Here is a 118,155-nt window from a genome sequence, read left to right on the forward strand (position 1 = left end):
GAGCCTTTCTTCTCTTCTCCTATCCATCACCTAACAAGCTATTCCCCTTCACCCATTTAACTTATTATAGATTTATTAAAATATTCGTTACTTTTCCCAACAAGTAGGTTCTCCTGTTTTCCCATCAAGGTTTTGTTTGACCTCCTTGACTTTCCTTTGTTATTGCATTCTGGGTAACCAGGGAAATGCCTGGCAAAACACAGACATTTAATATGGAATATATGCCATTCTTTTCCTCCAATAACTTATATGCATAGTATTTCTAGGATCTAACTAAACATTGTCCAGAAATTCTCATATCTAATGTTGAAATTCCTATATGATAAATAGCTTCTTGAGATTATTCACTCTCAATAGGCCTATTCTTTGCTTTAAATTTTTTTTAACCATCTCTAGTCATTCAATACTTTTTTTAGTATTTGATATGTTATTATTAAATCATCTTGCCATACATGTACTTGGGTAAAAACAAAACTGGTATCTAGTTTCATATAGGTCATAACTGGTGCTTGTGAATCTTTCAGTTTATTTTATTTTCACATTCATCATGAATATCCACTATCATATTACATATATTTAAGGCATCCAACACACACATACATAGTGAAATACATCTTGATACCCACAGACACACACAGAGAAATGATAGCTATAGTCAAACCAATTAACATGAAAAGTATCTCACATAGTCATCATTTTTTCTCTTGAGATAAGGGCAACTAAAGTCTACTCTCAGAAAGCTTCCATGATATAATAATATATTATTGAACAGAGCCCTCATGTTGTACATTAGATCTCTAGACTAATTCATACAATTGCAACTTTGCATTTCCATTCCCTTTTATCCCCCCACAAACCTTGATAAACATCATTCTACTCCATTTTTATATATGCAACCTTTTCTAGGTTTGCACAGATAAGTGAAATCATGCAGTGTTTTTTGTTTTTGTGCCTGGCTTATTTCACTGAGAAATCACAAAGCAAATAACTACTTCCCCACATTTCATTTGAGAAGCCCATGTTCCATAGAACCAGAAAATTAAGACCCATTTAACTTCAATTTCTCTACCTTATATCTTAAAATATGCAGTATAGTTACTCATCTCTTTCTCATTTTCTCTTGTCTTAGGAAAACTGGTACATGTTGTATAGGTCTTATTTTTTACTATGACTCTGGTATTACTGGAGAAACTCATGCCATAGATTTATTCCCACTTCTTTATTGTGTTTCAACTATTTCCCCATTGGCCTCTTTAAGTTACAAACCTTCCCTATCTTAAAGTCACCTTTCTATGATTCCAATTGTCCCTATGCAAATGACCTCATGGTCTATAATTTTCCTTACTTCTTCCTCTAAATTTTTCAGAAAAGCAGGATACATGTGTTACTTTTAATTATTCACAGATTACTTCTTAATCATTTAGAGTACATTTCAATACTTAAATTGACAATGTCACCCATGTCCAAAATCTCTGAATTATTTCCATCCCACTGTACATCCACTGTTATTGTACTCTTGACCCCACTTGATTCTTCTAGCAATGCAAAGTATCAAGGAGAAGAGAATGAGAAATTGACTCTGTTCTCTCTTTTGGATACTCTGTTTTTTCCTGGGGATATTTGAATTTTATTCTTGGTGATTTATATTCTTATTTGTGTCTTTCCCTAGTGGATTTTATTTACTCTTTTGAGGTAAAGTAATTTCTTCAGTTGTACTTTTTATTTCTCCCTTGAATATAAAATTTAATTTATAACACCTTCTGGATACTTCAAACATCATATACAAGATTAATTTAATATTCCCTTTCCAATTTCAGCTTCTTTTCATATCTTGGTTTATGACATGGTTAACTTTTTAATCATCCTGGCATAGTTAATTCATTAAGATTCCTAAGTTTTCACATTTCTCATATTTTAGTGTTTACCTTTCTGTTGTGTAAGAGGTCCAATACCATTCCTACTTGAGGTCATCCAAATATCTGTACTCAACTACTATAATAACATCATACAATTCCCATCTTTGGTTATTGACACAAAGTCATAAAATACAAACCATTACATAATTCTTTTTTATTTCAAATATCTAATAGGTTTTTCTGTTTCTGGTGAATTGTGTCACACTACACCTGGAATTCATAAGCATCCATGCTATGACTGCATCAATTATCTGCAATAGCAACTTGTACTCTACATCTTCTATGTATCCTTTAAGGTTGGTATATTGCTCTTCAAGTTTATATCCTTCAATCAAAATATTGAATTGCCATTCAATCACATCTCAAAATGTTACTCATATTTTAAGGTATAACTAAAGTAGTGGCTCTTTAATGACAAACTTCCCTGCCTACATTCAGCACAGATGTCCTACTTTTCTACTAGCCATAATTAAATTCTGCATATTGAAGCCAAAATGCTTTATTGATAGTTAACTTTAAAACAAAATTTCAGAAAGGTTAAAACATCTGGGACTTACATGTGACCATGTAGAATCACACGTAGTCAGACACATCTAAATGTAAATGGCATCTTTTTTATTAATAAAGAATATGATTTTGAGGACATTACTTAACCTTTTGCAGTTAAGGAAAGAATTGCTAATTTGTGATGTTTTGGGGATGATTTTACAAGTAAGATCTACAAAGTACTTAACCCTAGGGCCTAGAATAGGGTTAATACTAAAGAAAAGGTAGCTATGGTTATTATTTTAATGATTAAATCAGAAATAGAAAAATAAAATCTCCCTGAGATTTTTCAAAAATTTCATGGCAGTTGTACTGAGGACTTTGCCTATACCAGCCATCCACATTCCTTCTCTGATTTGTTTCACTACAGAGGAAGGTTTATTTCTCTTGTTCAAAAATATTGGCTTGAATTGAATTATATTTTCCTAAATCAGGTGCCCCTGGGTGATAAACAGTTTGCCCCACAAAATTGACAATGTCACCATAGATTTGTTACCTTGTTGGTTTCTCCACTGCAGTAGAGCACTAACTGCTCAAGATACCATGAAATTGTGAAGCCCTGTGTATCTCTGGTGTTCACGTAAAATTGCCCCATGACTGAGATCTTAAGGCCCCACTATACCAAAAGATATATAATGGGTCCACAATAACTTGGGGACTATAGAAGAGTATCACTGTGCTCCAGTCATTGTTAATGAGCAACTGCATTTCCTGGAGAAGTTTCCTTTATCAGCTTGTGAATTACTCCTTTGTTACAATGCTCCCCAGAATTTCTGGGGACAGATAATGGACTGAAATCATTTTCGAATCATGTGGACTTCTTGGAATTGAAGTTCACTGTTGAATTTATTTCAAACCACAAAATTTGCATGTCATTAAACATAGTATATATACAGCCACAAAAGCAGCCAGACCATCATCTACCCAGATCCACCTTCACTTCCTGTCCTCCACTTTGGAAAAAAGGTAAGAACTTCAGGTGTAAATTTTGAGTATCCCCTCCTTATTTTTATTGCACACTAGGTTGTACTTTGGAAAGAATGTAATTGATTAAAATACAGTTTGGGAAATAAAGGTATTTAAGGTAGTGCTGAACCTATTTTCAAAACTTTTTAGAAGTGATGGAATACCTAGAAAGACTATAATGGCTCTATAGGCTACATGAGTCCAAAGAAAATGTAATACACACCACACGAATATATGTTATATATATGTATATCATATATGCATATATTACATATATCTGTATTTGTGTCTTAAAGATAGCATATATCTTTATAAGTATAAGGATAGTTAATAGTATTAAGAGACAGTTGATGATTGATTTCCTAATTAGTTCTTCTAATTTGATTCAACATATCATAGCCATAAAACAAATGTATTTAAATTATAATATAAGGCAATGCATATTTTTGGGAAAGTTTTGTCTAATAGTTTATAGAGTTAGCATATTGAGTCAAGAAATAAAGGTGGTGGTTGGAAATATGCATTACTTTAAATATTTATAAACATTGCTATAGAAGAAGAGTTTACTCATCAAACTTGTCCAGTACCTTCAACTTCCCAGTTTATCATCTAGCCTATAATATTTCAAAATAATATTAAAATAGAGACATTAAAATAAAGAATTAAGCTAAAAAGAAAGTGTCTCACTTTGTAAGAAAATTCTAGATTGGAGAGAAATTACTTTGGAACAACGTCAAAAACAAAACAAACAAACAAAGAAAATAATGGAAGAAGAGTAGCTTATATAATTTCAGACAATCATAAAATTCTGACTTAAAAAGCTGGTATACAAAATGTTGAGTATAAAACATATAAAGTGCAATGTGATACACTTTACATGTCATATTCTATAATAGAATATTAACATTCTTTTTTGAACTCTGACAATTATAATTATTTGGAAATTTTGGGAGGCCTTAGGCAAAGTAAAATTAGTTCAAATCACATACAATCCATCAGAAAAATCTAAAAATATATTTTTCACTGAAAAAATTATTTTCAGCCTTCAAATTTTGGAAAGGATGTTTTGCAGAAAATTAGAAACATTTTTTAAAAGCTGTTTTTAGTTAAGAAATTTAGTTTAAAAATCTGAAAATGAAAACTATCAAGTGTATTATGGCATAAACATTACTTTTTGAAATAAGTTATGTGAAATGCAAGAAAATCAAGCACAAAGGTTATTTAGTACATTTGATAAGTAGTGTTAACATTTATTTCATAAGAGGAGGCAGCTCAGGGATTGGGAGTGGGCAAGAGAATTCAATCTTTGACTTAATCATCAATATATCAATGAGCACATTTATACAGAAAAGAAGTAAAATAATGTCTGATCTCCAAAGTCCTGGAACACACAGGAGAAGAGACATTAGATATGTAAGGATCAAGACTTCATAGTGGGTATGAATAAAGAAAAAAGAAACCTATTTGTCCAAGAAAACTTCTATCTGGAGAATGTAACAAATACAGGAAATGCTAAAATGAAAATCTCAGTCTTATTGGAACTGAGAAGGTTTGATTAAACTAAATGTTAATGGCATCTTCTCATGAAAAGAAAGATTAAAAATAAAGATTGGTCAGCAGTAAAACTGAATACCCTGCAGTAGAATTGAGATTCCATCAGGCCTGAGACCTGCTCTGTCCCCAGTATAAGTGTCTGGAAATTAAGGTGCTTAGTAAATATTTTATAGCAAAAAAAAAAAAAAAATGTACAAATAAATTTTTCTGTAAATTTTTATAATTTATTTTTACCTTTAAGAAATAAAAATATAATACTCTGAGTGAACTTTAAGTATAAAAAGATGGGACATTTGTGAGCTAAAAACATCTAAATGACTGATAATGAAGTTTGAATTTGATATTTAGGAATAGGGAGCCAAAGTAGATTTTTGACTAGTTACATGATAGAACTTCTAATAGTATTTTTCCTTAAAATAAAGGCATACTATTACATTATTTTTTTAAATTTCTTTTAAAGGAAAATTAACTCTACCTAAATAACAAAATATATCTCTATTTCTATTCCTCATTTCCCCATTCACAGGACGAGGTAGCCATGAAGGTCTTTATCCTCACCTGCCTTGTGGCTCTTGCTCTTGCAAGGGAGGTAGGTACAGAAGAAAATTCCTAAAAACATAATATATAGAGGTTGAGCTTCCTAATGTATAAAATAATATCATCAATATTGTTAGCACACAAATAATGGAAATTTTCAGATTTTTTTTTTTTTTTTTTTGGTGTCTATGAAAATCATTTACATTCACCTACATTTTCAAGTTTCCTGTGGGGTCTCAAAGCTGGGACAAATGCTTTCTATTCCAATGTCCCCCCTATTGCTAAAAGAAAAGCACACAAATGCTTAGTAACAAAAGGAAACAAAGAAAGACAAACAGCAAATAACTAGAGTGTTACACAATTTTATGCATGCATAAATTATATTTTATTAAACTGATCAAGCATATGTGTCTCTTACCTTACAGAACTGGGCCAAATCCTACTTGTATTTATCCAAAGACATCCAGAGGACAAGATATAGGCAATAATCTTAATCATAGTCATGAATCTACTCATAATCATAACAAAAATGTTTAACAGAAATTAAAATAACTACATTTCTGTTATCTATCCAAAATCTGCTCTTAATTCAGGCAATAGAGAAATATATCAATTAAAATTTACAGTATATGAAAGATAATAAAATTTCACTTTTAATGTCTCTATAAAGGCATGCACTTTTTTTTTTTTTTTAACAAAAAGAGCACTGTATTCAGGGCATAAAATTAGGAATCATGTTTAACAATGAATTCACTACAGACACTAAAATGAACTTTTAAATTTTCTTTATAGAAGGAAGAACTCAGTGTATCCTCTGAGGTAAGTTTTTTGGAAAAAAAAATTTCCATCTATGAAATAATAACATTCTCCAGTGATCTAGAAGACTTAACTGGTTGCTGATTTTTTTTTTTTTCCTTCTATTTCTTGATAGACTTCAGAGAGCCTTTCAAGCAGTGAGGTAAGAATGATTTTTAGAGGCAATTTCCCAATTATAGAACTGTAAAATGCTGTGCCTTGTATTACATCACAGTAGTTATGCTAGTGTAGCCATGTATGACATGTAAGTTCGATGTAAATTTCCTATATATATGTTAAAAGAATAAGTGTTTGGAGAATTTAGTACTCTAGAACTATGGGCTTCCTCCTTGAAACTGTCACTGCTTCTCCCTCCCATCTTCTCTCAATTGTATAGCTCTGTTTTCTGTCCTGAGCTCTCGGTACTCTGACCTCATTCACTTTTAATATTTACTGAGTATCTTCTGTGGATCAGATACTGGTTATGACCTATGATAGGAACTAAAGATTAGGATGTCAATGAAACCAAAGAGCTTGCAGTATAGTGGGTAAGGAAATGTGCTAAAGGACACATTTTTTTTCTTGGAGTTGTCACTTTAGTAAACAAGAGCCAGTGGGATTTGGTGAGTGCTTAATCTACTTGAGAGAGTCAGGTGGACATTTGTCCTTGCACCACTCTTGAAATTGTCATCTATTTAGTCAGCAGTGTGACAGTATACATTGTTTCTTCACAAAGGCTCTGAAAATTTTAGGGGGAGTACTGATTTCTTAGAGTTTATTTGAAATTGAACACATTAACAAGGAAAATTAATAATGATTAGTAATAATGTACTGTGTTATTATGCTGTGTTTTCAATTAGATTTTTTTTCCCTTAGAATCAGATGAGGTTTTAGACATCATTTGTTATTAGTAAAAGGACCATGATTGTAAAGAGAAATTAGCATCCATTAGATGCCTATTTTTGAACTATGTTCACTAATTTTCTATTCTCTCCTGACTACATTCATCCGACTTTTTTTTTATATGACCGGCTTATACAGAATAGTCTAAATATAATTTCTGTAATCATCCTAACTTATTAAGGACATTAGCAAGTGGAAGTGTCTACATTAATCTATCAAAGCCTTTACTTTCTGATATATATTGAAAATTAATAATTATTAATTGAAACTAAATCTGATTTTGCTTTATTTTTTATTTTTCTAAAGGAATCTATTACACATATCAAGGTAAAATCCTCATCTTTAATTGTAATTATTTTCAAAATTTCCTGTTTGATTTTCATAGATAATAGCATTTTAAATGCATGATTTGTTTTTAGCAGAAGCTTGAGAAGGTTAAGCATGAGGAACAACAACAAAGAGAGGTAATTTCTTCATAATGACTGTTTCTAAAATTATTGTGAAATATAATACATAAAATATTCATAAGGTATATGTTCAGTTTAAAGACTGAAATTTTCCTCTTCTTCTTTTCAGGATGAATGCCAAAATAAAATCCACCCCATTGCCCAGCCACAGCTTCCTTATGCTCAGCCCATGCCTTCCACTCTCCTTCCACAAAACGCCCTGTCTCTTTCTCAGCTAGCTATGGTGCTGTCTCTCCTTCAGCCTGAGATAGCAGAAGTCCCCAAAGCTAAAGAGACCATTCTTTCTAAGCCCAAACTGATGCCCTTCCTTAAATCACCAACAGCACTCCCCTCTTTTGTCCCTCAAATCCCAAATCTCACTAACCTCGGAAATCAGCACCTCCCTCTGCCTCAGCTCCAGCCTGTGGTGCATCAGGTCCCCCAGGCTTTTCCTCAGACTCCCGTGCTTCTTCCTCAGCCCCAGGGGCCTATCCCTCAGTCCAAAATTCTGCCCTTGTCCCAGCAAGCAGTGCCCCAGAGAGAGATGCCCATCCAAGCCTTTCTGGAGTACCAAGATCTTCTGTTCGATCCTACTCGCCCATTCTACCCTGTGACTGACCCACTTGTCCCAGTTTACAACCCCGTTGTTGTAAGTCCAATCTTACTTTGCAGTTTCACTCATGATGTATATATGATGGTAGAATAAGTTAGGGAAAGTTCTAGAATATGCATTCCTAGAGAATGAAAGATAAAAGATATAAGGATATAATTTAGATCAGTGATGCTCAATGCTAGCTATACGATAGACTCACCTAGAGCCATCCTCCCTCAATTCCAATGGCTAGGCCTACTCACATAGATTCTGATTAAGTTGTTCTGATCATCTAAGTAGAAGAAACTGTGTTGGAAAGAAATGACTGCAGGGATTCTGATTAAATTGTTCTGTTCAAAATTTCAATTTTTTTTTCTTCTTGGTATTTCTAGGGACTGAACCTCAGGGGCAGTCTACCACTGAGGCATCTACAGATTTTTTATTTATCTATTTTTTTCTTTTGAGACAAGTTCTTGATAAGTTACTGAGGCAGATCTTGGATTTGCTATCCTCCTGCTTCAGCCTTCCAAGATTGCCAGAAGTACAGGCATGTTCTACCATGCACAACTAAGAATTCTGATTTAAAGATTATTAAGACTTACTAAAACCAAAATTAAAATTGATAATTTGATTGAGTTTGGTTAAAAAAAAAAGGCTAATTCTTTTTGAGAGTTTCAATGTTTTCCTCGTGGATGGACATGTATTCCTCACATACCATAGATCATGTCTAGTTTTTGCCACATATACATGAGGGAGAAAGATAGAAATGCTTATTTCATTGTTTAGAACATTCTTAAGGTAACTATTCTTGCCAAAAGGTAAATGATATATTTATTTATTTTGTATTTGTTTACTTTCAAGGTCTAAGATTTCAAAGTAGTGCCTTCTCCTCATTTTTGGTAAGTTTGGGAAGTTTGGAGATTAGACCAATCAGTATTTGGTTAATTATTTTTTCTATTTCATTCTCCTACAGATAGTGAAAAATTCCATCAACATGTTAACTTACTTCTATTATCTAATTATCTATTTGTTGCCAATTGCTGACTGTTACTTACCTGAAACTTGAAAAGTTTCAAGAAGTTTTTAATTTCACTTATGTTCTATTGATAGATTTGACTGATTTGTTTTCAAGGGTCTATATCCTTATATTTGACTACCACCATTTTTAAGAAAAACATGAAATAGATTTTCTTTCACTTCTATGTAAATGCATTTGAGCTTTTATTAAAGATCAACTTCCACTGTTATTCCAGCTTACATTTCATAAACTTTGCATTTAATTTACTTAAAATTGTCTTTTAATTCACAAATCAAAATTATTGGTCCAGATATGGGTGTTCAAAAGGGGAGAGAAAATTGCATTGAGATTCTAAGATACAAAGCATTTTGTGATTAGGATAGATTAGAGATCTCATTAAAACCTTCCTAATGAGTTGATATTTGATCTTATTAGAACTTTGCATGCATCCAGAGAAAGGCAGAATGAAATGCACAATTTATTTTTTTAATTAGTCACACCAATACAAATGGGGAGAAGTGAACATTTTTATCATGTAACATAATTAATTCTATATTCGTTCTCTATTCCACAGAATTGACTGAGTCTGGAAACAAGGCATCTTTTCTTTGTATCATGCTACCAAACATTACATATTTTTGAATGAAACTACATGGAAAAAAATGAAACTTTATTTATTTTATGCATTTTATGTCATTGGTTTAGTTTGAATTAAACTCATGAACTCTTTGCAATTTCCAAATTGTAAGTTCAGTATTGAGTTGGAAATACTCTAAACATGTCAAAAATGTATATAAAAATAGTTTCTGGGATTGAATTTACCAATATTTCTTCAAAAACTTATTTCCTTTCCAGTCATTTCAATAAATTGATCCTTTAGGCATATTTAAGTTGTCTTGTTTTTTATTATAATTTTTCATAGTGTATTAGCCTCTTTAACGTTAACTTTAGGCTATTATTGGTGTTAAAATAACATGGAAGAATGCTTTGAAATTGAAAAGAATGTTTGAATTGATGACTAAAGGATCTCAAAAAGTAGAGGAAAAGTAGGTTGATGCATGACCCACTTGTTCTCAAAAAGTCTTGATTTACACCTATTTTCCATGTGTAGTTTTTATATCTGTACCTTTCACTCTCAAAAGCATCCAGCATTAGATAATAAATTTTGTGATCTAAAGTGTTTTAAATGTAAAATCGGTTTCCTAACTCCATCACATGGTACCTGGTGATGCTGTGGGGAAGTCCTCAACCTTTCAGAACTTCAAAATAGTCAGTACAAAGGGCTTAAAGTTTTCATATGTACTAGTAACAAGATCACACTGCATAGTGGGTTATGGGTACTCTGTGGTTCCGCATTGCTGACACCATGAGCACTAGGTGCTTCTACCATAAGCAGATGAACTGGTTCCCGTGGTGTGAGTCAGAAGTTCACAGAGAAGATTGATGTGAAACTGATAACCATTTTCTCTAACTGTGGAGAATTCATTTTAATGTGATGAACTGTATCTCTTTCTATACCAACTCCTTCACTTTTACATTTGATTCCATTCTCCTGAATTTGTGCTTTGACTCACCCCTTCATATTTCCCCAATGTTTTTCTTTCCTTATTACAGCATAAACATAGTGCAAATGCTATTTACACTGTAATACCTCACATCTTCAAAGAAAATAATTCGTCCTTAACACTGTGCATCCAAACCCTTTCAGATTCTTTAGGTTCCATTTACATAATCTCATGTTATTCCCTTAAATTACATCCCCCATCGAAACAACTGTGTTTCAAAGTTACCAACAATTTTCATCTTTAACATTTGTGTTCATTTTATTCAACCCATTAATAGGATTTTGTAGAGCTTATCATTTTCTCTTCCCTGAAATATTATACTACTCTTCACTTGAAGTCTTTAATAATACAAACCCTTGCTTTCTTTCTAAACTCACTAACCACTTCTCAATCTTCCTCTTTCATTTCTTCTTTTCCAAAGCTTCAAGGCATGGGGTAACCCAGATATTAGCCTTACCCTGGCTGATCTTGTCCAGTTTCTCAATTTAAAGTGCATCTTTAGACTGAGGACTTTCAAGTACACATCTCCAACTTACTTCTTTTGTAAGCTCCAAACTTATGCACATGCATGGCTTCTTTATCTCCATACCTAAATATCTAATTAATATCTCATATCTGTCATAGCAAATCATAGCTCTTCATTCGTGTCCAGTTCCCACTTGCTCTTCCCTCAATCTTTTCTATCAAAAACTGGCCTTATGATCTACTCTGACATACAAACTGAAAACTTAGAAGTCACTGTGCTGTCCTCTCTTTTCTTCACACCTTGTACTGGGTTATATCCCTTGTGTCCCTAAATTCAGATTATCTGGAACCTCAGAATATGAACTTCTTTGGAAAGAGGGTCATTACAGATATAATTAGCTAAAATGAGGTCATATTGAAGTAGAGGGGACCCTCAATTCTGTATGACTGTTACTCTTATGAAAAGAGGAGAAGAGACAGAGACAGAATCACAAGGAGGAGCATTATGTAGCAACAGAAGCAGAGATTGGAATGATGCACCTATGGCCAAGGAATGCAGATGTTGCTGGCAACACCAGAGGTTAATGGAAAGTCATAGGATAGATTTTCTTTTTCTTTTTTTCGTTTTATATTTACCATTTAAATATATTAGTTTTTAAGAATTATTTACTTATTTTTTATTTTTTACAGACTGTATTTTGATTCATTGTTCACAAATGGGGTACATCATTTCGTTTCTGTGTTTGTACATGATGTAGATTCATACCATTTGTGTAAACATACATGTTCATAGGGTAACGATGTCTGTCTCATTCTGCCATTTTTCATAACCCCCTCCTAGACCGTTTAGAGTGAACGTGAACTTCCAACCTCCAGAACAGTGAAAAACTAAATTTCTGTTGTTCGAAGCCACTCTGTGATACTTTGTTACTGTCTTCACAGTTACCACCTTCCTATTCAGTTTATCACTATGTCTCACTAGGAAATGTGCACTGGACCTTTCCAATGCTTCATATCTCCACAATTAATATTTATACTGATTCATCATTATCTTCTATGTCTATACTGCTAAATGGCTTCCTAAATGAATTCCAATTGTCCCTTCTAGCTCTTTCTCACCCAGCAATCAGAATAAACTTCATAGATTCTCTCAAAGCAGTTGTCTGTAAGATCCTATATTATCCAACTCTGACCTGTATCATCATTCTTATATTCACTCAGCACATACTCACTATGCTCTATTATATGAGTGAGCATTCTTGATATTTCTCTGTTACATTAAATTTATTTTTTCTCAAATGATAAACCTATGAAAGAGTAGAGAGCCTGAGATAATGGGACTTGGTAGCCATTCACAGTAGGTTTAAACATGAGCTCCAATGTTTACTGAGATATGTCATTGTCTAAATTATTTCCTCTTCCAGTACCTCAGTTTCCTCACCTTTAAAATGGAATAATAAAGCCAGGTGTGGTGACATATGCCTGTACTCCCAGCAGCTTGGGAGGCTGAGGCAGAAGGATCATAAGATCAATATTACCTTAAGCAACCTAGACAGACCCCTGTCTCAAAATATAAAATATGGGAGGAATCACTCTTTCAAATATGAAGTCTTATTATGTAGCTACAACAATGAAGACAACATAGCACTAGTGGAGGAATAGTCACAAAGATCAATGGAAATGAATGAAGAACCTAGATATGGATTCATATAAATGTAACCAATATAATTTTGAAAAGATGAAAAGGAAAATCAACACTATGGGGACAGACTTATCAACTAATAGTGCTGGAGCAACTGGACTCCTACAGTCAAAAATCATAAACCTCAATCTGAATCTTACAACTTATACAAAGATTAACTTAAAATATATTGACATAAAACTATGCAACTTGAAGACAAACAGGAGAAAGTCTTTGTGAGGGAATAGTAGGCAAATTCTTTGAACCAAAACTCATGATCCATAAGAAGAAATTGATACATTAACTTCTCAAAATCCAAAATGCTATAAGAGAATGAAGAGACAAATTATAGACTTTGAAAACACATCTATAAACCACACATCTGAAAAAGACAGCTAGGATATGTTAAAAGAACTAAAAATTCAACATTAAATAAATCTATTAAAGTGATCTCCAGCACTGGCCCCAGGCCCGCGTGGACGCTGTCCCAGGCTTGCATGAATGCTGTGGCTCCCCATCTTCCAACATGTTGAGACACCTCTGCCACCATCTTGGATTATTCCTGATGATGCTGCCACCATCTTCAGTTGGGGCAACTTCCATCATGGGACACCTGCCAGAGACTAGAAGCTCATTATTAAGGTATCTACAGATTAACTGTTGCTGCTGCCACCAACTTGGGATGTGACTGCTTATATCCATGGATGCCAACCAAGAATCTTATATCCAGCAAAACTAACCTTCAGATTTGATGATGAAATAAAATCCTTCCATGATAAATAAAAGTTAAGAGAATTTACAAATAGAAAGTCTTCACTACAGAACATTCTCAGCAAATTATTCCATGAGGAGGAAATGAAAAATAACAATGAAAGTCAGCAAAGGGAAGAACTACCTTAAAGGAAAAGTCACTCAAAGGAGAAACCAAGTCAAGTTAAAAGCCAAAAATAAACCAAAATGACTAGGACTACGAATCATATCTTAATAATAACCCTGAATGTTAATGGCTTAAACTCATTAATCAAAAGACACAGAATGGCAGATTGGCTTTAAAAACAAACAAACAAAAAAGACCCAACAATATGCTGCCTTCAAGAGACTCATCTCATAGGAAAAGACATCCATAGACTGAAGGTGAAAGGATGGGAAAAAAGTTGTCATGCACATAGACTTAGTAAAAAAGCAGGGATTTTTTACTCCATTCTCATAAAAGATAAAGTGGACTTCAAGTCAAAATTAGTCAGAATGAATAAGGAAGGACATTTCATACTGCTTGAGGGAATCATAAATCACAAGATGTACAACCGTAAATATTTATACCCCAAACAATGGAGCATCTATGTACATCAAACAAACTCTTCTGAATTTCAGAAATCAAATAGACCATAACACAATAATACTGGATGACTTTAATATTTCTGGATAGATCTTTCAAACAATAACTGAACAAAGAAGCCATAGAACTCAATAATACAATCAATAACTTAGACTTAACAGACACATATAGATTATTCCATCCATGAACAAGTGAATACACTTTTTTCTTAGCTGCATGTGGATCCTTCTCTAAAATAGACCATATGTTATGACACAAAGCTACTCTTAGAAAATACAGAAAAATAGAGATACTATATTGCATTCTATTAGATCATAATGGAATAAAATTAGAAATCAATGATACAATAAAAGAGAAACTACTCTAACACCTGGAGACTAAATAATACACTACTGAACGATGCATGGATAGTAGAAGACATCAGAAAGCAAATAAAAAATTCTTAGAAGTAAAGGAGAACATTGACATAACATATTAAAAACTCTGTGACACTATTAAAGCAGTACTAAGAGGAAAATTCATTGCATTGAGCTCACTCAATAAAAAAATAAAAAGTCAAGAAAAAAATGACCTCATATTACATCTCAAAGCCCTAGAAAAAGAACAGGTAAACACCAAATGTAGTAGAAGACAGGAAATAATTAAAATCACAGCTGAAATCAACAAAATTGAAACAAAAGAAACAATTGAAAAATTGACAAAATGAAATGATGGTTCTGTGAAAAAGTAAACAAAACTGATAAGCCTTTAACCACACTAACAAAAAGAAGGAGAGTGAAAACTCAAAATTACTAAAACTTGTGATGAAAAAGGAAATATGACACTGTTGAAATACAAAACATAATTTGAAGCTATTTTGAAACTCTATACCTGAACAAAATAGAAAATCTTGAAGACATTGACAGGTTTCTAGAGACATATGACCACCCAAACTGAATCAGGAGGACATACATAATTTAAACAGATCAATTTTCAACCTATGAAATAGAAGAAGTCATCAAAACCCTACCAACCAAGAAAAGTCCAGGACCAGGCAGATTCTCAGCCAAGTTCTACAAGACCTTCAAAGAAGAAGTAATACCAATATTCTGCAAAGTACTCCATGAAATAGAAAAGGAGAGAACCCTTCCAAACTCATTCTATGAAGCTAGTATCACGCCAATACCAAAAGCAGACAAAGACACATCAAGGAAAGAAAACATCAAACCAGTATCCCTGATGAACATAGATGCAAAAATTATTTTAAAAATTCTGGCAAATTGTGTACAAAAACATATTAAAAAAATAGTGCACCACAAACAAGTGGGATTCATCTCAAGGATGCAAGGTTGGTTCAACATCCAGAAATCAATAAATGTAATTCACCACATCAACAGACTTAAAGTTAAGAATAATATTTTAAATGTGGTAATTTTCAGGAAACTTCTTGGTACTTGCTTCACCAATAGTAACCTAGTAAATTCATTTTGTCCATTATTATTTAAAAACTAAAGTAAAAGGATAGAATAATACCATAAAATAAATTGATTTTGTGTTACAAACATAAGCCTCCCTTTCATTGAACAGTTCCAAAGGAAAGTCTACTCTAGTCTTGCACTATAAAATTAGTTTGCAGAAAGCATGACTTAGCATCCTATGGCTAATCATACATCTATGAAATTGATGACTTTATTGCTATAGGATTCATGAAATGAAATATATCAAATAGCCTAGAAACCTTGGGAAATAACAAGATGACAGAAGCTTGGGGACACATTATATAAAGACACAAGGGAATACCTTCTCCATAAATTTTCTGCAGGTCCAATATTCTTGTTGTGGGGCTCAACTTAAGAACAGACTGATCACCACGGAGAAGTCCAAATTTGAATCTTTATTAAGCTGGTTGGCTGACTATCTCACACAATACCCAAAAAATGGCTATTGGGAGATCAGCTCTGACCATAGGCTTGCATGGGTTCTTATACCAAAAATCACATCAATCATAACTGTCTGTTGCTATGATTCAAAATTACAAACTAACATCATGAGATCATCAACAGAGAGGGAAGTGAGTCAAAATAACCCTTACCTAGGTACAAACTAAAGAAGAGTTACTAACATCCACACAATCACTGTTCACATGGTACATTGTTTAGGAGCAATAGGAATCAAAAAAGAGCAATTTTTCATTACATAAGAATTGTCATTTTGTATTGCTAAACATGTCACACTCCGTCACTGATGATGAGTACAGAGGTGGGGTGATCCCATGGGAGAAACTTATTTCCTACATAACATGGAGTCTCAGAGCAAAATGGAGTCTGTTTAGTCATTTCCCTTATAGTCTGGCCTATAACATTCTCATGGAGCCAGATCTGTCAGCCCATCACATTCTGAGTAAAAAATCTTCTCTAGATTGAAAAGCAAATTGTTTCTCTTTGTACTTTGTAACTCTAAGCAAAAGTAGGAGACCCAGTACTAAAGGATTTTCTTTTGAATTTTAAGGCAAAAAGCATATATTTAGGGCTGGGGATATAGCTCAGTTGGTAAAGTGCTTGCCTCACAGGCACAAGGCCCTGGGTTCAATCCCAGCACCAAAAAACCAAACCAAACCAAAACAAAAACATATGTTTAGGTATTTGATATCTGTTTGGTGGGATGCTGTTGAATATGAGTTGTCCCCTGAAAAGCTCATGTGTAGGTAATGCAGGAATGTTCAGAGGTGAAATGATTAGATTCTGAGACATGTGACCTAAGAAGTGGATTAATCCATTCAATGGATTAATAAATTGAATGGATTTCTGGGTGGTGACTGTAGGCAAGTAGAGTATGGTTGGAGGCAGTAGGCCACTGGGGACATATCTTTGAGGATTATATTTTGTCCCTGGTTCCACGCTTTCTGACTTTGCATCCTGGCTGCCATGATCTCAACAGATTTCCTATACAATGCTGTTCTACAATGGTGTCCTGCCTCAATTCAGGCCCAAAGCAACCAAGTCAGTCCACCATGGACTGAGCTTCTGAAACCATGAGCCCAAGTAAACTTTTTCTCCTCTAAGTTGTTCTTATCAGGTATTTTCATCACAGTGACAAAAATCTGACTAACACAGATACTGAACAGCAGAAAACTATAGAGATCATCTCACTTATAGTGAAAGAGTCTTTGTCACATGTATACTTTGATCTTGCAGATAGAGTAGCTTACTAAAGTTTCATAAAGGTTGGTTGATGTGGGGAACTTAGTATAAGGTAAATATTACCCGGGGTTTTGATGGTATCAGAGCAACTAAATTGTCATTTTGAGAAATAGCTCCTCATTGGGCTCTTGGTGGCACTGAACAGCTTATCATGGATACCGGGTTATTGTGTCTCCCAAGTTGCCCTTTTTTAAAGTATCTATCTCTCTAGCTATACACTTAAGTTTAATCAAGTAGATTTGACTCAAACAGACTCAGATGGCATAAGTGAATTTCATAACCAGGTTATTGAAATGCCCAGTGTGCCCATAAATGCCACATTGCTATTCCTCTCTGCAACTGTAACTATACCCATATGGGATATTTTCTATAGAAACTGACTTTAAATGAAAGATCTTGGACTAGTTTATAAATGCCTTTCATGATCTTCTAGCGTCAGTCAGAGGTGAATATTTTTAAAAATCTTTATTAAGATATGATTGAAAGTGTCATAAAAATTAGCTCAAACTAAATGTCACATTGATGAAGATTCTTGACAGGATTATGTAAATACAGCCAAAAAGGAATAATGACAGAAAACGTGCCTTAATATGTAATTTATTAAGAAAGAAGAAAGAAGAAAATGTAAATCTCAGGCTCTACACACAATTATTTGAAATAATGGCACTTGCAGAAGAAGCAATTCATAGACGTTTTAAATAAAATTTCCATTATAGAAATGTAGTAAAGACTGTAATACCCTCTGATTAGTTACCTTCCATATTGTCATGACTCAACTGGAGTTTGGACAATAAACTGTCTAGAAAAATTTAACTTAAAGAAAGGATGATATGCTATCTAAAATACAGTAGATGACTTAAGAAAGATTGCCCTCAAAACAGCATTTTTCTATTCTAATACAGCAGTCAAAGCTTTTGGATCAGTTGGTTTCACATGATAGACAGTGAGGAGAAATTCAGAGAATGGAAATTTCAGTCACATCTGTAAATAGAAATAGAATTATGAGGTTAGTTATATTAAATAATGTGGGTAAGAAAAATTCTTATGATATCATACATTTTACTAGTCATTTTCTCTTCATATTACATCAATTCACAGTGTTATTTTTATTTTCCTGTTACCTACATAAACATTGCTCTTGAAAGTAAGAATTGAAGAAAATTTATTACAAAGTAGTAATATCTTTTGTAGTATCATAGAAGGTATGATGAGGTGATTAGAAGATAATGTTTTTAAATAGTTCAGAATTTTTATCATTTTCCTTCGTGTGACCCATTAGGAGGGAAGATTTTACCTTTGGAAAGGGAACACACTCATGCATGTGCACACATGCACACATACATTAGAGTCTCTGGTATAGTATATAAAGGCTACTAAAACATATCTGTAGAACTTTTCAACTGTGGTTGAAAGGAAAACACTTAATTTCACTATATGATTTGCTATAGATTTCTATCACAGTGATCATAAAGAATACGATCCCACTATCGGGTTTACCAGTTTAAAAGATACAAATGTCCACATTCATGGAAAATTTGTAGCATTCACACCAAATGCATAGAAATTTCAAACAGCATGGGTTATATTTGTTAAAATTAGGTGTCTTTAGGTTTCTATTTAAATACATTATCACTATGAAAAAAAAAAAAAAAACTTTCAAATGGAAGTAGGATCAATGGGTATACATGTAATTTCCAAACTTACCAAGTGCCGTAATTGTGGAGTCCTGAGACTTAATTCTTCTGAGGGGAAAAAAAAGATTGTTAAAATCATGTAATGAAGGCAATCAGCAATAAAATTCTACTAAAGAAAAAAGTGACTACTACCTATCCGCTTATTTTCCCATCACTAAACTAAGAATACTACATTTGATCACCTTTAAGATTATAAAAAATAAGCACTGCCAAATAAGTTCAAATAAGCCAAAATGGTTGTCTTAAATTTAGAACAACTGAATGCCCCAATCTGTGCTCTTTCTCATACATAGCATTTTTATATTTAGGGTATGTATAACTAAAAGAAAAGTATTCAGAATTAGTCAAAAATGAAAGGAGGATAATGTTGATTTGCATGTCAGAAGTCTTTATATTTTTAATTTGGGGAGTTTTTTCATACCCTCATTAGAACAAACTTTTCTCATAGAATGGATTCAACACTGCCTTCACATATAACTTAGAAATGAATATGAGCCTCAGATGCCAGAAAGTATTCCAAATATTCTATTTAAGGTAATGCTAGTACTATGCAGTGAGTATTTATTTGCAGCGTTCATTCTGTATTTTTCCCCATGGAATGTTCTCTAAGCTATTTTCTTTTATTTCTTGGAGTGGAACATCAAAATTGATAATTTTACTGGACTTACCACCACACTGGCATAACAGTTTTTTCAGCATTCTCAGAGGCAGTGGGTCTGAAGATGTGGAAGAAGGGTAGGAGAGGAACATACTGCATTTGTGGAGGATAGTACCAAGCAGCAGAGGGATAGGCACTAAGCTGGTAGAACTGTTGGAAAGGCTAGAGAGAAAGATGATTGAAAAGCAACTGTGTATTAGCAGTGGTTGCTCTGAATCTCTGAAAAATTGAATCATTTCATCACTTCTTAAAGGTCTCTATTCAATATTGAACTCTAAAGATCTGCAATACTCACATAGGTACAATTACCAGAAGAAAGTAGTAGCATGAATTTACTTGTTACTTAGTTTATAAACTCAGGACATTTGGATTTTTTTTTTTTTTTTTTTTTTTTTTTTTTTTGTCATTTAGATCTTAATCATTAATTTTCCTTGAAGAAGCTGAGGTAAAAGTAAGGGTTTTGCACCTAGGGTCAACACAGCAGACTTTCAGGAATGCCAGAAACAGAAAAAAAAAACATATTTCAGCAATTGTTAGTACAGTGTTGTCCCAAAAACTAGAGTACAGGGATCAAAACATCATTTTCCTTTCTGAAATTTCAGAATAGCTGCCTCTGTTGATTCATTATGGCATTTCATTTAATTGTTTCTGTTAATACACATAATCATCTATACATTAGATGAAAGATATGTTTACTTTGATAGAATTAGAAAAAAAACAGAAAGCATTTCAAATTTTGCCGGGGACACCTATACAAAGATTAAAACAAATATGACATCTGAATTTCATGCTTATAATCCCAGTGGCTCAGGAACATGAGGCAGGATGATTGTGCGTTCAAAGCCAGTCTCCACAATTTACCAAGGCCCTAAGTAACTCAGTGAGACCCTGTCTCAAAATTAAAATATAAAAAAGGTCTGGGGATGTGGTTTAGTAATTAAGTGCCCCTGGGTTCAATCTTCAGTACAAAAGAAATATATTTAGATAAAATACAATTAAATATAATAAAATCAACTCACCTCAACATAGAACTGGGCCAGTTCCTTAACAGAGAGAGAAAAAGTGAGTTTTTTTGATTTGTATCCAATTAAACACCATGAGAGACAAAATTATTGCTACCAAAACCCCTCATTAAGAAGCAAAAAACACATATATAGTTAGCATACTCTTGTTTTAAAGAGTCACATGGAAAGTTGAAACCAAGTACACTCTTTGGCACCCAAACAAAGTGAATAATTGCTTTTATTTTGTTTTTACTTTGGTTAATGAATGAGACTGGGGAATTTCAGAAGGAATTGTGAGTAAAATTTGATACACATTGAGGAATCATTATCATAAAACTGGTTGACAACTTCAAAATTTGGAATCTTAGGGAACAGTTATCCCCTAATCATATTCAAAGAGAGAAAACTCCATGGCTTTCTTACATGCTTTTTATAAAATTAACATGTCACGAGATATATAAATTAAATCTTTGATGTCCCAGAGTCACTAAGTTGAATGCAGAGTTTCTACCATTAAAAGAAAACATACAAAAACATCAAGATCTGGGAGTTTGGGGAATGGGATGGAGTAGATAGACATACATTGATTTCCCACAGGTGAAAAACAAGGGATCAGAGAGGATACACAACATGTTCAATGTCATATGATTAGAAGATATCAGAACTGAGAATTAAAACCCAAGTTGTTTCCACTACACAATGCTATAATAAAAGTTCAAATCTTGACAAAGGAAACATCAAATTGAGAACTTTCTGACTTAAAGAATGGCCTGAAGATATCTTCACTTAGGGATGGACAAAGAATTATCCTTTTGTTGTTCTTTGTCAACTTAAAGTTGATCTTGCATAGCAATGTTAGAACTAGCACTGGAGAGATCAACAATGGTCTGTAGGCAAGAAGCGTTAGTAAAGCACTAGTTAATGGTGCAGTTGGTATAGTAGTTTCATTAATTTTTTTTTTTTCCTTAGTAGTGGTTCTGGGTTTGAACTCAGGGTTTTGTACATACTAGGCAAGTACTCAACCACTGAGCTATAAGTCCAGACACAATTAGGTTTTTTTGTTTGTTTTGTTCTGTTTTTGTTTTTAACTTGACTGCTCATAATATTTGGAGCAGTATTCACTCACACACACACACACACACACACACACACACACATGCAGGCATAAAACCATTGATTTACCTCATTGGCAACTCTCATGGGCTGTCTCTGGAAAGAAAAAGAATTAGAGTTTCCCTTTAAGACTGAATAAATCTTCAAAGACTAAAGAAACAACCTAACTGAAACATATTTTATGTTAGAGATTTGGAAACCAGCACTAATTTTGCCAATTGCATTTTGATTACATAGAGCAAATTTTTCTTCCAAGACACATGAAAAATCTTCAGTGGTTTTTCAAGATTTACTAAATGATGAGTACTGGTTAGAAGGCATCCTGAATGCTATGAAATTGGTCTATTTATTCACTGACTTCTGAACTGTATGGCAACCCATGTTTCAGAGTAACTGGCTATTACCCTGATGAAATCAGAAGCCACAGGAACACTGTGGAATCAATGGTAAGTAGGGGAGGGGAAGAAACATTATCTATTCTCTGTTGGTGACAAACTCACTTCACAAATGAGAAAATAGAGGATCAGAGTATTTGTACAGAGATAATCTCTTCAGATAAATTCAAGCAAACCTGGTAAATCTCCATTATGCTCTGCTTACAGGAGAAAAATTATAACTGAAAATGAGATTTCTAAATATAAGTCAAATTTTAGAATCAGACAAATTTGTGAATATAAGACTAAAACTAAGGAACATGTTTAAGAACAAATTAATGTAACCTTGGAGATGAATACTTTACATTGCTCATGGTTACAAATGTGAGACTCATATCAGCTGAGGGACCGCTGAGAGCAGTTCCTATTCTAAAGAATAGTGACTAGTAATTCTTGTCACTCGGATTAATTAATGTAATATGACTTGTTTTTTTGTCCAGGGGATTGAATTTAGGGGCATTCAACCACTGAGCCATATCCCCAGCCCTATTTTGTATTTTATTTAGAGACAAGGTCTCATTGAGTTGCTTAGCACCTCACTTTTGCTCAGGATGTCTTTGAATTTGGGATTCTCCTGCCTCAGCTCAGCCTCTGGAGCCACTGGGATTATCAGGTGCACCACTGCACCTGACTGTAATATGATTTTGAATAGTGGGAAATGAGAAATTGCTTGAGAAGAAAGAATGTCTTCAAAAGTGGGAGGCTATTTAAAAGCAAACGTATTTAAACTTATCAGTATATAATTATTTCATATTAAGAGAAACATTACCTCTGGGATCTGGTTGTGCACATTCATTCTGCGAATTTGCTCCTGTAGAAAATAGAATACATTTACTTAAACATCTTCTGATAGGACGCATTCATTTTACAATGCACCAGGATTATATCATCAACCGTGATATTTAGAATAAAATACGGTCTATGGCAGAATTATCAAAAACCATCAAAATATATTTTTTTAATTTTTTAACTGTACAAATAGCTAAAAGTCAAACTCATTATAGTTTGGAAAAATAAAGAAATTATAAGGTTTATTCTTTAGGGGAAAATCACCTGAGAACTAAGACCATTTATTTTCTGAATGGTCATTTTTTATCATTATTTAAGTTTTATCTTTGGTTATTTAAATTTTAAATAAAATATTACCAGATTTGGGTGGTAGACCACTCTCTCTCCTGGAATATATTTCTGTTTATTAAAAAAGGGTATGTTATAAAAAATAACATGTGAAAGAAAATTAATATATTTTAGATATTATAAGTCATCTTACCTGGGTCTGGGCCATATCCTGAGGAAGAAAAGCAAATTGGTCCTTTTAGAATAGTTATTCTGTTTAATTAGGAATAACCAACCTTACTAAGTCACCTGCATTCATTCAAAGACTATGTCAGGTACTGGGTTATAATTATGAAATACTGTAAAACTGTGAACAAGACCAGTGTAGTTCTAACAACTTGTGGATGGTATAGCCTAAGACTGGTACAGTTAAGGTACTAAAATACATTATTCAGTTAATTTCTGAGAGCAGTAATGATGAATCTAGTACTATACTAATACGTTTACGTTTATTTGGATTTTATTTGAAACATGAGCAACTTGAAAACCGAAACCGGAGTAACAATTTAGATCCAAATTGAATCCGTTATTGACTTTTGTCTTTCTCCATTGATAATAGAAGTAAATGTTTTTCACAATTTTGCTAAGCTGAGACACACCCAGTCTTTTCCCTAAAGACTTAATTAAATATAAACATTTTGTAGTAGCCGAAAGAAAAAAAAAATAGTCCTCCCAAGTGAAAAATTTACGATAGTGATGAGAGGTTTGTGACAATTTTGATAAAAGCAATTCTAGCATTTTGCATTCTCGATTCCTTCCCAAGAATCTACACTGTTTCTTCAACTGGAAAGTTTATTTGATGTGTCTGTGCTTTCACAAGTATGCATATTTCATAGTTAAGTGCATTTATGTAACATTCAACAAACACTGAGTTTAGGGAAACAAACACCATGATAAGTTCATGATTATAATTATCACCACAAAGGGTCTATAAGAATTTGACACAGAATGAAATCAAAATAAATTTCTCCCTAGTTGGTAATTAAGGCTATGATATATAACTTTAGTTCAGGCATAAATAGAAAGAACAAGCTCTGCCAGTCAATATGTGTACATTAGATAAATATTAATTATTAAAAGTCAAGATCAGAGTAAATAATTTCTTAGGAAAAATGAAAACATATTAAGAAGTGTATCCAATTAAAAAAAGGTTTTATTAAGTAGGATATGATTTTGTATTATAACAAATAAAATATTACCAGCTGAGGTTGGCTGTGTTTGATCAGTCTGAGAAGCTGTTCCTGTTTTAAAAGGAATTTTTTTTTCAATTTCTTGGATATCACGCAATTCAGACCCATTATTTTTATGCAAGAATCCCACAATGCCCTTTCCCAGGGATAAAGAACAAGGAACTATCAATTCTACTGAAAGGCTATATCTATCACAAATAAATTGAGCTAATTTTTTGTTCTTTTTTTAAAGCATTAGCAAAACTACTTTCAAAAAACTGTAAAAATTAATTACAATGAAGTTAAATATAAATCTGAGTATCCACAATTGTACATAGAGTACGTCTTATGCAATAATTACAAATAAAATGGAAAATATTTTTTTCTGACTGAAATTTTTGTCCAAATCAAATCAGATACTAGGTGAACCAAGTTAATGGCATTTCTAACACTAGCTAATGTTTATTGAGAGTTTACTATTTGACATGAATTATAATACTTGCTTTATATCATTTAATAGTTCTTATTATCTCTACCTTTTTAGAATTTAAGTCATAGACTTATAGTGAATAAGAAAACCATATTTCACATAGATCTTCAAGTCAAACTCAAGTCTGACCAAACTGATAGGCTCCTACTTATATGTTTCATTATTCAGATTCAAAAGTTGATTATAAAATAAAAAAAAACTCTAGCAAATATTAAAGAGAAATAATTTATCAATACAACATTCTCATTTATTCCTTGGCATCTGTGTTTTCCAGAAAAATTGAATGAAGTATTACCACATTGTATTGGTTAAGCATGGCTTCCCTTGGAATGTGCTTCTGCTAAAAAGAAAAAAAAAAAAAAAAAAAAAATATATATATATATATGTAAAGGTTAAGTAAGTTTTTGACTTATCTTGGACAATGGTTAAGATATTTCAAATTTAACAAACAAATCTCACCTCGGTGATATTAGGAACACCCTCCTGTAGAAAAATAAACAAAATGCATTTTTAATACTATAATTTATTAATTCACATTTTTGGGAAGAATTCTTAAGTGATTTTAGCCCTGTATTCCTGAAGGATTGATATAAGATCAATAACTTGTGCCATACACTATATTCAAGCTGTCTTTCCCCTTCTCACTGCTTCCACTAGGATGTTATACAGAATGTTGGAAACAGATGGGAAATAAACATCTTTACTGAGTAAAGAGAACCTGCCCCCGCCCCCCCCCCCCCCCCCCGGTTGGGCTGGTTTTATTTTTGTTTGATTTTATTTTGGGGGGATAAAGTTCTTGTTCCAAAGTCAAAGTAGGGTCCTCATCATCAGTTATGTGCTCCATCTTTGCTCTCTAAAAAGGGGCAAAGAGAGAACAGTTGCTGGAGGATTGCAGTATTGTATTAATCTAGAATCAGATATTTCTATACAGAATATAAAATGAAATATATCATTGGTTTAGGAGGACAGACATTGATGGAATTTTAAATGATGAAACTGAGGTCTAACTAAATCTGGGAAAGAGAAGACACAGAGGGCAAACAAGCACACAACAAAAAACCGGACACCACACCTGACCAGATGGTTGTTTGCCTAGAAATAAATCTGTAAATTTGTCTTTGACAATCAGTTGCTTTCTTACTTTTTAAAATTTTTGCATTGATAATCAAATATGAAAAGGTAATACCACATACGTAGTGCTGATATGATGAGACATTATAGTATATGTAAGTTCATACTAACTGCTTTTCATAAATGTCTTCTAATTTATTGGGACTCTGAATTAACATCAACATCATTTACCTCATTTGATGAACTGCTGCTGCACTCTCTCTGCTAAAAAAAAAAAAAAAAAAAAAAAAAAAGCAATGTTATGACCCTCTTGGATTTATAAAATTGGAAGAAAACTTAGCTCTATACTAGGGATTTCTTATCCCTGAGAACATCAGAATTGAAATGAGATGTGTGAAAAGATTCAGGACATCTGTAATGTTTTTTTGTTGTTGTTTGTTTTTTTTTTTTGAAAAATGTTGTAGGGTGAGAGGAATTTAATAAGTTTCCCAGGAACTAAGAATCTTAAAAAATGCTATTTTTTACTTGTTAAAACAAACACATATATCATTGCACAGAATACAAAATTTACCCAGATTTTATGATAAAAAAAAGAAACCCGAAGAAAAAGCCATAATAAGCTGGTTACTGGGTTGTGCTTATTCTCATCTCATCTTGGAGCTGCTTTGATATGAATGAATCAGAATCACTAAATACAACAAACAATTAAAATTATATTGTTTTGGAAACATCCGTTGACATAGTTCGTCTTCCTTCTAAATTAAGTACATTCATATATATGTATAGGTATAATTTTATTCCTAAAAATGTACTTTAAGGGATTGAGTTTATTATTCAAGTAAACTGTTTATCTCCAAGGAAATTTAATTAGCTATAGATAATAAACCAACAGATTTTTTTCTCCCATGTTTTAGAGCATTGATCCTAGGGATAACCCCTTGATAATAGATAACTGCTGCAATAGAGTCTTTCTGCCCAAGAAATAATCTCAACAGTAGGAAGAGTGACCTTTTAACCTGGTATAAGAGAAGGGCTCTGTTGGAGTCTTATTTTTAAACTTCTGTACATGCTTTGCTTTTTACTATTCATTTTAGAAGTAATGTTTTCACTGACTATCACTTAAATGGCTTAAAATTCTTCTGACATGACATAGTGTGTTCTTGGGCACAACACCTGAGTTAGAGAAGTTCAATAAGTCAAACAGTGCGAAATTCAATTTCTTATATTGTTTGAGAAGATAACTTTCTAAAATGATGCATATCTCACATGCTATATATGATATATTAGTGCAGAGTTCATTAGAATGAAGGTGTCCTACCTCAGCGTCTGCCATAACTTGATCCTGATGGGGAGAAAAAAGAGAATTGATTTAATTTTTCTTGACAAATAGTCAAATGCAAAATTACCAAATAAAATCTAGGACAAACAGAATAGAAATTTGATAAAATATCTAAGAGATATTTACTTATCTAAGAGATAAGTAAAAAAAAAAAAAAAACTGAGCTAACTGAAGGATATACTTCTCTATTGTGCATTTCAGAGTTTAAGAATAACCAAGTTGAATTTCTCCACACTGTGGTAGTTCAATACAAGATCAATACAAACAAGTTAACATTTTTTCTTCAACCAGCATAATTTTTTTTAACTTAGATACTGGACATTAAGCAAAAGCATTGGATTAAAGATGGTGTCATAAATAATAGTGCCCCAGAGAAAAGGACAGCATTGTTCCAATGGTGTAGAAATACTTGAGCAAGATGGATTTTCTCCCCCTAGTATGTTGTCCTCAGTTGTCATGACCACAATAGTACAAGTGAGGCCATATCAGAACTTAGGTTCAAAATATTACTGTTGAGTTAGTTTTCTAGGTTATTCTAGCCAACATATGATATCTTTTCTTTCTTTGAATTAGAGATATTTGCCACTGTTTTAAGAGTATTATTTTATTGGGGGTAGGGTATTTAAAGAAAACACATGTTATGTGTTTCTTTTCCTCATACTGGATTCCATGTTTTTTAAACAAAAGCCCTTACCTGAGTAAACTCATCTCTAGTTACCTGCAAGGAAAAAAATAGTCAGTTACGAAGATACGCTTTCAATTTCATAAATTTTAAGCACTGTATGCTCTCTCACTACTAAATTTTATTTTAAAAAACTAGTACACAATTCAGATGTAAGAAAATCAATTTAAGGGAAGAAAATCAGCTGTGACTATGTGAAACATTCTCGAGTTATAAATTGCTCTACAGAACACCCTTGATTCATTAAGCATTTCTTCAACCTTGAGGATAATTGCAAACAATTGACTGGACCATGATTGCTTTATTTGTTTATTACTCATTCTTATTAATGCCTTGCCTCATCACAGTGACATAGTTATGCCAATAAAACCAGTAGTCTTTAGAATTTTCAACTGAATTCATTAGTCATTTTGAATGAGTGACTAAGTTGTTCAAAGGAAGGATAAGTAGCAGAAAGGGAAAATTTTCCAAATAAATATTTTTCCTAATTCAAGATTATATAATGTTGCCACATGATTTTAAGAAAAACTGGTACCTTGATTTCATCACTCTGTTTTTCTCTTAGAAGTTCTCTCTGCTAAAATCAATAAAATGGAGCTTGTAAAACATATTTGCAAGAGCAAATTTTAAATTAGCTTAAGTTTGATTAACATGTCTTACCCTGTTCAGTTCATTGACATATTCCTTGTGGATATATGAACAGAAAAGAAGAGAGAAATAATACTAGTGTAAAAGGACATCAAGTAATGAGGACCTATAAGAAAGTGCATCTCACACTATGATACTGCAAATGAAAAAGTAAATCTATTTTACACGAATCCTCTAATATTTCTCATTATATTATTTTCACCATGTTTCTTTGCTATGTTTTCTTTGCATAGACTGTCAGTATATAACTGTACAATTAAAAATTAAATTTTTTTCACTCAGTTTTATTATTTTTGCATTTCATTTTTCTTCAAGCACGGTTCTGAGGTCTCTTGATGTTAACACTTGATTCCCTATTTTAACTCTGCAGTATTTCCTGGGGAGTCCTTCTTACCTCTCTTAATTCTGGTGTAGGCTATTTAAAAAAAAAAAAAAGAGAATGATTATATTAAAATTCATTCAGACAAAGTTGGGTTATACCTCAAATTTTTAAAATAAGCTCCTTATACTAAAATTTGATATTCTTTTATTTGACAAATAAGTTATAAAATTATAGAAAAATGCAACACATGTGGAGTATTCCTGACAGTAAAGAAATATCCCATAGTAATGACTATAGAAATCACAAAGTTTCATGTATGTCATGCAAAGGAAATTTCAAGTGTTTTAGAAAGAAGCACACATTTAGGTATAAATTAAAGTTTGTGGCAGCTCTTTAATGAAGGCAATAATTGGTCAATTCAAGTAAAAAATAGTTTTATAAATGGTAGTAATTTTCTTAGCAAAGTGTGTTTGTATTTTAACATAATACTTACCTCAACAAGTCTGTGAAGTTTTCTGTCTTTAAGAATTTCCTGTAGAAATTAAATTGTGAATTATAAAAGTGATAAACATACCACACAATTTCATGCATTGAAACATTGTATGGTATGTCACTAATATGTGAAAAAAGATAAGCATACCAAAAAATGAAAAATTTTTTTCCATTTGAACACAAGTGCTCCATTTAATTTGATAAACCAGTAGATTTCTTAAAGGAGAATTGTCAGTAGTTTTATTTTTTGTTTGTTTGTTTGTGTTTTGTTCAGTGAAGGAGATTGAACCCAGGGCCTTACACATGCTAGGCAAGTGTTCTACCTACTAAACCACAACCTGAGCCCCAGTACTTTTAGTTTTATGATGCAATTTTTAAATCTAAAGTAGACATCTTAAGTGGCATCTACTAGATTTAATAATTCCATGTTTACCAAAATATCTAAAAAAGACATTGAATAGTGATTTCATCAGAAGAGAATTGAGAGGGAGCATTCTAGGTACCTGAGTATTTGAAGGTAAAAGTAAAATGAAAATGAAGAAAACATCCAATGCTTATGATGGCTAACTGAAAGAGGTAGGGGAAGAGGTATCCTTGAACACACAGATGTCTTACCTCACTGCTATCTACTTGATTCTGCAAAAAACAGTGAAAATAATAAATGATATTAGTTCAGTTACCAGACGGAATGGATGCCTCCTGCAGTAGGGCATGGTAAAGGCATTTACTTCAAGATTCTGTGTTAAATGAGACTAAATTGTAAATTAGATGTTTGAATGCATGTAAAAGAGATATAAACAAGAATACATTAAAATAAATCATGTAGCATTCTGTTTAATTAACTTTCTTTAATAATTTACAAGATTTTTATTAATATAAAAGTTTATATACATGCATGTCCTCTCAACTCTTGAAGAAGTTTTATGAGAATAAATATTTTATCTGTCAGTAAACTGAAGTAATGATACCTCAGCAAAATCAAAGTGTCATGATCAGAGTGAATTCTTGGACTACTTACTTGGAAGAGTTCCAGTTGTCTAAGAGGAAATTTCTGTGAAAAACAATGCAAGAATTGTAATGCACAAACAAAAGATAATGAAAATGACAATAATGATATAACAAAACACATAATGTTATGAATTCTAACATTGCTGTTTAAGAAAATTGTTTAATTAATAGAAAAAAGACTTGTCAGAGAGATCAAGTTTTGCTGGGAGCAAGGAGAAAAAAATCACAATTATTTTACGGACAAATAGCAAAACAAATTAGTTATTTCCTTTTTTTCAGAATATGGCAAATAATTGAGAAAAACAATGTAAAAATGCCTTCAAAAAGAAAAAAAAATTGAGTTACTTTTAATTTATCCAGAATGGTAAAGAATTTGAGTTTTCTGAACTACTTATATTGCATGATAGTTCTAAACATGATTTTAAAACATTGCAAAAATTGGGGGACAAAATTTTTAAATTTTATTTGTATCCTTGGTTAAATGATATGACACTTTATCTCAATCTGCATTTTGACTGTGGGAATCAAAACTCAAGGTTAAATCAAGTTAAATGGTGGCATAAACAAATATCTTTCTTTGGAATAAGTGTACTTATCTCTTGAGGAGAAATATGACAGGAACTATATCAAATGAGGGTATGTCTGAATCCAAAAATGTAGGATAAAATGGAACCTGTGATTTTATGTTATATTTGGTAAAGAAATATTGAATCCTATTACATGCTTAGAAATATCTTCCTTTTAATGCTGTGTATTATGTCATGTGATACCTTATTTTTTCCTTTCCTTACTTTCTAATTTTAATTTTTTATTGTGTGATGCTTATATTTAAACTCAGACATTTAATTTGGAGTAAGACTTTGGATGGGCTACAGAATGAAGATCAACAGGTGAAGCCCGATAATATTTCTAATGTCAGTACTTTAATATCTAATCAAAGTTTATCCCATGCTTTAAGATAATCATTCTAAGTGTCTCATGTTTGATGAGGTATCACTTCAATCCCTAGAAAGAATGTAGAATCTTAATTCTCCATCACACTTACAGGCCTGGCAAGAGCGACAGCCACAAGGCAGGTGAGGATGAGAAGCTTCATGGTTGTCAAGGCCTCTGTAAGAGGAAGAGAGAAAAGAAAGAAAAGTTAGGTCTTATATAATGAATTTTGTTCTATGAAAAAAAAGAAAAAGAAAAAACTTGCTTTTCTCAACACAACAGCAAATTATGATTAAATAAGTATAATTGAAAAGTGCTAGTTTTATAAACTTAAGATTTAAAATGTTTGTACTCCAAGTAAAAATGTATCAGTTTTGTTATATTCATCCTTACATATTATTTAGATATAGAGTTTCTTACCAACATTTTATTTACTAATGATCTAAAATACTTCTTAATGCAGTGATATGGTTCCTTTAGAGGAATAGGGAAGCATCAAGATTTAAAAACAAGCTTTTCTCTTAGGATTTTCAGAGTTCCTGAAGTGGGAAATCAATTAAAACTATTGAGAATTTGCATTTGTTTTTATCTGAAAAAATTTTGAAAATGTGTTTCTCTTTTAAATCAAATTATTTGAGAACATCTTGTTCCTTGAGTCGTGGTGAAAAAATGCTGTCAGGTCATTATGTGGGAGGCATTAACTTCTGTCAATTAAAGTTTAAAATGAACTAGTCATTGCTTCATATTTTACTACATTGTATATCTAACACATGAATATATGAAGATGATTGAATTGGATAGAATAGATAATCCAGATGTCTTATCATGTTTGAGTTCTTGAATTCTATCAGATTGCAAGAACCCAGAAATACTGACATTTACACATCCTGAAAAAATAGATTCCACAAAAATTAGAGGGAAAAATCAAATTACACATGCAATTTGTTCATACCTTAGTAAAAAGCTACAGCTAGCATATCTTACATATACCAACTATAGAATCCAAATGCTTCAAGAAAGAAGTCCTATTTTAAACTCCAATTTATTTACTGTGTGTCCATTTGTATCCTAAATATGCAATTTTTATCACCTATATAAAAGTCATCATCAGGGGTTGGGGTTGTGGCTCAGAGGTAGAGCACTTGCCTAGCATGTGTGAGGCACTGATTTTGATTCTCAGCACCACATACAAATAAATGAATAAAATAAAGGTCCATTGACATCTAAAATTCTTTTTTTTTTTTTTTTTAAATCATCAATATCTATCACTTTACTGATACACATTATGGAATTAATTTTATTAGTCAAATCATATGGAACAAAAATGACCTTGCAATATTCATTTCAAATAGTCTTTCTAGTTATGAAGGTCAGAAAATATTTTGAAAACAGCTTTCCATAGAATTGGAAAAAATAATTCATATTTCCTCAAGATTCTATTGACATTATTTATCTATTTTTCTAGGTACATAGTGCATTACAAAATTATCAGAAAATGATTTTTATAAAACTATATTGATTTGTCACCTAAAGCTCTGAGATGGTAACATTTGCAAGTACATTTTTAAACTACCAGCATGTTATAAGAAGGTATTAATACTTTTGCAAAAACATAGAAGAGTCACAAATATGCCTTAAAAGAGTGGAAGAGAGATTAGATAGTGTGGAATCAACAATTTTACCACATGTAGACACAATACCTTGAACCCAAGACTGGAAAGAAGCAAGCAGGCTTGATGGAGATGATGGCAGATGTGTTTGCTTCATAGCTATTTAAACCCAGGCATTACTAAAATGCTAATTTTGTGGTTTTGATTCAACCAATAAGCTTATTGAAATTCTAAAAATTTTCTCAAATAGGAAAGTAACTTTCTGCCCAATTCCTCTCCCAGGAAATTCTGAGGGAAGTTTTCAACAAGGGAATGATTCATGTGCTGATAACAGATTATACAGGAAATGTAATGGCACTACTAAAAATTAAATTCAAAAATTTGAAGATTTGTGGTTATTATATAGGAACATGATTTTATGTTGAATGGACAATTGAAAAGACTAATATGTCAATATAACTTCTTTTATATCTTCTGAAAAAAGTAATTCCTATAAAAGGAATTTCTTGGGACAAAATAGATCTTCATAAGTTTTCAAATGTATTTATTTATTTGGTGGTGCTTGGGATTGAACCCAGTAGTGTTCTGCCTCTGACCTACATCTTCATCCCTTTTCAGTTCTGTTTTGAGACATGGTCTCACTAATTTAGCCAGGCTGACCTGAAACTTGCAATCCTCCCTCCTCAACCTGTCAAGTAGCTAAGACTACAGGCTTGTACCAGATTATAAATTTTTGAAATTTAACAGTGTACTGGGCAATTAAATGCATTATAATTTATTTCACCTTTTAAAAATGCAATTTTCCTCAATTATTTGTTTTGATTACTTACTTTGTAGAGTAACTTACATTGTATATTCTCTGATCTTTTTCTCTAGGAAGTAAGTATAACTTTTCTATAAATTTTGGTGGTATTTTACTTCATTATATGACTTCCTGTTTATTTTATGCATACTGGTTGTGATAGTATTCACTCATTTAGCTTTTCCATTGTTCAATTAAAATGAATCATCCTTTGAAATTTCACCCATACTTCTGATTTTCCATCAGTTAAAAAAAATAAATAAGTGGTAAAATATGAAGCTCCCTCTCTTTAATCCCCAATTCTATTTCCAGAACTAAAAAGGTACATTTTAGAAAAAAAAAAAAAAAATTCTATGTTGAAGAAACTAGCCATGCATAGAAAGGATTTAAAATAATTATTATCATTGATTGTTACTTTGCTAGCACTCATACTAAACATTTTAAATAATAAAAAATCGTAATATCTCTTATAACCTATTCACAGACATGTCAGGAGCATTATTCTGTGTTAAATGAAACTAGAGTGATTCAGGGTCTTCACAATGAGGATCAGAAGAGATTGTGCATTTTCATAATGACCTTCTCTTTAGATAGTTTCTCTTTTTCACTGATTCACATCAATTTCAACAACTTACTAGTGTTTTCTATTTGATTCATTCAAGGGACTGACGAGCATCATCTGCTGCCTTAATGCCTTGCTTTTATCTTGTCTTAGGTGTGTACCTGGGTTGGTTGGTTTATTTTACTCCCAGCTCAGAAACATGGTATTTGAAAATCTACTGTATCCACATTTGTTTATTCATTTTTTATTATACATTCATTTATTCAGAGAGGTGGAAAACCCGAACAAGATACTGGGGTTATAAAAGCTGAGTAAGAGAAAATACCCGGTCTCATGCTAGTTGGGTAATTAACATGAAAAAAGCAAGTAATTTTCTTCAATCACAGAGAGTCCAAAAAGAGAGATTTAAACAGGGTCTCTAGAGTATCCATGAACTGCGGAGACTAGAGAAGGCCCATTAGATGGATCTGATAATGAAAAGTCACATATCAAAGAAGAACAGTTAGATGTTTAAAAGTGTCTAATCTACACTTTTAACAGATGTTTAAAAGTGTCTAATCTACTACATCATAAGACAAACCACCTCTTAAAGAATTTATATCTGTTTTTGGGATTCTCATGTATTCGATATCCAGGTTTCTCTATCCTTTATCCCCTAGGGATAGGATTATTGTCTACTTTATCTGAATTGAGTGTTGAACAAGCCTACTTAAATTTGTCTGCTTTTTCTTTCTTTTTTCTTTAAAAGCTCTCGTCATTGTATAATATAACTGCTAGTTATAATTTGTAAAAACATAGTTTTGTACATTCAGGGTTGATTTGTGCAAGCCTGCAACATTTTCACTAAGGTGTAGTTGCCTTATCTTAATAATTCTCTTATTTGTTTTTATCATTCAAAGTTGACCAGTTCCAACCATGAACAAAGCTCAAATTTGAAGCACAGATTTAAGCCATTTGTGATCAGATGAACCTTTTTCCTACAAGTAAAGAAAAAACTGAAATTATTACTGTCATGTCCATGTCAATTTCTTGGTGAAATAGGGTCATGTATAGGCTGAACATGTGATTGATCAACAATGAACACTTTTGGAAATGAAAGGATCAACTTTTACTAATTGTAAAGGAGCAATGGACATAAATCAGGACAAATACATAAAAACCAGGGCATGGTCACGTTTAGTCTTATCACAAAACTGCTTTTGAAAATACAACAGATTCTCTAAACAAAACTAAAAATAGACTGATAAGGGACAACTTAAGTGTAAAACACTGTTTTCCAGCTTTTAGATATTGAAAAGTTATAGGTTTCATTTTATACTCATTAGAAAATCCATTAGTACAAAAATGAAAGGAAACATTATTTAGCAGTAGACTTAGATTTTGGAGAAAACCAGTATGTGAAGAGGCAGATTTTAGTATGCAATGTAACGTATTAAGCCCATTTTGGGGAACTCATTTTTTATGAAGCAGTCAATAATTTAGAGCCAGAAGTTTCAAAGGTAGTTTATTATAGACCTCTTAGGTCATTTGGCTAAAGATTTATGAGTCTTCTAGGAAAATGTTCTCTTATGCAACTAACAGCTCCTGAAACCCTGAGAAATGTGAAAGATATTTTTGTTTTCTCTATAAATCTACATATTACTTGGAACCTAAGAGAGGGTTAACAATGGATACTTAGTAACTTCTTTGTGGTATTGTACAAATTATTATACAAATAGAACTTTGGCACTCAATAACTGATAGACTGAAAAATAGAACTGTTTCCAGGAAGTTGTCTAGGAAAAAAGTACGATAACACCAATATACAGGAAATATGCTTAATTTCATCTTTGAACTTAGATAGACTTTAAAAAAATCTGTGATGCTTTGTTAATAGGGTTGTGGAGATCTACAATAAAGCACACAGTCTAAGATGGTATAAGGTAGTGATTACAATTCAAGGTTCTTCTGAGTCAAACTGTTAAGTTTAACTCCTTGGTATCACTGAACAGCTGTGTAATCTTGGGTAAACTGTTTTGACTCATTGTTTCCTTGTGTTCGGTAACATCCACTTCCTATGTGATCATACATTTAGAAGAGTAGCTGAAATAAAGTAAGTGGAAATTTAAGATTTTCGATTATTAGTATATTATTTCAATAACTATGTAGTTCCTAGATTATTTTGCCACTTCATGGATTTAAAAACTTTGATAATTTATGAGTTAAACATTTATGTCCCTACACAAGTGGAAGGATAAAGACAAATTTAAAAGAGACCACCAATCAAGGTTTGGTATTGAATATAAAAGGGGAGTAGAAAGATCAACTCTGAACTTTTATTTGATGAAATCTGTAGTCTCTAAAATTTTCAAAGAATAGTGATTAAAACATTCCTCCTTAATCTTTAGTGCACTAATGAATCATCAGACTCCTTTTAATTCTCAGATACAGATTTAGATAGGGTGCATCCTGAGATTCTGAATAAGTTGTCTTAGAATGAGATTTCTTGGTGGTCTTTGGTACACAACTTTAGTAGTAAAGAACTAGGAGACATGAAGATTGTAAAGTCTTCTCTTTTACTTCTTTTAATTTGCTGCCTTTCTTTAATTTTTGTATTAGTGCACTAAAATTATACATAATAGTAGGATTTATTGTAACATATTTGTAGATGAATATTACATAATTTAATCCCCCAGTACCTCCCACTTTTCTTCCCTTCTCCCTCCCCCACTTATCTCTTCTATTTTCATGACGTTTCCCCTCATTTTCTCTTTTTTCTCTTTAGCTTCCACATATGAGAGAAAACATACAATCCTTGACTTTCTGAATCTGACTCATTTCCTTTAATGGACTTTCAAGTTCTATCCATTTTCCTAAAAATGATAGTTTTCTTTTTTAAGCTTACCCAATGACAAGAGTTTCATAAATGTAAAACACCATTATAAAATACTTAAAAGAAAGTGAAAATTGTAGAAATATAGCAAAAATAGAGATGTTAAAAATGTTGAGTCATATTTCCATAGAATTATTTGCCTTCATAAAAATGGCAAAATAAAACATTTATTTGCCCAATCCTAGACGGTATTTGTAGGGAGGATATTCCCCAAATTATTTGCCTACATAATACACCACCACTCTTCTGTTTCTATCAATATTACCACTACCCAAAGCATCCCTAAAAATTTGACAAAAATTTGAGTCTGATGACTAAATCCTATTCATTTTATCTTAATGAGTTATTTCTGAAATATGTTGTAATTTAAATATAAAGAGATTTTTATCAATCATCTCTCTTCTGGTTTATAAGAATATAGTTTTTACAATTGATATACATTTCTGATTCTAATCATTGTGTATTCTTATTTAAGAGCAAAATTATAGGGATATTAGCCATATAGTAGATATTGATAATCAAAACACAATGTGCCAGAATGATTAATATGCCAAGTGGTTTATTAATTAGCAGGATGGGATATATTTATTTGCTGATTAATCAATATGGTCCTTCACAATAGTTATAGTTATTCCCTTTGTAGTATAGGGAAAGAGAAAGAGTTAATTCCCCTTTTATACATAGGTTAACAAAACTTTTCATAACTTAAGTAAATTAATTTCCATAAGACACCATGCATAAACTAACAAATAATGACTTGGCTCTTGCAACATTAGAGCTTATGTATGTTCTTCCACAATTTCAATTGAGAGTACTTGCCTATGCAAAGTAACATACTTTAAGATAGTTGTTAGAGAAAGCACATCTTAGAGAGTGGGGAATGCTTGTCATGCATATAAGTTGAACATATTTATGCCATCAAGGGAAGGTATGAATGTAAGAAGAACTAGCAGAATAAAAACCATTACTGGATTGATAAAGACAATCTTCACAGTATTTCTGCAGAAGTCCACAGATGTTTAGATATGTAATTTCCTAAATCCAATGTTATACAAATACGATCTTCTAATTCACTTTTTCTTTAAGTTACTTTAACAATATCATAATAAGAATTTTTTTTTTTTTCTGAAACTGTTCCATGCTTCAAGATGGCAGAATAGAGGAGGTCACTTTCCTGACTGCTCTGTGTCATGAAACCAACAAAGCAGATAGGCAGTTGCTCAGCAAGGTGGGTTAAAAAAAAGTGGGGACTCTACTGGGAATTATTACTGGATATTCAAAGCAGATTGGGAACTCAGGAGATTGGACATAATAAGGAAGAAATAAATACTCCATGTCACTTGCCAGCTGGAGCACACCACCCCAAAAATAAAGTGAAGAGATAAGGAAATTAAAGGAACCCATATTTCTAGGAAGCCTATGGAATGTCTGGGCACTGAAAGACCAGAGATCAAAGACACTGTCAGATTAACCTGAAACGCATGCTGCACAATATTATGTGGGAAAGAAGCTGCATCTCTCATGGCTTCATGCAGAAGACAGAGAAAGGAGCCATTAATAGCCATGTCCCAGGGACTGGCAGCTGTGGGAGCTGATTCATGGTATACCCCAGCTGGTCCCAAAGTAAAGACCTGGCAAACCCATGCTGCATGACATAGAGTGTACCTTACTGACCAGGAGAAAATCAAATGCAAGAGAGGTTTACATAGGGGAATATAGGTCAGCTCCCCCAACATCCTTGAATCTGGCCACTTGAAGCACAAGCAGGGAGAGAAGCACCCTGCAGGAAATTTGAGAGGGCTAGGTCAGGAGTGACTAAGTTTGGAGACTGAACCAGACAGACAAGAAAATGTGGGATCCTGGGGAGATGGAGGGAACAAAGGACTGACTCCTCTACCTCATGACTGGAACACAGGGGAAATTTCTGGAGTACAGTTTCCCAGCATGGACTGGCAACTTCTAGGCCCTGGAGACGAACTGATTTAAAATCTTCAGATCAATTGCCATTCTATGCATAACTTGGAGCCTACCTAGGCCTAAATCTTGCCTTCAGGAGCTCTGCCTATGGGATTTTGTCTCATAGAACATTCCAGCGACTCCAGCGACCCCATCCAGAGGGCAGGGTCAGACATCACACTCCAGCCCATCCCACCTAAAGCTGCTAAAAAAGGAAGTTTAACTCCTATGGAAAAAATTCTTTAACTTTACATCAAGGGCTTGAACTTTTTTTCCCCTTTTCTTTGTTTGTGAGCTAGTTATGCACACATACACACACACACACACACACACACACACACACACACATATGTATGTATCTTTTTTTTTCTCATTTCTAGCATTTTTTTTAAGGCATGTATTTTGCATGGCTCAGTCTTTTGAGGGCTAGAATACTTGAATAGTATATTTCAGGATTTTTTTTGCATTGTTATTTTATTGTATTGTATTTCTAAATTTATAATATAAATTCTCTTTTTTTGTTTCCCTTGATACCTTTTCTCTATTTCATTCTACTAATAGTCACACTGTATTGTTGTCTCATTCACTTTTCTTTAATTATTTACTTCTTTTTCTCTCCCCCACCTTCATAATCATCCCATCCTACATCTCTTCTGTTCTCTCCCTGTTCAAGATTTCAAATTGTAAATCCTTCTGCAAACTTATTGTTTTTATGGTGGGCAATAACTAATGATATCATTTCTGTTTATTGTGACAATGAACACTGTAAAGTTTGTAGCAGGAACTATTTGGCTTAATGCTGTATATTGTTTGATTTGTTGATTGTTACTCTCTGTTTTCCTCCAAACTGTGGGTACTAGAAACATTTGGGACATTATAAGTCCACAGGGTAGAAACTCTACTACCTCAGATCCACACTTTTAGAGGATAAACACACAAACGATGAAAAAATATGAGAATAAACTGCCTAAAACAAACTAAAATAATTCAATAACAGAATCCATTGACACTACAGTGGAAGAAATGTCAGAGATTAGAAAGTTCATAGTCAAACTGATCTGTGTGGTAAAGGACAATATAAGGAGAGAAATCAGAGAAAATACAGAAAGTGAAAAATAACTTTAATAAAGAGATAGAGGTCCTGAAAATAAATCAAACAGAAATACTCAAAATGAAGGAATCAATGAACCAAATTAAAAATTCAATGAAAAGCATCAACAGCAGACTAGATCACTTGGAAAACAGAATATCAGGCAATTGAAACAAAATATCTACTCTTGAAAATTATGTTGACCTTGGAGAAAAGAAGTTAAGAGACCATGATCAGAACATCCAATAAATATGGGATAGCCTGAAAAAAGCAAATTAAAGATTTATCAGGATAGATGAATGCTCAGAGATAAAAACCAAATAAATGTGCACACTTTTCAATGAAATATAATATCTGAAAACGTCCCAAACTTTAAAAATGAAATGGAAAATAAAATAGTGGAGACTTACAGGACCCCAAATACACAAAATTACAACAGATTCTCACCAAGCTACATTATTATGAAAATGCCTAACATACAGAATAAGGAAAGAACTTTAAAGGTTGCTAGAGGAAAATGACAGATAACATTTAGAAGGAAACTAATCTGGATTTCAGCTGATTTCTCAACACAGACCCTGAAAGATAAGAGGTCTTGAAATAATAGATACCAAGATCTGAAAAAAAAAGGAAAGCCAATCAATAACACTATACCCAGCAAAATTAAGCTTTGAAATTGATGATTAAATAAAAACTTTCCATAATAAACAATAGTTAAAAGAAAGCCTGCATTACTAAACATAGTCAAAAAAATATTTCATGAAGAAGAAATGAATAAAATTGAAAACCAGCAAAGGGAAGAACTACACTATGAAGGTGGTATGTGATTCTATGAGAAAATTTCATTACATTGAGTGCATTCATTAAAAGAAGAGAAAGTCACAAAATAAATAACCTAACAATATATCTCAAAACCCTAGATAAAAAACAAATCAACACCAAAAGAAGTGGAAGACAGAAAATAATTAAAATAAGAGTCAAAATCAATGAAACAGAAATAAAATATTTTAAGAAATCAACAAAACAGAAAGTTGGTTCTTTGAAAAAATAAATAAAATTGATAAAGCCTCAGTCAAGCCAACCAAGAAAAACAGGGAAAATACTCAAATTATCAAAACCCATACTGAAAAAGGAAGTATCACCATGGACAACACTGAATGCAGATGACAATCAGGAACTATTTTGAAAATTTATACTCAATAAAATAGAAAATCTTGAAGACAGCAACAAACATCTAGAAGCATATGACCTACCAAAATTGAATCAGGAAGACACAGAAAATTTAAACAGATCAATTTCAAACAATGAAATTGAAGAAGCCATCAAAAGTCTACCAACAAATCATTCAGGGCCAGATGGATTCTCAGTCAAGTTCTATCAGACCCTCAAAGAAGAACTAACACCAATACTCCTCAAATTATTCAATGTAATAGAAATGGAGGACCCTTCTAAACTCATTCTATGAAGCTAATATCACCCTGATAACAAAATCAAAGACATATCAAGGAAAGAAAACTTCAGATCAATATCCCTGATGAAAATAGATGCAAATATTCTTAATGAAATACTGGCAAATCACATACAAAAACATATTAAAAAGTTAGTGCACCATAATCAAGTGGGTTTCAATTCATAGACGCAAGGTTTGTTCAACCTAAGGAAATCAATAAATGTAATTCACCACATCAATAGACTTAATAACAGGAATCACATGATTATCTTAAAACATGCAGAAAAAGTATTTGACATCCATTCCCATTCAGACCACTAGAAAAACTAGGGATAGTAGGAACATACCTCAACATCATAAAAGTTATATACTTTAAACACATGTCCAACATCATTCTAAATGGAGAAAAATTGAAAGTATTACCTCTAAAAACTGTAGCAAGACAGTGATGACCTCTTTCACCATTTCTATTCAACAAAGTCCTTGAAACTCTAGCCAGAGCAATTAAGAAAAAGAAAGAAATTAAAGGAATATAAATAGAAAAAGAAGAGCTCAAACTATCCTTATTTGCTGATGACATGATTCTATATTTAGAAGACCCAAACAATTCCACCAGAAAACTTTTAGAACTCATAAACACATTCAGCAAAGTATCAGAATATGAAATAAACAATCATAAATCAACTGAGTTCATATACTCAAATCATAAACTGCAGAAAGAGAAATTAGGAAAACTATCCCATTTACAATAATGTAAACAAACAAACAAGCAAACTTGAGAATCAATTTAGCAAAAGAGGTGAAAGATATCTACAATGAAAACCACAGAATGCTAAAGAATGAAATTGAAGAATATTTTAGAAGATGGAAATATCTCCCTTATTCTTCGATAGGCAGAATTAATGTTGTCAAAATGAGCATACTATGAAAAGTGCTATATATATTTAATGCAATTCCTATTAAAATTCCAATGACCTCATAGAAATAAAAAAAGCAGTCATGAGTCAAATGAGAAAAAAATAACAGGCCCAGAAAAGAGAAAGGAATCCTTAGCAAGAAAAGTGAAGCAGAACGCACCACAATACCAGAACTTAAATTATGCTACAAAGCTATAGTAACAACAAGAGCACGGTATTGGCAACAAAAAAGACATGGAGATGAATGCAATAGAATAGAAACCAAAGAGACAGATCCATGTAAATACAGTTATCTCATATTAGACAGAAGCACCATAGACGTACATTGGAGAAAAGATAATTTCTCTAACAAATGTTGGTGGGAAAACTGGAAATCCACCTATAGCATAATGAAATTTAACCCCTATCTCTTACCCTGCTCAAAAATCAATTCAAAGTATAAGGACCAAGGCATTAGACAGACCACAGACACTGCTCTTACTAAAAATGTAGGACCACCTCTCCATCCAGTCAACTTAGGCAATAATTTCCTCAACAAGACTCCTAAAGTGCAATAAGTAAAATCAAGAATCAATAAATGGAATGGTATCAAACTAAAAAACTTCTTCAGAGCAAAGGAAATAATTAAGAACATGAGAAGAACCTTAAGAACGGGAGAAAATCTTTTCCATCTGCACTTCAGATACAGCATTAGTTTCTAGGATACATAAAGAAATCTAGAAAATTAACACCATGCCCCCAAATAACTCAATCAATAAATGGGCAAAGAAACTAAACAGGCACTTCACAAAAGAAGAAATATGATTGGTCAACAAATTTATGAAAAAATGTTCAACATCTCTAGCAATTACAGAAATGAAAATTAAAACTAGATTGAGATTTCACCACACTACAGTCATAATGGTAATTATCAAGAATACAAATAAAAATAAATGTTGGGGAGGTTGTGGAGAAAAGGGTACACTCATACATTGCCAGTGGAACTATATACTGGTATAACTTGGAAAGCAGTATGGAGGGAGTTTCCTCAAAAAACTAGGGATGGAACCACCATTTGATCCAGTTATACCACTCCGAGGTATATATTCAAAGGAGTTAAAAATTATCATATTACAGTGATGCAGTCGCATTATGTTTTTTGCAGCTCAACTCCAAATAGCTATATTCTGGAACCAATCTAGATGACCTTCGACATATGAATGGATAAAGAAAATGTGGAATATATAGATAATGGAATATTACTCAGCCGTAAAAACAAATGACTTTATGAATTTCGCTGGTAAATGAATGGATCTGGATACTATCATGCTAAGTGAAATAAGCCAATCCCAACAAAACAAAGATTGATGTCCTTTCTGATATGTGCATGCTAACACACAAAAAGGGGAGGGTAATATAAGTTCAGTAGATTAGATAAAAGGGAATGAAGGGAAGGGAGAGGAATAGAAAGAATGGAATGAATCGGATATAAATTTCCTTTCATTTATGAATACACCACAGTGAAACTTCACATGCTATATAACCACAAGAATGGATCTTATTTAGAATAAGTTATACTCCTTATATGTATAACATATCCAAATATACTCTCCTGTCATGTACATTTAAAAATAGCAAATTAAAAAAAAGAATTTTTATGTAAGTGAACTTTAACAGAGAGTGTCTAGAAATCATATGAAAGTACTAAAATATCTGAAAGTAAATATTTGAGCAGAAAGGGAACTTTAGGTTCACACTGTTTAAAGATTTAGTGTTCTCAATAATGACAATAAGAAGCTAACAAGTATGTATAGGTTACGTTCATAAAAGCAATCAGGAATTTGATGGGACACTTTATGTGGGCATTGAGATAGCCTAGGTCCTTGACAATTTTGAAAATGGAGAAAAAAACCTCTAATTAGGATTCCAGTAAAGATCCTGAAGGGCTCTATATAGCAGCACTGAGCCTGGGAAGAAGGCCAAATCATAGAATGACGAGAGTCTTCGAGGCTAGAAGGCCACTTGAATAAAGTTGGTGCAAAATGATAATCAGGAAGTCAAAGTGAAAGTATAATGAAAATTCCTTCCCCTTCTCTGGCCTCTATCTAGAAGTGGAAACAGGTAAGGGACATGTTCCCCCACTAGAGATGGCAATAATATGGAATGGTTTTGTCAGGCATATTAAGTTTCAAACTTTGAAGTTAAAGAGATGAAAGGGGTTATAGCAATTAATTGAATTTTATGGACACAGTGAAAGGTACTATAAAGAGATTGTGAACCTAGAAATTTTCAGAAGTGGAATAGCATGGAGGTAAATTTGAAAGAGGCAATAGCAGGCTTGTATTCTTTTGCACAGGGCTGGGGATTAAGAGTTATAGAAAAGAAGGATGTAGTATAGTAGAAAAGATTTCACAGAGGCATATGGGAATTCACATAAAAAATCGAACAACTAGAAGTTGCTTCAGAATTTAAGTTCTATGTGGCCAATATAAGAAGTAATGTATAGAAGTTCAGAATGCAGATAGTATATGATGGGATGAGGAGACCAGGAATTTGAACAGACTTGGTGTGTGGGTAAAATTTGTAAATACTGAGAATTAAGAGGAAGCACTTACAGATGAGGAAAATGTTAATGGCAGGTGCTTGGAAACATAATTAAAACTCTAATTTTGGGAAACAAACCAGCAAATTAATAAATTTAATGTTTTGGAATGTGGTATGGTTATTGGGGTATATTAAAACTCAGGGCTTACAAAAGAGGAAGTGTTATTCTCAACATGAAAAGACACAAAAAGAGTCTTAAAAGATGAATAGATGTGTGTGAGCTGAAGGGAGGAAAGTGGGAGACCATTATACATAGAGGCAGGAAGTATGCTAATGGCAGTGATTTGAGGTAACCATAGTGTTAGTAGGGGAAGTGGTGAGTAACATGGAAAGGAAGACAAAAAAGCAGAACATGGAAGATCATACAGTACAAAAAGGATTTGAACTTGACCTTAAGAACTGGAAATTTGCCTTCCTCAAAAGGAATCTGAAAAGTTGGCACTCTCTCCATGGGCCTTGAGCTGAATCTCTGCAGTGTTCTTTACCCTACCCCACCCCTCCTGACCCCAGTTCTTTCCAGGATATCATAACTTCCTCTTGTTGTTTCAAATAATTTTGATGGTAGGTTATTGCAGCCTAGGTACCTTCAGGGCCTTCCTCTTCCTTTGCTTAGAAGATCTCTGAAAGAGAATATTGGGGTTAGGTCTTTCCTTGATTCAGCAATTCACTTGTCATAATTCTGGCCTCATTTCCCCTGTTTCCAAGCACTCAGCTGAGACAAGGAAGGGCACTCACAACAAAGTACTGTTTATCATACTGCCAACTCTTTAATGCAATTAGATTTTCCAACAACAGAAAGCACTGGCATTTATCAAGCACTTAAAATGATCCAGGTGCTCAGACATTTTGTTAGCATTTTAATGTCTTTCTCATTATAAGGATTTTCTCATGACAACCCACAGAAGTAAATATTGTTATTACAGACATTGATATGACAAAAGTAAAGTTTAAAGATTTTTCCTAGGTACATGCAAAAAATAGTTAAGCCAGAATTTGTACCAGGCTCCTTAATACCAGAGCCCCTCTCTTAAGCACAGTGCTTTATATTTTAAATTATATTCCAAAAGATTTGCTGTACTCTAGATAAAGAGTTGGGCAGGGAGTCTGCCAAAATATTTTATAATGTTTCTGTGTTTTATTATTTAAATTTTAATAACCAAATGGATAAAATGCTAAAGTCACTTTTTATAAGTGTCTTATCTTATATGTAATGTATAAAGTAAGGAATAAGGTTTGAGTTATATGCTTTTACTTATGGTGGAACAGTTATAGACTTGAGTTTCATTATTATTAAAATATGTATAACATTTAGAAAAATAAATAAGACTATGTAATGGTAAAAATTATGTATTAATTCATCACTCAAGGAAAAATGATCATTAATGAAAATATGAAATATGTCTTTTAGTATTTTGGCTTATGTATATGAGAGTGTGTGTACAGTATATTACATGATTCAGTAAACTGCCTTGTTTCACTTTTTGTTATATCAGTTTCTCACAGTTATTTTTATAAACTAAATACTTTCAATAAATCATAAACAATTTATCTTGTTCTTCAAATTTCAAAACATAAAAAAAGGTAATTGTGAACTTTTTGAGTTGAACTACTCTACCTCCTGATGACATGTTGCCTCTTTCTTTCCTGGTAATAGGAAGAAAGTCTTATGAAGGACAAATGATAAATCATGGTTTAGAAAATCTTATTGAATGATTCCGTAACATTTCATCTTACTGTTATACCAGTAGTTAGCCACCATTCAAATGACTTTTATATTATATTTGGAGTTTGGTTTTGATTGCTTGTTTTCTGCTGCAACATGCACATATCTACATGATTTTTACTTTACCTTATATTATTATCATTTTTACACACTTTTGGAAAAGGAAAGGGAAATCCCTGAATTAAAGAACTCAACATTTCTGATATTTAGATGATATTTCAAAATACCCTTAAGAATATTTTTCCCATTTATAAAAGCAGAAATAATGTTTGAAAGTACAAATTTGGCCAATAGTTTTATATTAATTATTTTGATCTGACTTTATATTTTACTTATTTGCTGGCTTCATATTTTATAACTTATAGACTTAAAATTATGTCATATTAATAGTGTATTATATTTCTTTTATTATTGGACACAGATTGAATATTTTCTAAATGTGTATTGTCAATGAATACTCTTAAGTTATTTTCTATCTTGTCTTTCAATTTTTTCCATATTTTAATTGTTGCATTTAATTTCATATAATGGTGGGTTGTTACATATTCATACATGAATACAATATAATCTTGTCAAAACCATTCCCCAGTATTTCCCCTTCCCCTTCTCTCCTTGCTTCCACTGGTCTCTTTTCTTTACTCTACTGATCTCCCTTCCATTTTCTTGAGACACTGCTCACATCTTTATCTTTTCTCTTTTTGATTGGGAAATGCTTTCACATTTTTTGTAGATTTTATGTAATAGTGAATATATTTATCTTTTTTCAGTCATTAATTTGTAGCAAGTTTTCAGAAATGACATTTGTCTTTCGATGTTATGGTAGATTTGATATTGAGATTTAATGTTTACATACAAATTTTCATTGCATAGTTTTTTATTGGTTCTGTGTGTATTTTCTTGGAATCAAGCATACTATTTAATTATCATAACTTTATATCATTTTATTTACTGAGTTGACACAATAAATGGAGAATACTGTTAGGAGGTAAAAAAAACTGATATTTCTTCAATAAAATTATGTTTTCCAAATCCATGGAATTTAAGTATAAGAGATCCAAACCATCAGAAAGAATGTCTTTTGGCTCAGAGAATAAATGTCAAGGCTATTACTCTGTCTACAGCTATTTCTGTGAATAGTGCAGTCCTTTGTCTTGTGTCTTAGAGTCTCGTGTCTCTGCCACTGTCCCTTGTAATTGTGACAGGCTATCTTGTTAGCTTAAAATCACAGACCCTTCAAAGTTTCTGATACTGAGGACCAGAGATGTTGGAGAATACTTCAGCATCCATTCATTGGGAATTGTTTTAGGCTATCCAAGTGTGCTGATCTAGGTTTGACCTCTTGATTTTGGGGAAAAAGAAATATGGAAAGAGATGATTGTCAAAGAAATTCTGATAGTTTGACCATCAGAAGTGAGGTCAACTTTTGTCTGATGACTGATTCTGGAGAAAAAATTAAAAAATATAATATATAAAGAACTCAAAAAACTCTACACCAAGAATACAAATAACCCAATCAACAAATGGGCTAAGGATATGAACAGATGCTTCACAGAAGATCTACAAGCAATCAACAAACATATGAAAAAATGTTCACCATCTTTAGTAATAAGAGAAATGCAAATCAAAACTACACCATGATTCCATCTCACTCCAATTAGAATGGCGATTATCAAGAATACAAGCAACAATAGGTGTTGGAGAGGATGTGGGGAAAAAGTACACTCATACGTTGCTGGTGGGGATGCAAATTAGTGCGGCCACTCTGGAAAGCAGTGTGGAGATTCCTTAGAAAACTTGGAATGGACCCACCATTTGACCCAGCTATCCCACTCCTTGGCCTATACCCAAAGGACTTAAGCATACTACAGAGATACAGCCACATCAATGTTCATAGCTGCTCAATTCACAATAGCCAAATTTTGGAACCAACCTAGGTGTTCTTCAACTGATGAATGGATAAAGAATATTACTCAGCTATAAAGAATAATAAAATTATGGCATTTGCAGGCAAATGGATGAAATTGGAGAATATCATGCTAAGTGAGATAAGCCAATCTCAAAAAATCAAAGGATGAATGGTCTTGCTGATAAGCGGATGATGACACATAATGGGGAGTGGAAGGGGGGCAAGAATGGAGGAAGGAAGGACTGTACAGAGGGAAAAGAGGGGTGGGAGGGGTGGGGTGAAAGAAAAAATAACAGAATGAATCAAGCATCATTACCCTATGTAAATGTATGATTATGCAAATGGTATGCTGTTACTCAATGTACAGAAACAACATGTATCCCACTTGTTTATAATAAAGATAAATTAAAAAAAATATATATATATATTGATAAGAGGAAACTAAGGAGAGAGAATGTGAAAACCAAGTCTGAAGGTATCACCTGAATAGAATACTAAGGATCTTTTTTGTTAGATAAAGTCAATTTACATTGAAAAATGATAATTGCCATAGATTTTCTACAAGTATTTATGGGATATTATTGGCATTACAGTTCTAAATTAATGACTTGGAAAAAGATATTTCAAAATAAGAATGGTTTAAGAAAATATCAATATAGGCATCTACAAACCAGAATGTATCAACAATTTATAAGATTTTTAAATGTAAAGCACTTTAACTCACTAAAGAAATAGTCTTAGTGATCAAGACTTCCAGTTTTATTTATAATGATGCTATATTCTAGTCAGAAAGTTTTGGGAACCATATGGTCTTTGGATTTTATCATTTTATATATCTATTAACAACAGTAGGAAAGAAAACTTTCTAAAATGTAGAATACAAAGAAGCAATGAAAGAAAAGGAGATATAATGTACAAAGGAGAATAAAAAAAAAAAAAGAATGAAATTGCCTATGGACTTACTGTCTTGAAAAGGCTTTCCTTTATTTTTCCTTTATTTTTAAATCTTCTTTTGTTCTGATTTTTCCCCTCTTACTCCATCATACAGTTGGTTGATTTATAGTTTTTAATTTTCCAGTCACTCTCTTAGCTCAGATTCATAACTTTATTTTTCCTAAATTCTGAATAAGGAGCCTATGGATATAAAATGTTTGGATCATTATAGAATCCTGAAAGGCTCTGACATTTGTGTTAAGGTTAAAGGTCCAGCTGTAAATGTTAAGGGGAGAGCAAATTAAGAGGAGAATACACAAGGTGGTATACAGCAAGAAGTGGCCCCTGTGGAAAAGCCAGTTCAGTTTTATTATCTACTCCATGGTTGTATCAGATTGCATTAGTGCAGTTAACTTGCACAAGTGCAAATCATATAACTTGCTTGCTTCTCAGAATCCACTAGTACCAAATGTTTTTATAATGAGATAATGTCTCCATGTCTCAAGGACAGAGGAGTTGCCCAATGTTTCAAGCCATTCAAAGAGAAGGCCTAATTATCCTGACGAGTGTGCTCACTCAAGGACTTAGGCTTCTCTGTACTTTGTCATGGCCTGAACCTCTACACATTTGCTTTTCAAAAAAAAAAAAACCTAGTCAATCCTGGATAGTTATGCTTATGTGATACAACAATGGGCTACCCTGACAATCACAACTACGTCTGTTTTAAATCCTGAGTTTTAGTCAAGATATTGTATCTCCATCCATATCAAAACATAAATTAATTAATTTTCTGTACCAATAATCTTAAAAACATTGCTTTGTTTTTCAGAATAGATAACTTACAAGAGATTAAGACTATGCTGGTGAGAGATGAAGGATACATAGAATTTGGTGGGCAGGAGGAAATTTTGAAATATTGGTAAGCAGAAAATAGCACCCAGATAGGGTGACTTGGGGGAGGAAGTCCTGAGTAACCTGAAGTCTTTCATGTTGGGCAATTTTCTCAGCACCTTCAGACTGCTATAACAAAACACTGTAGGCTGTGCAAATTATAATCAAAATGGGTTTATTCTCCTGGTTCTGATGACTGGAAAGTCGATGATCAAGGCATCAATAAGTGTGATATCTGCTATGGTCCCATTTCACAAAGACAGTACATTCTTACTGCATTCTCACATGGTGAAAGGGGCTGGCTGGGTCTTTTTTATCGCTCCTCAGCAGTGGCGGTGTGTTGAGATGATATCTCCTTGGTGGTCAGAGAAAGAGTAGATGCATACCTAACTTGAGACATTAGCATTTTACCTAGACTCAGGTTCATAGTCATCATTTTCCTCTCAGTATCTAAATTTCCCCAAAATATTTATTAGATAACAAGGGATCCAGGGACATTTCTAGCATTACAAGTTTTGTGTTCTTGGTTGTGAGCTACTAAAGCCAGTCAGATTATCTTGAACAAAATGTTATTGGAAAGAAGTGCCAGGGTCCAGCCCTAGCAGCGGTCGGGGGTTGTAGGTGGATGGGAGGTGTCGGCGCGGTGGAGAAACAGCAGACAGAGACAACTGTTCTGAGGCTGAATCTGTCTCTTTATTTTTCTGCCAGCCTTCCTATAGATATTTTTCTTTAGTAATGATTATATCATTTTATGATTAGTTTAAAATAAGAAAAACCTTCAAAAGTACAATCTATGTTTCTTCCCAAAGTACACATTTCCTCTAAATGATAGCCCAGACCAAAACAACCTTATTTCCCAGCTAGATTAAAACAACCTTGTCTCCAAGCTAGATTAAAACAATCTTGTCTCCCAGCTAAACTGAGGACACCATGATCTGTCAACCTTCAACCTTCAGAACAAACACGTCACTAGATTTTTTGAAAAACCACTCCCACCATGAAATCCAGTGTTTAACAGTGAAAAGTATTTACTATTATTAACCAAGGGCAAAGAAATCAACTTATAGTTAATATTTAGTCTATTCTATTTCATTTAATGGCAGACTACAATCTTATTTTGATTCTCAAAGAATTAGACTAAACATAGGAAAAACACAAATTATATTTATGACTAACCTAAATATTTTTATTATGTAAAGTATCTCGAGAATCAACTATTAAAACTTGGAAAGCAACAAAGGCTAAACACTGCATTGAAGCTCAGAGGAATGACGCTTTATCCATCTATATTTAGAAATTATTATACTAAAGCAATCACAGTCTCCTTTTAACTCGAGCATAGCTACAATTGTTTATTTTGATATATTTTATCTATGTATTACTACCAAATTTATATTGTGTACTATTTTATGTCTCAATACTGTAAAACCTTCCCAATAAATTTCTAATGATATATTGATTATTAATATTAAAAAGCAACTACACATGGAGACATGCCACACCTATGGCCCCCAAGAAGGAGGATGATCAACAGAACCATGCCAAGTGTTGAGTCCTCCACTCCAACAGAACTGTGTCAAGTGTCAGAGTGGCAGGAAATCAATGCGGCAAAGAAGGATTCAGAATTAATAAATATTTTAACATTCAATGATCAATGTAGTTCTGAGAAGTATAAGGTAGCACAGCAAAGACATCTAGCTGGAATGATTTGAGCAATGTACACAGCTGAGGTAATCTACTGAAACTTGATACTTTGGGGTTGTTCTGTCAAGATTCACACTACTAGGAGAGGGAGTTAGGTTGTCTATGATTGGGTTATGCTGGCTATATCAAAGCATGGGAATTAGAATCTGGATCTTCCATCTGGATTTGCAGGAAATCAGATATGTGTGGCATGCCATTTCCTTAAAAGTCATTAGGGGACCCATGTAAAAAGTAGAAGCTTGGGAATTTATGCAATATAAATCCTACCCAAAGAGAAATACCTCAATTACCTGTGCTAGTAAGTGAAATAATCAGTAACCTGAATAATCAATGTCATACATATATTTGATTCATTATGGCAAATATTAATGACATATAATTAAAGTCACTCAGGTTTAGCATTATCAGTATACATAGGCTTTTTCCCAATGGAAAAAAAAATAGTTATAAGTCAAGAGATAAGACAGGGGTTGTTCTTAGGCCTTATAAAACAGATGTGAGATGGAAAACAGAGCAAGAGTTATGAGTAATACAGATCTTTACATTTTTAGTATCTGGATGGACTACAGGCTATATTATTTCATGACTGTGAGAAATTGCAATTTTATGATATTCAAGACAAATCAGGAACAATAGTTCAAACTGATTGAAAAAGTCTAGAAATCCTCAGTAGTAGTCTGCAGAGGTATCAATTTCCTGTGCTATATAAAGATCATGGTATAGAGGCAGGAATAGCTCTTTGGTGCCCATCTAAAAATAGCCAAAACTTATTTCAAATGCATGTAATTCATTCATAATTTGGAAAAAGAAAGTAAAAGGGCTATCCTTTGAAGTAAGAATCCATGTGATTAAATCTAAGAAAATATTTATACTGATTTAAGAAAAAAATTATTTTCTTAAGTGAAAGTATAAATTATAAATTTATATTTAAGTATAAATAATTATTGGAAAGAGAACTAATTGTATTTGCCATTTAACAAACACAAGTGATAAGTAACTTACTTCTCTGTATATTACAATGAGTTTTCAAAGCTCTGTAATAGCTCATCATATTAGATCTAGCCTAGGTATCTCACTATATCAATTTGCTTTAGCTGCCTTCTCTCTCTTTTTTTTTTTTTCTGTTTTCCTTTCTCTCTTTCCTCACCCCCTCTTATCTCCTCCCTCTTTCCCTTCCCTTCCTTTCCCTTCCCTTTTCCCTCTCCCTCCCTCCCTCCCTTCCTTCCTTCCTTCCTTCCTTCCTTCCTTTCTTTCTTTCCTTCTTTCTTCCTTTCTTTCTTTCTTCCTGATATCTGGATGATAATATTTTGTAATGCATAATTTTTCTTATCTTTTTTTTTCTGGTACTGGGGATTGAATCCAGGGGCACTTTACCACTGAGCTCTATCTCCAGCCCTAATTATGTATTTATTCATTAATTAATTTATTTATTTTGAGACAGGGTCTCTCTACATTGCCCAGACTGGCCTCAAACTCATCATTCTCCTGCCTCAGCCTCCCAAGTCACTGGGATTACAGGTGTGCATCACCACATTTGGCCATAATGCACAATTTTAATATATTGATTAATAATTCAGATTCTGTCAATCGTTCTCTACAATATTATTACCTCAAGATCTTTACTAATGGTGTCCATTAATGTACCATAAATAACTAAAAACAAGTGCCTGACAGTACATGCCAGTAAACAGATTTTCAACAGTGCAAAGAAAGAAGCATGGTTATCAAGTAACACTTTAGACTTAATTAAATAACATGAAGATTATTACAAATTGCATTGATGCACTAGACTTTCTAGAGCTATTATTATTTTTAAGAAAGCAAACTTGTTTTTATTTCTGATTTCAGCTATCCCCACTACTTCTAGTATTCAAATGTGGTAGTTGCTCCAAAGTGCAAGACTGAATTAATTTCTTTATAATCTCTGAGCATATTAAATTTATGGCTATTTCCTTTTATAATTGTGTAAATTCTATTAAAAACTATTAATTCTAAATAAGGAAAAGGTGATTACAATAATTTAAGTCTTTCACATGTAGTCATTCTTGGACTTGAAATAATAAAAAGTGATAAAATGGCACATTAGGAAAGTGAGATATTGCAGATAAAAGTGTTCAGAAAACAAAGAAAATGTTCTTCCTAGAATGGTTCTGAATTCATTATCAATTACTTTAAAGTAAACTTAGACCCAGGAAATTCATTACTAGGAAGATTTCCGTGACATTATTTTCCAGTGTATCTCCCTTCAGTCACAATCAACCAACCGGATATGAAAAAAAAAAAAAAACAAAAAAAAAACAAAACAAAACAAAACAAAAAAACACTCTTTTAATCCGTAGGTTATCAGCATTTTCACCTATAAGTCATCTGTAATTATTTTAACTGTGCTATTTACATTTGAAATTTCAAATCATTGGAGGATTTGGAAAAAAAAAAAAACTAGAAAATGATCTAACCAAATTATAGTCTATTCAAATTCTATAGTAATTTGCTAATATCAGTAATATATCAGACTCTTGTAGTTAAAAATATAAATTTGGAAAGTTTATACTTATCCCTTAGTATATGAGGCTGAAATAAGTTCACAAATATTTTCTATTTGGTTCTAAACATTCCTTGATGACTGTGGTTGAACAGGTGTCTCTTCTATATACTTTTAAACTTCCATGCCTGTCCTTGTCATGTTTGCTCACTTATGTTGGTAATTTATCTATTTTTTTATCCAGGACTAAGTTATAAATTCCTGAAAGGGAGAAATTGCACATTGCCTGACATAGTGGGCAGTAAATAATGGTTACTGCCATAATGGAACACATGAATAAGAGATAAAGAGTTAATGACATAGCATTTAAAACATTACATTAAATCTTTAAGCAGAGACAAGGAGGTACATCAATGTGACAACAGATCAATGTTTCAAACTCCACTTATCACCTTCTCTAAAAATTGCTCCAAACAGCTGAAGTGTTTTCCAATGAAATCATCATTTTATCATGTTTGGAAAGGGCAACTAAGGGCACCTCTGAAATGTACAAAATAATGCATAATAAAGAATAATGTCTTTAACATATAAATAGAATCTGATCCTAATTTGATATATATTTTTATTTGAATTTTACTCCAAAGGCTTGAAGCCACCTTTTTTTTTTAGTAAAAAAATGACTGCTGTTTTATTTAAATTTTGACAAATCATCCATAAAACCTCACCCCACCACATGCTTACCCAATCTACTTTCATACTTCCATTGTTGTTTTCTTTATTTTTTTTTATTGTAAACAAATGGGATACATATTGTTTCTCTGTTTGTACATGGAGTCAAGGCATACCATTTGTGGTAAATTTACATAGGGTAATGTTGTTTGAATCATTGTTATTTTTCCCTTCCCCCCGACCACTCCCACCCCTCTTTTCCCTCTATACAGTCCCTCCTTCCTCCATTCTTGTCACCCTCCTTAACCCTAACCCTAAACCTAACCGTAACCCTAACACTAACTCCTGCCACCACCCATTATGTGTCATCATCCGCTTATCAGCAAGATCATTTGTCCTTTGGTTTTTTGAGATTGGCTTATCTCACTTAGCATGATATTCTCCAATTTCATCCATTTGCATGCAAATGCCATAATTTTATCATTCTTTATGGCTGAGTAATATTCCATTATATATATATACCACAGTTTCTGTATCCATTCATCAATTGAAGGACATCTAGGTTGGTTCCACAATCTGGCTATTGTGAATTGAGCAGCTCTGAACATTGATGTGGCTGTATCTCTGTAGTATGCTGATTTTAAGTCCTTTGGGTATAGGCCGAGGAGTGGGATAACTCGGTCAAATTGTGGTTCCATTCCAAGCTTTTTGAGGAATCCCCATACTGCTTTCCAGAGTGGCTGCACTAATTTACATCCCCACCAGCAATATATGAGTGTACCTTTTTCCCCACATCCTTGTCAACACCTATTGTTGCTTGTGTTCTTGATAATCACCATTCTAACTGGGGTGAGATGGAATCTTAGTGTAGTTTTGATTTGCATTTCTCTTATTACTAGAGATGTTGAACATTTTTTCATATATCTGTTGATTGCTTGTGCATCTTCTGTGAAGTGTCTGTTCATTTCCTTAGCCCATTTGTTCATTGGATTATTTGTATTCTTTGTGTAGAGTTTTTTGAGTTCTTTATAGATTCTGGAAATTAGCGCTCTATCTGAAGTATGAGTGGCAAAGATTTTCTCCCACTCTGTAGGCTCTCTCTTCACATTACTGATAGTTTCCTTTGCAGAGAGAAAGCTTTTTAGTTTGAATCTATCCCAGTTGTTGATTCTTGCTCTTATTTCTTGTGCTATGGGAGTCCTGTTAAGGAAGTCTGGTCCTAAGCTGACATGTTGAAGATTTGGACCTACTTTTTCTTCTATATGATGCAGGGTCTCTGGTCTGATTCTGAGGTCCTTAATACATTTTGAGTTGAGTTTTGTGCAGGGTGAGAGATAGGAGTTTAATTTCATTTTGTTGCATATGGTTTTCCAGTTTTCCAAGCACCATTTGTTGAAGAGGCTATCTTTTCTCCAATGCATATTTTTGGCACCTTTGTCTAATATGAGAAAATTGTATTTATTTGGGTTTGTGTCCACGTCCTCTATTCTGTACTATTGATTTACCTGTCTATTTCAGTGCCAATACCATGCCATTTTTGTTACTACTGCTTTGTAGGAGAGTTCATGGTCTGGTATTGCGATACCCCCTGCTTTGCTCTTTCTGCTAAGGATTGCTTTAGCTATTCTGGGTTTCTTATTCTTCCAGATGAATTTCATAATTGCTTGCTCTATTTCTGTAAGGTATGTCATTGGGATTTTAATTGTAATTGCATTGAATCTGCATAGCACTTTTGGTAGTATGGCCATTTTGACAATATTAATTCTGCCTATCCAAGAACATGGGAGATCTTTCCATCTTCTAAGGTTTTCTTTAATTTCTTCCTTTAGTGTCCTGTAGTTCTCATTGTAAAGGTCTTTCACCTCTTTTGTGGGATTGATTCACAAGTATTTTATTTTTTTTCAAAGCTATTGTGAATGGGGTAGTTTTCCTAACTTTTTTTTCTGAAGATTCATCACTTATGTATAAAAATGCATTGGAGCATTGATTCTGTAACCTGCTACTTTATTGAATTCACTTATGAGTTCTAAAAGTTTTCTGGTGGAATTTCTAGGTTCTCTAAATATATAATCATGTCATCAGCAAATAGGGATAGTTTGAGTTCTTCTTTTCCAATTCGTATCCCTTTAATTTCTTTGGTTTGTCTAATTGCTCTGGCTAGAGTCTCAAGGAAGATGTTGAATAGAAGTGGTAAAAGAGGGCATCCCTGTCTTGTTCCAGGTTTTAGGGGGAATGCTTTCAGGTTTTCACCTATTGGAATGATATTGGTCATGGGCTTAGTGTAGATGGCCTTTACAATGTTAAGGAATGTTCCCACTATCCCCATTTTTTCTAGTGTTTTGAGCATGAAGGGATGCTGTATTTTATCGAATGCTTTTTCTGCATCTATTAAAATAATCATGTGATTCTTGACTATAAGTCTGATGATATGGTGAATGACATTTATCGATTTCCGGATGTTGAACCAACCTTGATCCCTGGTATAAAACCCACATGATCGTGGTGCACTATCTTTTTAATATATTTTCGTATGCGATTTACTAAAATTTTGTTGAGAATTTTTGCGTTGATGTTCATTAAGGATATTGGTCTGAAATTTTCTTTCCTCCATTTCTCTGTCTGGTTTAGGTAACAGGGTGATATTGGCTTCATAGAATGAGTTTGGGAGGGTTCCCTCTTCTTCTATTTCATGGAATACTTTGAGGAGTACTGGAATGAGCTCTTCTTTAAAGGTTTTGTAGAACTTGGCTGAGAAGCCATCTGGTCCTGGACTTTTCTTTGTTGGTAGGCTTTTGATGACCTCTTCTATTTCATTGCTTGAAATTGATTTATTTAAGTTGTGTATGTCCTCCTCGTTCAGTTTACGTAATTCATATGTCTCTAGAAACTTGTTGATGTCTTCGAGGTTTTCTGTTTTGTTGGAATACAGATTTTCAATATAGCCTCTAATTATGTTTTGTATTTCACTGGTGTCTGTTGTGATATTTCCTTGTTCATTCCGAATTTTAGTAATTTGAGTTTTCTCCCACTTTCTCTTTGTTAGTGTGGCTATGGGTTTATCAATTTTGTTTATTTTTTCAAAGAACCAACTCTTTATTTTGTTAATTTTTCCGATTGTTTCTTTTGTTTCAATTTCATTGATTTGGCCTCTGATTTTAACTATTTCGTGTCTTCTACTACTTTTGGTGTTGGTCTGCTCTTCTTTTTCTAGGGATTTGAGCTGTAGTGTTAAGTCATTTATTTGTTGATTTTTACTTCTTCTGTTGAATGTGCCACATGAAATAAATCTTCCTCTAGGTACTGCTTTCATGGTGTCCCAGAGATTTTGATATGATGTGTCTTTGTTCTCTTTTACTTCTAAGAATTCTTTTATTTCCCTCCTGATATCTTTTGTTATCCATTCATCATATCATACTGTATTATTTAATCTCCAGGTATTGGAGAAGTTTTTGTTTTTTATTCTGTCATTTATTTCTAATTTCAATCCTTTATGATCTGATAGAATACAAGGTAGTATCTCTATCTTCTTGTATTTGCTAACAGTAGCTTTGTGGCATAAAAGATGGTCTATTTTAGAGAAGAATCCATGTGCTGCTGAGAAGAAAATGTATTCCTTCTTTGTTGGATGGTATATTCTATATATGTCGGTTAAGTCTAAATTGTTGATTGTGTTATTGAGATCTATGGTTTCTTTATTCAATTTTTGTTTGGAAGATCTATCCAGTGGTGAGAGAGGTGTGTTAAAATTGCCTAGTATTATTGTGTTGTGGTTTCTTTGATTTCTGGAATTAAGAAGGATTTGTTTGACATACATGATGAGCCAATGTTCAGGGCATAGATATTTATGATTGTTATGTCTTGCTGATTTATGCTTCCCTTAAGCAGTATGTAATGTCCTTCTTTATCCCTCTGACTAGTTTTGGCTTGAAGTCCACATTCTCTAAAATGAGGATGGATCCAGCTTTTTTGCTGTGTCCATGTGCATGGTATGTTTTTTCCCATCCTTTCACCTTTAGTCTATGGGTATCTCTTTCTATGAGATGAGTCTCTTGCAGGCAGCATATTGTTGGATTTTTCTTTTTAATCTAATCTGCCAGTCTATGTCTTTTGCCTGATGAGTTAAGGCATTAACATTCAGGGTTATTATTGAGATATGATTTGTATTTCCAGTCATTTGACTCATTTTTGTTTTTTGACATGATTTGGTTTCTCCTTTATTTGGCTATTCCTTTAGGCTACTTCCTCCTGTTGCTGATTTGCATCATTGTTTTTTCATCTCTTCCTCAAGGAATATTTTGCTGAGAATGTTCTGTAATGCCAGTTTTCTTTTTGTAAATTCTTTAGCTTTTGTTTATCATGGAAGCATTTTATTTCATCATCAAATCTGAAAGTAAGTTTTGCTGGGTATAAGATTTTTGGTTGGCCTCCATTTTCTTTCAGGGCTTGATAAATGTTGTTCCAGGCCCTTCTAGCTTTTAGGGTCTGGATTGAAAAATCTGCTGATATTCTTATTGGTTTCCCCTGAATGTTATTTGATTCTTTTTTCTTGCAGCCTTTAAAATTCTGTCTTTATTTTGTATTTTAGGTATTTTCATCATAATATGCCATGGTGTTCGTCTGTTGTAATTTTGTATATTTGGAGTCCTATAAGCCTCTTGTACTTGGTTTTCCATTTCATTCTTCAAATTTGGGAAATTTTCTGATATTATTTCATTGAATAGGTTGTTCATTCCTTTGGTTTGTTTCTCTAAGCCTTCCTCAATCCCAATAATTCTTAAATTTGGCCTTTTCATGATATCCCGTAATTCTTGTAGATTCTGTTCATGATTTCTTACCATTTTCTCTTTTTGGTCAACTTTGTTTTCAAGATTAAATATTTTGTCTTCAGTGTCTGAGGGTCTGTCTTCTGGATGTTCTATCCTATTGGTTATGCTTTCTATGGAGTTTTTAACTTGGTTTACTGTTTCCTTCATTTCAGGATTTCTGGTTTTTTTTTTTTTTTTTTTTTTTTTTTTTTTTTTTTTTTAGTATATCTCTTTATTGAAGTGATCTTTTGCTTCCCGTATTTGCTCTTTTAACTGTTGATTGTTGTGATCATTTAAGGCCTGCATTTGCTCTTTCATCTCTTCCTTCAATGCCTACATTTGCTGTTTAATGTCCTCGTTTGCTTCCCTGATTGTTTTAATTATATACATTCTGAACTCCCTTTCTGACATTTCTTCTGCTGTGCTGTCATTTGGATTTTATTGATATAGTATCTAGGTTTGTTTGGGGGACATTTTTTTCCCTTTTTTTCTCATATTGTTCAGCTACCAGTGGGACTCTGATACAATGCAGATTTCCTCTTTGGCTTATTGTGTCCCTGTAGATTTCCAGTATATCACCTCCCAGCCTTCAGTAGCCTGAAGTCTTGGGGGAACTTGATAATGCAGTGCTTCCGAAGAAAGCTGCCCCTAGCCTGCTACTGGGTCCAGCTGGGGGCTGGTTCTTCGTGGAAATCCTCTCACTTGGCGGCCTACTCCTAGAAGCTGGCTATAGACAGGGCCTGCCTCCACCTCAGGGAGCCAGGCTGCTAGGGAAAAGCCTCTCCCTATCCTGCCTTGTTTCCAGAAGCTGCCTGCAGGCTGGGGCCTGCTGCTGGGTTCAGGGCTTGGGGTTGGTTCTGTGCAGAAAAGCTCTCATGGGCAGGCCTGCTCCAAGAAGCTGGCTGTGGACCCTGCATGCCTCCAGAGGGAGCAGGGCTGCTTGGGGAAGTCTCTGGCTTCCCTGCCCTGGTCCTAGAAGCTACCTGCAGGTCAGAGCCCGCCACTGGGTCTGGGGCTTGGGGTTGGCTCTGTATGGAAAGCTCTTACTGGATGGGTCTGCTCCGAGGAGCTCGCTGTAGATTGCACCTGCCGCCGGAGGGAGCAGGGCTGCTTGGGGAAGTATCTGGATGCCCTGCCCTGCTCCGAGAAGCCACCTACGGGCTGAGGCCCGCTGCTGGGTTCAGGACTTTGGGTTGGTTCTGTATGGAAAAGCTCTCACTGGGCGGGCCTCCTTCTAGTAGCTGGCTGTGGATCAAGCCTGTCACCAGAGAAAGCAGGGCTGCTTGGGGAAGACTCTGGCTGCCCTGCCCTGCTCTGAGAAGCTGCCCCTGTCCGGGCCTGTCACCCGGGCCGAGCTTCACCCGGTGGGAGATACTCACTCCGTGGCTCTATGTTGGTCTGAGTCTCTCAGTGCTTCCCCTTCTTGAATCCTGGGTTCTGGAGCAATGGGAGGTGCAGTCACCCTCTAGTCAGCCATCTTGGATCAGCCTTGAAGCCACTTTTTATCTTTGATTTTCTTACTCCCAGTAGGTGTTCAATTTTTTAAAATTAAATGTACTCTTATGATGTGACATATTTTAAACATAAATGTACAGGTACTTTATTTTCATTAAATTAAATAAATTTTAAAATTTTTACAAATTAATTTTTTGCACCAGTGTTTTGAAATATTTTATATTGAGTTAAGATTCTTTCAATAATTAGTTTCAAATTCAGACTGGTTATTTCCTGGATGAAATGTTGAAGGATTCAAGGCATACAGGTGATTGGTCTACAAGACCTTTGTGTTGCTTCTGATACTTATACTTATGATGCATCATGTATAGAATAATCTTTCAAAAAGGTTGCATGCAGTTTCTATTTGAAACATCTGCATTGGGCAGCTTATTACATATACTAAAATAGATCAAAGCAATTCTCTTTAAAATGAGCACTTCATGAACAATTCAGATGAGATTTTATGCATCAATTGTAAATATGCAACATTTTCTCGTTACACAATTTCATTCTGCCTGGTTTTCTTTTAATTAGACATACAAAGAGGATTTTAGTTTAGAGATATTATATTTCAACAGTACTATCCTAATTTATAATTAATAATCACAATTAAGATTACTAACTTTAGAGTTGGATATGGCATATGGTCTTGTGGTTTCTGGTCTCTGTTTTGCTTATATCAGAATATTGTGAAATGAAATCAAATAAAATATATGATTTAAATGATTTTTGGAATGCCATAATCAAATAATTTGCTACTTTGTATATTTTGATTGGAATAAAGAAGATCCACTTATTCAACCAACAGTGTTTAATGTTATTCTTTAAATGAACAAACATTTGATCAAAGAAAATTTTGTGTTGATCAGGACATCTACAGATAGAAGAAAAGTAGAAAATAGAGAAATTGCAGATCTGATCCTAAAGTTCAGAGTAGGATTCAATCCTGTCATAATCTCAAATTCTACATTGACTGAAAATAAGTAATTTATTGACCTATAATATATATTTGAGATAGATTAATTTAAATTGAAGACCAGATTTTTTATACAGGAGAGTGGCCAAGAGAGGAAAAAAAATAACATATTTAAGCATCAACAAGGAAGGAGTGAATTTTCTGAAAGAAAAAAATTATTCCAAGAAAAAAGAGAGTAACATTCAAATTTCTAAATACTAAAAATCTAAAATCAGATTTTAATTAGTATACAGTCTTATTTCAAGAAGTTCCCTAAAGTATGTGATTCACCTCATATGAATAAATATTAAAATTTATTCAAAGGATGGATTTATCTTTTGTAAAATTTAAACTTCCTTTTCTCTCTTTAGTTTCTATGGAATTTTCAAAGGTAAAGTTTCATACATTCTGAAAAACTCTCTTGTTTGTTTTTTCAATTTCTTTTTTTTAAGTTGATGAACACTTATTGTACAGGAAAGTAACTATTTTTAAGACCTTTTCTAGAGTTGTTGACCAAAGTGTTTTAGTTAAAAAATTCTTGGAAGTGTTTCCTGTATGTGTTCTTATTGAGGTTGGTGCTATTGTTTTGATAGAAACTTTCACTAGTGCCTTAATTCAGTACATACCATTGGAAAACTAGTCAGTCAACAAATATCCACTGAGGGCTATTGAACACCAATCACTCATCTTTTCCAGTCCTTCCCTTTTCTCACATAATCAGGCCCATATAGCCCTGTTTTCACATGTACCCATCTTCTCTCTACACTTCTTTAAAAACTGATAATTCTACTTCGTTTTCTCTAACTGTGGTCTACAAATATTGTCCACATTTTTAATCTTTCTCACTACGTATCTGATGATTTTTAAAAAGATAATGTAAATGATGTAATACTTTATAGACTATTTTAAATCAATATAAAATATTTTATGATAAATTCAATTACTTGCATTGGTTCTTCTTTCAGCATATTATAGATAATGATTTTTTAAAAGGGTGACCTTGACCTTTTAAAAGCCCCCAAGCTGGACATGATGGCACACACCTGTAATCCCAGCAACTTGAAGGGCTGAGGCAGGAAGATCACAAGTTTAGAGCCAGCTTTAGTAACTTGGGGAAGCCCTAAGCCAGGTAATGGGAACCTGTCTCAAAATAAAAAATAAAAGGGCTGGGGACGTGGTTCAGTGGTTAAGCATCCCTGGATTCAATCACTTTTACCAAAAACAAATGAACAAAGAAATAAATAAACTGAAATACTGTTGTGATTTGATAACACTCATACTTTTATAGAAAGTCATGAGCAAGCTCTTCCTTAGTTTTCTGAAAATTCACATCACATTTTCTCATCGACAGTACATAATCTAATTTCAATGTTCCATGTTTGTATTCTGGAAAGTTTTCTATTAATCACACTGTCATACGCCTTAATCATAAGAATATATTAATACATTTAAAGCTAGTGGGTTTTAAAACTTTTCAAGGATCATAAATACTTCTCTAATTATTGAAATATATTTAGAGATTAAGTTATTTTCACACATGTGATCAAAATAACATGCATTCACTTACACTAATTAATTTTTAAATATATGGAATTATTGTGGAAATTCTTTTAATGATAAGGATGTTAGATTTTATCATGCTTTGGTTAAAGGAGGCTTTGCTGACACCTATAGCCTTAATCAACTCTTGAGTTTACATTCTGAAAATTGTTTTCCTCTATTTTGGAGCAATACTTTGTGATTAAGTTTAGATCGAGTACAAAGTTTATCTTGATTTCCTTTAAATGTAGGGAATATGGTTATGAAAGTGTGGTGAGAAAGGTAGGTCAGTGTGGTAACCTCTGTCATGTTTGTTTTGAGTAGAACAGTTTAGGGAAGAATACAGTTGGAAGCTGAGTATGAAGTGATTCTTTAAAGATACCCATGTCTGATAACTTTTAGAACACATCCACAAAACCCTATGAACACACCTATCAGTTTAAAAGATGGCTTCATGCAATTATAATGTCATGTTAAATAAAATTTCCTGTTAACTTCTTCCATAAAAGAAATCCATTTTTACCAGGAGAATAAGATTTTCCCTAAAACACATCTAAAGGATTATGATTAATTCTTTAGTGTATGGTTCAGAAGAAGGCTGATATTTTCCTCACTTCCCAGTGATGTTCACAAACTTCTAATTTTCCATTCAGTAAAATGTCTGATCCTTTGAAACTTATGCCCTTTAATATAGGACCATATTCCATCTCATTATTGTTATCTACAAAACTGCTAGTATTTAAAACAACAACAAGTAAAAACACAGTTAGTATCTCAAACTTGTTTACCGAGGACTATGACCTCTTCCTCATAATCTGCTTCACTGTTCTGTCATCACCAAGAAGTGCACCAAAGCTGAGATTTAGCTCAGTGGTAAAACACTTGCCTGGCATGTACAAGGCCTAGGTTTAATCTCCAGAACCACTGCCTCCCTCCACACCCACAAAGTTATTTCAAACTCTTGCATAAATTATCCAAATTCCCATGCATTGCTTCTCTATGGAGGATTACTGGACTTCTGTAAGGGATGTTCTTTGTTTCCTGGGTCTACTTCCTTTATTTCAGAATGTGGAAACTTCTTAATTTGCCTTTAAATGCCAGTAGCAGACTTTTCTCAGTGTTTTTACTAATTGAAACTGACTCTAGCAGTTTTTAAGTGTTCTCTAACATTATGGAGACTGAGGTGCTCCACCAACCCAGTCAAGGACCACTACTTCAGTTCCTTTCCTCTCTGCATTTCCAGTGAATTTCATTTCCACTTCAATGCAAAATACTCATGAGGTTTCTCTTCATGTTAATTCAACAAATACTGACTACTTAGAATTTAGAATTTGTCCATTTCTAAAAGGCCATTTTTGAATATGTTAGTTTTAAAATCTTAACCTCCTGGTCTTCTAGCTTTTATTTAGCCATCTCTGCAACAGATGTGCTTTAAGGTATATCTATTTCTGCAGCACCAATATTTCTCCTTTCTATTAAGTGCTTTTAAAATCCAAGTTATAATCCATGATCCATTACTTCAGCCATTCAATTGCCAATATCTTCCACTGCCTAACTCCACTGCCATTTCAAATTGAATGACAAAATTCCAACTCTGGGTCTGTGCTGTCTAATGAAGTAGCCACTGGCCATATATGACCACTTAAAACCATTTAAAATTAAACTTTAAGTAATTAAAATAAATTTATATTGAAAGTTTAACCCCTCTGTCAAAGCAGTCACATTTCAAGTGCTTAATAGCCATATGTATATCTATTAGCTAGATCTCTGAATTATCTGTCCCAACAATTGGACTACTGAATCTCATCAAGGAAAATCACAAAATCATGCACATTGTTGTCTCTATATATTTGTGAGTTCTAAACTTATCTGAACCATACATGTTATTCACAAAAAGAAATCTATTTCCTATTTTCCATTCTGCTATTCTAAATGCTCTCTACTCCTCAAAAATCTCACTGCATGGAATCTGCCTTCATTGTTACTGCCATCAAACCTGCAAGTTTGTCTTCCCTTTCCTTTGCTCTTTCCCTCCCTTTTCAAAATAATGAGCACCCCACCGCCACCTCTCTAAGTCGGGTCTTCCAGTGTAGTGGATACCACAAAACAGAATTTGCTCTATTCAGGTTCTCCTCTCCACCCAGTATTTCCAATCTTTCTGTCTCTAATGGGTCCATTCAACATGTTGAAGTTACGACCTATGGGAAAAAGAAAAAAAAAAAAAAAATCCCTAACTGTTAGGGTAGCTGCCATAAATAACAATGAGAGACATAGCTCTGAGTTCCAGAAAAGGTTTATTGACAGAGAGAGAGTCTGCCAGGCTGCCCCTCTGCAAGGCTCGGCAGCCTGTAGGAAAAACTTAACTATGTAGTTGTGTACAATGGAGTAATTAAAAAATAACCTGCTTGGCCCTGTGATTGTTACTTGACATCTTTGCTGTGGTTTAGGTAGTTGGGGACTCTTTTGGGGTGGGCCTACTGGGAAGGTCATGTCTGGGTGGACAGGTGCTGATTTTCAAAATGGAGTTACTTTGGCCTAAGGACCTAACACTAACCCCATATGCTATGGCTACATCTTCTTATCAGTTTCTTTCTTGAAATAACTTTCAACAATTATTTTTACATTCTTACCTCCCACTCATTCACTAATATACTAAAATATGCTTTCTTCCTCAGCAAAACTTCCTACTCTAGGGTCACTAATGAGTTGTTTCTGCTGACTCCCAATGGATACTCCCCAAACTGTTTTTTATTAAATTTATATGCAGCATTTGAATTATTGACACCACTATTTTCAATGAGTACTCACTTCTTATGTCATTCCCAATAAGGCATCTTTGCTGGTTTTCCTCCTGTATCTTTGGTCTCCTTAGATAGCTCTCTTTCCCTAACCATTCCTCCTATGTTGAATTGTCAGAGGTTTTTTCTGAACCATTTTAGCAAATGTTTGCTGTGCATCTGTGTATGTGATGTGGGGGAAGTTCAACATCTTTGAAACAACATTCCTATATTTTGTGTATTTTCCATAGTATAATTCCTCATCTTCTCAAGGTTGCAGCCTAAAAATGTACCTTCTGAGTCTCCCTTGCTACTTTAGTGAGGCATGTGACCAAGGTTCTGCCAATCAGACTCCGTTTCAAAATATTGCAATGGAAACTGAGTAAACATGAAGAATCAAGTGTATAATATGTTAATATTGTTGAATGTGATCACTGAGGGCTCTAGCTCTTTGCTGACTGGAGTGGTAAGGCTTTGGTATCTATTCTCTAGTACCATTGGTATGAATTGAAAGTAGTCAAGGCAGTGGCAGTATGAGATTCAGTATGTCTCTAGCTATATCCCATGGTAGGTTTTAACATTGCTCTTGTCTGCTTCCAGGCCTCAGTATCTGAATTCAATTCTGTAAACTACTGAAAAACCCCTCAATAAATTAATTCCTTGCCTAAACCCGGAATGATTTTTTTTTTTTTTTTTTTTTTTTTTTAATGTCAGCAACTAAAACAATGTTCAGTACTGCCTTTCTCTTTTTTTCTCTCTTTGCTTCCTCCTTGTAAAGGAAGATCAAGAGGTGGGGCAGGACTGAAAGAACCCAATGTTGGAGGAGAGCACGGAACAGGGAGTGGGAGGTGGTCTACAATACTGAAAAGTAGGAGGGCATGTCATTTTAGGATTTGGAGAGCAATATAAGGATTTGAACTTAACCCTGAGACAGGGGAAGATACTGATAAGTGTTAAGTAGTCAGGTGCCATGGTGTACACTTTTAATCCCAGTAACTCAGAAGGCTGAGGCAGAAGGGTGGAAAATTCAAGATTAGCCTCAGCAATTTAGTGAGAGCCTGAGTTAAAAATATAAAAAAGGCCTGGAGAGGTAGCTCAGTAGTAAATGCCCCTGAGTTCAAATCCTAGTACCACAAAAAATAAAATAAATAAAACAAAACCTAGTTTTTTTTTTTTTTTCTTGTTGCTTGTGGGATAAGTCAATCATTCTAAACTCACCTATAGATATATGCATAATATGGGACTCGTCCAATTCTTTAGCTTCATTTCCTACTACCCCATAGCATTCATCCTTTGTCAGGGATGAAACCACGACAAATTTCTTTCAGTTCCAAGAATGCTGAATCTCTCTCCTTCAGCTCTAGACATGCTCTTCCTCTCTCCTGGAATGTTCCCAGGTTGTATTACTCCATTCCTGACCTACACCTGCTTTGTTACTACTTCCCTTCCAGTGTTTGTTAAGTGACCTTTTTCTGAGTTCTTTTGACCATGTTTAATTTTCATGTGTATCAGCATTATATTTTTACCAGCACTGTATTTTAATTACCTGTTTACTTTTTTTGTTTGTTTTTGTCTGTTTTAAATTATCTGAAGGTAAGGAGAGACATCACTATCTGTATCATCAATAACTTGTAGTTTTTGAGTCCTTCCTGCTCCAAAATTAATAGTTCTAAATTGAACTGAAACAGAATTAGATATTTATCCTAACCCCTTAGACTTGACATAAATTTAAAGTGATAAATAAGAGTTTATGCATGTAGGTAACAAATATCTTTGTGCATTTTGCTAACCAGTACCTGATGAGTTTAATGTCTAGGACCCAATTCATTGGTGAAAGAAATATCTAGACAAATAAAATTTGTAATGCTTGCTTTCAACAGTAAAATAATTCATATGCTAAAGTCATATGCTTAATTATAGAATCTATGCCTGAAAGATTTATTATGGTTTTAATGGTTGATCAATTATATATCAGGAAACATTTTAAAAAGTGTTTAAATTTTTTTTAATCCAGATAAAATCTCTGTTTTTCAAATTAAAGAATGATGATTCATTTTAAGACCAGCTTGATTTTTGTTATTTTCAACTTGTTCTCTTGAACATATAATGTTGCTCTTTGACGCCACCTAATGATCGAAGTCAATACTTCCTTTATGAACAAAGGTTCAAAATTAAAATAGATCTTTTGCCCACAAGAACTTCTCGAATAGAGTATGGAGGGATTATTAAGTCTCCCTAGCCTAGGTTGCATGTTTGTGTGTATATATGAATATTTATGCATATGCATGTGTATGCATACATGTTTGTGTGTGTGTCTTTGTGTGTGTGAGTGAGAGAGAGAGAGAGAGAGAGAGAATGCCAGACAGACAGAAGAGGAGGGAGTGCAGGAAAGAAATGGTATTTTGATTCTCCCTTAGTGCATTCATTAGTACTGTTTGGCCACTACAACTCTACCCCAGATGCAAATTCAAATATTTCCTTTTGGAATGGTCAGTAAACAGCGAATCTCAAAATCAAAACTTTGTACTCTTAAACTTAGAGTACATCTCAGAAATATATTTGGAATTAAATCCTGATGTCTGCTTCATTTAAAAATCCTTAGGTTTTACCTCCTCCTACTGGAACGAAAGAGAACATCAATTTCAACACTCAGAAATTATAAAACATCAGCAATGTTTTCCAATATTGAATAGACATTTCCTATAGAAACATTTTGATCTGATATTTAAGCTAGTAAATTGTTTATTTAATTTCTTTAGAGGTCAGAGGATTGTTTACAAAATCTCTTAATGGTTATAACATTACAATATTCTATAATTGTTAATGAAGTACAATCAAAACATAGTGCTTTCTATTTTTTTTCTTTGAAGTTATTATTAATTAGAATTATATTTTATCCACATTATTTCCATTTTATTTATTTTTAATTTGTTGACAAATGTGTTCATAAATGTCTGTCCCATTCATTGTATAAGTCACTTGTTTTCATTTCCAATTTTGTTTAAATGTACCATACCTTTTTTTAAATCCATTTTACCTGAATTTATTCAAATTTAATTTTTGATTTTAAAGAATCATATGACTATTTTCTCTATTTTCTTTTACTCAATTATTTTTTGCTCCTGTTTCTAATATCGAGTTCCCTATACTTCGTATTTATCCTGACACATTATTCTTTTCCCTAACTTTTAGGTTGAATCGTTATCTCATTATTTATTTAATGGACATTTTTATATTTACAGAGAAATTTGAAAATAGGAAAGAGCGCCCCATATACTCTCTACATCCAGTTTTCCCCTTTACAAATATTTTAAGTTAGTATAGGGCACTTGTTACAATAATGAAACAATATCAATATATTATTATTAAAGTTTATACTTAATTTAGACTTTCCCAGTTTTTGTTTCATGTCCTTTTTCCATCTTAAGGTCCCATCTAGGGTAGTACATTACATTCAGTCTGCCCTAAGACAGCAGGAGGGGATGGGATTCAATGCAGGAGGGGATGGAATTTCAAGGTCAACTGGTCTTTAATGGGGGAAGAAATGCCTCCTTCTCCACCGAATAGAAAGGAATGGCAAGGTTCACGCAAATACTTTATATATATGTATATATGGTCCTGGGGAGAGTTGAACACTCGGAGGCACTCGACCACTGAGCCACATCCCCAGCCCTATTTTTGTACTTTATTTAGAGACAGGGTCTCACTGAGTTGCTTAGCACCTCACTTTTGCTGAGGTTGGCTTTGAACTTGCAATCCTCCTGTTTCAGCCTCCCAAGCCACTAGGATTATAGGTGTGCATGCACCTCCATGCCTGGCTCATTATTGTATTTTGAGATTAGGTATTGTAATGTCTCCAGCACTGTTCTTTTTGCTAAAGATTACGCTTACTATTTATCATCTTTTTTGCTTCCATATGAATTTTAAGGTTGTTCTTTCTAGTTCTGTGAAGAATGTCATTGGTATTCTGATGAGGATTTCATTAAATGTGAAGATGACTTTTAGTAGTATATGTATTTTAACATTATTAATGGATATTTCTTCCACTTTTTTGTGAGGGTCTTCTTAAAGAGTAGCCTTGTCTTGAGGACTTGATCACTAGTACTATTCAAAGAGGAGAAAACAAATCATGACAACACAAAACAAACACAGAAAGAAATCAGAGAAACACAATTAAAACTAATAGGGAAATTGGCAAAAATAAAAGATAAATTAAAAAGTTACAAATTAATAATGGTAAAAGTAATAATGAGTTGCAGGAACTCTGAGTGTCTTGATGACTCAACATGGGAAACAAATTCAGGGAAATAATTCCCTAGGTGGGCCTATGTAGGTAGGGCACTGATGGGCTCTCATCTCAAATGGAAGTATTTGAATGAGTTTATACTTTTACAACTGTGAAACTTTCATGGCATCTTGCTTATTGTACAGGTCTAAAACACTTAACTTCTTTTTAAGGGTGATAATTTTGCATGCTTCTTGTTCACAATTTCAAATATGCTTTTTTTTTTTTTTTCTCACCAAATTACAAACTTTCCTTATTTTTCTCCTCTGGTTTTTGATTCTGATTCTCACTGTAAATGTGTCTAAAAGCAGCCAGTAATACCCATGACACAGCCTGAATGCAATGTTGCCTTGAAATTTTCTCTACCAGATTTATCGGTCCATCATCTTCTACATCACTCAGTCTTCCACAAAGTCTCAGGGCATGGACGAAATATATAAGAGCTTTGGTTTTTACCAGAATATAATATGAACATCCTTTAGTGTAATTCCCAAGGAGTGAATATTTCTGTCTGAAACCTCATGTGTAACATCTTTGTCTCTCTTTCTATCAGCATTTTAAACTACTGACACCTTCTCAGAATGGAGCATAAAGATGCTCCATTACAGCATACTATACTTTCTTTAGTATGCTTCCCCCAAACTTTTCAAATTCTTGCTGAAACCCATTCTAAAGGCTTCTGAACTGCACTGTCAGGTATAGTCATAGCAATGGCTTCACTTCTTAGTACCAATTTCCTGTGTTGGTTAGCTTTCTGTCATTGTGGCAAAACAACTTAAAAGGAGGAAGTTTATTTTGGCTTATGGTTTCAGTTCATGACTGTTTGACCCTATTGCTTCAGGTCTGTGGTGAGACAATACAAAAGCAATAATGCAGGAGGTCTATCAGCTTCATAGTTTCCAGAAAGCAAAGAGAGGAAGGGGCTGGAGTCCCAATATCCCCCAATGACCCAACTTCTTCCAACTACATCCCACACCTTGTAAAGTTTCTACCACCTGCCAACAGTACAATAGGCTGGTGACTAAGCCTCAAGCGCATGAGCCTTTTAGGAACATTTCATACTCTTGCCCTCTCTGTGCTGAAACTTCTGATCTAAGTGGATAAACTGCAACTGAAGCATCCTTTGAATGGCTCAGCCCAAAGTTTTTCAGTCATCCTTTGATTTTCTCTCTCACCATTCCCATCCATAAGAAAATCCTGCTGGATCTTTAGGCTCTCATACCCATTACTTTTGTTTTCACTCAAGTTAGTGTTGTCCATTACCCTAGTTAAAAAAACTCCCATGTATTCTTTCTGCTTTTACCATTGCCTCCACCTCCAACACCACCTTTATTTTCAACATACTTGCCAGCATAGATCTTTTTAGAAAATAGAAATCTGACCTCTCATTCCTCTGCTTATAACCCTCTGATACATTTTTCAAGAAAAATCAGAGAAGTTACAATGGCCTGCAAATCCCTGTGTGATCTGGTTCTCCTTGTCACCTCTATTTCAGCTCTTCCATCTTTCCTTCTTTTTCTCCTCCATCAAGATAACCTCCTTGCTTTTCCTCAAACACACTGGGTATGTCCTTGACTTGGGACATTTGCAACTTGTCTGCCCCTCTTTGGTGAAATTCTCTTCCTAAAAATAATTTTATAGCTCACCCATTTATCCAAATTTCTACTCAAATGTTCCTTTCTTAGGATTTTCCTGATCATGATTTTTAAAATAAACTTCTCTCCATTCCAGTATCCTGCTTTACTTTTAAGAAATTATCAGTAATCATTATTTGACATGCCAAATGTATTATTGTTTCTTTACCATCTATCTCAACCCAACAGATTATAAGATCTATATCTGCTTTTATGCCCTGCTATATTTTGTACCTACTGTGCTCTTGATAGACACATGCAAATTAATAAAATAAAGATAATGTCATTTAATTTGTGCTCTGAAACAGGAAACAAACAAACAAACCAGAAAACAGAATTCCAATCTGGAAAAGGAACAATGGAAGGAATTATACCAGAAGCTTGGTTCTTGTCCCCTGTGCCGACCCAATAATGAGGACAAGGTTATGAGTAAAAAGTAAAGTCTATTGCTTTTCTAGCAAAGGAGAAAGAATTCATGTCCGAGAGGCTGCCATTCTAACTACTAGGGGGAAAAAGAGAGCTTTAAGAAGAGAGATAAAAAGGCTGTTTTCCAGTATCACTATTAGTAGAAATAGATCATGTTTAACTTATATCTGAAAGAGCTGTTATTCCAGCTTCCAGGTGCTGAGTTTACCCTTGTGGACATTGAGTGGATGGCAGGTAACTCAACTCAGGACAGCAAGAATGTTAATTTGCTTGCTTGGGGGCTGCAGAGGGAAGTGAGAAAAGAGGAAAGAAAGAAAACCTGATAGTTTTGAAATAAGCTACAGTGGCCAAGCAGCAAGGATTGTATTCAAAGCACAAAGTGAACCCCATTACATGCAGGGTCCCCCTTTTACACAAATATATAAGGACTTTTAGGAATTATTAGTGGTGTTTTGTTTCATGAACGTGGTAGTGTGGACTGGTGCACTTTTGACATCAATGAAGAGGCTGTATGTAGCACAGTGAATAAGGAGGCTTTATAAGAATGGTCTTATGATAAGAAAACTATTTTTAAGTCTCTCTTTTCTTCTACCAAGTCCAAGTTTATTTCTAGCACTTGAAGGAATAATACCATAGTAGATGAAAATCTTTATCTGAAATTAATCAAGAATGGGAAGAGTGAAGATGTTTACTTTCTTTGGCTTTGCCATCATGTGCAGTGTGACACTTTGTGGTAGTGTAAGTTCCTTAAAGGTGAGGCCACCTCTCACTGAAGTGGGTGTGCTCAAGTATTTGACACTTGAGCTAACGTTGCTAACAACGTTTCTTGAATCAATTTAATTTATATTATAATTGAATAAAAGTGAAACTCTAATGCACTCCCACATAATATTTTAAAAGATCATAAAATTAATAGAATAAATTTTCTTTAAACTCTTAATGACATCTCATTTCTATTGTGCTCCAAGAATGAAATTCAAAAATGAAATAACTTTGCCAGCACTATCAAGCTGTAGATATTTGTATGTGCCCCTAGAGGGCAGCATCCCCCTGTATTGCCAACAGTCTGAAGCCTCAGAGTGTTCTGGGTTTGATCAGGTGACACAAAATCTTCAACAGTAAATTATTCCACTTCTTTGGATAGAAATGTGTCATATGGAAAAAAATAATAAGTAGTTAACATAGAAAAATTTTATTCTGAAGGAACTGATATTTACATAAGCGTTGCTTTTTTAGTGACATAGGATTCAACTCTCTCCAACCCTGCCTAGAGAGTGAGATTTAAACAAGAGCCTAAATATGCAGTTTGTAATTTCTCATTATTATTTGTTCATATGCCTTCTTTTTTGACCATGTACTTGAGCTTATTTAGAAAAAATAGGCCATGAAAGAATAAAGATTAAATGAGTAATGATTTCTAGGAAGTAGAATGGATGTTTCCTTTTCATTTTATGTATTGCATTAATATTTTGGGTTTCCATGGAATTTTTTGTACAAGAACTATTCATATTCTTTATAAGTAAAATATAAATATGGAAGACACAAGACACTTTAGTGTCGCTTTGCTTGTATTTGTTGAGACTGTCTAAATGTGATAGCAAAGAAGTGAAGAAGGGGCAGGAAGAGAACTCACTGGTGACCACACAATAGCCTGGGCTCCTAGAGGAGAAGGGCTCACTCTGAAATGTGACTCCCAGTGCAATGCCGTTCAGCTAACTCTTGAACTTAGAGCGGGTGATGGAGAGTAATAACCATTTGTAAAAGCAATAGTAATAACAAGACAATAACTAGAACAAAGATCAAATGTCTTTACCATATGGCTGAAATCATGCATGACTTTTATGAAAAAGTCATGAAATCTACAGAAGGATGAAAACTAAGACTTGAGCATTGAAAGAATCTGTATTTCTCATAGGAACTCACAAACTCATAAAGATTACACTTCTTCCTAAGGGGGATAAAAAGGGAATAAATGCAAGAATCGGGCCATGCTGATTCTAAGGTCCTCTAGACATCAATAAGAAGAGCCATGCTTAACCTCCTTCAAGATGACCCTGTCTTCAACTTTCACTGGGTTCCAGAAATATCTTTCTTCTTTCTCCTTCTGAACAAGAGAATATCTTCCTACTAAAGTAAATCCTTTGGTGACTCAGTCAGTGTTCCTTTTCGCTTCCTTTAATCTAGCCTGAATCTCTGTAAATGATCTGCTCATTTAACTATTTTCAGGCAAATCCTACAGAGTGGGTTTGCATTCTTATTGGTCTGTCATCCAGGTTTTCTTTTACTTGTTTGATTTTGTTTTGGGTAAACTGGAAATAGGGAACACTTTTGTAAGAACTCAAAATCAGAGAACATAAAATATTAGATAAAGTACATACATTCAAAAAATTTACACTGAAAAAGAATCGTAAAGAGAGAAAAATAGAAAAGAGACAAACAGAAGAAAATAATTAGAATTATCTTTCTTTCTTTTTTTTTTGCAGTTCTGGGGTTCAAACTCTGGGTCTCATACATGTTAGGCAAGAGCTTTACCACTAAGCTGAATTTCCACTCCTTCTAGTCCATAGCATAACTTCAAAAAATTGATTAGGAAAACATCAACACCTGAATGAAAAACTGAACAAAGGATATGGAAAACTAAATTAAGACAAAGAATATGAATAGAAGATCAGCCTCTCTCATAGCAAGAGAGATAATAAAACTGTGTTTCTGCCATTTTTCTGTCAGATTGCTACAAACCTCTAAATAATGATAAATAACATGCTATTACAGCTCCTCAGAAAGGCAAGTAACCAGTACTTATCAAAATGTACTCAGAAATGGGAATTTATCTTGCAGATATACTTGCAAACGTAGAAAGCAATAAATTTATAAGAATTTATATCAATATGTTTATAATAATAAAAGTGGTAATAACCTGCAGTCATTCAGTAAACCCAGTAAATATATTATGGTGCAGGTGCTTTAAAAATGAGGAAGTCCTTTATATAATGCTGCAGAAAAATCCTAAAATAATGTTATATTTAAGGAAAAAAGTGAAACTCAGGCCATAAGCTATCATTTGTATAACTAAGCAAAGTTAATTATTTGGAAATATGTACAAGTACTGAACATAGTAAGAATTTATTAGAGGTAAAAAAAAAAAAAAAAAAAAAAACCAGAAAAAGTCATATAGGAAAAATAATAGGAGAGATAATTTTCAGTATATCTCTTTACAAATTTTTTTGATTGCACTTTATAAAGACCAAATAGCAACCTATGTTAGTTCTCTGTTGTTGTGACAAAATATCTCAGGTAGTCAATGTGTAAAGAGTTTTTGTTTACTTTGACTCATATTAACGGAAATTTCAATAAAATGGTCATTGACCCTCTGGCCTTGGGTCTCTGGTGGCACAATTCGTGATAGCAGAAGCAGGTACTGGTGAAGGTTACTCACCTTGTAGTAGCTGGGAAGCAAAAAATTAAAGATGGTGGAATGAGACAGACATCATTATACTAGGTACATGTATGATTACACAAATGGTGTGAATCTACATCATGTACAACCATAGAACTGAAAAATTGTACCCCATTTGTGTACAATGAATCAAAATGCAGTCTGTAAAAATAGAAATTAAAAAAGAAGAAGAAGAAAGGGCTGATGTCTCCATATTCTCTTCAAGGGCACACTTCTAATGCCCTCACCTTCCTCTGACTAGGACCTGTGTCTTAAAGGTCACACCACCTCCTAATAACTCCATGGACTGGAGACCAAGCCTTTCTCACATGGTCCTTGGGAGACATTTCAGATATAAATCATACGTGAACACAAATTATATATGGAAGTTGTAAGAAATTCTGACAAAATATGTACATAAAATAGTGAAGGACATAAAAAATCCAATAAAACTTGTTAGAGGGAAGGCAAGGTTCCATGTGGTTCACTTTAATACACATACCATGTTTTCTTTTATGATTAATGACACACAAATCAATATAAACCCTCCTAAAATCTATATAGTTTACACATTTCATTACAAATGAATTTTTATTTACAAATGTGAATGGTAAAATGTCACCATAATGATTTCATTAAAGTGTATTTGAGGACTATATATATATATTTATATTCTATATGTCCACAGCAAGAGTGCATTTTAAATATAGTATTTTATGAAACCAGCATAAAAGACTAAATTAGCAAGTGAAACATGTTCAATCAAAGTTAAGATATATGCATATACTCCATCACTATAAAAGTAAATTATTATCTCAATAGTGGACTTTGTTTCTATCCATCTTAACACATTAATGTAATTATAACTATCAAATTGTCATTTTAAACCAATTGATTAGGTTATCATGAGTACATAACAGAGCTGGGCTTCACATTCTGGTCTGCCTAAGTCTAGATTTGGAGCTCTAAACCTCTGCACTATTCCTTCATGGAGGCTTGACTTAGTAGAAGTTATTCTATCAACAGGTAAAGTAGTTTAGTAATGCCACAGCTCTTTCACAACTGGACGAATGTAGTGATAACATCATAAATAAAATACAAAATCAAATACATAAATCAAATACAAAAGTACGAGGAAGCCCCTGTTAAAGCAATGGAGCCCAGAACGCTAAAGACAAATACTGAACCTCTTTATCTCCTGGGATGTGACAAAATGAGAATTTGTTCTCCTTTCTAACAATGGAATTTTATATGATAGTAAAGTAATACATTTCCATGGAAGTACATAGACATTATCTTGAGAAGGGAATATACATTAACTAGCCTTCTCTGATCCCAGTAGTGTTGGCATATAACCTAAGGACTCTTCTGAGGACAAGGTGGTGCTACAGGAGGGAGGAGGCCAAGATAAGGTGACTCAGGCCCATTATCCAGGTGGCCTAGAATAAGGTGAGTCTGGCACATGCCCATAAGACAGATATTAAAGTAGCAAGTTCACAGAGGCTAGAAACATGTTTAATATACTATGTTCTTAAAACTGCTTGTTTTCAAGACTCAGGTCCTTTGCTTAAAGCTCAGATTCAGATTTATAGCATATTTTTTTTTTGACAGGATTTCTTTTCAATCGTTGTATTGATGTGTTAGAGATTCTTTGTAAAAGGCAATATTATAGTCTCCCTAAAACCAACATTTCTTATACCCCTCAGTTTAGGGTTACCTAATTCAGCAAAGAAAATACAGAATACTCAGTTAAATTTGAGTGTCAGATAAACAACAAATACATTTTTATTAATTAATTTTTTAAATTCATTTTGCAATTCTGGGAATCAAAATCAGGACCTTGTGCATGTTAGGTAAGTGTTCTATCATTAAGGTACATTCTCACCCCTAAGTTTTTAAATGTGAGAATGCCCCATGCAACATTTGAGAAATTTTATGATAAAATATTTTATCATTTATAAAAAATTTGAATATAACTTAATGTCCTATATCATATCAGGCAATACATCCCTGAATACCTATTTCTAGTTCTCTCTATGAAGTAGACAATTGATTACCATGCAACAAGAACAAGCATTCACTGGAATGTCTACATTTTCTTTGATCCATTAAAAGTTCACTTGTTTGTTTAATGGGATTCCACTTTATGCTATAAACCTTGCTGTTTGACCACAGGTGTCTCATTTTAAAATGGACATTTTTTTTTTCTTTCTTTTCTGCCTCCTCTGTCTCTCCCCCTCTATAACTTTGGGGAATACATGATTAGCATTATTTCCATCCTAATACTTTTCTGTTCTTCAGCTCAGTGAACACAAGAGAAAAGAACTGTTGTCAGTGGTTTTTAAGATACAGCTCTCTTAAGGGCACAATTTGAACACTAATTATATCTACGCAGAACAATTATACTTGAAGCTCAGAATTATGACTCCCAGTCTTCATAAACCCTTTTAAGAAGCATTTTGTTGCCCCTGGCAGTTAGAATTGAGCCTTTTCGATCGTAGTCCATTGCTTTTCTCATTTCCTAGCAAGTAAATACATCTTTTACTTTATTCTCAAAACCTTGTCCTCATTATTGGATTGGCACTGGGGACAAAGACCAAGTTTCAGTATCAAACTGGTGAACATATGGGCCCAAGAGCAGCCTCTGCTCTGGACTTCTTGGGCAGGTCCAGCCCTTGGAGCAATCGTTGCTGAGGATGAAAGGTGGCTGTTGAGCTTGTTGAGAATCCACTGCTCGGGACTTAGATGATGAGGTAAATCCACCTCAGGTTGGACCATTTGGACAGAGGTGCCATCCCATTTAAATGGGAAAGGACTGAGGGACCCCACCCAGCAGCTGTCAAAGCTTGTTTTTGCTGTGGAGCTATTTTAGTTAACTTTTCATTGCTTGGACCAAAATATCTGACAAGGACAACTTAAGAGGAGGAGACGTTTATTTTGGGTTCAGTTTCAGAGGTTTGATCCATGGTCAGCTGACTCCATTGCTCTGAACCCAAAGTAAGGCACATCATTATAATATGGAAGAGCATGGCTAAGGAAAGCTGCTCAGATTGGGCAGCTAGCAAGCAGAGAGAGCAAGAGTGAGGAGGTGTAGATGTTTAGGGACCGGTTTGCTGAGGGTGAGGACCACGATGCCTGCCCTTACCAGCGCTTACCCAGGCATTGGAGACGGAACTCTGAAGGCACTGATCCGTTTTTATTTAGGGTTGCACAGGACGTAAATAGACACATTATCCAATCAGGTTAACATGCTTGTTAAAGTATAACAGAGTCAATCTATAGGTGAACTATACGTCGAGGGTCCAGGTAATAGTGTAAACAAACCAAGCACGCCTAAGCAATTCTGCCAGCAACAGGTCTGAGACAAAGGACTGGGGGAATGGCAAGCTCCTGCACACAGCGTGAGGCAAGGCAGGGCGGGCGAGCTCACATCACAGCTTTCTGTGATGCATGTCAGAACGAGGCCTCTCCTCAGCTCAAACTCAGCCTCAACAGCTACAAAGTCCTTCATTCCATGGTGAGTCTTTACCATTACCTCAGTTTCTCTGTCCAGACTGTTTGGCTTACTTAGACCATGGTGTCAGTAACTGCTGTCAGATAAGCTTGAGGAATGTTCCCTACAAGGAGCCAGGGACAAAATATAATCCCCAAGGACATGCCTCCAGTGATCAACTTCTTCTAGCCATGCCCCACCTGCCTATAATTACCACCCAGTAACTCATTCAAATTATTAATCCATCAAATGAATTAATCCCCAATTACATTATAGCTATCATCATCTAATCATTTCACCTCTGAACAGAAAATGGAAAGTGATTCTGTATATGCAGTCAGTGGTGCAGTTACATAATAAAGAGCCAGGAACTAAGTTAATGATGCAGAAAAAGACACAGCCTCCAGTGCACAAATAGTAGTATACAAAAAGAGAAAGCTGGGAATGATTCAAATCCTCTCTATCCTTATTTTAACTCTTTGCTGGCTGGTCCAGGATTGCCTTTAGCCCCAAGGGACCCTCTTTTGCTCCAGGGAGCCCTTCTGACCCAGAAAGATGTGGTAACAGTTGGTTCTTCACAGCTGGTTCCTCACAACTGCTAGGTAATGGCACAGGGACAGAGATTGTCTCCCCTCTTAAGACCTCACAGGGCATTTCTTTCAACCAGAGGACTCCCATTGCTGGGGCAAGGCAATTCCCTCTATGGCCATGGTCCACTGGTGTAAACACGCAGAGGGGCCAGCAGGGTGTGTGACTGCGCAGAGGAAACAAAATGCCTGCCTGTGGCTCAGGAACAGGTGACTAAAACACAAAACCACAGTGAGCGTAGCAAACGGGCAGCCTTGGAAGTGACCTTGGACGCTCATGAGCCTGGTGCAAACTGGAGGGCAAAAGGCAGCTGCTGTGAGGATAAGTTAAACAATTCCAGGGCCCTAAGGATCTGGCTCAGATAGCTCAAGGTGTTGCATTGAGCAGCAGGGACCACTCCTACATTGGAATAAGGAGCATCCCAACTCTAGACTCTGTGTTGGGGTCCTGGAGCACCGAAGGCCCTCCTTAGCTGTAGCCTGAAGCCACAGCCAGGGAGAGAGGCAAAGTCTCCTACGAAACCCTCTTTCTGAACTTACCCACCTAATGAGACATGAACACTGTGCTCTCCCACTTCCTGCCCACCAACAGATGTTTCCCGCTGATACCCCATGTTCTGCCTGTAGAGCCCAGGAGGGACAAGAACCTCCTGGAGTTCCCACATGTGAAAGCACCTGTCTCTTGAATATGCTGGTTTCTTTAGAGAGAAACTCAACAATGGAAGAATGGATTTTAAAATATGCCTGTAAGCAACTCATAATTTTTAAACTTTTTAAGTAGTGTGAGGACCCCTCTAATTTTTTTGAGCTAATCTACCAGGTACAAGAAAATACACTGATGAAGACCCAGGAGAACTTAAAAATCCCTATATGGTAAAGATGACCTTTATTAGGCAAAATATCCTGGATATTGAAAGAAAAACTTCAGCAGGTGAAGGGAAAAATTGACTTAAACCCTTCACTGCTATTTGATGTTGCCTGTAAAGGAAAAAGACCCAGAAGGAACAAAATCTAAAGCCAACACATGTTTTGTTGGATCCTCAAGAAAACCCAAAGAAAACTATAGGTTGGGCCACTGCCCATTAAAATAACATCAATATGCCTACTGTAAGGAAAAGGTACAACAGAACCCCAGGTACAATAGGGGCTCAATTAAAGTCAATCACCATGTTATATTGGCCTATTATAATCTGCTGCTGGCAATGGGGTCTCTGAATTTAAGGTAGTCATAGTTTTAAGGTTGACATTCAAGTTGGTTAGACAGATAGCCTGGTATCTCACTACCCTCCCAAGTAGTCAATCAGTGACCACTGCTGGACCAGAATTGGAAAGGAATAAACACATCAATGGGAAGCCCTAGAGTGAATTTTTTAACCTCTTGTGGTAAATGACAATGGTAGTCATCACACAAAGGAAGCAGGGAAAACTTTTTGTCATGTGGCACAGTTGTTTTGACAAATAGGTTACTGGTTGGGGTACGTCTTTCACTGCATGTAAGAGAACTACAAGTTAATAACACTATGGTGTGGACAGTGCAGAAATATAATGGGGGTTCATTTCATGCTCTAAATATAAACTGTGCTGCTTTATCACAGGTGGCTTATTTTAAAAATAACATTTTTTCCTCTTTTGTTCTTTTTCCTCTGCCTCTCCCCATTCATAAATTTAGGGGAAACACAATGAGCATGCTTCCCATCCTAGGTCAAGTCATCTGCACTCCAGTGGAATAAACACAAAAGTAAAGAAATTCAGGCCAGGTTACTGACGTCAGCGGTTCTTAGGTCAGAGCTCTCTCTCAAGGCCATCATTTGGACATTAGTTGTGTGGACTGATAATAATTATATTTGAAACCCAGACTTTGCATTCCCCTTTTAAAAGTCCTTTGTTCTCCTGGGCAGTTAAAATTGCAGCCTTTGTGATCTTAGTCTGCTAATTTTTCTCATTTGCTAGCAAATCAATAAAACTTCTTTTTCTTGTTTTCTCAAAACTGTCCTCATAATTGAAAAAACTCTGGGGACAAGGACTGAACTCTCAGGGTCATTTGGGTCACAAAGCCTACAGACAGCCAAAGCCACTGCTGACTCATGTGACACCTTCCTACAAAGTGAAAAATGTACACTTTACTCAATAAAATTTACTTCTATTTCTTAGAAAATTGCACTAATATACTGATTTTTGAAGATAACAGAATTGACATGGTAAACATTATAGGAAATATATTGCTCTACTATGTTCATTATAGGAATAATGTCCTGAAAAACTCCTGTACTTGCCCTGGGCAAAATATCAGAAAACTTGTAGGATCATAGAATATTATGTTTGGGGATTTCCTAGTAGGTCATCCAGTTTAAAGTCTGGCTTAAGGGTGTAAGATAACTAATCTCCAAAGATGACACCACAATAGACTATCCCTCTGGGTAGCCACATTGGTCTGTCACTCATTTTGGACAATGTGAAAAATACCACTATGCCTTCCAACGCTAGATTATAAGAAGTCTAACAACTTTGATGTGAGACTCTTGTAACTTTTACCCTGGGGAATGTTAATTTCCATTGTTATAGAATCTACCATGCTCTAAGGAAGCTTAAGTGTGCAACCCAAAGAGTCCTTATAGAAAAAAAGTGATGCTGGCTAGTTTTGATCTCAGTTGTTTTATTCATCTCAAACTAGGGCTAACATAAGCACGAAGGATGATCTTAGATTTTCTGGTTCTAATAGATGCAAGAACTAAGGTCCCAAATATATTGACCCTGCCAAGCACTGTTCCAGTGATTTTGAGCCATTTGAGCCATTCCAGCACTAGATTCACACATTGTCAGGTGCAGACATGCCATTTCCACAGTACCTTGAATATTACTAACTCTCAGAAATTTTAAGTATTATAAAATAGTTGTTTTATTCTAGTAAATTTTGTAGTTGACTTTTTATACAGAAAACCCAAATGGAGGAATCTTGCTTATATCATCATTACCAGGCAATAATATGGTCTTCAAATAACTACATTAAAAAGAGCTTTTAGAAAGTATTAAGATGCAATCGGTATTCTTTGAATTTTGTCCTTTTTCTTCCCCCGACTGGGCCTTCTGAAAATGCATAAATAAATCCATATATTTTCCTTTTGAAACAAAAACAGATAAGAGTAGCTACACCTGGGGCAAGGTAGACTGGTGTGAGGTGAATAATCAAATTAAATTATCATGCCTTGCATGGCACATCTAGCTATGCTTAGGCACAACTGAGGGAATCATCTTCATCAGGAGACTTACAGGGTTTCTTGGAACAATGGATTCTGAGATGGTTTTAATTTGGAAATTGAGTAGGTAAATTTGAAAAAAAAAATCCTTATTTTTCAGGAACCCCTAGTTTTTGGTAGCATTTATACCAAAATAATGAAATTAACAAACATCACTTACAAGAAGAAACATTTCTTTCTCACAGTTTGTCTCAGTTTGACTCTGTTGAGTGTTTAGGGACTGAAGGTAAAAGAGTTGCTATTACCTGGGACATTCTGTTCTAATGGTGGAGAGTAGGAACAAGAATGGCAGTAACAATGTACACAAAGGATATTCTGTGCTTTTGCAAACATGACCTACATTTGAAGATCGGGTCTTTGAGGATAGTTTCATCTGGGTTCTCCAGAAACACAGAATTTATAGTATCAATATGATCAAGCAATTAATCAATAGGATTAATAGAAAATGGGAATTAATTTTTGTGGATATTGAGGCTGAGAAGTCCCATCATCTTTCTTCTGTGGAATGAAGAAACTGGTAGCGTTTCAGAATTCTGTTTGAATCTGAAGGTTGAGAAGTTGGAAAATCAAGAGTATGTTTTAATCAGCTTTTTCATCATTGAGAATGTTGTAGGGTCTGGTTATCGACACATAGTGAGATCATCAGAAACTAAAGTAGGAAAAAAGTTTATTTGGGGGCAAGAGAAAAAAAAAAAGAAAAGGAAAAAAAAAAAAAAAAAGCCAGACTGATGGGTCAGGACCACTCCTCCAAGTGGGGCAATAGTAGTGAGTGACTTCAGCAAGCTGGTTTTTAAAGTGAAAACCATAAAATAATCCTGGCAGGCTTATAGTAGGGGCCTTTTTCCTTTTTTTCCCCTAGGAATGCAAGCAGCCATACCTATTTCAGGTTGCACCTGGCGGATTAGCAGGGTGAGCTAGGTGGGGGGAACAGACTATTCATGTCTGAAACCAGCAGCTTCTGTGGCTTTCAAAGGGATGGGTTGCTTCACAGAGATGGTCACAATGTCCTTAACTCATGACTGCATTATTTTATCTCGGGTATTGTCCTTTTACTTACCACAGTCAGCACAACTCAAAGATTTTATTCACAATCATTTTGGTTTGGTCAATCTTAATTAGATATATTTGTTTTATATCAGAGGGTCTCTACCTTTTTCTTTTTAGAAGAGGGTCTCTACTCTTTTACATGAACAAAAGACCTAACAAACAATTTTAGAGGAGGAAAAGTTTATTTGGCTGACAGTTCCAGAGGTCTCATTTCATAGACACACAGTTCCATTTCGCCTCTGTGTTCTTGAATTGTCTCATACATGAACTCTTTTGGGGATATCACATATCTAAACCATACCAAAGGACAACTTCCAGGACAAGTTTGAAGGCCAGTGAGAATAAGGTATGGGGGAAAGGAAGAATGAGGATCTGTTCATGTAAGTTCTAGAGTCAGAGGTCTGAGGAACAGGAACCCAGATGTTCCAGATGAAGAAAAGAGCGAGAGAGGCAATTCACCCTTCTCCCTAAATATTGTGCTATTCAGACCCTAAATATTGGATAATGCTTGTCCATATTGAGAAATGATGAGGAAAGATAATTTTTACTCTGTCTACTAATTCAAATGCTAATCTCTTTCAAAAACACCCTCAAAGATACACCAAGAAATAGTTTTACCATCTATTGTGTTCTCTCTCAGCCAAGACAACACCATAACTACCTTTTCAACCCAAATTAAATGGGTCACTGAATCATTGTTATGTTACCTGGTGGAAACATTTTCCCCTTTGGAATTATGACTACTAGCAGTGGAGTTTAATCCTCTTGGAAAAAGGATGTTAAAATTTTGTTAGCAGATCATTAAGGATAATGGCATGTGATACTTCACCCATTTTCACACCTTGATTTTTGGATCCTTGAATCCTCATTACTTGAAAAACGGCACCATATACTGGACACTGATTCAGAGCAATACAGTATTCTGGAGAACCTTCCCCAGTCCTGCAAGATATAACTACCTATTATATTTGAGTATTCAAAAGGTCATTCCATAGTTCTATCAATCCAGTTGCTTCAGGATGATATGGGACATTGATGACACTGATGAATTTCTTTGATTGTAAAGTAAGGTCCTTGATTATAGGTGTGAGACTACAGTGCTGTTATTGATTGGTTACTCTTAATGTCACTGAACAAAGTAAGGAAAGAAAAGGATAAACTCCAGGATTGAATTCCCAGTTCAGGTGCTATGACCTAGGAGCTTCTACATGAGCCTGAGGGAAAACCTTTTCTCTGATAGTCATAGAGCTGAAATTGCTGAAATTCTAATGTAAAAAAATAAAGTCTCTCTTTTAAAACTCAGACTCAACTTTAAAAATCTCATATTAACATTATCATTATATCATATTTCTACATTTTTTCTTCTGTTAAATAAGCACATATTATTTAATCATAGGCTAAACACATTCTAAGTTGTGTATTACCAATTGCAAATAAGATTTCTGCCTAATTCTCTAAACCTTTGCTAAAGATGGGCATCCAATAAATAATCATCCTGTTAGCACATGTCATGTATAATAAGGGAAGGAAATTCCATTTTAGGAGCATATTATAGGTAACCATTATAAAAAGATAGGACTTAGGTACCTGCACTTAGGTTTAAGAAAAAAAAATATATGGTACCATAGGAAGATAAAAGTTTTTTTATTTTCTCTAGTGAGTAACTAGTCTGCAGAAGTAGGAATGGTATTCTGAGATGCCATTGGGCTTGCCATTTGCTTCATAGTTTACAACAGAATAACAAGATCATAGTAATGTTTCAAAATATCTGGAGAGCATCTGTGTGTCAGTCATCTTTAAATCTCTGTAAACAAAATAAGGGACAAGAACAAATTAGAAGAGGAAAAATTGATTTGGCTCATGGTTTCAGAGATTCATCCATGTAGGCTGATTCCATTGCACTGTGATCAAAGTGATGCAAAACATGGCAGATGGGCATGGCAGAGGAACATTTCTCCACTCATTGCACCCAGGAAGCAGTGAGAAGAAGGGATAAGGGGTCACATGGAAGACGAAACTGTCCAGGGCACTGCCCATGTGATCCATTTCTTCCAATCATGCCCACCTGCCTACATTTACCACCTAGTCCATTAAAGCTAGAATGGAGTAATTAGGGTACAGCTCTTATAATCCCAATCATTTCACCTACATGCATTCCTGGATGAGCACTGGATCTTTTGGGGGATACCTCATATCAAAACTAAAACAAAATCTCTGGCAGTGATAAGGAAAATGTCTCTTCTACATTATAACAGTAAAAACCAAATGTGGACTGAGGAAAGACTTTATTTGAAAGGATTGTTTCTAGAAGGGAGAAACTGGGGTTTCAAAGCATATGGGGAGGCAATCTAGAAATAATGATTCCTTCCTTATTAGATTAATCTTTAAAATTATTTAATTGCCTTCAGTTGCTTTGTTTACTGTAGTTATATAACAACATGATGTTCAGGTTGTTTCTTGGTTCCTTACCTGAAACAGGTTAGGAAAATATCTTAAGACTATCCCTGTGTGATGTTTCCTCAGTTTCCCTGAACTAGGGCTGATGAGGGGATTGGGAATAAACACAAACACACAAATATAGAAGAAAAAGCAAGGCCTGGTGGGTGGATCAGTCCTGATTGGGATCTGATCTCTAACAAAGAGTGGGACTCTTCATGCTTTATTTTATAGGCAAAAACATCAAAGGGATATATTGTAGCTGGAACGGCCCAGTTAAAAGCTTACCAGCTTGCACTCATATCTCTCCTGCTTCTGTGCAGCTGGCACCTCAAGGAGTTAGCACCTAAATGGAGAAAATATTTTAGTTGAATTCACTTTGTTCTGTCACATGATACCTAAATATATTAAAAGAAATTTCAGGTGCTTTAAAAAAAAACACTGTTTTTTGATACTCGTGAATTGTTTAGTGTTTCATGATGACCTAGGGTAGTTAGAGCATATTTTTCAAATATAAATTAGATTCTTCATTCTATCTGTGATGTTTGCAAATTTATTATCTTTGTTTACAGAAGCTAAGAACAACTTTCTCTTGTACTGTGAAACTTGGTAAAAAATAATTCAAAAAGAGTCTTTGAAACTAATTTCAAAAGTTGATAGGAAGTAGTTTTCCAAAGCTCTTGGTAAGGCTACAGAATACTTGGTAGGACTTGTGCCCCACACAAACCCAAGATGTTTCAATCTATCTTAAAACAGTGGTTACAGTAGGCAGCCATCTATTCTATGAAGAACTGGTGGCCAGCTTTATTAATCTTCACAAAGTACATATCTCATCATCTTATTTCACCACAATCTGAGAGTTAACTTTAAAGAAGAGTGGAGATGATCTTTCCATGTGAAGAGAAATTCATTGTTTGGGGAAAAGCTTTGGCCATGAGAGTCTGATGACATGCAAGTTCCAGTTAATTTTCAGTAGTTCTGATCACTTTGTCCTTGAAAAGGTGGATTTAAACATAACCTTAGGTTCAGTTTTCTCTTCAAGTTACTATAGTTATCATTAGTTTTGCCAATATAAACACAGTTGTTTCTCAAAGACATTGAATTTTCTATATCCCCCAAAGAGACTTTCATTATAAAAGTTTTAATGCTCATAGAAGTTGTAGATGGGGAAGGCAGTAGGAAATATTTTAAAGAATAATGAAGTACTTATAATAAAGTGCTCTCAGATTTACTTAAAATTGAATCTCAATATGTATATGTCTATGTGTGTATGAATCTATAGATACAAGCATATATATTTATCATGATGTAACAGATACAGGTCCTTTGAAACAAAGAAAGCAAAACGATTATCTAAAAGATAGGATTTAGGGAGCCTACCAACGCGTGGGATCCAGCTCGTGGGGACTTAAGTGGGCACCAGGTCACCGGTGTCCAGTTGTTGGGGACAGGACGCAGCAGTGCTCTACAGGAGCCGCAGTGCTTGTGAGCCCTTTGTGTTTTGAAACGGGGTCCCTCCAGGCTGCTCGGGTCAGCCGTCTCCTCATCGGCTTCCGAGGTGCTGGGGCCAGAGCGCAGGCGGCGCCCCAGGAAGCAAGCAGCCCAGGCCCCAAAGCCCAGATAGTGAGGGAGCAAAGCACCACGCCCCCGGAAAGAAGAGTTTAGAGAAGCACATTTCTTAAAATATGTATTTTCAGAATTTTAATGCTTACATTTTAAACAATTTTGATACAGAGGCTTTAGTCTAACATTATATTACAGAAGGGTATGAAAAATGACTTTCCATAGTAAACCATGGGAATGGAATCAACACCTGCAGTGTCAATGTCAACTTGTCACCTTTTCCAGATAGGGCATCCCAGCAAACTGATGACGTTGATGGTTCTTACCTCCTGATGTACAGAATGAATAGATTTAGAGAAAGGAGCATTTTAATGGAAAATAAAATTTAAAAATCATGTAGGCTTTATCTTAAAGATCATGGTTGAAAGTAAAACAGATCAGTCAGCCCAGTCAAAAAATAAAAATAAAAATGAAAGGATTTAAAATAAAAAGCATTAAATAATAGAAACATCAATTTATGGCAAAACAAAATACCATGTATGTTAAAAATTGTGAGAGACATTGATAGAAACGTAAATGTAAGGGAAATTTATACAATATTAATATATAACAACTGAAATTTAAAGAAAGATTTAAGTTTTATAATGATACTGACTTCATTTGTATAGATATATACACACATTGGTGCTTACACTGCAAACATACACAGCTTGAAAATGAATTGTGATTTACTGGCACAAAAAATTAGAATCAAATCTAAATGTAATAATTGTGATGTTTACATACTCTAGATCAGCACATAACATAGAGAATCTTATTAAAAATTCTTTTAAAATGAAACTGGGAAGTCAAAACCCAATATATTTTCTTCAAAATAAACTATTGAATCAACAGTCATTACATAACTTATTTAGTAAACAAAACCTGGAAATGCTAAGATCACTGTTATTTAACCAAAGTTGATGTCAATTGCCAATTATTTTATATTCTGTTCAATAGATAAAACAGATGGTTTCCAGGGTTTAATAAAACTGATTTTGATTTTTCACTTTTGCACTTATAGGCTACTGAACTTTGAGAAATGTTTGTAACTTCTCCAAGCCTTAGTTTCTCCTTCAGTAAAATAAGGATAAATGATTTATATCTCTAGTTTTTCTTCTGAACCTTCATAAAATATGTAATAGGTTATTATAAACTGTAGTCCCACAGGGCTCTGAAACACCAGAACTTATTATTTCTCTCTGTGTTTTAGTACCCAATATCCTCCCTAGTACTCTTCATTCTCCTCCTTACCTCATTCCCAACCTCCATTAACCACTATTCTACATGCAGGTCAAACTTTTGCTTCCACATGTGAGAGACAAGTTGTGATATTTATCTTTTTCTGTGTCTGGCTTATCTCATGTAGCATAATGTCCTTGAGAGTCATCCATTTTGCTGCAAATGTAGGATTTCATTATTCTTTTTAGCTGAAAAATATCCCATTTGTGTATACCTGTGTATGTGTATGCTTATGTGTTTGTATGTATCTGCTTATCAGTTTTAATAGCCATTCTAATTGTAGTGAGATATCTCATATTTTTTGATACATCATGTATAATGGAATATAATTTCTCATTCTTCTGGACATACATAGTGTAGATCATTAGAGTTTTGATTGGCATTTCCCTGATAGAGATTTGATAATCTTAATGTGAATTAAAATTCTTTTTATAAGAGTATGAGGGAAAAAAATATGGCCTTTTCCTAGGTATACAACAAACAAACAGTAGTCACCACCAGTCATGTAAGTGACTGTCACAGTGATAAACTAATGAAGGTGGGTGAAAAATAAAGGATTATGTTTACATTACTTTTGAGTTTATAAAAATTTGTTTTCTTAAGTATGAACCTTGATTTTGTTTTTATAAAAGCATTTTAACTAGTGGCATCCATATGGAATTTTGTAGCAATATGGACATATTCTATCCATTGCTCTTTCTTTCCTTGTTTCTGCTATTGTGATTTATTAATCAAAAGCATTAATTTTATTTAGAGTTGCATAATTTAGAAATGTAGCAAATTGGATTTCCATTTTGCATATTTCCTAATGTTTTAGAGAAGTAAAATGCAGGAAAATAAAATAAGTAGCTCAGGGTGATTCTGCTGGTTTATGAAAGAGTTGGATCTAAATGCTGCTTTTCAGTTTCCCAATGTAAGCCTAAGAAAAGTGCCACAAATACTCATCCCTGTCATTAGAGTGCATTAGATCCCATGTCAAGGATGTGTTGTAGGTCAAAAATACTACTTTCAAGGAGAATAATGTATTGATTATCATCGGATTAACATCCACATTTATGATTAAGGCACATAATATCTTGAAGCACAGTATTGTTTATTTAACTCATCAAGGGGTAGAAGAGTCAATAGTTTTTTTTCCCGGATTAACCTGGATTAATATTGACTGTTAGCAGCACAGAGAATGTCGCATTGTCTCTGAGGTCTTCTAATTATCCTCCAGAGGAAGTTGCATTTCAAGGAACATTTTCAGAGATGTAAACATGGAAGAGAGTGGCCTGAGGGAAACATTCATCTTCTTTCAACATTTCTTGAGCTTTCAAGGCCTTAGTTTCTTTCATATATTAAGTAACATATAACTCAAGGGCACCATCCTTTTATTGAGTTTTTGGCTCTGATTTTTCATTCAAAGATATTAACCTAAAGCTCTCAGGAATTTAAAGGTAAGTTAAATTTGACTGCCTTTATTCAACGGATATGTTAGTTGTGAGTTTTTAAGGAACAATAATGCTACTATAGAATATTGAACTCATTCAAAATCTAAGTCAGATCCAGGAACTATTAAAACATGGTGATGATTGGTTCTGCTTCAGTATATGATCTATGATCATGAGATATTGACAATAAAAGATTTTTCAGAAGTTATAGGAAACTATGTATAAATCAAAATAAAAAGTATCTCACTAAATAGGTTTTACACATAAAAATATTTAAATATGCAATTTCTTCTCTCAGAAATGAATCTAGCTGAAATTTTATATTTTACATAATCAGGCAAATATGCATACATTGAAGGAAGACAAATATTACTAAAAAAAGTCAATGTGATTAGATTTTCTAGGTTATTTCATATACTCTTTAATGTATTACATTTCCATGTATGTATAGAGCACTTTCAATATATGAGATGTTGAGTATAATGCACTGCAGTTTTTCTGTCTTTTCTATCTAAAATATTCTTCTGTGTCTCTGGCCAACCTTCATTGTCTAAAGCAAATCATATCACCCGTCCTCTTCAGACCACCTCAACATAATTGGGTACTTTTCTTCTATTATCTTGTATTATAATTAATCTTTTCAACAACTGTATTTATAAGACATATTAAAACAAACTCTCTGGGTTCAAACCTAATCCTGTCACTTTTTGATAGCATGGGCCCAAGGGAAAATCACTTGTTTTCTCATTGTTAATTTACTCCTTGGAAAATCTAGACTTGACCTAGATATTTATGATAATTAAATGACATTCTAAAAGCAGCGTTCTGGTGCATGTGTTTTGAATAATAATTTAGAATACAAACTATGTACCTTTTTTTTTGAGTGGGACTATGACCTAAGATTTTTGCTTTGGGTTTTCCTAACTTGGTTCTTTAGTCTTTCTCAGAAGAGTGACTTAAAACTTTAGCCAGGTTCTCAGGGGGCACCAGAAGGTGTGGTCATGGGTATTCACAATTTGCCTTTCATGAAATATACTTTTGTCCTGTTGGATGCCCCACTGCCTAAGTGTCTAACTCTTGACCAGATATCCCTCTCATATAAAACTTGTTTATACTGGCAGACAACTTCATGGGTTTTATCTGACCTGCATTTAATTTATTCCTAATAGGATAGCCATTTTCCAGGAGAGTTCTGACACAGAGAGAAATTAGGATCAGGTGTGTCAGTCAGGTGAGGCACACAGCAGGCAATTCAGCAAAAGATTGGAAATAACACACTCAGTTTATTGTTGCAGATCCAGAGAGAAGAAGGGGAAGCATGCCTTGCAGGGGCAATGGGAAGGGTTAACCTGTAGGTGGGGAGCAGGTTAGAGGGACTTATGTGCTGAAATCTTACTGGGATCCAGGAATTTGCTCAAACAACTTTCTTGTGGGCAGTTCTTGTTGGCAGCTTTAGAGCAAACAGGTGCAAGTTACAGGGGTTACAGAGTGACAGAGGTAGTTGGTGAACTGTACTTGCACAGTTTATGTGGGGTACAATGGCAGTGGACTGAGACTAATAGCTATTGTCTAACTGTCACAGTTGGGAGTGGTCACCAGGAAGCTCTCAGAGATGGGCATTTATCTGATTAACCCCAAAGAGGAGTTGGAAAATGCATTTGGAGAATGATTAAGCCCTGCTTGTGGTAGAAGAAAATCCAACTTAAGTTCAAATGATTACTGAAGAAATATCAAATTATAAGAACTCACTACAGTTACTGACACTTACCCTAAAAGGTTGGCATGATAATCAAAAGTATAATGGTAAAGATAAATTCAATTCTTGATTGTCCCACCTTATGTATTAGAGGAGTAGTAATTTATTTCCATACACATAGTGTTTCTGAAAAATATTGATACACATAGGATGGGACAGGTGATTGACAGGATGTACAACAGGGGAAAGAGGTGTCATGAATGATTCCACCTATCTTGATTAGTTGAATATGTAAATGAGGGTGTCATTAATCTAGAAAAAAAACAGATTTTGCAGGATGATTGTGATCATAGACTTAAATGTTTTTAATTTGTAGAACTGTTGAAACATTGGTGGAAATGGTCAGAAGGTAGCAGTATGTGCAAATCTGTTTTAATCTAGGGATATCAATGCTTATGTTTGTTCGTCAGCAAATGGAGAGACTTTAAAACTTGAACTGGATGAGATCAACGAAGGATAATTCACAAAGTAGGTAAGAAGAAAGCTGAAGCAAAATGTGAGATTTATCACATTGAAAGAATGGACACTAATTTATTTATTCTTTATGCATGAATTGCAGTTATTTTTTCCCCTTACCACTTAATTCTTCACTTGTTTCTTTTACTGTGTTTTATTTTTCTTCATACTATTTATTTCCATATGATACACTATTCATTCTAACTTTGTTTACTAAATTCTACACTATACTGTAAGACCCAGGGAGTAGATATTTCATCTGCGTTATGATTTGGATCTGGAATGTCCTCCCAGGAGTTCATGTTTTGAAAGTATGATCCCCAATGCATCAAGGTTCAGAGGTGGTGCTTTTAGTCAATGATAAAGTCTCTGACTTCATCGGTGGATTAATCCACTTGCTTTTTAATCCATTAATGGCTGAATGGACTACTGAGTGACGACTGAAGGTTGATGGGCAGTGGCTGAAGGAAGTTGATCACTCTGAGTGTGGCTTTGGGGACCATATCTATCCTGACATCTTTCTGACTCACTGTTTCTGGCTGTCGTAAGTGGAGAAGCTTTCCTCTACCATGCCCTTCTGCCACAATGTCCTGCCTCACCTTGAGCCCAGAATATGGCACCAAAGTCTGAAACTTCAAAACCTTGAGCCCAAAATAAACTTCTGCTATAAGTTGTTCTTTTCAAGTATATTGATCACAGTGAGGAAAAGCTGGCTAAAAAATTACAGAATTTTCCTCCACTGTGTGAAATATATCAGGCTATTCAACAATAAAAAAATAAAACACCAAAATCTCAGTGGTATCTGGACACAAAGACTGGAGAATCAAGGAAATGTTTTACACCACCCACATCCCATTGGCCAGAACTCAGCAAATGCTTCCATCTGAGGCAAAGGCCTGGAATTTAGGGTCTCCTTCTGTGTATCTGGAAAGAAGAAAGGCTGTTGTGATTTTATTACAGTTTTTCTGCCCCAGTTCCTGTTCTGTCATTAAGACCCAGAATAATTTTTGAAACTCAGTAGTTCCTAGAAAATATCTATTGAACAAATATGTTTGTTTCTTATTTAAAAAGAGAAAGGAAACAATTTTTAACTCTGAAAATGTTAAACTAATGCATTCCCTGTACTTTCTTTTCACCAGTAGATATTCATGAAATTTAGTAAATTCTAACAAAAAATATCACAGTACTGATATAATCAAATTGCAACCTAATCCACTCTTAGAGATATAATCAAAACAAGAGTCAACCTAATGTTACCTAATAATATTGAAATTGAGTGTAAAAAATCTACAAGTAAATAGCAGATAAATCAGTAGAGTAGAAGTAAGAAAACGAGAGGGATGAGGAGAAGGAGAGAGGAAGGTGGCCGAAATTATAACTCATGCTTTATAATTAGGTCAAAATGAATCCTAATGTTATATATAACTGAAAAGAATCAATACTTTAAAAAAAAAAAAAAAAAAACTTTCCTGGCCCTTAGTTTTCTAAAGATGAAGATGGAAATTTGAAACATAAAAATTTCTTCTGTTTCCTTCAAAGTGAAAGCAGGAGCCAGATATGCTCCATAAAGCAGGAACCCATATTGCAACAATTCCATATTTTTATCTCTGTATGCCCAAATTCACTTAAAATTATCAGATGAGCCAGATGGCAGGTGATCAAGCCCTTGTTCATCACATGATCAAAATCCTAGTTGCACATGGGGTGCTTGATCACCAAACTCCCCTCCCTAAAAGTCATCAGCCAATTGCTTCAGAGGTCACCTCTAGCAACACCGTATAAACTACTAGACAGCAGCAACTCAGCAGCAACCCACTCAGGACCCCTCCATTGTGGGAGCTCACTTTTCTGTTTCAAAATAAATTCTTCTACTTTACCTTCACCCTCTGTTGTCCAGCGGTCTCATTCTTCATATCTGCAAGACAAAGAACTTGTGGGGAGGGGGCAGGAGAAGGAAAGATAGTGGAATGAGACAGATCTCCCCTTTTTATATCAACAGGAAATGTATAAACCAATAGGCTCACTGAAGTTGGCTGTTTTTTCTACCCATTCCATTCAGGAGTTTGTGCTATCATTATCACATACTGTCTCTTTAGTACTCCTGGTTTTACTTGATTTATGAATGTTAATTCTATGAATATTTTAATCAGATTTTACACCACACACACGCACACACACTACATATGTTTATGTTCAAGATTGGCAAGAAAGAGGAGAAAGGGAATGAGAATAAAGAAGACTTTTTTGTTTTAGAAACTACACAATATCTCTATTGATCCCCTCATAGTGTTTTTTACAGAAAGGTTTAGAGATTCTTTAATTTTTTTCTTAGAAACCACTGGAGATAGTGGAATTTTGGATTTGATCTATAATACTGGGGATGTAGAGAAATGTAAATGGTATGTCATATACATGTGAGTGCCATTCATGGAACTTATAATTCCTGGAATGACAAATGGTATTTTCTCTGAATGGTCCTTGTCACTGTGGGAGTAAATTTCCCTATCTTTTTGCAATCAGAAGAGAGTCACATGAAAAACAAGAAGAGGTTGGACAGCTGAATCGTAAGTGTCTATAGCAGAAGAGTCAGAATTTGGTTATGCCATTAACATAGTATATTCCTCTTCTACCGAAAGATGCAAGAGAAGATTTTGATGTAGCATAGTTTTCTTAATCTGTGGAATTCTTCAAGATTTAAAGCGTGTCATCATCATACAAAGAAAATTTAATGTTTGATACAACATAGAATCACATATACAACTAGTTAGCTAATACTTAGAAACTACAGGATAAAGATTATAAGAATTTATGGTCTTGCATTATTAACATTTTTAAAAACCATGAGCCTCATGGCATAATTCAGTCATAGAATTTAAATATGAAAGAGTCGGAAAAGGATTTTGAAAATTTCTAGTTCAATCTTTTGATAACGTAAATGAGAAGAAGGGAATGAAGGGAAAATCTGGAAACCTTCACTTTCCCTCCTGCTGTTTCTGCTCCATTGAGATGTTAGGTGTAAGGATGTCATAGAGACTTATAAAGATAATTACACCATTCTTCTCATGGGCAATAAAACAGTCTGAGTAACTGGAAGTCATTTTTTATCTTATTAGAGATTTCAGGAATATATAAGTTGAGAGAGCCACATAGCCATGTAAATATATCAAATTATAAAACGGTATTAATGTTTACACAGCTTTAGATTCAATTGCAAATAACCCTTATGATTCCCCATTTACAATGTTGTTTAAGTTTTAACCTTAAAGGTGTTGAAAAGTTAAAAACATAGTCTCCTCGATTAGTGAAAATACATCAACTTCTCCCTTCTTCATTTTGGAAGAATGACTAAAAAGTAGCACATTTTAAAGAAAAATAATCCTTGTGTTGCAATTTCTTTTCACCAATTATGCAGAAATACAAGATGAGAAATTGAAACCCTTGGATATGTCATGGTAAAAATAATGCAGCCACTATGTTCCCAAGATCAAAGTGAGTGAAAAACGAAGTAGATAAGGGTTTTATCCCAGGCCTAACCCTGAGACTCTGTCAGATTTTCTGTCATGTTAAATCCTGCTAATCTCTGTTCAACAACTTTCAAATAATTGATATTCAAATAATAGTAATAATAGTAGAAATGCTTCTTTATGTTTCAGCATAACTATAATTTGCAAACATGAATTGATAATTATATATTTCTAAAATGAATCAACTCATATTTATGACTACATATAACTTATAGATTACAAATCTAAAAATAATTTACAATATATAAAATTATTTTGATTTCTACATCACATGAAATTATTCATGGATTTATAATCAATAAATTATATATAACAATAAGTATTTATGAATTCATTTTGGACTTCTATTTTAATGACCATATTTGTTTAAGCATAGCATTCAGAGAGAAAAGTGCAGGATGAGTAAGTACAAAACTTGATACATTTTCACCAAGTGAGCTTACTCGTGAAACCAGTACCCAGATGAGAAATAGGACATTACCAGTACCCCCAAAAGCTCTATTCCTGCACATTTCCAGCCAATAAGCTTTATCTCCTAAATATTTTCACCATAAATTACTTTGCCTATTTTTCCTATAAAGTATACATAGTTTAATGTTAAACTTATTTCATTAGACATATATGTGAGAGCTATTCCTATTGTGCTTTTTTTTTTTTTCCAGTGTTGCCTGTTGTATCAAAAAATGAGTGTAAAAGCAGCACATTGAATAAGGACATTCTTGGGATTCCTTCAGAACTACTGAATTAGAAATTATAGGAATGAGGCTCAGAAGAACTCACATGAATTTTATTCATACTATAGCTTGAGAACCAAGGCTGAAAAGTTTTATTTTTATATGACTATTCTACAACTTACTTATTCAAAGTCCTATTTATGAACAGTTAAGTTGTTTCCAGTTGTCAGTAATTAAAATAGCACTACTATGCACATTGTTTTATGTAAGTCTTGTATTATTTATATGTGCAGATTTTTCTCTTGGTCATAAGTTTTGGCATAGACCTGCTGAATTTTATGGTACGGATTCATTCCACTTTAACAGATATTTTCAAAAATCTTTTTAAAGCTTATGCAGCAATTTATACTTTGACCAACAACACATAAGAGTTGTATTTACTCCATGGCCTCACTAACATACAATATAGTTAGAAAGACTTAATTTTAGCTATACTAGTGGATATCTTGGTGGCATTTTGTAACTTAACTTCGTATTTCTCTAGTGACTTTTTAGGTTAAGCCCCTTTTTATGGCTTATTAACTTATGTGGATATCTTCTTTCCTAAATTACCTGTTCAAGTCTTTTTACCTCTTTTAGTATAGGGGCTTCTTTATTTTTAATTATTAAGGTAGCTATTCCCTATGTATACTGCCTACAAGTCCTCTGATGGGATAATTGTTATACTTTACATCTTAACTCACTGTTCTTTTTTTCACTTCCTTCACAGACAGTTTTTAAGAAGTTCTTAAATTTTGAGGTAGATCAATGTATCCCTTTTTTCTTTATGGTTCGGGCTCTGATTTTTTTAAAAAGCACGTTCCCCAAAGTCATGGAATTATTCTCCCGTTTGCTTTACTTCTAGAGACTTCACTATTCCCAATGATCACACTTAGAGCTAAATACCTGCTGAGCATCTATAACATAGTGATGTTCTTTTATAAAAGATTCTCCTAAAACAGTCATATTAATACTCTACATCATACACACGTGGGAATACACATACACACACGCACACACACACACATACACACACAATTTCCAGATATTTGTTGTTAGTATATAGACATAAAATATATTTTTATATTTTGATCTTTTATCCTTGTTATACAAAGGGTTTGTATACATGTTTGTATGTGTCCCTTTTTCCCTCAAATACAATAAAAAGGCAAAATAAATAAGGAAGTAGTGATATGATTTATTATTTCAATGTTAATAGTAAAAATCCATAGAAACCCCCAGAAATACACAACTTCCTATTAGATGTGGGGAATAACTCTGTAAGGCAAAGCACAGTAGACCACACTAAAGAAGTTACAGGTGATTATGATAGAGAGAATGGTTCACGGCCTTGGTCTCCCAATTTTGACATAAGAATGACTGGGAATATTTAAAGGGTTGAACAGTTTCTCCAGAAGATACACAAGCAACAGTGTCTTAACTCCTAGAACTCTATACTAAGTGTTTTGAAGCACCCCTTTTCTTGTCACTTGCTTCCTATGCTTATCCTTGTCCCACACTATAAAAATTGCACTTAGTGACCCAGGAAGAAAATTTCCCATTTCTTTGCTTATCTGCTAGTGGAGAAGGAACTTCTGATTATACTTAGATGAAGGAAGGTTTCTTCCTGAATATATTTTCCCTTAGAAATCTATCTCCTTCATAAGTGGCTGGGTTCTCAGTATTAGGTGTGGTTCATGGAAGAAGTGGGATCGAGGCATTTCAGTGTACTTTCCTGAAAACCAGATTCCAAGAGGTGTAACAAAGTCATTTCTTTTGGAAAATGTGCTCAGAATTTCTGCCTCCAAGCAGACTTGAAGATTTCATATATAAAAGAAATTTCTATTTCATCCCATGGATAAGCATTGTTATTTAGCCATGATCATAGACAAAAAGAAGTTTTACTTTTTTTTCTGCCCTCCGTTCCACTGATCCCTCTTCAATCCATTTACATTTTACCTTTCTTTAAAATTGTTGCCCGCTGGATACACCAATGTCGGGACCCACGGTGTCACGTCCATGCACGCACACACAGAAGTTCTGTCGGGTTCATTCCACTGTTTTTTCTTTTTCCTAGCCCCAGTTCCTCCTTAATCCCTTTCATCTACTCTACTGACCTTTCTTCTATTTTGATAAAATTCCCTCTCCCCCTGTTTTTCAATCCTCTCTCTTCTTTGCTGTGGCTCGTGGTAAAGTACTTGCCTATTTTGTTTTCTTATATAGATACCACTCACATAAGATTAAGACTGACCCTCAGAACCCAGTCTTATTTCTTAAAAGTCTGTAAATACAGTAACATTTTGAGGTATTGCACATTATCACAGATACAATTCAACTTCGAATTATTTATCTTTCCAAGTAGGAAATTCAGTTGAGAAAAGTGGTTATCTCATATTATCCTTACTATGTCTTTCTTGAAAAAACAAGCACTGCTTATATACTTATAATGACTACTTAGAAAGACATTTAACAGTTTTTTTTTACTATATGTGAAAAGTTGTAATTTTACAAACGTTTTACCTGTCAATTTAGTCATCTTTGGTTCCTGACCATGTGAAGTGCTGGTGGGAAAAGAGGAAAGAATATTATATCCTTTACCTGTTTTATGAAGACATGAAAGAGGTGAGAGGAAACCAATGTTTCTTTTTTATTTTTTTATTGAAACCTAGGATTCATCGTCTTAATATTCTCTTTCCTCTTGGTCTATAAATTTTACTAATCTATTATCCTATCAATTGTGCTCGAAAAACAGATCTCTACCACTAGTGCTTTCCACTCTAGTTCAGTCATGCCTTGATTTACTTGGACAGCCTCATCCTGTTTCTGTCATTCACTCAGGGAGAATCATCTTTTTGAAGTAAAAAGTCAGAGTCTTACTATTTCCTTCTTCGTATACAGGAACAGAATCTAACCCTTTATGGAATATAAAGTTGTGGAGATGATTTATAGTTTGGCATTACTTAATTCCTGTCCGTCTCTGCCCTCTTGGTCGACTTTTTCCCTTCTCACTGAGTCTACATGAAAACTTTCCACCTATTTTCACATGAACCTTTTCTTAGTAAGTCTTCACCACCTGAGTTCTGTAAACCTTACTGGAATTCAAACTGAGGTCTATAAAAGTGTTACTCTGGTTTATCTGCTTCAATTTGCTCAGTGTCCAGTGACCCTGATTCAATCTCATTTTGGTCCCTTAGATTTCTATAAATTCCTTTTAGATGACTAAGATGCCCATTCATCTGGGATTGGAAAAATCTGCTGTTCACCTCTAGGGAAACGACCTCATTCAGCTAAAATAACGCCTTGTAGTAGGTTCCTTAGTCAAATGAACAGCTTCTTCCTCATCTTTTTAAAGCCACTTTGATTCAGTCACTGGGTTATAGGGAGAGAGTGCCCAAGTTATGGGCCCTATAAAAAACAACAACAAGGAGTGGCTGGATATGGGTGTTTCAGAAGATACATCATCCTGAAAGACAACTTTCCTGCATTAGATCACTATGCAGTTGTTGTGCTGAGGCTTTGGCTCAAGCCTGGGAAGCAGGGTTTGGGGCTCTGGCTGTTGAAAGAAGGTACCAGACAGGATAGTAGTCATTCTTTATTTGCAAATGAGATTAGCCCCTAGCCACACCTGCCTCTGCTGCCCAAGCCATTTCAATAGGTTTTTTGATAGGCAGGCCAGAAAAAGAAGGCATAGTGCCAACAGGTTATATCAGTGGGCACATGATCAGAAGCAAATGTTTATGACCTTGAGTACATATGCTGAATAGGAGTGTCTATGACCTTGAGTACATACTGCAAACACAAACTGCTGGAAGTTTTTGCAAGGGAATCTAACATTCACCTTTTGGGCCTGCTCAGAAACATTTGTCAATAAAGGAAAGTCCTCCTTAATTTGAGAGGGGAAGAAAAGACCCCAAAGTAGGCCAGGCACTGTGGTGTGTGTCTGTAATCCCAGTGGCCTGGGAGGTTGAGAAAAGAGGATCGCAAGTTCAAAGCTAGCCTCAGAAACTTGGTGAGGCCCTGTCTCAAAATAACAAAATGAACTGGGATGTGGCTCAGCGGTTAAGTGCCCCTGGGTTCAATCCCTGGTTTAAAAAAAAAAAAAGAAAAGGCTCAAATTTATTCAGAGATTAAAGATTCTCTATATCATCAGATCCACCTCAAATATTTCTGTTCTGTGTTTGAGCATCCCACCCTTTCCCCATTACTCTTCTTAGCTTTTACATGCTGCTGTGATATAACTGTTAAATTTTCATTGTGATTCTTTCACTTGCAAAATTATGTTTGTATCTAATTTTCAGTACATTCATCTCTGTAAGTACAAGAAATAGATTAGTTTAGAACCGCCATAGAAATTGAGATTAAGATTATGACTCTCGGCCTCAGTTTTATTTGCACCATTGAGAACATACCTTCCTTGAAGGCAGCAGGGCGTGAACTGTTTGTATTTAATGCCATTCTCTCATTGTGTCTGGTATGCCTTCCTATGTCCCTTCTGAAGAACAGAAAAGGAAATGATAAGAAATATATCAAATGAATCTCTCCCTTCCATTGTTGCTTCTCTCTCCTCCCCGCCTTTCCTTAGGCCGGAAAATTGATAGGATTTTTTCTTTCCTCCTCATAAACCCATCATATTAAGAAAAAAAATCTATGTAGGTATTAGATATAGGATATTGTTTCCACTATAAGAAAACTCTTGAGATCTGTAACCCATTCTTGATGTTAAATATGTTTTAAAAATCATGGGATTTTTGAAAGTTATACCTAATTCTAATCATATTTTCCTTTATTACCATCTGTTATTCTGAATCTTTATTATATTTTTGAATTGGAAAGATTCAACATGAATCCAATAACTTTACTTTTGTTAAAAATAAATTTTAATCTTCCTTTTAGCAGATGATTCCTAGTATAACCAAGAAAAGGATATGAACTTGGTGAAGCAAAATGAAAAATGATATAAAATCCAAAATTATTTCCTCTGTTATATTGGCACACATAGTACTTCTTAAACGCATTCCCTTCTTTGTGCCCAATTCTCTTGAAATTATTCTTTTCCCTCCAATTTTTCTAGGGCCCAAAATGTGAAATTCAGAAATTATTAAAGTTTCTAGAGAAAGTCATACTAGAATAAACTGTGAATAAAATCCTCCATCATAGCTCCTTCTAGGTAAGAAAACAGAATCCTAGTACAAATTATACCACTGTGAGAAAAGAAGATATTGACCACTCAGTGTCTCTCTCTCTCTCTCTCTCTCTCTCTCTTTTTTTTTTTTTTTGGTGGTGCTGTGGATGGAACCCAGGGCAAGCACTCTACCAACTGAGCTATCTCCCCAGTCCTGTGTCTCTCTTCTTGAGAAAGGGTCAGGACATAATGCACCAGTTTCTGTGCAGTTTTCTGGTCACATCAGTGAGAGAACTGGTGGTTATACTGGTGTAATATAGGAAATAGTGAAAGGTTGAATCTGCTGGTGAGAGAAAAACTGAAAAGAAAAGAAAGCAAAACATCTCAGAAGAAACAATCTGTGGGAAAAAAGTGTATCTTTGATGTAAATTTAACAAGTATGGCGAGCCTTCTTTTTTATTATTTTTTGATTCACTGTACACAAATGGGGTACAACTTTCATTTCTCTGGTTGTACATGAAGTAGAGTCACACTGTTTGTGTAATCATACATGTATCTAGGGCAATGATGTTTGTCTCATTCTATTATCATTTCTTCCCCCACCCCCACCCTACCCCTCATTTTCCTCTGCTCAATCTATTCTTTCTCCATTCTTGCCTTACCTCCTCTCCCCCTGCCCCCGATATGTATCATCATCCACTTATCAGAGAAATCATTCAGACACTGGGTTTTTGAAATTGGTTTATTTCACTTAGCATGATATTCTCCAATTCTATCCATTTACCTGCAAATACCATAATTTTTTTTCTTTTTTATGGCTGAATAATATTCCATTGAGTATATATACCACAGTTTCTTTATCCGTTCATCTGTTGAAGGGCATCTAGGTTGATTCCACAATCTAGCTATTGTGAATTGAGCTGCTATGAACATTGATGTGACTGTGTCACTGTAGTATGCTGATTTTAGGTCCTTTGGGTATGAACCAAGTACTGGGAGGGCTGAGTTACATGGTGGTTCCATTCCAAGTTTTTGAAGGAATCTCCATACTGCTTTCCAGAGTGGCTGCACCAATTTGCAACCCGACCAAAAATGTATAAGTGTATCTTTCCCCATATCCTTGTACGGCAAACCTTCTAATGAGAAATGTTTACTTAATTACCAGTGTATCAATCTGCATGAGACTTGGCGCCCATTGACATATCAGAAGTGTGCTTTTTATTAGTCTGAGTTATCTAGGTACTAGTCACCTTTCTTAAAAGTTTTACTGTTCTAGAAAGCAGTTTAAATTATGTTAGGCCTGCTACATTAATGATGGAATGAATGCTTTGAAGTTGTGCTATGACAACTATAAATCACATCATCTTAAGTAATTAGCTCAATATATAGCATCTTGTGCAAAATAAGTCTTTCATAAATATGTTGATTTGTGTGTATTTCTGCGCATATGTCTGTGTGTGAGAGAGAGAAAGAATGGAGAGAGAGAGAGAGAGAGAGAGAGAGAGAGAGAGATACTAGTCAGCTTTTCGATGAAGCAAATCAAAGAATCTTAGTTACTTAACCATGAGATTTAACTTTTATGTTAGTAACATGTTGGTGGATGCAGGTCCCCTGTAACTACTGCAGTTTTACTTGGCTCTCCTGAGCGCAGCTCCTTGTGTCTTCTCTTGCTGAAACCAGGCTGAAAGAGGTGCCTATATGCACAATATGCTCAATATCATGGTAGAGAGGAAAATTTAAAGAACTGGTGGAGACCTCCAAAGTCCTCTAAAGCTTCTATTCAGATGTAGTATGTGTTACACATATTCAAATTTCACTTTTTAAAGCAGATAGAAACCCAAGCCCAAAATTATTGAGGCAAAGAGGTCATATACTGATGGACAGTAATGTAAAATCTTTTGGTGAAGTAAGGGATAAATAAGTATGAATAACAATAAAATATAAGACAGTTTGGAAGAGACTATAAAGAAACTATTAAAGCAAATTATAATGCATTTTCCTTTTTCTTTTTTTCCCTTCATAATGAATATTGAACCCAAGGGCACTTTTCCTTGGGTTGGGCTACCTCCCAATCTTTTTAAATTTTGATTCTGAGACAGGGTCTTGATGAGTTGCTGAGAGTCTCACTAAGTTGCTGAGCCTGGCTTTGAACTTCAATCTTCTTGCCTCAACATGCAGAGTCACTGGGATTACAGGCATTCACCTGCGCACCTGGCTGCTTAACACATTTCAATAGATTCCCCCTGTCTCCAGATTAAGGCCAGATCCTTATGCTGAGTTAGAGCGATACATTTTTCTTCTTCAAGTCATGTATGGAAACTATTGTGAAAGTGTATTGCTGCAGTTGGTGATATTTATCCAGATTATTCCCAGAAATGACCATTCTTTTGTCCACAATATTAAACAAGATTTGGGTCACCTCAAAGAAGATCTACAAGAACAATGAATTGTACTGCAGACAGACCTCTCTTCTTTTGTTGACCCCTGGACCAGATATGACTGTGATTGCTATAGCATGAGTTCTTCTGGTATCAACCATTCCTACTTTAGGTACAGACATTTTTTTTCTAAGACTCATCTTTGAACAATCAAGAGAAATGAATTTTTTATACACAAAACATCTTGATGCATCTCCAGGAAATTATGTTGTGTGGAAAAGCAAATCCTGAAAGCTATAATACTGTATGAATCTATTATATAACATTCTTGAAATGGAAAAACTCCTGACAAAGAACTAATTAATGACTGCCAGAATTCAAGGAAGAAACTAGAGGGAAGTAGGTACAGCTATAAAAGGGCAATATGAGGGATCTTGTAAGGATTGAATAAGTCTATATTTTAACTTTTATAATATTCTGGTTTTGATATTATACTATAGTTTGCAAGTTGTTTATAATTTACCATAGAAGAAATCCTGGTAAAAGGAACTCAGAGTCTTTGTAGAATTTCTTACAATTTCATGTGAATTATCTTAAAATTTCTTAAAATTTAACCCAGCGTGGTAGTGCCTGCCTATAATCCCAGCACCTCCGGAGATTGAGGCAGGAGGATGGCAAGTTCAAAGCCAGCCTCAGCAACTTAGGAAGGCCTTAAGCAACTTTTGAGACTCTTATCTCAAAAAAAAATAAGTATGATTTTCTTAAATTTTATAATTATCTTAAATTTTTTAAGTTTAATTGTCTTCAAATGTCTTAAACTTAATTTAAGAAAAAGCAGTTTTAAGCAAATGATGATAATTACAATTTGAAATCAAAACTAGTCAAAGAATGTCAGCCATGGAGTCATTTAACGGGTGCTACGGTTTTGTAAAAGGACTTGCTGAGAGGGAGTCCTGAAATGAAAGGCACCAATTAGTTATTAGGTACTCAACTAGCTGTGCATAGGGCTCACTTGACTCTAAACCCTAGGGATATACAGATATATATACCCTTCTATTAAATGTTTCATAATCCTTTGGTTTCAACAGACAAATATTAAAACAATAAACATAGAAATTGCTACACTGATCTTGATTGAGTATGTAGTATGGCCAAAGGCTAAAACAGGGTGATGGTGGTGTTTAAAGAGTTCAGAGATGGGGAGCACTTGAACTGGATATAATAGCAAGAGTATTTTTGCTTAACAGAAGAGATATTGAAAGGAATTCTATGCCAAGTAAACAAACTTAAAGAAATAGATGAAGAAAAGAGTGAATGAGTTTGGAAAGTGGCTAAATATTTGTTGAAAAAATAGTGGATCCGTGAAAGCTTGTGTCCCTTATCTTTGGAGAAATCCAGACATTTGATAGTCCTAGACCTAGTGATGTAGTTACTCTAAAGCCCAAAGATTTCCTGAGTTTTGGAAATGGAATTTGTTTACAAAAGGATTTCTACAATGAACAGTTCCTATACTTTCTAAATTTGTTGGTACCGAATTGCCATAATCTAAGACATCTATATTCTCTGTGGTGAAATGTTTGGATTTCACTCCTATCTATGTCTAAAATCCTGCTTAAGGAAACTAGCAAAGTGCTAGGTGCTGGTTTAGAGAGGGAGAATAGGAGAGATTCTGTGAAAAAAAAAAGTTATAGTCCTTGAGTCCACCATGCACAGAACCCAAAGTACTTCCTGCAATATCAGTATGAGCCTGCTACAGACAACGTGGATATCACCCTGGTAGCTCAACACTGTAGTCAGGACCAAAATGCTGGAGGTAATCTGAAAGCACTTGGAGGAGTCCATCAGACTGGCCCTCTTATCTATTGGACATGGAGTTCCAGCACTACTTTAATAGCACAGGGTTGTGAGGTGCTCCTGAACTATCACAATGCAGGCTATCATATCACAAGTGTAAGAGAAGGCCAGTTCTACTGTGAGATCCTACTCCCTAATGTGCCAAGAATTGCATTAGCATTCTTTACATGCTCTGTCTGACATCCACTGCCTGGCCGTGAACTGGTCCTGTGAGTACCTAGGAGATTTGTCATCTGGCTTGATGTTGCTAACACCAAGAAAGATAAGATCATTCCTGTACTCCAGCTGCATTACTGCTCTTGTCACCAGACAGCAGTGGAGTTGTTATCAGTGCTGGATGTGGGACTCTATTCACATTCGGGTACCACATTTGGATGAAAGGTCAAGTACTCAACAACTTCACCAAGTAGTGAACTTCCACCCAGCCTTACTGGGTTGAGTAGAAGACTGATTTTGAGTGGCACATTGTGAGATGTGACCGTGGAGTATGACTGAAGTTCTGTGGGCTTTGAATGGACAAGGTGCTCACGTCAAGGAACTAGGTGTGTAGGAGTGAACACTGTGCTGCTCTACACCTACTGATCCACAGGCCTCCTGCCCCAGCTTCAGTATACTAAGTTCTGTTCCAATAAGCAATATGGCATCTGTCTCAAAATGCTGAAGAAGATTGATAGGCCATGTCTCACCTCTACAACTTTGTCTCCCTGAGATACCTCAGGGGGCTAGCTATTATTTTCAATACCAATGAAAAGAGATTTACTGCGAGGGAAGAACCACCTGCAGTAGGGGGCCCATCCTTCAAACTCAATGTTTAACCATGCTTCTTTGGTTAGGTTTTATTTGTCCCTTTGGGCCAGGAAAGCTGCCCTCCCCTCCCTATGGAAATCTTGGACACTGATCTTCCTAGCCTCTCTGACTCAAGACCCAGCATTCCAGAATATGGAAAATAGCTTACCCATATAGTTTTTTCAAGAATAGGATTAGAAGACAGAGAGAGAGAAAAGGAAGTTATTATCTTACTACAGCATCACAAAACCAAGGATGTTCTTATTACTTTACCTGTTGTTGCTGGACAGAAGAGGTAGCTGAGTGTTCAGTTAATATCCACTCAGGAAATAAAGGCAAGATATTCTCTTCTTTTTTTTTTTTTAGTTTTTATTTTTACAGACTGCATTTTGATTCATTGTATACAAATGGGGTACATCTTTTCATTTCTATGGTTGTGTATGGTATAGATTCATACCATTCATGTAATCATATATGTACATGGGTAATGATGTCTGTCTAATTCCACCATTTTTCATACCCACTCCCTCATTTCCCTCTACGTAATCTAAAGTTCTTCCATTCTTCTCTGACACTCAATCCCTCACTCCTATTATATATCATCATCCACTTATCAGGGAAAACATTTGGCCTTTGGTTTTTGGGGATTGACTAATTTCACTTAGCATGATATTCTCCAATTCCATCCATTTACCTGCAAATACCATAATTTTATTCTTTGTGGCTCAATAATATCCCATTGTGTATATATACCACAGTTTCTTTATCCATTAATCTGTTGAAGGGCATCTAGGTTGGTTCCACAATCTAGTTATTATGAATTGAGCTGCTATAAACATTGATGTTGCTGTGTTACTGTAGTTTGCTGATCTTAAGTCCTTTGGGTATAAACCGAGGAGTGGGATAACTGGGTCAAAAGGTGGGTCCATTCCAAGTTTTCTAAGGATTCTCCACACTGCTTTCCAGAGTGGCTGCACCAATTTGCAACTCCACCAACAATGTAAAAGTGTGCCTTTTTCCCCACATCCATGCCAACATCTATTATTGTTTGTTCTTGATAATAGCCATTCTAATTGAAGTAAGATGAAATCTTAGAGTTGTTTTAAATTGCATTTCTTTAATTACTAGAGATGTTGACACTTTTTCATATATTTATTAATCACCTGTATGTCTTCTTCTGTAAAGTGTCTGTCCAGTTCCTTGGCCCATTTATTGATTGGGTTCTTTGTAATTTTGGTGTAAAGTTTTGTAAGTTCTTTATAAATTTTGGAGATTAGTGCTATATATGAAGTGCATGTGAAAAAGATTTTCTCCAACTCTGTAGGCTCTCTTTTCACATTATTGATTTTATCCTTGCTGAGCAAGGATAGTTTGAGTCCATCCCATTTATTGATTCTTGCTTTGATTTCTTGTGCTTTGGGAGTCTTGGTAAGGAAATCTGGTCCTAAGCCAATATGATGAAGAGTCAGGCCTACTTTGTCTTCTATTTGGTGCAGGGTTTCTGGTCTAATTCCTAGTCTTTGATCCATTTTGAGTTGAGTTTTGTGCAGAGTGAGAGATAGAGGTTTAATTTCATTTTACTACATATGGATTTCCATTTTTCGTAGCACCATTTGTTGAAGAAGCTATCTTTTCTCCATTGTATGTTTTTGGCTCTTTTGTCTAGTATAAGGCAACTGTATTGTGCTTTGGGAGTCTTGTGTATTTTATCCATTTAGAATGATGTTGGCTGTGGGCTTGCCATATATAACCTTTACAATGTTGAGGTATGTTCCTACTATCCCTATTTTTTCTAGTGTTTTAAGCATGAAGCGTTGCTGTGTTTTATCAAATGCTTTCTCAGCATCTATTGAAATAATCATGATTCTTTACTTTAAGTCTATTGATGTGATGAATTGCATTTATTGATTTCCAGTGTTGAACCAACCTTGCACACCTGGGATAAACCCCACTTGATCATGGTGCACTATCTTTTAAATATGTTTTGGTATGTGATTTGCCATAATTTTGTTAAAGATTTTTGCATCTATGTTCATCAGGGATATTTCTCTAAAGTTTTCTTTCTTTGATGCATCTTTGTCTGAAGATATTCTCTTCTAAAGATAAAAAAATAAAATATCTCTTGTTTTGATGATGACAGTCACAGTTGTGGGCCTTAGTCTATCTCATGTTTCACATGATAACATTATGCAATTTATTTTCTAATTACTCTAGGCTTCAGTGTCTGACTTCTTTGGAGATTGCATTTGTATGTAAACAATTCTTGTTTATGTCTTGTATCTGATGGGAAGATGGGTCAAGTATGTTTCTCAGTATTTGAAATTTTAGTTATTGTTTGTAAAATAACATGTACAGGAAAAGAATACCTTTTGACACTCTGGTCATGTTACAATAATGGTTGAATGTTATTCAATTACATGTAAAGTAGTAGGCAAAGAACTTATCTATTAATATCATATCAGAAGGGAAAGTTAATGTAAACTTATTAAAGAGATTGAGTTCCTAGGAAGAAATAAAACTACATTCAGATTGTTCCAAAGGGTAAGAAAAATCCAAGTTGTGAAATTGAGACTAATTCTTTTAAGCCAGAGAAACTAAATCTTTTCCTTCTTTCTTTGAGCAAGGTTTAATACTTATTTGTTTTCAATTATATATACCTTTTTCATCCTTAAATACCTCTCAGGCAAAACACCTAAGGCATTCTCCGACATGGAATCAGATGTACTACGTATTTCAAAAGTGTTGTTTGTGAAGAAAACAGAAGTATTGATTGCATCAAATTCTAAAATTTTAGAGTGCAGTTTTTTATGTAAAAAATTCCAAAAGTAATTTAGACTTTCTCTACTGGTAACTTAGAATATTATGATTGCTTCCCTGTCATACAAGACAATTTTGTCAGTCACATTTTTCATTATCTCAGATTTATTTAATTTATTCAAATTAAATATGTGAACAGGAAATTTATTCTTTCAGGTTAAGAAATTTTAAAGGGAAAGCTATCTTTATTAAGTTTGACAATAAGAAAATTAATTACACTGCCAATTAGCAAGCACATTTAAACACTTCATTGTGCAATGCATTAATAAAATCTCAGATTTAATCAATGACCAAATTATAATCCACATTAAAACTATGAAAATAACAGCATATTGTATGTCTCAAAGATCTTTCTTTGGCATTGAACCATTATCTGTGATTTTGTTTCTAAGACATCATTGGTAATGATCCTGCACTTACCCTTGCCTCTTCTGCAGATAACAAGTGAGAAGCATTAAATTGAAGAAGTTTGTTACTAAGACAATTAATTCTTTGTAGAATACACTGTTTTATTTTAGTTGTAGATGGACACAATACCTTTATTTTATCTAGTTTTTATTTTATGTGGTGCTGAGGATCAAACCCAGTGCCTCACATGTGCTAGGCAAGTGCTCCATCACTGAGCTACAACCCCCGCCCTCTAATACATTCATTTTAAACAACAACAACAAAAAAATTATTTTTCTTTAATAATCTTCAAGTAAAACTGGAACACTATTCTTTCATGGTGTTTTATTTTCCTTGACAGTGGCAGATATACACAGTAGAGGATTAATAATGAAGGTATCTGTACTAGATGGTATGAATCGAATTTTCAAACTTGTTAAAAGTTTGAGTTTTGTTCCCATTTGATTTACCCTATGTCTGGAAGTGTCCTTTGATTTTCTTCACACAGCAGATTCTTAATAATTGTGAGTGTTCTACTGATGGAAATAATGTATTGCAAATAATTTAAATGATTTTTCCTAATTTGTAAAGTAATGAGTTCAGTTACATAATACAATGAAGTGACTCATTCTTTTATAATTAAAAAAAAACACTGAAACAAACTGGGGCTTATGCCCTATCCCTTCTTTAACTCAACAAAATAGCTTTAAATCTATTTTGAATACATTATAATATTATTATAGCCAAAAATGCTAGATCTAAAACTTTTTCATTTTATTTTTATATCATGACAGAGGAGCATCAAACACTTCAGATTTGCAAATAATATAACTTTTATGAAACTTTAAACCATAAATCCCATTCAGATATTAGTGCTGCAGCTTTAAAATAGCATTCAACAAAAAGGAAAACAAAGTTATGAATGTTAGTAACCACACATCCTGGATTTTCCATAATTTTTTCATTTTGGACATTTACTATTCTTTCCCTCAAATCTATGCAGGTAAATTTTAGAGCATGTAGCCAGCAGCATTTTCATTCAGAAGACATAACTACAGTAACAAGTCTTGGAATTAATCTGGATCAAAATATCATTGTGGGCATTAAAATATTGAATATTGTTTATTTACAGCACTCAGTCAAAAGAATTCAAATGAACTAGTCCGAGATGTTCACTTGAATGAACTGTTCATTTGAATGCTCATCTGAAATGTTCATTTGAGTGCATGTTCTTGAACTCTATTAGAAACTGCAGTAATTTTACTGAGTATCTCACATTTACCTAGAACAAATAATAAGACAGTTGGCCAGATGTCATCTGAAATATAATCACATGTTAAAACTTAAATGAACATTTAAGAAATATGTATCTAAGGTTAAGATTGTTGGTGATTGTTCAAAGTAGCTGTCTTATAATGTTGCAATGTTGGAGTAGTTGCTTTTCTTGTGATATTAATTCAGCAAACTAAAAATCTACTGATACATGTTGTTTAATAGGCCAATTATAATGAATTTGGTACTTTTATAAAATGCATAACATGTTTAATGAATACAGTAACAAAACATGATCGTGTGTCTGTGTGCATGTGTTTGTGTGTGTGTGTATGCATGTATACACATACGAAGAAACTCCTTGGGCTATTTATTGCCTAAACAGAAACCAAAGAAAATCTAGACAATTCTACTTTTATGTAAAGTCCTACTTCATCCTGACCCTGAAACAACATATTACAGAGTAGAAATTGATACTGAAGAAGTTAGGGAATATGTGCCAGGTTATAGTAGCAAAGTAACAAAGAACAGGATAGAAACTATTTTTGGTTCTGATCTTCAACCCTTAACCGCTAATATAATTTGCAAAAAGTGGCATAAATGGGAAAATAAAAGGTATTTAATGAAGTTGTGAAAAAGTAAACATGGTTCAGCTTATGCTGGAAAGAAAGACACGTGAATGTTTTGCACCAGTTTGGGGGTGAGTGCAATGCACCATCCTGTTTCTATGCCTCAACCCTTGTGGATTTTCAGTGCATTCAGCCTGGCTCATAAAGTTACATCTCTTTAGGAAAGATTAAAAATGATACCGAGAATAGCAAATGTGTCAACCAGCTGTATTGGCAGAGGTCTGGCTCCTTTTTCTGTGTTTATTACTTTGTGACCACGCAGAGTTATTTGCAGGATTTATATTAAGCCAACTATGTCTATTGTAATACTATACTACAGCCAGATGTTATGAAATTAATCCTAAACCCAGTTCTTCTTTTCTTAAAAAAATAAATGAATCTTAAAGTGATCCCAAGATACTTAATATAAACTTTGGAAAGGTCAATAGCTATAATGTATAACATCACCTTAATTTTAGTAAAAGCAAAAAGAAATCATTATTTTACCTTTCAAAAGAAAAAAAGATGCATTTCATTTCCTACAAGTATAAGAAAGGTTTTTATTTATTATTTGTTCGTTTATTTCTTGTGGTTCAAGATATCAAACCTGAGGCCTTGTGCATGGTACACAGTGCTGTGTCATTGGGCTACTCCCAGGGCAAGTTATTATTTATTTTATATCTGAAATAGATAAAACCAGCCATTTCAGACTAGTCACTCCTTGATCTGCTTACCTCATCCATGCATGAAAATAAAAATTAAGAATATGACTTCTTATAAAAGAATATATCTTCTTATAAAAGAATAAATGAATATCATTATCTGCCAAAGCAATTTGGGTAAAAATCTAGAAGTTAGATGGAGGTAAGACAGTAGGAAAATCTTCTAAAGACTTGCTCAGTCATGAAGCTATTATTTCTGAAGATTTTTTAAAAAAATGGTTACATTATATTTTATTTGATATTTGTACACTGACCTTCACTCAATGTAAGACCTAAACCACTGAATACTTGCTTTTTCAAACTTCTCTCAAGCAATGTATTAAATCGGAACTCTTCTCCAACTACCCTCTTCATCAGGCTGAGATGAGATGAGGATCAGAGATAGGGCAGGGTCTCCAACGCGGCAGAGCCCAAGGAGGGAAGAATGAGGGGGGTAAATGTTGGGGAGGTTGAAGTATGACCCTCATGATGAAAAGGATGATTGTTTTTATGCTTTCCTGATGCAGCTTACGAGATCTCACACCAAAGACACACCACTTAGAGAGCTCTTGCTTCTTTGTCAGGAGGCAGCAGCCACAGGCAGAAGTGTGGGTGATGGAGGGGGCCTCACCTTTGCCAAGGCTGCTATGGAAGAAAAACCCAGCCTGGGTTTCCTCTCCCTAGAATGAGGAGTGGGTGTTTGATGCCCAAGCCCTTGAACTCCATTGGAGAACAATAAGGGGCTGACCTTGCATTTTGTGTCAGAATGTGTGTTAATCCAGTTCCCAAGAGAGCAAGTCTCTTCCCCTCTTTTGGGGCAGAGAAAAGGATTGGATGTGTGTGAGTGTGTGTGCATGAGTGTGTTTGTGTGTGAGCTTGGGTGTGTGTTGGGTTGGGATGGGGCGTGTATAGGTGGGAAGGAGACTTGTGCATAGGTGGCATTATTTGACAGACTTTATTTCCTTCTCCAGGGATAAGAGAGGCCAGACAAATGTATAAAACACACAACCCTCAGACAGGGCTTCTTTCCTTGGCAGCTAAATAGCAAGCCCTTAGTGGCACTAAGAGTCCTGCAGTCATGGCTCTGAGACATCTGTTCTTTATTATTCTGTAAACTCATTCATATTAACAATGAGAAAGAAAGAATAAGAAAAGATTGAGGCCCATCCCTTCAGCTCCAATGACCTTGTCCTGTCTAATCAGACAAACCTGTCTTTCTTGAGGAAGAAGAGAGTGTTTTTGGTTGGTGGCTGCTACATAAGAAAATTTGCCTTTGTGCAAATCTTCATTTCAGTAATGATTATTCAACAAGCAACAAGTAAGAGGATGAATCTGGAATTGAATTCAAGCTCATCTTCCTGATTTGGAAGTTCATAATTTTAACACTGTACTGTTTTCTCATTGATGTTTGCTTACTTAGATGTTAGGTCAAATTTAAAAAAGTTAAAAATAATTGTGAGATTAATTCCATTCTAGTATATGTTGGTACAAGGGACTAAATAAAACTAGTCTGTTTACTAAATCTAGGAATAAAAACTCCAGTCAATGTATGACAATTCTATGATCATTGATATTTACCCAAAAGTCTTTCATTAATCAAAATCTGTACTGAGTACATTCTATGGGCCAGAGTTAGTCTACAGTACTTCAGTTATGTTTGTGCTTGCTATGCACTTTCCAATTCCAGAAGGTACTTTCATGCAACTGTATACAACCTAGTATTCCTAAGTGGGATTTTGAAAGACAATGTGTTTATGAAAAAGAAAGGCACTGGTATTGCCATCAAAGTACTTTGAAAAGTGTTGAATGGGATTGTTCTTTTGATTCTGCACACATCTAAGGCAGGAAGAGACAAATTTCACTTGTCCACTTTTGGTATTTGCATGAACTGGGTGTGGTGGCACATGCCACCACATGGTGACTTGGGAGCCTGATGCAGGAGGATTGCCAGTTCAAAGCCAGACTCAGCAATTTCATGAGATCTTAAGCAACTTAGTGAGATACTTTCTCAAAATAACAACATATATATATAAAGGGCTGGGGACATGGCTTAGTGGGTAAGACCCCTGGGTTTAATCCCCGATACCAAAAAGAAAAAAAAAATGAAGAAGAAGAAAATAATTTAAAAATATATCATTTTAACGATGTCCCTGTATTGTTGCCATCCTTCTTCCCCATTAAAGAATACTGAGGCATGCAAGAGTATCACTATTCAGATGAGGGACTTCTGCAGTTGTGAAAAGGGATGAAGGAAAAGCATTCTGGGGACACCTGTGATTGTAACCAGACCTCTGAGGGAAGAAGATTCATCTCCATCCTAATCCCTGCCTTCTCTGGTAGATGAGGTAGAAGACAGAAGAAATTTTAAAGACATGACTCACCATTATTTCTACCTCAAGAGGAAAAATATTGCTCTCTGCTCAGTAAATTTCATGGAAGCAAATAGTTGCATAAGAGACTGGCTTCTTCTTTGGACTCACACACATTTGTAAGAAGAGTAACTACAAACACACACACACACACACACACACACAGACATGCAGACACTGCTGGTATAGAACATAGGAACTTGGAGAACTTGCATATGATGATTTGAAAATGTGTGTGCCTTCATCTGAAAAATAAACCAAATGTACTCAAAATATAACAACTAGGGAAAAAAATGCAATCTGAGGAAAAACTATCATTGGTTTGCCTTGAGTTAAGTATAGCAAAAACAGTATATCTAGTCCAAGTCTTCTTTCTACTTTACATTCCTTTTCTTCTGCTTTTTAAAGTATTTAGAACATCCGTTCATTATTAGCAGGTTATCTACTTAGGGTATTACATAAAATATGCAAAAATCATGGGGTGAAAAATATGCACTGTGATGATTAAGATTATATGTGGCTAAAATTCAGAGCTTTTTTCATCACCAATGCATATATAAGAAGCAAGCATGATTTGGGATTTCTTTCAATTTGCCTTCAGAATACAATTTCAAAAAAGCATTAAGACAGTTCCTTTCTTACAAAAATTATTTTCTAAGAGAAATAACAAAAACTATAATTTTTCCTTAATATTAGGCTCTCAGGCAAAGACTAAATTGCATGTAACATTCTATGAAAAAAATAAAATGAAAAGGGCAACTTAGGGAGATATTTGCTCCATTAATAGAAGAAAAAATATGAATGTCTTTAAAGAACACATAGCTCTCACAATTGCAACACACATATTTCAATACTAAAATAAGAATAGACTAAGAGCAGCTTTCTCAATTGCCCTTTAAAATAATGTTACAATAATGTGTTGATCAAGTTTGAATGTAACTAAATGCCATCTACAACAATGTGATGAAAAAAATTTTATCATTCAACACCATCAATTTACCTTTATCAAATATTTATCACTATAATTGATAAAGGTATATTGATATTCTGCTGATATGAATTTAAATTGGTACAGATTTCTCGAAGTGTATATAATTTGGTTTAGCAATTTTGCTTCTAAAAATTTTTCCAAATAATTTTTC

At 34.3% G+C, this 118,155-nt stretch overlaps 1 protein-coding gene across 1 annotated transcript; it reads left to right on the forward strand.

The window, feature by feature from the left end:
- Positions 1-5,520: 5,520 nt before the first annotated feature.
- CSN2 (casein beta) lies at positions 5,521-89,658 on the forward strand (the record flags this gene model as incomplete). Its single annotated transcript, XM_079153975.1, has 5 exons — positions 5,521-5,571; positions 6,312-6,338; positions 6,451-6,477; positions 7,794-8,312; positions 89,515-89,658. 5 exons carry the CDS (start codon positions 5,521-5,523, stop codon positions 89,656-89,658), a joined length of 768 nt encoding a protein of 255 aa, XP_079010101.1.
- Between the last annotated feature and the right edge of the window lie 28,497 nt (positions 89,659-118,155).

Source organism: Sciurus vulgaris, assembly GCF_902686455.1.
Source record: "Sciurus vulgaris genome assembly, chromosome: 9".
NCBI classification, from domain to species: domain Eukaryota; kingdom Metazoa; phylum Chordata; class Mammalia; order Rodentia; family Sciuridae; genus Sciurus; species Sciurus vulgaris.